We start from the raw sequence: 122500 nt of genomic DNA, 5'->3' as shown, positions 1-122500 counted from the left end.
TTGCATTCACTTACAATTTCACTTTCCGTGACATTTTAAAACGGAACAGAGGTAAATCTTCGAAGATTAATCGTCGTTGGAAATAATAAATACTTTTCGTAAGATCTCTGTTTTTCTCTTTACGAGAAAATCGTCGCATGATCAATTAACTCGTGTGTGTTTGTCACACAAGTACTGCTGTGTCTTCAAAAGCGTATGCTTCAATTGACAGGTGTCACATCGTGACAGTTACTTTTCCAAAAAATGTTTGAAAATTTGTTCGGAAGCCTTTTAACTACCTTTACAAATAAAAATCTTTCGTTGAAAGTTTTCTCTTTAATTTGAAGAACCCGAATGATTTTAGGGCTACAATTACGAGTTTATTTACGGGAAAATCCTCCTTGAACTGAACAATTTTATAGCGAGTGAGTTATAAAGAAAACAAACGTTATTCAAATTAAAGAGAAAGCTTTCGCCGAAATATTTTTATTTGTCAGTGTAAAGATAGTTAAAAGGCTTCCGAACAAATTTTCAAACATTTTTTTGAAAAGTAACTGTCACGATGTGACACCTGTCAATTGAAGCATACGCTTTTGAAGAAACAGCAGTACTTGTGTGACAAACACACACGTGTTAACTGATCATGCGACGATTTTCTCGTAAAGAGAAAAACAGAGATCTTACGAAAAGTATTTTTTATTTCCAACGACGATTAATCTTCGAAGATTTACCTCTGTTCCGTTTTAAAATGTCACGGAAAGTGAAATTGTAAGTGAATGCAAATATGTGTTTCCCGCTCTTTTTGGTTTTTATCTTTTTTCACACGCACGCACAAATGACAACTTTGTCCGCAACGGACGCGGGTCCTTTCGTTTCAAAAAAATTTGGCAAAATCGGTCAGCCCCACCCAGGCACACCGGCGTCTTTGATGATTTTTAGAATTTTGAAACTTTTAGGAAACCGCAAAAATTGGGTCGCATTAGAAAATGCTTGTGTTGACAGAGTTTAATCCCTAGAGTAAACAATTCGGTCGTAATGCGACCCGAGCCTTAAAGAATCCAGGATGCTACACCAATTTTTGAACAGTTCAGAAATATACGAACAGTTCAGAAGTTCCCATTACGGACCGACCTATGCTGGTGAATAACACTTTTATCTTTTTCTAACGCATAAAAACAATGATTGCTAAAAGAACCCGAATGATTTAGGGCTACAATTACGAGTTTAATTACGGGAAAATCCTCCTTGAACTTCACAATTTGATGGCGAGTGAGTTATAAAGAAAACAAGCGTTATTCAAGTTAAAGAGGATGTTTTCGCCGAAACATTTTTTTGATAAGCAACTGTGACGATGTGACACCTGTCAATTAAAGAGGAAAGAAACAAACGCTTTTGAAGAAACAGCAGTACTGGTATGACAAACACACACGAGTTAAATTATCATGCGACGATTTTCTCGTCAAGAGAAAAACAGTTAGAGATCTTACGGGAAAGTATTTTTTATTTCCAATGACGATTAATCTTCGAAGATTTACCTCTGTTCCGTTTTCAAATTTCACGGAAAGTCAAATTGTAAGTGAATGCAAATATGTGTTTTGGCCGGGAGTTGTCAGTCTGCTTGTTTGTTTTCTGTAATGGCGTGTGTAAATCGGTGTTTCTTCCACCGAAAAGCTGAAGTCAATGAGACTCTTTCTACCTAGACACAAGGAGATTTAATGCGACTTTTATTTATCGAATTCCTGCGTTTCTGCCGTGAAATTTACGACGAAAGTGTATTTTAGAATTTTGAACTGGTGCTGAATAAAATTCTTTCTTAGCCTAAACTTATAAATTCGTTTGTATCTGGCGCATGTCAAACCCATTGGCAGCTTTAAAGTCAAACAGGTATTGTCACTTACTAAATTGGCTTGCCATTAAGACTTATGATCGCCTTCGTGTGAAATTGTTTTTTTTTTTGTTGTCGTTTTACTAGTCCGCGTTTTACTAGTCGGCGTTTTACTAGTCCGGGTTTTACTAGTCCGCGTTTTACTAGTCCGCGCTTTACTAGTCCGCGCTTTACTAGTCCGCTTTTTTACTAGTCCGCGTTTTACTAGTCCGCGTTTTACTAGTCGGCGTTTTACTAGTCCGCGTTTTACTAGTCCGCGTTTTACTAGTCCACGTTTTACTAGTCCGCGTTCTACTAGTCCGCGTTTTACTAGTCCGCACTTTACTAGTCCGCGTTTTACTAGTCCAGTCCAGTCCAGTCCAGTGCAGTCCAGTCCAGTCCACGGAATACCATATGCCGCTAAAATGTACCCACGGCCACAAATCCACAGCAGAATTCAAGGGCAAAGGTTGATCTTTCATTTCAATTCTCTAGCCACACAATTTCATCCCGGCGATCGGCGCCAGGCGGCTCTTCGTGTCCTCAGTGAAACGCTAAAACGATGGTAGACGTCCGAGTACATTTCAACCACGACACAACGACCGTTGGAATCGGCTTGGTAACCTCGTCATGTTGGCAAACCAAGACTCGCGGGGGTACTAGACCTCAACTTGTCAACAAAAACTTCTTCAACAACCCGGGGTCCCCTCAGGTCGAACCTAAAATGTACCATTGTCTCAAGCACCCAATCAAAACCGCGCGGCATCTTGTTTGCACGTGCGAAATTTTTGCAAAACTCGGAGGAAACCCAGGAAGAAATGTAGCCGGTCAACTTGTTATTTCTTTTCAATCATGTAAGTATTTGAATTCAGGGTTTACGTTGTTTTTTTTCTCATGTATGTATGTATGTATGTATGTATGTATGTATGTATGTATGTATGTATGTATGTATGTATGTATGTACGTATGTATGTATGTGTGTATGGATGGATGGATGGATGTCTCCCGCTCTTAAAAACTTCAAGTTTTCCAATATATTCGCATGTTGTAGTTTCTTCATTACAAGCGATCACGAGGTGATGTTGTATTTTGATTTAATACTTCAGGGTAAAGTTGAATGTGGACCAGAGTCAAATAGTGGACTTTGCGTTTGAAGGTCACAATTTATTGATTACTGGCCAGGCTGGCGTTGGTAAAAGCGAGGCCGTAAAAGCATTCATTGGAAAGGCGAAACGTGCGGGAAAGAAGATCGGTGTGATATGTTCGAGCGGCATTGCTTGTCAAGTGTATGATCGCGGCGTTGCGTCAAGTGTTCATTCGTTTTATGGCTGATAAAAAATGAATGTATCTCCTCGGTTTCTGTAGAGCTTTCGCCGTTGACGTTACGTTTTTTCGGAGCCATTTCGCAAAACCGTTCTATACGATTTTTATACTTTGAATTTTGTAAACAAGATGCTGCGCGGTTGTAGAAGAAGTTTTGTTGACAGGTTGAGGTCTAGTACCCCCGCGAGTCTTGGTTTGCCAACATGACGAGGTTACCAAGCCAATTCCAACGGTCGTTGTGTCGTGGTTGAAATGTACTCGGACGTCTACCATCGTTTTAGCGTTTCACTGAGGACACGAAGAGCCGCCTGGCGCCGATCGCCGGGATGAAATTGTGTGGCTAGAGAATTGAAATGAAAGATCAACCTTTGCCCTTGAATTCTGCGGTGGATTTGTGGCCGTGGGTACATTTTAGCTTGGGATTTTCTACTTCGTTCGGCAGGCTGTCCGGAAAGAAGTGTTCGGCCTTGTCTTCTCTTTATGTAGTGGAAAACCAGGATTAAAAAAAACCGCTTAAATCAAGTGAAATCGGTAAAATAATGACACCAGGAGCAAACAACACACGTATGGAACAAGGTGAGCCATTTTTATTTAATATTTTCACTTTTAACTATCTCTGTGGAAATCTTGTAGAAAATCCCATACAAATCCTTATAAATATGCAAATTATGTTCCTTGTGTGGTTCTCAAAGAGAGCTTGGGCCGCCTGTGCCTTGCATGGCTGGGGTTGGAAATTTGAATCGGAAATGTCATGTCTTTTCAACGGAATACAAGTGTTAGTCTTCTAAATATTGAGTTGGTTAGGGTAAAGAACTCACTTTTGCGAGGAAATGGCCTAGAATTAAAGGTCTACAACGTCTAGGCTTTAAAGCTTGGTCGATTTGTAGGAACGCACGATCGTAGATTTTTCCTTTTACAAATGACGTTTGATCACTGTTTTTGCCTTTTACAAATGACATTTGATCACTCTTTTTGTCCCCGGGTGGGATTTGAACAAACCAATCTTTAAAAGTATAAATGCCCGGGGGGCTACTCGAGGAGATGTTTAAGCTTCGAATTGATGGGCGGATAACACCTACGAGAGTGAAGAAGTATTCGTTGTGTTTGATTTATCATCTTACGTGTTTATCGTGTCGGACTAATTTGATGACCTGCTCCCAGTTGGCTTGTTAGTTCAAGTGGTAGAGTGCTGCACTAGTATTTGCATCGTAGAGGTCAGTGGTTCGAAACCCGTACAGGCCTGAATTTTTTCAGGTCTGATTTTCACTACTGCTTGAATAGTGCTCTTTACTGCGAGGATCGTGCACAAATACGTATACATTTCTACTTAGTGAGCTCATATATTCATGGTCGGACCAAACACCAAAATAAACACTAAACTAATATCAAGATCCTTCGGAACAAATCTTAACCTAGACTTATCTCGAGATCCTTTGGAACAGCTTTAGAAAAACGCTCTTTCGCTGAATTATATAACACCATACAGTGACTACTAGTTGTGGACAAGAATGTTCGGCAGAAAATGTAACCAGGTCGCAAACGTTACACAACAGCAACAACATAATTGTCTTTACATACATACATACATACATACATACATACATACATACATACATACATACATACATACATACATGGGTTAATTAACCACTCCCCATAGGGGCTTTTCAGGGCCAACACCCACCCATCCCACCCCAGGGGAGGACATCCACCACACAGTAGTCTCGTGCGTGGGAAATTAACGTCTCCTACCCCTAACCCTGCAGGAGACGGGGCCTACGGTTTATTCGTCCTTATCCGAGGAGACTAGAATATCTATCCATTTCTTGTTATAGAAAGGTAGCAAATTCTCCTCAGTTATTTTTAAGACCATGAGTATTGGTCCGGCCGGGGCTCGAACCCTCAACCTCCCGCACAACACAATCCGGCGCACTAACCAATTGAGCTATATTCTGCGCGCCTTTGTTGTAAGTCCTTGAATACATTCCACAAAGCTTTGCAATCAAAGTCTTTTCAATATTTCATTTTTCCTTAGGGTTCAGATGGTTTTGACCTGACAATAAGATTCTGCATTTCTTTTTAAAGCTACAGATCTGACTACCAAGTCCATCTTCTCTCAGCTGGATTTCACCCACAAAGCCAGGGAGGCATCATATAACTGCTATTAAATAACAGAGGTATAGTAAGGTATTTAGGTAGCAAAACTTTCTCCAGGCTAACTTGAAGAGGACCACAGTTGTTTATTAGTTGGATTAGTTGCAAAAAAAAACAAAAGAGGGAATAATAAATCAAATGATGGAGAGGATTTAAACAGATTCCAAGCAAATTTAAACCTGGGCCGCTATGTCATCAGCGTTTGTGCTGTGTTTTCAATCGTTAAGATTACCATGAAAATGTACACTAACCTTTTTGAAGGAGTTTCGTTAATGTTTTCAGGTGTGCAGTGATGGCCAATAACTTGACCCAGCTTCCATACCAAGCATGTCTAGTCCAGAATATTCCGCAGGAAACTCAGCATCAACTGCGAGATTTCACCAACTACTGTGTCCGACCAGTGGGCATGCTCTTGGCTGCAGTGGGGTTTGTTTGCAACGCGCTTGTGGTGTTCACTGTCACGCGAAATAGATCTCTGCAAAATCCTTCTTTTTTGATGCTGTGTAGTTTATCAGTAACTGATTTGATATATACGTCATATTCTATCTTTAGAGATGTATCTGTGATAGCCGACAAATACATGTGCCCACCTTCTGCTGGCTCTGGGGTATCCACTAGCGTAGCGCATGCGGCATCAGTTCTCTGTTTATACGCTACGCTTGCAAACTTAGCATTGATAAGTAGAGATCGATACCTGGCCGTCAGAAAACCCTTTTGGTATCGCCTTAACGTAACTAGATCCGGTGTAATTGTCAAGATTTTTGTAACATGGGTGATATGCATAGTAATAGTGCTTCTGGTTGAGTTAAATTTGATTCCCTCCGGATCTTTTGCTGCCATTTTATTTTATCTTATTTGCTTTCTTGTTATCATTATTTCTTACATCGGTATATTCTCAAAGAAAATTCAGTCTACAGAAACTCACTTGCGGGCTTCATTAGAAAGGGAGAAAAAAATCGCAAACACTGTAGCAATCATCTTCGTGGTGTTGTTATTGACCTTTCTCCCAGCTCTTGTAACTCCACTTATTTTGCACATGTCAGGCGTAATGAATTACAGCGCTTACAGGCCATTTTATACATTCTTCCTCCAGCTTAATGCATTTCTAAATCCTTTGCTGAACTTTGGTAGAAGTAGAGACATGCGCACAGGGCTAAGAAGGCTAATTAAAGTTTCTCGCCAAATTCAGCCCCAGAGTGGCTCTTTCAACCAAGGCCAGAATGAAAATACTTCTGATTCTGCTACGATAGTGATGAAAAGAGCATCTTTAGCTAACTAGGAAAGTGATCTGTTTCATGAACTTGAACTTGTCAATATGATTGCTATGGAGTAAAAGATCAAACTAATTAATTTGAATTAGCGATGAAAGCGAGAGCTATATTTCCTTTGGAAACTGTTTGGGTTAACCTTAAGTTCCCCAAAAAGCAAAGGAGTGAGGTAAATTCTGAATAAACTTTTATTCAACTTCAGGTTCTTTTAGGAGATGTAAAACTGTCGCAAAAGTACAGCTAATAATCTTTTTCGCATGATTGATGAAATACTGAGAGTTTAATTGTACGTGATCGTGAAAAAAATATCTGTTTACCATATGTTACAAATTCGCATAAACTGCGCACGCTGGAAAAAGATGTGCTCACTGAATCCAAATTTAAGAGAGCCAGTCGTTGCTGTGTACAAGAAAATTACACAGGGTCCCTATTTTATCCTAACCATCTAAAGTTTGAACCATTATGAATGGAAATTTAATAATAATGATTGTAATAATAATAATAAGAAGAAAAGAACATGAGGTACAATCTTAGAAATACGTCAGTCTCTGTCCCCAGAATCCACACTGAAAGGTTTAAGAACGTTTTTAGTAATAGGATAATTTTTAAATATGAAATGTAATAGTTTCCCTTGTGAGATTATGTTGTAACTTAGGATATGTGATTTTATCTTAAGAAATAAAGATTATGTTATGTTATGTTAATAATAATAATAATAATAATAATACCTTTATTTAGACACGATAATGTTTAAAGCTAAACAGCTTGTGGGGTCGTGTGTAAATCTATATAAACTCTAAATTAAATAAATTCAAACGATGATGATTTTTGAGGAGAGGGGAAAACCGAAGTACCCGGAGAAAAACCTCTCGGAGCACAGTAGAGAACCAACAAACTCAATCCACTTATGACGCCGGGTCCGGGAATCGAACCCGGGACACATTGGTGGAAGGCGAGCGCTCTCACCACTACGCCAACCCTGCTCTCATAAATATGTTAGATATGGTAGAACAGAAAGAAACCTAAGGAATCAGTTGAAACAGAATTGAGCGAGTGAAGTAAAATTTTGTTCTAACGTTAAATGGAATTTCATAGACCTCTTAGTAAAATCGTATACAAGTAGTGATATCTTATGTTATGATTCTTCAAATGACTTGCACACGAATGAAGAAATGACCGAATATTCCCCAGTTAAAACTGGAGGATGTCTGAGGATATCAACCAAGTGATATTCCCCAACTTCCAAACCTTATGTCCACTGCGATATTTCTTCGTTTAAAGTTTAATTTAAGATGAGAGAGCGTCTCGCGGTTGGTACAAAAGAAGGGAATATATTTGTTTCTTCATGAAGTCTTGACTGAGAACATTTATAAGTGAGCATCTCACGCTGAAAATAGTAAGCTGTTCATAAATTTTATAACACTTGTGTTGAAAAACATTTGAAGGACAATTAACAAAATAGTCCCCATTCACGCGAATATATGTTTCTATATTTGTAGGCCAACATTATCTGTTCCTCGAAACTCGCAGAAAAACTGTTCGCATAGGCAATTAATGTCAAGAGAAGTATCCGTGCATGTTTTCACGCTAAATGGAAGTTATAATTGTTTATATAAATGAATGTAACTAAATATAAAGAGAATGTATGTGCCGGAGATCGAAAACAATCTGAATGCTGGGAACAATTGGAAAGATTGAAATTACGAGATACATGTAGATAGCTTCTCTTGATAAAAAAGCTAAATACAAGCGAAGTCTCCTTCTTTATTTGTCTATTTTATAGACAATTGTGTCAACGTTGTTGCTCTCGTTGTTTTTATTGTTCCGATCCAAAACGCATGACATATCACGTGGCTTTTAAATCATCACGTAGTTGAATGTTGCTTAGCAACCTGGCTTCTTACATGTGACGTAACAGACATAAGTTCACAGCATGGCTTCACTGTCTGCTACACTGAAAAGGCATCAATTCCAACTGAAACTCGAACTCAACTTGTTACAGAGCTATAACTCATACATGCAGTAGCTAATGTTTGAACAGCGCCTTTTGATTTCTGCGGCGTCGCGAAGTCGAACAAATAATGTATGATTCCTAGTTTTGAAGAATTTTTCGTCTGCTTAGGTTCTTAAGTTTCGTTCAGCGGTATCATATCACTTTGAATATTAAATTTTAAAGTTTGTTGAGACTCACAGCCATGGCCCTCTCAATTACAAACTTTTCACTTGGTCATTTCACAGCAACTGAAAGTTCCTTGTGATGAAGTGAGAGACCCCCCCCCCCCCCAAAAAAAAAAAGACTTAGCTCTATTCTCTGCCTTTAAAAGCACACACAACCCACAATTCCTCTATTTGCTCCCACGAAGGGCTAACGCTCGAAACGTCCGCTTTTGTAATCGTTACGGTGGCCAATTTACCATTTCAACTTTGTTGATATATCCAAAAAAAAAGAAACGTTGGAAAGTTTAAGGTACCGAGATTCATCTCATAATTTGTCCTACGGGCATCGGTAAGAGATTTTTCCGCGAATTTTTTTTTCCGTTCTTCTGCCTAATCTTTTAATTGTAATTCTCTACAAATTCGGAAGGATTACGAAGGAGCTGTCAAATTGAAAGATGAAAAATAAATAAATGCTTTAAATTACACGTGCACAAGAATTAGATACAAGGAAAACAAATAGCGGTTCAAATATTGAAGAGTGACATGTTTCTCATATCCATATCAGATGTCTTCCCTATAAAGCAAATGAAAAAAAATTCGAAAGTTCCTTTTATACATTTGCAGATTTCGTAAATATATTTACAGCGTGGAAAGAGGATATGACCTTGTAAAATTTGATACTAAAACAAGTTTACGTACATTCTGTTCAAATAGGGATTATTCAGGGGATGGCTGTAAACGAAAGGAATTGACATAGGATTAAATCGTCTTTTTTGTTTTGCTCTGTGTTTTGCAACGACACAATATTTAAGCAAATTTTACGTTAATGAGCGTCTTTTAATTTTAATCCACTCAGAATAGAAAACCATTTTTATCTTTCCTGTAGCGGCCATTCCAATCAAAGCAAAAATCGATCTGGCCTTTCCTTCTACATATCATGACCGCTGGTTTAGCGAGGTTAAACTAACTGTCTCTCTCGATATCCAAAATAACGCAAATTTACATTTTATCAGTATAATGGTACAAAAATTCAAATAAAATAATTGCTATTTATGTTGAGGGTTTATCGCTGGGTATATGAGCCAATGGAAAAACAGTTTCGTTCAATCAACCAACTGATGACGAACATGAAGCTTGTCATTGCCTATAAAACAAGTGTTTTCTTTTGTTATGTTTATTCTGTGCTCTTTTGCATCTAAATTAACTTTTTATCGGATATTTCAAAAGTTTCATAACAGGAGATTTTTTTTCGTCACAATCGAAGCTCCCAACCTTAACCTGATATCGAAAGTTCAAAACTTGTATGGCTTACGCGGCATTGCGAAATATTCGTTTTCCCCGAGGATCCACCGATGCAAAAGGAGAAATTAGCTTTCCAATTATTTATCTTGGAAGCGTTCAAATATTGTGCCCTGTTGGTAACGGAATATGCGGGTCCGTGGAGGAAATCTTCGATAATTGTCAGTTGAACCTGAAACATAATTTGCTTCCGAAACAAATTCTACGAGTAAAAGACAATTTTTTTGAAGTTTACAAGGCCGATGAAGAAGAACGTTCAACCAGAACTGTTTACAACTTTAACAAAATAATCTACTGCGGGGTTGACGGTAAAAGGAGGAAAGTATTGATGTTTAATTATCATCACAGAGATGGACGCGAGGGAGATTTTTATCTTACGCACGCCTTCTTATGCGAGAGGAAAAGTGTGGCAAAGCAGCTGGCTTGTACGGTAGCGGAATACTTTCAAAACCAGAATTGTCTTTGTGTACAGGAAGCTGATGAAACGGGAAACGAAGAGTCTCCTTTAACATTAAGGTTAAAACCTTCGAGAAAAGAAAAGAATAGAAGAAACCCAAGGAATAGGGAGTTAAAGCTAAATGAAATTTAAGGCCACCTGAACAAGATCTAAAATGAATCTATATACGATGTACCCAATTGTGATTAAAGAAAGATGCCTCCGCTGATTAGTTTTTTACACCGGAACATGCGTACAAAATATGGCAATCAGAGTCAACCGACTCAAGCACTCAAGCAGTTGCCGCTGTAAGCTGGCACCTGATCATGAATGCATTTCAGTTTTAATTATTATTATTTTTTTCCATATGCAATTCAACCCTTTCATTTTGTGATTCTTATGCTCACTTTTCATTGCAACGGGATTGATGTATTAAAACAACTTTTTATCTATTCTGCTTATGTTAATTTTTATCCCAAGGTTTACAGTCCTTAATAGACCGAATATCAAAACCAGCCAACTATTGCTAATGACGACAGGGAAAAAAAAAGAAAAGTTGCAGACACATTGTTAATTTTTTCTGAATGCAAGGCTGGTTCTGAATTATCGAGAAACGTGCGGAAGGGTAAACGTGTTAAAATACACCTCTCCTACTTCCAACCTTTCAGTGGACGACGGTGGTCACTTGAAATTGGAATAAGATGCAGGGTTTGCCATGTTACAATAACATGTAGGCTGGCATGGGCTTATTCAGATACAAATTTTCATTGATAAAGTCGACATAATGTCAACATGTAAAATCATCGCCCGCTTATCGGAAAAAAAAAATAGAATAAAAAAGAATAGAGCGCCGGATTGTGTTGTGCGAAAGGTCGAGGGTTCAAGCCCCGGCCGGACCAATACTCATGGTCTTAAAATAACTGAGGAGAATTTGCTACCTTTCTATAATATCAAGAAATGTATAGAGATTCTAGTCTTCTCAGATAAGGACGAATAAACCGTAGGCCCCCGTCTACTGCAGGGTTAGGGGTAGGAGACGTTAAATTCCCACGCAGGATATTACTGTGTGCTAGATGTCCTCCCCTGGAGTGGGATGGGTGGGGAAGATAGCAGGTCTACATCAGCAAATTGCTGCCATGAACTCAACCTGCTCAAGCAAATAAAGAGAAAGTGAAAGTGAAAGAAAATGAAAAATAGTAGGAGGTCGTAACGGGCTCCTGAAAATAGGTATTCTCAGTAAACAAAACTTCCGATCGACCTTGCCTTAGATAAAATATTATAAAAAAAAAATTCGAATAAATAAATTTTGAATGATCACTTTAATGATTGCGGCAGTAACATAACGATGCTTTATCATTGGCCTTACACGTAAAAATAATACAAGACAACTTCTTAGCCCAATTACTACCGGAGAAAATAGTTCTATTGGAAGGTAAACCAAGTGTAACCGGACAGAGAAGCGCTGAATAACATTTCCATAGCTTTGAATAAATAAAACATATCCTTTTGATGATTAATCTCTCACTCTATGATAATCTATAATCTTTAGTGTCCTAAAGGACTGCTTGTTATTCTTTGCTTGAATTTTGACTCGCCATGCCAGTTCTTTTAAATGTGAATGCGCCGGATCTTCCTAGCGGATGAATAACTTGGTTAAGCCCAACTGGGGCTGGCAAATCTCCAATTCTTTACCGCGCAGATGGTTGACACAAGGAAAATATTATTTTGCTTTTTAAATCGCTTTTCTTTAAAACATGAATTATTATATATAATCACGTATTTTCTAAAACTAGTCTCCTCCACAGGTCTGCTTCTAACTTGCGTACCGACCAGCTCGGGCTGTTAACTTGAGACCTCAGTTGATATCGCAAGATTATTATGGATTTGAAGTCTCTTTTATTCCTCAGAACAGTTTTTCAGTCTTCTTTATAACAGCTACTTCAACTGAGGTCATTTTCCCCCTTTGTATTCTTTTCTTTTCTTTATCCAATGCACTTGCTATGATTCTCAGCCGTTTTTTTCCAGCATTATTACATATTATCGAAATCCGGGTGTACGAAAGGTTTCTAATGATGCAAACTTCGTAATTTAATCAAGTTGATGCTCACTTTGCACTTGGCAGGCCTTGTAGTGTACTCAGGGACTCGCAATTATGTTCTGCACAATGTACCAAATCAAATTATATGGTATCGACAAATTTCAGTCTTCAAAGACAGCAAGAACACTGAGATGAAACATAAAATAGAAATGAGTATGAATGGTTACGATTAAAACAACATCAACAATGAAAGTTTCATGGAATATGGGTCTTGATCCGTTGTATTACAGTGATGACACTTTTTCATCGATGCTGGTTAATGGTTCTCGCTACTAAGAGCTCAGAAAAATAGAGATATAATAACAAAATTGGATAGGCACAAAAATTGAAAAAAAGTTTGATATCTAGTTTATGGCTTATGGTCTTACGTTGTATGAATAACTAAATTCATTTCGTAAAGTTATCTTCTTGCCAGCCGAGTCACAAAACAATTATGATGTATGGAAAATATAATGTAATGATTTGTATTAAAAAGATAAAATCTACGATAAAGTCCGAGCTTATTCTTTTTTGACTGTCTTAATCGCTATCACAGTTTCATTGTCGACCGTGCTTTGGGATCTTTCGAGGTTCAAATTATTTTTCTGTCAAATTACGCCCTCTAGGTCCTGACTCGATATCATGCCGACAGGGCATGTAACCCCTTTACCGTCCTTTGAACTCACAAGAGAAAACCTAATTTTTATCCGTGGCTCTTAAACCGTGACCCGAAAATAATATTTACTTTTGTTGAACTTAATTTTCTTCCTTCCCAAACTGACATATACTCTGATAACTAAGACGTATTTAGTTCTAAAAGAACGAACAAAAAACAAAAAGATCGCTCTTCCGTTTTTTTGATGTCGTTTGACATTGGACATCTCAATATACAAATGTATTGATCACTTCGAAGCATAATTAGGTTAAAATTATGAGAAAATTGTGATTTAAGACAGGAATATTCCGTTGGCCGCATCCCGTCACGATTATCTGTTTTGATATGCTGTGTACTCAAAATTTGAAATGTCAAAAAGCGTGGAAGACAAAATGACATTGTCCTTTTTCATACTTCTTTTCTCTTCCGTCACAGGATGGAAATTACCAGTCATAATTAAATTTTTATGTAGAATTTCATTTATCTCAACAACTCCCACTTCGAATTTCCTGTTTAGGCTTGGGCGGGATCACCCACCGTGAGGTAATAACCCATACGCTAGTCATTAATTTCGAGGACAAAAGCGAGTTTGGACTTATCACGAGTGTCTATAATGAAATTTAGAGTAACTATTGAGTTATGGAAGAAGTGCCTTATTGAGAACCGCCACGTGGACAACGTATGCTGCAAATTTTCATGGAAATGAAAATAGAGCAGAGCGGGTTCCTCTTTCATTGATGAGAGCGGAATTTCCTTTCCGCAACGTTCAGTGATCGTGAAACTGTAGATAACTGACAAACAGAACAAAGGTTAAATTTGAGACAAGCATTTTCTCGGAAGCTTCAGGAAAAAAGTCGATTGTTTGATAGAATATACGGAGCAAGCATATTAAAAACCAATCTAACTTTAAGCTATGAAGTTCAGCATGTATATAAAGTTCCTATCCGCGGAGGCAATCGTCGCGGATAACATTCACGGAGTAGGTTCTTGATATCTTTAGCCATGAAGTACCTAGTGTGGTTTACATGTTTTATTTTCACCTTCGGATTTTCCTACGAACAACCACCTTACATTCCTCCCATCGAGTTTGGCAGAAGGAGAGATGCAAATAATCAGCGTGAAATGGTAGACAGAGTTAGTGAAAATATTACAAGTTGTTTGTAGCAAGATTAACTTGAACGCCTATATAAATACACCAGTATTCAACCAAATAAGCTCGTCGGATATTTAGGTGGATTGATTAACAATGGAAAAAGCGTCCTAATACATTAGAAACAAGTATAAGCTCCCTTTTTGTAATGATCCATGGTTACATTATCATCCACTTTGTGTTGAAGTAACAAAGTCGCAACCAAAGTCCTTTTTCAGAGTTACACAGAATCTCAGTTCCAAACTTAATCTGCCTTCTCTCAAAATGGAGGGCCAGGGTAAAGTTACTAGTCTTGACATTGAGTATGCCTTTACTATATCTCTTTCTCTGTTTTAAATTTAACTATTCAGTTTTAAATTCTTACTGCCTCCCTTTTCAGTGGATATTTTATTTCAACCACGTTCACCCGTGTTTACATACCTATTGTGCTTGCTTCGCGTTAATTCAAGTACTGTATTAATATTTTAATACTATAAAATCAATTTCTAAATTATTCAGTTTTATTATTTGTGTGAGTCTGAAATATGTTCTCATTTTTTTAACATTTTGTTCCCGGTAAAAAATGGTCCTTATAATTCACAATATAGTGCGATCAGAAAAATGGAATTTTTAAAATAAATAACAACAACCAAGACAAAAACAAAACAAAACATCCTTAAATATTGCGTTTATTGCAATTTAATAACTTTTACTGGATTTCAGAACAATTATCTTAAACCTCCTCCCTACACTCCGCCGATCGAATTTGGGAGAGAAGCAGAGGATACCGACCCTATAATGGTAAGTGTCTAAAATCGTTTGGTGTTCATTTACTTATGAGGGGATTATTACATGCGTTTGTGTCGGTTTTTGTCATCCAAACTGCCCTTTACTTGTAAGATTTACGTTTTCGGCGAGGCGGACAATGATAGCTGGGGTTTCCTTCAGAGTTCGCTTTGCCGCAGTATTTTTTTCAGTTAAAACAATTTTGATAACTGAATACATTTTTTGATCATGCTGGGGGCGTAGTATATAATTTTAGTGGTAAAGCCAAATGAACCCAACTGAAAGATGCAACAATCACGACCGTGGAATTCCATCCAATCATAGCTGAGCACAACAGCATATAAGTGACGTGTATTCATTCGACCCCATTCCCTTGAAGAAGACTCGCAGTATGCAATCGGAACGTCGCGATCCATATCCGAAGTGACCGCAGCGTGAGTCAAACAATGACTAGCCACAATGAATAACCACAACCTTCAGTTTTTACAATGTAAATTATGATATTCTCCATTTCAGGAAAAGCTATGGTTATGAGTAAAGTTCTGACCAGAAAAAGAAGAAGTAACTGTGAGCGCGATATAACGGTGGAACTGACGAGAGGGGACCAAGAAACGCTACGGATTTTCATCTTTGCGAAAAATCTTCATTTCAATGTTTGGTTATAAAAGTAAAATTAAACACTATATTTTACTTCGTCGTATTATCCTCTTATTGATTTACACAAACCAAGTAAAGAAATAAAGGTTTCGTTTGTGTCTAGAAAATGAACTTCAGCACGTAAGTCTTCCATTGCAAAAATTGATATATACTGACTGATTTAATATGTTTAAAGCAGTATCAATTCGGTGTTTCACCGGGGATACGTAACGTAGAGGTTAAGCTTACTCATCAGTTTTCTAAGAGAGATGGGAGATTGACCTTACAGCCAAGACTGGTACCAACCAAGTGCGTTGGTGCGAGTAACAAGGTAATTTTGTTTTTATCAATAGAGTTGATAATGTAAATTGACCACCGCAATGAGTTTCAAAATTGACGTTTCGAGCGTTAGTCCTTCATCGCAGCAAATGACGAAGGGGTAACGCTTGAATTGTCAGCTTTGACACTAGCAAATTACAAAAGATCTCTCCATTTGACTCTGTTGACAAAATCCCGTCAGGTTCACCACCTTTGGTCAGTGATTGTCATCTGAACTATCCTCAACCGAAGGAACACACAGCACCAACAGGAAAACTTAAAGTCACCTTCGGTGACATTTCATGACCTCTTTGGCAAATTCTGCTTATGCATTGCCAAAAATTTGGGACAATATCATGGCGGAGACGGTTCTCGTGTTACAAGCAAAATGGTGGCGAAACAGTATAAGGAAATGCATGGGAAAAGATTCTTTTTCCAAAATAGCTGTCTAAGAATGGGATATTCTTTCGCTGCGTAGTTGGAAATGCAGCCTGCATCGGTTAAAGCGTCCATTGTTACGAAAAAGAAATACTCAAATTCAAGCCTACCTTTTCCCAAGGTATACGAGTAAACTCATAATTCTGACTCCATTTTCCTATACAAACTTTTAAAATCTGCTTCGACTAGGTGTTACAATTCTTTTGTCGTGGGAACAACCTTGTGAAGATTCGCAACTGCGTAGTTCGATAAGCATTCTGCCGAAGTTTGCTCAACTAAATCGCTCGTAAGCGGTCGAATATGTTGGCCCACAAATTTCCCCTGAGCCGAGAGACTCTTCGTATTTTCACAGAGCTCGAAAGCTCAATACGCCATTTTTAAATACCCCAATTTTAGGAAGGAAGAACACGAAAGATACTACTCTTTGTAACTGCACAATTTTGCCGCCATTTTTCTTGTTTTGACGTCTCCTTTGGCTTTCTGGGATAGTAAGGTACCAGGCCTTTCTCTGGCGGGGTTTTTTACGAAAATAGAAAGTTGCTTGTTCACTTCACTTCCACCGCCGCCACATTGAATTGTCTGTAATACGATATACCGCTGATATTTCGTAACGGACTCGAAATGTCCCTGATTTCTGGTGACGATAAGAGGCACAGATGGGCAGCCCGTGGTGACTCACGTGAGGATTTTCTTTAGGCATCAGAAAAAATATCTTGATCATTAAAATGATTTGAAGTCTTCGTTTAAGCGGAAATTATTTGTAATGGTTAAGGGCAGTGGTTTGACTGAGAAATTTATTAATAAAAATTTCAGAACTCAGTTTATATATAATGTTCCTTATATTTAACAATTATTCGCCTCAGGTTCGGTGAATATCGTCGAATAATCCCCGAGACGAAGTCTAGGGGATTATTCGACAATATCCACCGAACCTGAGGCGAATAACTGTTTTAGTATAATTTCAGAGCTGAAAAACAGAGAAATTTCAAAAACGCAACATTTTAGCAAGATTTATTAACATTTTATTTTAACATTTTCTATAAACCGCGTGGAGCGGTTTGTATTTAGTTCTTATTGACCGAGTGGGAGGTCTGTATGGGAGAATCTTGACTGAGGTCGCCAGTACAGACCTCACTGCGTTCGGTCTTTACCAGCGACCGAGGTCAAGATTCTCCCCTACAGATCGACCTAGCTCGGTTAATAAGATTTATTATATGGCTGTGTCTTATATGCTGATTTTTTATATTCTTTGTACCTTTTTTTCTCTAGACCGGTCTAGAGGCGGTCTAGATGGGAAATTCCAGACCGCTTTCAATATTGATTTCAGCCAATGAAACTCGTGAATTCGGTAGTTCCCAGTCCTTGTGAGACACAGCCATATTATAAAGCCTCATATAAGGAACCGCTCCACCAATCAGATTGCTGGAAACTCTTTGCTCAGCGCTGAAATTATACTAATGATATATACACATATATGGCCCGTACGTGTCTTAATTATTATCCAACTACAATCCGTAGAGTACAAATAACGCCGTAGAAGAGTACAAATATCACTTGGTATTTGTACTCCAGAGAACCGGTTGGACAGGTTTTCTTGCATCGCGCAAGTGAAGAATTAGATTGAAGCTACCAAAAAAAAAAATTGGCGGACAATTTTAATCATATTTCTGACGACGAAAAGTCGGAATGGCTGGCAAATATAGATTCAAGTTTAAGAAAAACAGTTAGACAACTAGGAAATTTCTTCATTTATTGAAGAAAATAGAAACAGCAACACGACAGCGCGCCAATTCCGTTTCGCTTCGCATACTTCTGTCACGCACTCCCCGGTGCACTCATTATTTGTATTTTGACTCGCCTTACGGGCTCGTCAAAATACGGCACAACTCGTAAAAATACTCAGCTATACTACACAGCAACGTCTAATTAGAGATATATATATTACGAGAGTCTCAATGACCGTTAACCGTGAGCTATAGAAAAGGCCAAAACATTTTAATTAGCAGCCATGCTTAAAAATTTAAGCATAAACATTTTCACCATTAGTCGTATAAAAAATACAAATGTAAAATGTTTTCTTTCTAGAATGTGTCATTTTGCGTCATTTTGGGTTAACGTTAGGCGTAAAATCATCTACCCATTGAGACTCTCAATTACATGTCTACAATACATCTCCAAAGCTCAGTTCAGTCATTCAGCCATAATTCAGGTTTATATAGATTCAAGGTGATGGAAAGAGACAAACTTAGTTTTTTTACATTATATTTATCATTAATAGCAGCTGTGCCTTTGCAACCTCTAACTTGAAATGACTAGTACGTCCTATGAAAAGGAATCACCCATATACTTTCCATCTGTTAATGCGTTTGTCTAGATTTTTTTTGGCCAATTCGTCACTCAAGTCACGCTCGATACATCCATTTGTCTCTTTAGATAGCACATAAACAATCAGAAATCTATACAAACAAAATTGAATGAAAAACAGGCAAAGCTGCACTGTCCCTATTAAAGATTTCACTGGAAACCCTGATATATCTCGTTAGTTGACCCATCTTAACCCGTTTTCTTTGTGCTGATTGCAAAATCTTCAGCTAAACAGCTGCTAGTGAATGTTAGAAGAAACATGACTATTGAATTCCACGCTTGAATGAAAGTTTAAGATATGGGCTTTCTTTCAAATTCTGCTCGAAAGCCGGGTGCATCGGGCTGGAAAGACTATTTCCGACAGCCTTTTACCTCAATTGCTTGCGAATAAAGGTAGTCGTCTAGCATTTGATCCAGAGACATGCTGAGTAAACTAAATGCTGCATAATAGCAGATTTTAAAGGAAAGGATGCATGGGAAATCGATTTATCGCTAATGATAAGGACTGCCGGCCCCTCAGATCAGTTTACGCACGAGTGAACGGACGTGCTTATTGAACTTTCGAGTAAAATTTTCTCTGCTCAATTGCTTTCCATGTATAAGAACAACAGGAAACAAAACTTCGGTTACTGATGTGCTTCGTTATCTGCTCAAATGCTAAACTATTTACGCAATAGACAGAACTTTCTATCAGTTTACCGGCTTAGTAACCCACGCAGGAAGTTGGGCAACACGGAGAAAAGTTGTAAAATTAAGAGCCAGAGGCGAGTGTGATTTGCCTACTTTTTCAAGCGTTTTCGAGTGCTATCGAGAATTACATAAAAAATCTTATTTACTTCGCGAAGAGATCCCAAGGTTGCCATCGAATATGAAGTTCAAGTCTTTGCTGCTAGCAATGCAAAGTTTAGACAACAGGAAGAAACAGAAAACATAAAAAAAAATATCCCTGCACTCTAGTACGTGATTACCTTCAATGCTGATCTATACTACACCAACCCTTGTGCGAAAAGAACTTCTGCTTCCTTGCTTTGTGGTTATGCAGTAGTTAACCTCAGTCCATTATTGTAAATCAGTGACGCGAATTATGGTCGTTTGCTTGTCTCTCCTCGATTATAAATGCTTTATAGCAAAATCTTCCACAATTTGATTGTATTTTCAATGGAAAATGATAGGGGTTGCTGGGATACCTAAAAGAGATTTCTGTCAGTAAGAACTGATAAAAATGGCTGAAAATTAGTGGATCGAGTATCCCTTTATAACCACTGATCTTTTTGGTAAAGACAAGTTTTTTTGGCCTTTTTCAAATTTATGATATCACTTCAGAAATGTGAAAAATTCCCGCACAATTACTTCCGAGTTGTAGGAAGAATGATTTACTTAGTTTGTGTTTGAGTGAAAATTACAGATGTGCTCCAGAAACTTCTGCTGAAAAGCAGAGCATAAAGGTAAATACCCAAAATGTCTATTCTGAGGCAGAACCTTTCTTTGAGACATTTCAACCCTGAAATGGGGGTACTAATTTTACATCACAATGATATCTATCGAGCATATCTATCGAGCATAAGTTAACTTCCATTCAAATTTGCGAAAGAAAATAATAGATTTACTTTCAGTGGTAATATGTTTTTGTTCAGCCATTGTTTGGATATGCATAAAAAGGCGCGAGCAAAAAGAGAGAGTAACTTCTCTTTTGGTTTCCAAAGAGGCCTGAAATCACTGAGCTGATTGAAGATCGGAGCAACACATTTTCAAGTGAGTATAACGAGCCTCATAAAACAAACTTCTCTTAGCTAGATCTAGACACTGTGATCTTATCCAAAAAAGGTTTCTGTTATGAAAGATAAAAGAAAACATTTCTCTTGAAGAATTTTAACTCGAAATCAAATATCATCAGCGGAATTCTGAAAAGTTGATTTAGATTGACAATGAATCAGCGTGGCGGCGGAGTAAGTTGAGGACGATATTAGAGTGATATTTTTTCAGTCAGTGAAGCAGGTATACACCAAAGGTGGTCCCAAAAGAGCTCTACACACCTGATCGATGGCGCTTTCGAAGATTTATCCTTTTTTCGTAGGACACTGATGTTTACTTATTTACTTAAAGAGCTACTGTATACACGTGCCCATCTTGTAACATATTACTCCCATGAGCCAACTGTTCGTCATTTTCGATCCATGCCAATCTCCTGCTTGCATATGCTTAACCATCCTTGTTCTTTTTTGACTAATGTTTCTCTCTTACCGTCTCACAATGCGTGGTAAAGCCTTTTACATAAGATGATTTTGTTGCTCTCCACCCTTTAGGATCAATATCTTTGTTGTAAAGACCGAACCATGACAATAAACGCAGGCATTTTACTGCTTGTCCTTACCTGTTGCGCTACCTACGGTAAGTACTCCTTTTCTATTTATAGAAAAACTTAGTGTTGGACGACGTAAGTGTTTATTCTTTTACGTTCGCTCTGAGATCTGCATTTTCAAATACATTTGCAAAGTTAACCTTGGACCAACAAAGGTGAGGATGCTTGTTTGATCCCATAAAGGGCTTTTTGTCACCAAAAGAGAAGAACAGAATTAGTTAAACCTAAAACTATTTTGAGATTTTTCTAGTTTCATTCATACCCAGAAAAATTGTGTTTCTCGTGGAACTTTTTGCAGAAATTGCTGTTTGAGTAGAAAAGATATTTTCCTCTCTTTTTTAAAGGAATTATATTATTGTTTATTGTGGAACCAGAATTTGTGCTAGTTATTGCCGATACAAGTTATTTCGAAACCCCCCCAAGCCTCTTTGCCTTACTTTTCCGTGTAACTTCGTTACAAAAAGAAAAATCTAAGTCCCTTACAGAAGTGAGAAGAGCGTTCCTTTCTTAATAACAATATGAAGAGGTGTACTTTTATTCTCAGCCGTGGCAGCCGTCGTTCAAGAGGACAAGTGTTCGACGGAAAAGCCTTGCATCAACGGAGGCGCTTGCGTTAAAGAAGGTTTTTACGTATGCCTGTGCTCACAAAATTTTACAGGGGACCTATGCCAAACGAAAAAAGGTACCAGTATGAAAACAGATATATTTATTATGACTATTTAACGAAATGAAACGGGTTGGCTTTATTTCATAGTCATCGTCAAGTTGTAGAATTAAGATACTTTATCTATCAAGGTGCCTCTCTCGCCCATCCCCCCCAGGGTTAAATAAATGTCTCTGAAAAAGCCTTCCTTTTCGATTAACGTTATGCATAGAGAATGAAATAAACTCAGTCAGTGTGGGTAATTTGGATCGGTTGCCTACTGTGACGCCCTCTCCATTGAGTTCAACTTTAAGATTTGTTTTGAATAAAAAGTCTCATCGACTGCAATATTTTTTTCAGAAAATAAAGACGTTGAATCAGACACCCTAAACCGTCGACAGCTACTCAAACGTTTCCCAAATGCAGGTACAATGTCACCGCTTTTTTTGCATTTGTTTTACCTATCATTTTTCTAACTGCAAACTACACTTACAATAGTACGCATATACCTCCAAACTGTAAAGAACGAGGGAAATGCGTTTGTAATCTCCACCTTCCATGTTGTCGTGCGTCAATTCAGTAATTATAATAAATTACAGATGACGTCAAAATGAAGTAAGAGCAAAAGAGTGGCACACGAAGCGTTCGGTAAAATGGCAAAGATTTGTTTTATATAATAATGAAGCGAGAAATCTTTCCCCCAATAAATCACATGCAATAACCAATCAAAATGCATGTGTACTTACACTTATCATGTAATATCTCATAGAATATTGCGGTGCGAATGTACCACCTCTCTTCAGAAGAATTATTAATGGACAACATACCCTTCATCCTGCTAGCTGGCCCTGGCTAGTTTCATTGAGAACCCCCCAAGGTCATTTTTGCGGTGGCTCACTTATCAGTCCCGAATGGGTGGTTACAGCTGCTCACTGCTTTTTTGACCGCATTACTCATCAACCTTCAATAGATCAACGGATGCTGCAGGTAGTTTTGGGTAGGTATACACGTAATGGACTGTAAATCGAAATGCAACGTGTTTGGATGTTGGGCACTGGTTGCCCCCCCTAGCTTCACCCCCACTCTCCCTCTCAAAGTGATTTTTGTGTGTGTGAGTTCTTAAGCATTACAAGCACTCCAGGTAAGATTAAGAAGTTGCAATATAAATTGTGGGAAATATAATCACCAAGGGCGACAAGTCGATCAGAACAGCGGCTGCCAAAAAGTAGCTGAGATTTCTGCAGGAAACGAATTTCAACTAGATTCAATGCAACTGAATTACACAATGTACAACTAATTATACCGCCTCTATATTATTTCGGCCACTCAAAGGAAAGGCTTTACCTTGTCACACCTATGAAGTCAGATATGGATGTCGAAGACCTTATGGCAAAAGATGATAATAAAAAAACGGCAAAGGAATAGCACCATCGACTTTAAAGTTGTTTGCTCCATCCATAAAAGTCTTTCTTTTTTGTTGCGGAAGCTATGATATCTCGATTGTCCTGATAGACGAGCTTGAAATGTACTACGGAGGGAGAGCAACATCATCGGTTCACTCGGGATATGCTTTTCTTTATCAATTTTTCAGGTGCCAAGGGTACCAATATGCCTGGTATGCACTTTGGAGTTGCCCAGATAGTTATACATCCAGGGTACCGTCCATTACCGAGTCCAAATGACATTGCCCTTCTAAGGCTCGCTGGCAGGGTAGCCAATTTCCAATTCCCGGCCGTCTGCTTGCCTCACCAAGGAACACCAATCCCTACTGCTAATTGCATGGCTGCTGGTAAGCATATTTGATTAATATTTGATTAACACCAAAAACTGAAAAGAAAAAAAAAACCAGGGGGGAGAGGTACTCCTTCATGCTATAGAACACGAGATAAGCTTCGGATTGGGCTGGGGGGGGGCGAGTATTTGTATTTGTATTTAAAGATTCGTACAGTGTACAGGCGAGAGAACAATAGGACACGTAGTCCCTTACTAGGTTCACCCGCCTAAACAAATCTCAACCCACCCACCCCAGCTCAGGGGAGGACATCCATCACACGTGATCTCGTGCGTGAGAAATTAACGTCTCCCAACCCCTGACCCTGCAGCAGACGGGACCTCCATTCATTCGTCCCTATCCGAGAAGACTAGAATATCTAACCATTTCTTGATGTTATAAAGAGGTAGCATATTCTTCTCAATCATTTTTAAGACCTTGAGTGTTGGTCAGGCCGGGGTCGAACCCTCGGCCTCCCGCACAACAGTCCAGCGCTCTATCCATTGAGCTAACTGGGAGGCGGTAAGCTAACAGGGAGGACTGGGGGGAAACTGGGCTTGAGTAAAGACTTTACCTCGACTCGCTATGATGATGAATATAGCCTAGGTATACTTGAAAAAAAAAACACTTGTCTGTTGCTAATACGTCTAACAGGAGTGCATTCTCTTAGAATTAAGGAAGACATATATCACATGTAATGCTATCACGGGTTTTAGTGGGTGTTACTCGTACAAAAATATGTCTACATTACCAAGATCGACCTGCTCTATCTTTTTCTCTTTTGTTTTTTGTTTTGTTTTGTTTGTTTTGTTTTTTGATTGTGAACATTCCCTGATGCAAATGTGAAAGCACCGTCAAATATTTAAACTATTATCCATTCATCAGGTTGGGGACGTCATATACCTGGAATTCATCCGTTCCCGTTCACCCCAGCAGTTCTTCAACATGCACCAATGCCAATTCAGCACGTATTTAGATGTGGTGGCGTCGGCTTGATCAATCCTCGCCTTCAGTTGTGTGCAGGAGGAACAGGAACTAGTACATGCGAAGGCGACAGCGGCGGTCCTTTGATTTGTCAAGACAATGGATACTGGGTCCTCCAAGGGATCACCTCCTTTGGAGCCCCGTCGTGCAGTCCTCATGAATCCAGCGTGTACACTCGGGTCAATTCTTTCGTAAACTGGATCCAAGCAACCATTGCAGGTACAAAGTTTTAGCTAATGACCCACGATATGTTTGACCGAGTACGCCTGCTCGAGGCTTACATATGTCTTTTTGGCTTTCCCTTTCTTTTGGTTAGTTTCAACCAGTTTATAGCTGTGTAAAGACAATTTATCGAATTAGCTGATGAGTTTCTTGTTTCACTGTAGAGCGCTTTGTGTTGTAAAACAAGAAAGTAAAGAAATACAACAGCCATTATCTCCAGGGACAACTGAGATCTCGTAAGCTGATTTCAAATCAAAATTCGAATCCGAATTGAAGCACTAGATGTGATTAGTTGAGAAATGTGGAGCAAGTTTTCTGAATCAATTAAAGAGCGAAGCCGAGTTAGTTGAAAGCGACCCCGGGAGATTTGTAAAGGACATTTGATTTTCTTGAATCACAAGATATGCCTCAATCTCAACCTCAAGATGACATTTGCAGATTTCATAAACATCTTATTGAGGGCGCAGTGGAGAGAGGAGGCTCGTACTTGTCATGGCCGTACAAACGGAGCTTTCGTCGTTAAGTCATACATCAGACCAAAGAGTATCCAAACGAAAGAAAATAAAAGTAGATGGAGGTTATAAAAATTACTAGAGACTAGGGCCAGGTTGGTCAAAGCTGGGTTAAGATAACCCAGGGTAGCTTGGAAGTTGATTTCAGATCTGAAAGCCTTAAAAGAAAATTCAGTTTTACTATTTTTGTCTACAATTTGATGATTGGATGCTCTAAAAATAATAAGAATTAAACTATTCCAAAAAGGTTCTTGAATAGAGAAATGATGAAAACTGGATTAAAATTTAACCCTAAGTTAGCGCTAATCGGCCATTAAACCAGCTGGACCCATATCACTGACAGGTTTCTTTTCAACCTTCCTCTGTTAAATATTACCGCCTAGATTTTCTAAATTTCTTTGAAAGAGAAATCTTTCTCTTTCAAAACCAAAAAACACGACCGTTTTTGTTGGACATCACCCGTGCATAAACGCAAACTATGTGTACTGTACAACACAATGTGTATTGCGTACTATAAATGCAGGTCGTAGGTGTGCCTTGGTGAATGAAAACAATTACAACTATTTCTGTTCCGTCATAGGACCAATGCCAGGACCAGGCGTGCCTCCCTTTAATGTATTTCCACTTCATCCAATTCAAGGTAAAGTACTTCAACATAGGTGCTAGCTGGTGTGGGTATTGTACTATACTAAGGTGTGCCTTGATGGTTGAAATTAACTCACTGAGTTACTTGTATTCCGTTATAGGACCAATGCCAGGACCAGGTTTGCTGCCCCCCTACTAGGGGGCGGCAAACCTGTATTTCAACTCAGGCATTAGTTCTTTTTCACCCAGTCTCATTCATTCGGTCCTATAATTCTGTTTACCAGTTACACTGAGTACGTTGTGTTGAGAATATTCGATTTCCTACTGTGTTCATGATTCCGTCTTACATAGCATGTAATCGAATTTTATCTTCAATTCACTAAAGTATCTTTTTTGCAATGGGTAAGTCATTAGGTGCAGATACAAAATTCAAATCCTTTGAACACTAAGAGTGGCTTGTATCTAATTTCGCCTTACATTCTCACCCCTGAATCAAACATTAAGGTCATGAGAATAAAGAAAATGATCACCAACTAAAGAGGCTCTTGATCGTTAAACAAATTTTCCTTGTCAGCACCTTAAGAAATGTATGAGGAACAGTATGGAGAATATAGATACTGATGTTAGGGTGTACTGAAAAGGCGAAGCAAGTGGCTCATGATCACAACTGGTGAACAATGATAAAATGAAAAAGTCTGGTTATCAAGTGAAAGTGGTTGCTTATTCTTTGTATTTAAAGCACAGTGTTCTGAGGCTTGAAAAAAATGCAAACAAACGGAAAAAAAGTCAAATAAGAACACACTAGCAACGTTGAAAACACAAGCATTTTTCAAACTCTGCAGTTTTTTATATTTGCACCTCATCAAACAGATAAATGAGTAATGCAATATTTGTAGTGAATGATTATTACCATGGTTTTCCTCGTCTGCTTTTCTAACTGTCCTGAACGAATTACTTCTATTTATGTTGAACTTTTACCATGAACTAACCGACTTTAACTAATTTTCAGGTCGCTGATCTGCCAAGGGAGCGCAAAAGTTGTCCATGGAGCAGCCTATTTGTAGACGGTGGTGATCATTGTATCGAGTTTACCGCACGTAACAGTTAATAAATGATGGCATTACTCCACGAGCTAATCAAGAACTCTTTGTTTCCCCTAGATTCTCTAAAGCTGACATATAGGCACAACTAGTCTCTCCTCAGGAAGAATTTTTGAAACGCTTTGAACCCTTCCTTCCGCAGTTTCCTATCGAATATTTGCGCAATATGAAAGTAGGTGCTGCAAGTAACCATGAATTCTTGCGTTTCTTTTTCATAAGAAGTTTCCTCAAAATTCCTCAAAATTTTCCCTAGAATGTGAAACCATGATTATGTGCCCTTAATGAGCCAGTATGAGCCTAATATACGAGACTCCAGCTCGGAATATGAAGATGCGCTCACAAAAAAGTCCTGAACGCCTTTTTTCGCTTACGGCATTTTGCGACGCAAAAGTTTTGGAGACCGTTTGTGACAATTTTCCTTAAGCTGTTTCTGGGGTGAGACTATTTACAAATTCTGCTTAAAATAAAATCAACAACTCCGTTTATATATTTAGCACCCTTTAGCCGAATGAAATGGTCCTTGATCGGTTTGCTTGATAAGTATTTCAACTCTTCGTCTCCCATTCTGTTAGAGACTCCAACTGCTATGACTTCAATTCCTCTTCTTTTGATTTCATCAGCTCTCATTTTAACTACCTCGGGTCCGATGAAACTAAATCCATCCGTAATGAAAATAACAACTTATTTTACTCCTAAAAAGAAACAAAACGATTGGAAAGTGAAATAAAATTGCGACTTTTTCACGAAACATTCCCGGGGGTTACTCGATATACTCCTGGGTGGGGAGGTGCGGCGCGGCCCCTCATACCCTGACCCTGTTTAAGACAAATATCGCTGATTTTCCCCCCCGGTTTAAGACAGAATTCCGATTTTTTTATACCCTGTTTAAGACATTAAATGTGCCTGGTATCAATGCCAAAATCAACGGAATTCAATATTAATTAAAATTAGAGCTTGTAAAAAATTTTGCTGTTTGTCTTCCAAGAAAAGATATTCTGTTTAAGACAAAAATTGATAAATCGTTACCCTGATTAAGACAAAAAATGATAAATTCGATACCCTGTTTAAGACAAAAATCTCGAAAAACATACCCTGGCTGACCGCACGTCCCCATTAAGCTCTTATAAGGGAGTACCCCCCCCCCCCCGGGGAAACGTTACAGTGCACATTTAATTCTCCTCAATCAGGTAATGCTTGCCGGAGAGGGAGCTTCCTAACCAGAGAATTAAAAAAATTATAATTTCTTGGTAATGGACAACCCTCCGCTCAACGTAACAAACAGAAATCTTGTAACTCGTGTCTAATATTAAAGTTTCTTGAAAGTTTCCCCCTCCACCCCAAAGCAATGTTACTTGGTGGTTCCCATTTTTTAACACTAGGAAAACTGAAATTGGGGAGAGCACTACAGAAAAAAATTCAAAAAAGTAGTAGAGGGTAAAATTAACAATCAACTTTGCGTCTGAAAATTTAATATCTCAGAGGTCTTTTTTCTTCCATCCTTTTCATTCTTTCAGAATAGCTGCCGTATCTATTATTTTGTGATATTTATAAGTACTGTATACGCACAATTAACACTGACACTTCAACAAGAGACATTTGCAATGATCTAATCTTTAGCTTGGTCTTACTCGTCTTCTTTAGGACTTGTCATTGGAGATTATAAGTGTACCTCAACATTTCTTAGATGGTAAGCACCCAAACAGGTTCCACAACAGACATTACGCGCTGCTTAAATCAAAAGGAGTTAAATATATAACTTCTCAACATGAGAGATGTCTTTTTTTCTCTTTGTTGTCTTGTATAAATCGAGTTTTCAAGTCTTGGTTCGGTGTCTTTGCTCAACGTAAAAGAAAAAAAAAGATAACCCTCTGCAGTTGACAAAGAAGTTAATTTACCATTTCTTTCGGTGAAGTAGAACGATTTTCATCACAAACTACAAATTAAGACGTCATAGATGTCCAATTTTGAAATCTTCATTTTTAAAAGAATTTAAGATGTTTTGGGTCCGCTGAAGGTTAATTATTAAATGTTTGTTTTTTAATTCTCTTCACGAGAAATAATACCCACAACTGGACCGTCATAAGCGAATTGGGAATTCCTAAAATGTTTCTGTTTAATTGAGAGTATTTGACCAGGAGACAAAGAAAAAGGAACATCGTGGAAACAAGAATACCAGCATGATTCTTATGTATAGTAAAGCAAAACGACCTAGGATACCCCTAGTGTAGAACTTTCCAGCTTAAAAAAAAAATTCCTTCTTACTCTGGCTTCTTTGCTTAAGTTTAGGATAAAAGAAGTTGGGAAGGAAGTAGACCGCGTGGCAGGCGGTTTTGTGTGCACTCAGCATTCTTTCCAAGCTTCCCCAAATCATTTACCCAATGCAACTCAAGTCTCGCCCAGCTCAGAAGGCGAACATGTCTCTCATGGCTTCGCCCTTCATCGATTAAGCGAATAGGCCATTTTCAGTGAATCAAAATTCAAACTTGGCTCCGAGGCTTGAGGGAATAAAAACAAAAGAACTCACTTCAAGGTTGAGGGATGAACAATTAATCTCTTTTGTTTCATTCCCGCCTTGCCTTGGAGCTATGTTAGAATTTTTAGACATCGAAAATGACCTATTGGCAAAAATACTCACCAGGCTCTTCGATTCTCGATCCAGACTTTCGTACAACCACTTCAGTGTTGATTGCTTGCAGAGTTTTTGCCGTCCCTGTAGCGGCCTCTTCGTAGAAAATGCTGTTGACAATGTTTTCCAGTGCGTGATAGTTTCTTTGGTCCCTAAATCTTGATAATATCTTAATAGACTGTGAGTACGCCACGAGTGACACACGGACTCTGTTTCTAGATATAGCGATGCGGCTTGTAAGGGCCTTGGGAAAGTCCTTAGAAATGTTGAAACTTTCCTCACATATATACGCAGAGGCATCAAGAATGATAGCCAAGTCAATCTTTTTTGTTGCAAATTCCTGTTTGTCTTGTTATAAATTGAGATTAATCTACTTTAGAAGTTTGCATAGCGTTTTTGACTAAATATAGACCCCTTAACACTGACCCGATCTGAGAAACTTGACAACCACTCATTTATTTTTCCTTAGTTTGGCTTATCGAATAGCTTATCTTGTTCTTCGTAGATTTTCCTCTTTCATCTAGTTTAACGTAATTCTTCTTCCTCTAAATGTGTTGGCCCAGCTCGTATACATCGAGTTTAGATACACGCTTGGCCACCTTGTGGTGAACTGCAGGTGTTCCTAACAGCTGGTTTTTGGTTTTTAGCAGTTAGGAGCTAACCTTACACCTTCCCCCTCACACGTGCACGACATCGCATGCAATTATTTGAAAAATCCACTATCATTTGAAGTCTTCCTTCGTTCTGTTGATTTCCAACATCTTAAGAAAGATGAAACATGAAGTGGCTGATAGTTAAACAACTTTCTACCAAAGGACAGAAAGGACTCAAAAGTTGATAACGTTTTACACATTTCAACGAATTAATCGTTATGATTCCGTAAAACGTTCAATAAAGACGTTTGTACAATTTGTTTAGAAGAGCTCTATTGTACTACATATTACTAAGCCTGATCAACCGAAGCCAAGGGGTCAATTAAGATTTAAAGAACAAAATATTTTGGAACAAATTTCATCTGTCTTTTCACAGTATTTTTTAACAACCGTCGAAAGCTCAACCCTTCTTTGGACTTAATTGAAGTTGCTTTGCCTAACCTATGCTTTCCTTTTTACCTGCATTTTGACAACCTGTAGATATTGAGGTATGTGATGTAGCAATTTTAGTTTTTAATAACAGCTACCTCTTGACATATTCCTTTCTAGTTCCCAAATCATTCGACAGTTCGGCTTTAGAAGAAAATTATCGAAATCACGCCTTCTCTAAGTTCATTACTTTTTCCAGCTCGGCAATGGCAATAAAATCAAAGATGAACCATCTTACCTTGTGCAAATAGAAACCTCATTGCTAGCACCAAAACGATGAAAATGACCATCTTCACGACCATGCAAATGTTGAAATCTATTGCTTCCATTCATTGGCGTTTAATAGCCCTTATTCCGCCCTTATTCCAGTTCTGCGTGTGCGGTGTAGTTGGACAGCGGCTTCCTGTATTAGTACACACAAAAGCGAGGCTATCGGATCAAGCTTTCTCGAAGATTACAGAAGTTGTGAAGTCGACTTTAGCATGAGCGTCGAAAATGTTGCATTATTTTCAAAATAAGCATTTTTATCTGCCGAAGAGAAAGTGAAAATATTAAGCGGTAAGTGTCCTGGTGATGCTACAAAGGAAAGGTTGAATTAATGGCTTTCGTATCGTAAAGGAACTGCCGAAGATGGAAGTGTTGGATCGACACTGAGCTTCGAAACCAGTGCTAGTTCAAAGGTGAGTTTATAATATTTATTTAAATCTTGGCATTTTTACCCTGATGATAAATCGTTACAGAATCGTAATGTCTGTGCACCTTTTCTTTAAAATAAGGTTATATGCTACATCAAGAACGGATGGGATGACGATTTTCTTAAAAAGTGGCAGCACTTGGCATGTAAACAAGTGAGTGAAGCGAGCAAAACTACTAGTACCACCGCAGCTGTTACAAGCAGTGGTCTTCCTGATTCTGTGGATTCGAGTGGATCTTTGAGCACGATTGGATCTGTGTTTTCGATGCTCTTCAGTTGCTCATCGATGACATTAATGTCGACATTCGTATCCTTACTCACATTGAGACATCTCGCAGTCAGTTCTCTTCTTTGTTGTTGTTGTTGCTGCTTGTCGATCATAAGGTATTTTCCTCCGTGGCTTTTCAGCGGAGAAAATAAACTTCGTAGGTATAGCGTCCGGTTTGAGTCGCATTCGCTGTTCTCCAAGGGACTTTACAAAGCACTCAGGCTCAAAATGCTTGCTACATAGGTAGGAATTTATGTTTAACTGAGTGTTCTCCCTTCGGATTTTTACCAGCCATTTCTAGAGAAGATCTTTGTTTAATAGCGGCAAGAAATTCCATGCGAGGCCGCAACAATCTTCTTTTGAACTCCGGCTCGTACAGCCAAAGGCTATAAAGTGTCTAACCATCACGTTTCACCTAAACTTTAACAGCCATGTAATATTTTCTACACTCCTGCTAGTAATCTTCAGGGAAGCTTGACCCGATAGCCTCGATTTCGCATACACAACCAAAGGATCATCAGTGAAATGTTATAAAATATTATTCATCACTGATGGTTCATCAAGTCGTGAAGTACCTGCCCTCTCCATTGTTAACTTGATTGGCTGGTAAAGAGAGTCACAACCCATTAGTAATAATTTAAGTTAAAGTTTGCGGATTTTCGTTGATTCAAAGTAATTAAGACGCAGTTAAAGTTCAGGTAAGAGCTTTACAATGTTTAGGCCAATAACAGGTTCCACCTGCACGTTGAGTGCCATCGTACGTATTTTCGCATATTCTGAGTACCGGTAACTAAAAAATAAATCCACGCTCTCAGATAGCGTAACGTCACATGGTGTCAGTAGGCTACTTTGCGCACAAAAAAAAAAGATGGCTAATCTGCGAAATATGATTCCCGCGTAATTAATATGCAGGAACTTATAATGTCAGATTGAGAATGGCCAGTCAATGTTCTGTGGACAAATGTTATCATAAATTAAAAAGTATTTGACTTCTTAGATTACAAGTCATACATGAACTTGATGGCACGGCACACCTCCATTGAATCAATTGCAAGAGCTTAACCCGTTAACCCTTAAGAGTGACTGACATCTAATTTCTCCTTCCAATATCACCCCTGAATCAAACATTATGGTTATGAGAATGAAGGAAATGATCCCCACCTCGAGAAGTTCTTGACTGTAAGTTACACAAATTCTCTTTGTTGGCACCTTAGAAAGTGTATGGAGAACAGTATGGGTTACATTCCCAACAAAGCCCACGACTGATACTCATAGTCTGTAATAATTGCACGGATACTGAGAATGCTTGAGATTTGAGATCTGAAGGTTTTCTATCTAATCCGTAATTCAATTTGATCACTCCAGTTGCTCTGGCAACGAGATTTGATTTATGATTGATATTACAGTGCTCGCTTGAGAAAAATTACCCACATTTAATTTTCTACAAAAGGCAATGACAGTTTGAGTGACTCGAAACCACCCTATTAACAAAAATTGCTTTTGGCACTTTTCAGTTCCTAACACATTGGCAGATAAGGTAATTAAGTAGTATCAACTAAGTTGAAATTGTTAATTGGCCACCGTAAAGAGTTAAAAAGCTGAGGTTTCGACCGTTAGCCCTTTGTCACTCTGAAGAAGGGCTAACGCTCGAAACGTCAGCTTTTTAAGAGAAAATGCACAAAACTAACGGTTCAAATTGATAAAATCGCGGCCACGGTCAAAAATAAAATCTACCTTCATTTTAAATTTTAGGTAACTATTAACGAGTTTTCAAAGGTTTCGGGTCTTATTTTTCAAAGTACCGCAGAATTTCGGAAATATTTGAGAAAATCGATTTCGAGCTCTCCATGGCCAAAAATAGCTGTATAATTAGCCAAAATAAGCAGTCGCAAGAACGTCCTCGCGACTTTGGTAGAAGACATAACATCGGAAATTAATAATCCATGTCAAAATTAGAAGTATTAAGGACTTTATTGATGCCTGTTTTTTGGTTGTAGGCTATACTTCTACCAACGAAAAACAAAATCTTTAATGGCGATTTGATAATAACCTGAATAAAACATAGGTTTACCGTCTAATTACAAACCGAAATTTCGATATGTGGCCATTCCCCAATCGGGTTCATCTTATGGCTATTGAGTACCCAAGTGCTCTTCTTCCAAGAAATATAATGATTGGTTTGGGTTTTTTCCCGAACGCTTTATAAAACGCCAGCAAAATCTGAATATTTTGATAAGAATTTACACAATTAGCATATTGCCATTGTACGATGGCCCAGTGGGGTTACAGTCCAGTTTTAATTTTTGACGGTGCAGTTAATTTTTAAAGGTCCAGTTAATTTTTGACAGTCCAGTTAATTTTTGACAGTCCAGTTAATTTTTGACAGTCCAGGTTTATTTTTTTCGACAGTCCAGTTTTATTTCTTGACAGTACAGTTTCATTTTTTGGGTCACAGCCCAGTTTTATTTTTTGACAGTCTAGTTTTAATTTTTTGACAGTCTAGTTTTACTTTTTGGGTCACGGTCCAGTTTTATTTTTTGACAGTCCAGTTTTATTTTTTGAGTAGTCACCAGATCTCCCTCGATTAAACCTTCATCTACTTTGCTGTACACTGAAAGGGCGGGAATTTTAATTTTCCGCCATTTTCATTCCAAAGTACAAAAGTACAAAATGCCGTTACCAACATATACGCCATGCATGAGCGACAGTGATAATTCTGACGGAAATAAGCTGGAACTTACATCACAGTACCTCAAACAAGGCTACAGCAATCTGGAAATACTTGAATTTTTGACACTCCACGACATAGCTATCAGTTAATCAACCCTGAAAAGACGTCTTCCATCTTTAGCCCCGTCGAGAAGATCACCATATCTGATGATCAACTGAAGAATGCCATCGAGAAGGAACTTGAATTGGGATACCGTAAGATGTGGTCCAGGTTAAGAAAGAAGGGGGTTACATATTGTTAAAAGAGCAACCGTCATGACGTGTCTCAGAGAACTCGATCCTGATGGCGTGGATAGCAGACGAAAAAAGAGGCTGCGTCGAAGGGCTTACCACTCGAAAGGACCGAGTTTCATATGGCATATCGATGGCAACGATAGATGAAAGTCCTATGGCTTCAGCGTGCATGGATGTATCGATGGCTTTTGACGAGGGCTTATTTGGCTGGAGTGGGCACCACAAACAAAAACCCAAAAGTGATTGCAAAATACTATCTGGACACTGTAAAGCAGTCAGGTGGCGTACCAAGAAAGATCAGACCGGATGATGGAACTGAAAACAGTTTCATCAAGAAAATCCATACTTATCTTAGGTCTTCACACGATGATGATAATGCCGGTGAGAGATGCTCATTGGCAGATCAACAGCAAACCAAAGAATTGAAGCCTATGGGTCTCAACTTATAAAAGATGGCCGTGGTTGGTGGATACATTTTTTCAAAGATTTGTCAGACTTGGGCCTATTTAATGGCTCTGACACTGTTCGCCAGGATTGTATTCAATTTTGCTTCATGAAAATATTCAGACAAGAGCTTTATCAAGTTGCTGAAATGTGGAATGAACATCAAACAGCATCAAGCAAACTTGGTAACAGCAGTGTTCCTAGAGGAAAACCCCGACTGCATGTATTTCCTGCCCCACCTCTACAACACAGAGGACTTCAAAGAAGACATTGATCTCATGAACTAGAAGAGTTTATAATGATAATTCAGCCATGTGTTCTGCTGAATTTAGTGAAGAGTTTGAGGAGTTTGCATTAACAGTATTGAATGTTCTTGGACTGAGCTTACCACAAGATGTTAACGAAGGACTTGATGTCTATCTGCGACTAATTCAAGAGATTGAGAAGTGAACGTAACAAACGAGCTTTTCTGATGCAATGCTAGGTTTCCAGATTTCCTTGGTTCAACTGACCTGTCGTAATTGTATAGAAGTAGAGAGGAGAGGTACTTTCAAGTATCTATTATCTCTCCTCTGCAAATCTATCTAAAAAACATTTTCATGGCCTGCTCTTTTGCCAAGAGTTATATTATTGCAGTAAATGGTTTGAACCCGGGGGTAACATGTGAAGGTGTAGTCTGATCGTCCGGGTGAGTGTAGTCCTGAGAAGGACTGTTGTCGGTGGCAGTGACTGACGTTTCGACAACCTGTGCGGAAGTCATCATCAGAGTCAAGTGAATGATTGTTGTCAGTAGAATGTTCTTATTCCAGTTCGTGTGAAATGATCGGTTGGTTTTGCCGTGATGTTATTGGCTGTAAGACTCAAGTGACGTAAGTCGTTCGTGATTGGTCTGTTTCGGTCTGTCGGTAAAGCTAGGTTGTTCTTTTTCGGTCGTTTGTGATGTTTATGTCGTGAATGAGTCGTTTGTATGGGGCGGGTAGTTGTTGACATCTGTTTAGGGGAGTCTGTTCTAAGTTAGTAAAACCTCACAACAAGTTAGAAACCTCACAACAAGACTGACTGAACACAGACGGGCGACGAGGAAAGGTGATGTCAGCAATCACATTGCTGAACACCATCGACTTACCAACCACAACATTGACTGGGACTCTGCGCAATGCCTAACCTACAGCACTGACTATTTTCAACGACTGACTCTGGAAAGCTGGTTTACTAACTTAGAACAGACTCCCCTAAACAGATGTCAACAACTACCCGCCCCATACAAACGACTCATTCACGACATAAACATCACAAACGACCGAAAAAGAACAACCTAGCTTTACCGACAGACCGAAACAGACCAATCACGAACGACTTACGTCACTTGAGTCTTACAGCCAATAACATCACGGCAAAACCAACCGATCATTTCACACGAACTGGAATAAGAACATTCTACTGACAACAATCATTCACTTGACTCTGATGATGACTTCCGCACAGGTTGTCGAAACGTCAGTCACTGCCACCGACAACAGTCCTTCTCAGGACTACACTCACCCGGACGATCAGACTACACCTTCACAGTTATATTATTGTTGCACTTCTTTCTGTAAAAACAGAATGCTTATGATATGAAAATAAAGCAACACGCAAACACTGGAAAATCTCAATATCCTTTAATAATAGCATATACATCTTGGAATATTCTGTCCAAGCGCATACTGACAACTTAATTACCGAAATCCTAAAATAACTGGCATCAAGCCATCTGCCCTCACGCTCTCCCTCTCTAACTCTCCTGAATATTCAAGCTTTGCTTTGCTTTTCTTTACTTAGTTTATCAGCACTTTCTGGATTTCTAGGAATTACTGGACATGAAACAGTTATGGTCAGTTAAAATAATCATATAAAATTTAGCCAAGTCATACTCCAGCTGGAACTGTGGGGGATGTTATTATAATAAGCTATTGTTGGTGCAGGCAAAGAATCATCTTGTTTTTGGTTTCACCCTCCTTTTACAAGTTGGAATCAAACTGCGATACAGATAAATGTTTTCAAGAATGAAGATAAACATCATACTTTCAAAAAATTTTTACAACAATTGAGAATCATTCAAGACTAATTGTTCTTATTAAAAACTGGATCATTGGATAATGCAATTCAAGAGTTTTTATTGGCTTAGCCGTTATGGTTTATGAGCCAATATACCATAATCTAAAAATATGGCAAGCATACGCGTCAGCTTAAAATTAAAAGGGAGCTAAAAGGACAATGTGGACGATTAAACCAATGGTACAACAAAATATTGTGTATGTTCCATACTTGGCCGAGTGCCCCATACTGTCATGGTGACCATCGCCAGCCAGCACAACTTCTTGGTCTTTCAACATATCTAGTAGTTTCTTCTGGTACTTTCACCAGGAAGCCACTACAGATGGAATAAGGAGGTGCCTTTGGTTGTAATAGTATGTTGGTTCGTGATAAAACAACAAACCCGTGTGTCGAAACACCAAAAGCACCTTCCTTATTGAAGTGCCAGCACACAACACGGCAAAACTCAGCAGTAGATTTCTGGCAGGAAACCGACCCAGGAGATCTGGCTGACTTTTCCAGGTGACTGTTTCTCCACAGTTGCTGCACTCTGATTCTATGGTCAACATGGTCCCTGTTTGTGTAACAGCAATCTTAGGCTTGCGAAAGAAGCACAAGTGGCAGAATTCAAACAGCAGAAATAACCTCGATAGAAAGACTATTCCCTATGGTTCTTCCCTGATGTCTTTTCCTTCCATGTGTGACCTAAAAGGCAATAAAAAGAAACATTTCTTAATTACATGAAATAAACTGTAAGAGTGATTGCATGTATGTGTTATTAAAAAGAGAATAAATTGTTATTGCAAATATAAAGCCCTTTTTTTTATTCAGTTCTCTGGGTTTTTTTTTTTATAGATACTTTTGGTCAGTTAATCAATGTGCTAGTTACCTTGGGTTTTCATGTATTTTGCCACTGTCATCTTCATCTTTAACTTTTTGATAGTCACTATCAATTTCTTCAGGGTCCCAGGTAGGGTCATCATCATGATGCCAGGTAGTGCTACTGACATCAGTTGTGTCTTCATCAAAATCTTAGTCCTGCTCAGTTGGTTGATCCATAGACTTTGTCGGGCTGGTATCCTCTGTTTCAACAACTGGTTCGGTTTGGACAGCTTAAATGTTACAAAAAAGTTTATAATATAAATGGGAAATTAGAAAAACGAGAAAATCAGTGTAGTGTGCTTGAAAAAAGGTAATTACCTGGAAATTAAATTTTGTCAGATTAATCAGTTTCATTTTTGACATGACACCTGTAATCTTACCAGTATTGACCATAAAAAGACGATTCTGCTCTTGACTTCCTTTGAATGTTTGAACCCACTGCTCTTGGTTGGAAGAAAGTTTGTTCTTAAACCGGGTCACCTTAGCTTTCAGCTGAGTCAATTCTGCTTTCATTACCCTGCATGATTCACATGGAGTTATCTGAAAAAAAAGATAATATACATAACTACAGATCCAAACATGAGATGGAGAGAGGGGTGATAAGTTCAGATACAATACAAATTAAATCTTCTCTTTAGGAAATCACTCTAGTCCATCATAAGCCACCAGTATCACCTCTTTGTCCTGAACTCTCTCATCAGCCACCTGTGCCAATAACACCCCATCTGCCTGAACCTCATCAGTTCGCTGTATCACCTCTGCCTGAGCTCCATCATCAGCCACCAGCTCTAACTCCTCGTCCTGAACCCCCTCATCAGTCACCTGTGTCACCTCTGCCCGAGCCTCATCCGCCTCAGTGGTATGAACGCACCCAACAGCTTGCAACCCTAAGTCATCTTGCAGTTCATCCAGTTCACCTGTATCACCTGATTTTCCTTTAATACAACTGCTTCTGGCTCTATATTTGCATCTTGACTCTGTTCTCTCATAATCTCATTCATTATCTGTCAGGCAAAAGAGTATGAAGAAATCAACAGATGAAAACCTATTAAATCAACTTAAATACGAGTGGAAATTTTTTTTTTCTTAAGAGTTCATGCTCAAGAAGGCTCATCCACATATGCACATTGAAAATAATTACAATTTCAAATAAAAACATTCTGTGCAGATTAATTAGAAGTTTTAGCGATACACTGAGAGAAAATTAGGACCATTAGATTAAGAATCTTGAAAAAATATCACTAGTAGTTACATGGCAATGCTATGTGAAACATTTTCGAAAGCAAATTATGAATATTATGAATGATACAGAAGTTTAATTGCTAAGCAAATTAGACACAAGAAGCAGTTCTAAGAAACAATTACCCCATTCACTCAAAGAATGTCCATTGAACTAGAGAAATTATCGCACGTTTAGCAGTAAACCCGTGAAAAAGTTGTTTGCCAGCTGGTAATTTTTCACAACTGGATCTTAGGTATTTGCTGGTCTTTTGCTTTCCCTCCAAGACTGAGACTTAATTTTCCAGTGGGTGAAGGTTGCAGAGGAAACAACACAACAATATCAGGTCCTTTGATCAATAACAGGCAAATAATTCCTTCTATAACCAAAATTAACACAACCATTTACAAAATAAGGAAGAAAATCAAGGTTCTAAACAAAATGTCCCCTCACAATTTGATACTATGATGTTCGTATGAGGCACGATCCTCGCAGTAGAGTATGAAATTCATTGAGGCCTTTCCCTTCCTCAAAGTAAAACTATAAAAAATATTTAATAGTACATGTAGTCACGAGTGTGAATTTGCATGATGACAATGTGGCTTAAAGAGTTAACTAACATAATGTCCATTTCCCAGCTACTATTTTCCAAAATATTATTGAACTGCTGTCTGAATTCAACAAAATTGGAATAAGTGGAAGGCAATTCCAGGAGCGGCCCACATTGTGAGCTATAGGTCTGGAACTAGCACCTTCCGGTCTGGTAAAAGAGACTTCAGTCTTGTTGGTAATTAAGACATCAGAAGCTGTTGTGAACCTTAAGAACTGGATTAGTTTTGCATTGTCCAATCTTCGTATGTATCTTGGCAGAAATTTTAGCGCATCTTATTCTGCTTCAGTGTTTGGCTGTGCTTCAAGTGAATTAAGAACTTTCTTGTTTGTTGGATTAATTCTATCATAAAAGCCTTGAATACCTACAATGGTCCGAAACTGTGGATACTGTTTCAGCTCTTTGACAATAGGCTGCCAGGTGGCAACCATGACATGAGGCTTCTGTATCAGTTCTTGATTGGCAATCTCTACAAGCACTTTCTTGATATTCTCTGGACTGACCTGTGACCTACAATTGAATCTCTCTGGGAAATCAAACAAATCATTATTTTCATCTGCAAACTCAGCTTTTCCAAGAAAATTTGTAACCAGCTCTTCTTCGACAGGAGACAAGTATTTCATGAAAGACTCAAGAATAATGCCTTCAGGAACTTCTGCATCAAACAGGCAGTAGCACATGAAAGCTTTTGTTAAGAACAAAGGGAAGTAGGAAACTGATCTTAACCCATTCACTAAAATTCGACCAATAGCTCCACACTCCTTAATGAAATGATCATGCCACTGATTATATGTGTCGTTATTACAACTTCTACCAAGCAGCTGTTAGATGAAGTAGGTAAAAACTAAGGAATTTTATTTTGATTGGGAAGGGGCTGGGAGTGGGCTTAGCGATCTGACATTTTAGAAGCGAGTTTAATAACAAGAAACGCCTTTAACAGCCTATAAAGAGCACGCGAGTTGCATTTAGCCAACATGGAAAACTGAACTGGAGGGCTAAAAAATGCTGACTGGAAAATATTTTTCTATAAATGACAGATACGTCTGTGGTGTGTCGAGGAGAGGTTTATGACAACAGTCCATAAAAGAATTGAAAATACTCCCCAAGTGTTTCGTTCTGAACGCTGGGGTTAAAGTCCCAGTTTCAGGCGATATCTTATCGCTTCCTCTCAGTATCATCCATATACTATTAGTCTCTAAGAGACAGATTCAGCTGTGGTTCTGTAATATAAACTCCAAAAATGCTTTGTCCTAAGTTCACTACAAAACAAAGAAGCATCTTAAGGGACGTAAAAATACCAATACCAGAGCAGAGTTGAAGAAATGCAGCAGCTAATATCACTGGTGAGTACTTTAAAGATTAGGACTGATGGCACCTACATTTCTTCAAAAACTCCTCGAAAGTACAAGATTTAAAGAACACCAAGCCTTCCCAGTGGTGGGGAGAGGTCAAGCGTATCGCTGGGATGACTCCTGCGTGAGGTTCAGACAGCCTGCGCTTGCTACTCCATGTTGAGGGTCTGGATCACCATCTCCCAGACCGTGATGTCGCAAACGCAATCAATTCTGCTTTTCTGGACCCTGTGAAGTCCTTTTCGCCACTCGCTACTACTCCACCCTTCGAAGCGTGCTCGGCGGTGCTAACCATTTCTGAGATCGATGCTTTGTGTGCGCTTAGAAAATTGAACCCCCGCAAGGCTGCGGGTCCCGACGGAATACCTAGTTGGGCGCTAAAGGAATACGCTGACATTATCGCCCAGCCTATTATGTTTACTTCCATCCTTAATTATAGCTTTGCTAAGCAACATCTCCCCCCATTTTGGAAGCTAGCGGACGTGGTACCCATTCCAAAAAAGAAACCTGTTGAAATCATCAATAAGCATTTACGACCCATCTCCCTTACACCAACCATTTCTAAGTTAGCCGAGGACTTCGTGGTATCTGCGTTTGTCGGTCCGGCTGTATTCAAAATTATCGATCCCGACCAGTTTGGAGCCTTACCAAGATCCTCCATGGCCCAAGCTCTGACATCCATGCTCTACCACTGGACGCGCGCAACAGATGGCAGGGGATCTGCAGTCAGGGTGGTCCTGTTCGACTATCGCAAGGCCTTTGACTACATTGACCATCAACTGCTCACCCGTAAAATCTACAGTCTCAACATTCCCCGGGGCGTGGCACGTTGGGTGGTCGACTTCATAGTGCATCGTTATCAACTCGTACAACTTTCTGCTAATTGTTTCTCTGAGTGGGGCCCCGTCCCAACTGGCGCACCCCAGGGGAAAAAATCGGGGCCGTGTCTCTTCCTGCTAATGATAAACGATCTGAGAATTCCCAAGGTTCAAACTTGGAAGTACGTTGATGGCGGGACGGTGTCAGAGATCGTCCCGCGCAATGCATCAGGTGATGCCCGAACCGCTGTCAAAGTCATGGAGGTTTGGTCCAAAGCACAGCTAATGCAGCTTAACGCCGATGAATGCAAAGTCATGGTCATCGACTTCAAAAGGCAGAAACACCATTTCACTCCTCTCCTGGTAGACGGCAAGGAATTAGAGACTGTAGAGACCGCTAAGATTCTGGGCGTGACTATTTCATTTCGCGTAACCTTAAGTGGAATAACCACGTTAATGATTCCATGAAAAAAGCAAACAAACGATTATACTTTTTAGTCCTCCAAAGGAGAGCCCGCGTTCCAGAGGAAGATATAACTAATTTTTATTGTACAACAATACGTCCTGTTCTGGAATACAGCGCACAAATATTCCATCATGCTTTACTCACGTATCTTAGTGATGACATCAAAAAGGTCCAAAGGCGCGCATTATCTACTATTTCACCAGAACTGTCATATCATGACTCCTTAGATAGGTATTGAATTTGAATTTAATCTTTATTAAGTCATAAGATAAATAATCACATATCCTATGTTACAACATTAAAAGAAGCTATATATATAAATTACAGAGAAAATCAAGATAAAATTTATAAGACTAGATTATGTTTAAAAATTAAGCGATTGACAAACGTGGTTTTGAACCTATCAGTGTTTATTTTAGGATGGTGACTTGTCTCTTTCCTCAGATTGTACTTGGTTGATTTCTTTTTTGGCATTATAGCTCTTAAAGGGTGTATTGTATTATTAAAAACATTCTTGAAGATACGTGTGTCCTGTTGATCTAACAATTCATAAACATTAATGTGGTCGGATGTATACTTGCGCTTATAACATCGATCTAAGAAACATTGGATTGTTGTTAATTCGGAATTTACAGCGCCAAATACGGACAGCCCGTATAATATATTTGGTAGAACCAGATTTAGAAACAGATGGTCTACTTCGGCCTGATTGTACCCTTCTTTCCTTAAAGATCTTAAAATGAACAGGCACTTGTTTGCTTTGATTAGTTTTTCCCGAATATGTGTTATAAACCTACTATCTTCCTGAAATGTTACCCCTAAAATAGTAAGCTCTTTTGTCTGTGGTATTCCAGACACAATCGGAAACTCTATTGTACAACCTTTCTTGCGGAAAATGATTTCCTTGCACTTAGATGGATTGCTACACATACCATTACTTCTAGACCACTGGGAAAACTGATTAATCAGTGCGATATAATTGTCATTATCACCTATCACAGGCGAGATAATGGTTGTATCATCTGCATATTTTACCAGCACGCTCTTATTGTCCAAGTGTATCTCTAAATCACTGAGAAAGACATTGAACAAGTGCGGCCCGCTGACACTTCCTTGGGTGGTACCTTTGTTGACACTTTTCCATTTACCAATAAACCCATTTCTAATGACTCTCTGCTGCCTGTCTTCCAAGAAGCTTAGATACCAGTTAACTATATAAGGATTTAGGGGGAGTTGCTTCAATTTGTGTGAGAGGAGATCGTGTTTCACACTATCAAAAGCCTTGCTGAAATCCATAGCGAATAGGCGTACCGCTTTGCACTCTGGGATATCAAGCTATTGATTGACAGTATGTTGGATAGTCAGTAGAGCATTGGTACAGCTCCCTCCCTCTATGTATGCAAAGTGTGAGATCCCAGAATGTTCATCGAAGGTCTCCCTTGCGTGTGTTCCTAAGACAGCTTTCTCAAAGCACCTTGCGATGACAGGTGTCACATTTATTCCGCGGAAGTCTGATATTCCCTTAGGGAGATCAACCTTCGGCAAGGGGTTCAGGTCTGACTTTTTCCAAGAGACAGGCCAGGCGTGTGTTCTAAGAGACAGATTCCAAATCCTGGTGATAACTGGAACGAATAGCTCGGCGTGGTCTTTCCATATAGTATACGGGATGCCATCTGGTCCGGTTGCTGTTTTCTTTATACGCATAAGAGAATTCAGGACTTGTCGCTCTGAGATTTCTGGGACTTCCTGATCTTCACTAATCTCCAGAGGTGTTGGCTTTATGTAGGCGTGGTCAGTACATAGGTCACCAAAGTAGTCATTTAACGCGTTGAGTTCGTAGTGGCCAAGAGATGGTTTAGCTTCGCTCTACGACAAACGCGAGAAGTTATGTACGCATCTGTTTTTGTCCATCTCAAATCCATTTCATAAATTAGATAGTTTGCTGTCAGGTAGACATCATTCAGCGTACAACACAAGACGCCAGCGCGTTTTTAACATGCCGCGCCTCCGCACTGATCGTTTTAAGCCTTCATTCATTCCAGCTATGTCCGCGAGGACTAATCTAGGGTCTTAGCATCGACTGCGTTTTATTCCATTGCTATATAATTGTAATTAGTTTAGGTTTTATAATTTTTAGTAAATTTTGTAGTTTTATATAGTCTTATATCTGTAGTTATAAATAATTTTGAAAAGTACGCAATTCAGCTTATGGCTGCAAAGTATTTTTATTTTTGTTATTAAACTATCTATCTATCTATCTCCTCAATTCGGCTCTGGTATGGGGCTTTTTTAAGTCCCTTGATATCACTGGTGGGGATTTGAAAGTTGAGTTAAATTCTCTTAATGTTAAGCATTGACTAGGCAAATGACGGCAACTTGGCTCGTTCCATCATCTCACATAGGTTGTAGTTGTTGAAGCTGATGGGATGGGCAGGTAGGATGTTATTAAGAACTTCTGCTCTAAGGCCGCTGAAATGCATTTCGGCTTCTGCACTTTCCTCGTTATCGAACTCGTTTTGGATGGGGTGGAGACCTTAGAGCCGGAACGCTTGGACACCAGGCGGAAAAGTAGCTGGTGATCTGCCGAGTGGTCAATGGTTCAGAGCTATTAAACAAACGGTCACCATTTGTGTCCTTTACGGTTATCATCGAGCGACCAACTGAGGCAGTGTTGACTTTTTGCCCTGTTTACTCAATGATCAGGAACTTACCCAGTCGCTAATTCTTCTGCTTCTCGTTAAATCGCGCTCTTGACGATTTGCTTGCCTTTAGTGCCCATCCTATTGGTTGGACAAAGCTGTACATGGTTATGCCGTTAGACTGGAGGAGCAGTTTGAAAGTGTTCCAAAGTTACAACATTGGAACACTGGAAACAAAACGAAAGCAAATCTGCCTTTACTCCCAATGCTCAACAAAAATTTCCTCAAATTTGAAATCTTGACCTTTGACCGAATATTTTTGAAAGTGAGCTTTTGCGTTATCTACGAAAACGAGATCAGTAGTTGGATAGAAACTGGACTACATGTCTATCAGGTATGTTTTCCGTTACGGGTGTAAAATAGAGTTTAGCGAAATACTTTTAATCAAAAGCAGAGTTTTCGGCTTTTCCGCAAATACGCTTAGTCCATCAACGCAACCACAATATGCTAACTAGTGTAAATTCTCACTAATATATTCAGATTTTGACAGCTCTTGTGAAAAGCGCTTGCGAAAAAACCCAAACCAATCATTATATTTCCTAGAACAAGAGCACTTGGACACTAAACAGCCATAAGATGAACCTGATTGGGGAATGGCCACATATTGAAATTTTGGTTTTTAATTAGACGGTAATCCATGTTTACTCAGGTTATTGTCAAATCACCATTAAAGATTGTGTTTTTTCGTTGGGAGAAGTATAGCCAACAACCAAAAACAGGCATCAATTGCAGTAAAGTGCTTAATTCTTCTGCTTTTGATATGGATTATTAATTTTCGATATTACCGTATTTTTTCGATTAAACACCGGACCCCGATTAAACGCCGGCCTCGAAAAAACGCCGATTTTTAATTAAACGCCGGCGTGTCTAATCGGGGCCCCGGTGTTTATTCGGGGTGGAAGTCACAAGGACCGATTACAAGTAAATAGTAACCTCTTGAATGGCACTGTTACGACATACCAAGTAGAGTATGTTGTTTTGATATTTTAATAAACGTTCAAAGGAAAAATACCGGCGTAATATAACTGGAATAGTTGCTGCACAGCGAAATAAAATATAGCAATGTATCCGTGTTTATGTTGTATTATTGACGTACTTTCTTTCCTGTGTTGTAGAGTTCATTGTCGTTTGAATCGCGAGGATCCCTCCAGCGTTTGTTTATAAGTTGTTTCAGTCTCTTCATGTGTTGTCCTTTCTGGGAGGAAATCACGTATTGCGCTGAAATAGGGACTTCAAGGCCACCTTGTTCCAAATTGCTTGCTCGATAGTTTTTCTGTCTCACTTTAGCTGAGATATTCTCTCCATGTTTGACGAAGAACCAAAGGGTCGATGACAGCTCGATGGGTATATGCCCGACATTTATCCTTTTGTTACCAGGTCCATGCACACGATAAACAGCCATTGCACCTGGGTCGTACTTGTTGTTTTCTTCATAGCATACAGTAAGACCTTCACTGATCGCGATATCTTTCCAGTGTTTTTCGGTAACGTGGTATCCCGTTTATAGACTTAAACCTTTGCATTCATATCTATATTGACTACTTGTTATACATCATTCATATATTGTTTATGTGCTGTTTGTTAGTGATACAGATCTTGATTGCAACATAGTACACGTGCAGCATGTACGGTACCATAATACTGTAACTTCGGGTAATCCAGGGAAAAATCGTCCAGCACTGACAAACTGCCCTTAGGTTTCCTGGGATCGGTAATGATATATCAACCTAGAAAAATAGCATGAAATTGCCTTTCATTAATAAACGCCGGACCCCGAATAAACGCCGGGACCCCGATTAAACGCCAAGGGCGTTTTGTTAAAAATCGGCAGTTTTGACCCGGCGTTTTTTCGAGGCCGGCGTTTAATCGGGGTCCGGCGTTTTTTCGTGGCCGGCGTTTAATCAGGGTCCGGCGTTTAATCGAGAAAATACGGTACTTATAAAGAAAAGAAAAAATAAAAAAAGATCGATCGAATTTATTGTGTAAAGAAAGGCCTACGTTACCTGCATTACCAATTTGTGGGACGTTAAAGAACCCACACACTCCTCGAAAAGAGTAGGGCACGTAGTGCCTGGTGTTGTGGTCTATCTTTGTGCATTGTCTATCCAGGGTGAATTGGGGGGAGGGGTGGTGCCTCGCATAGACCTTGTGTTCCGTTCGCACTAACCCTTCCGGGTCTAGTCACACTCGGTAAAGTCGTTAAAACAAAATAAATAAAAAAAAAAAATAAAACAATATTATCATTATTAATATTATTATCATTATTATTATTATTATTATTATTATTATTGTTGGGTAATTAGAGAAATATGGGGCACTTTAACATAGCTCTAGATCCCCATCTCAACTATGTTGATCTTGAACCATTATGCTCTTATAATTATTATTGCAGCCTACTAAACATAATAAATCCCACCCAGAGTTGAAATGAAAACCACCCACTGTCAAGAGAAAACACGCTTTTATGAGAGCCTACACACAACTGACAAAAGAAATGGAAGCCGTTGAAATAGAAAATGAACTCTTGGCCACTGAAAAGGGATATCAAGAAAGATCTGCCTCTAAATCAATTGGTTTGGATCGCAGCCTTAAATTATATAGCATAAATTTGTCTTGATGATACATTGTGGGTGTATTTTTCTTTTAAAGTATTGACTACTTCTCAAGTTGGGAATAAAAATAACCTAAATTATTTGTTTCCGACATAAACCCTCCCATATTCCGGTGAAGGATTCTGTTTATTCACCACAAAGGAGGATTTTCCTTAAAAGAATTCAATTTTGAATTTTACCAATGAAACACCGCGCAACACCAAAGTGGAAGTGAGGGGTGGTCGGCCCTGGCGAGGGTGGTTAATTTAAGAATTTCTGTTCATTTCTTCTCAGCTTTTTGCAACTAGAAATTTGATACTTTGGTGAGTGACTTCATTAATATGCACATGGCGAAGAAAGTGAATATTGAAGACTACAACTGTTTGGTTATATAAGTTGTCTTTAACCTGTTTGCTTGTACATATGCGTAAGAACAGATGAATATTGATAGCTTTCAGAATCTATGGAAGACTACTAACTCTTGTAAAAGTGAGATTTAACAATTGATAGTACAATTTGCTAGTGATGGCTATTGTCAACTGCTACTGCAGTACCTTGATATGGGTGACCACATTGGATTATTGTAAAAAAAAGCAGTTACCTAAGTTGCTTCGTTAGTTGATTGAAAGCTTCTGCCCTGTACTTTTGGACATTCATAGTGATGAAGAGTGATGAGTTTCTAAAGTTAGATCTTCAGAAACGTTATACTGTTCTTCCTGTTTTTACTTATATGTGAAGTATATAAAGATAAATTCAAGGTGTTTAGTAGTCGTCATACTAGTTGTTGCTAATTTATAACAATAACCACTTATAATTTCAGCTGGCCTGCAGGCTTATCTTTTAAAAAATATGTAAAACTGAGTGTTTGTTGACTCGCTGTTGCATGTGAAGCTATTTTGATAATGCATTTTTTGAGGACTGACCAATTAAAAGATGAATTGTAAACCAAACGAAAGCAAAGTTTAATTCATAAATTGTTAAGTTAAGGCTTCAGTTAGAAGTATACCCACAAGTAGAATGAGATGTGTTTAAATCATTTACTTCACTTGATTTTTGTTCTACTCAGGAGATCACTTACATGAAGACCCTTGTATGTTCAGTCCTAGAATATTTATTCCCCAACACTTCAAAAACGTTTTGTAAACTATTCTCCTCTTGGGTCTTCTGTGATGACTAATCGAGAATAAAGATGGTCACTAACACTGAAAGGAGATGTATCTGGATATGTGTCCACAACATCCATCGACAGCAGCTTTATTTGTTTCATAAACTGCCCATATATAGTGCAATGGACTTCTATTTGTATAGTCCAGATACCATAGCTCAGAACTTTTGAGTGGAGATACAATAATGCACCTACGCACTTAATAGTGTTCTAGCGAACACAGTTGATTTTATGAAAGAATCTCGGACGCATTTATTGCTAGATTTTTAACGACATTCACCACACCTGACCTTCTTTTCATTACATGGAAAATTTCTTAATATTCATGTCGTAATAGACGATATTCACATCTATGAATATTTTATATAATAATAGGTCCGCTGTGGCCGATGGGCCAGAAGTCATTATTGTCAGCGGTCTTTTGCCTTTTGTGTGTGTATCCGCCATGTTTGTCATTTAGGCTAGATTTAATGTTGATCAAAGCCTAACTGTAGGTCGATATGCAGTCAATCGTCACTACAGTTTAATCAACATTAAGTCAAGAGTAAAATGGATAAAGTCCCACGGCTAGATCGGCTAGAACCCGACCCAAACAGTGAAACAGCGACGAAAGAATGGCTTCACTGGAAGTGTACGTTCGTAAACTTCATGGCCGTTCTACCACAAGCACAGGCAGCCCAAGCTCACTATTAGAAAAACGGACGTGACTCTTACCGTGTTGCGTAACGTTTTATATTTATAAAGGTTTGTATGGGATGTTATCGGTTTGCCTTAAAGGAGAGAAAAAAATGTCTTGTTTTGAAATAAAATGGGCTTACCTTATTGCCTTGTTGTTTTCTTTGTTGATTCCGAGCGTCTCAGGCCATTTTGAAGCGTTTTCGGCGAGTTAGCGCTATGTTGGTGTTCAACTGCTAAAAGAAAGACAAGGCCGGAAACCTATTTTAGAAGCGTCCGTCGCCCGAAGCGAATAATTCCGCCAAAAAATTACCACCAGTCTCGATTCCTCCAGAAAATGAAAGCAGAGATGTTGCAGTTCCATTTTCCATTCACTCGATTCACAATTCCTCCCAAAGATCTTTCACTAGCGATACTTTTATCTCCAGATCGATCGGCTTTCCAATTTCGACTTGGCTGCTTGAAACGTTCGCGGCCCGTTCGCCGATCGCACAGTATGTTGGGTAACAAAAATAAGCCCGGCGAGGGTAGCCAGCGGCCTGCAGTCCAAAATCAAACCCGTTAGCTCCCCTGGTCCCCTCGAGAGGTTTTGTCAAGACCGCATTGTTTTGATCGACCAATCAACATCGAATGGAAGTGTGTTTACTAATTTATTGTTTTTGGACTGCAGGCCGCTGGCTACCCTCGCCGGGCTTATTTTTGTTACCCAACATACTGTGCGATCGGCGAACGGGCCGCGAACGTTTCAAGTAGCCAAGTCGAAATTGGAAAGCCGATCGATCTGGAGATAAAAGTATCGTTAGTGAAAGATCTGTGGGAGGAATTGTGAATCGAGTGAATGGAAAATGGAACTGCAACATCTCTGCTTTCATTTTCTGGAGGAATCGAGACTGGTGGTAATTTTTTGACGGAATTATTCGCTTCGGGCGACGGACGCTTCTAAAATAGGTTTCCGGCCTTACCTTTCTTTTAGCAGTTGAACACCAACATAGCGCTAACTCGCCGAAAACGCTTCAAAATGGCCTGAGACGCTCGGAATCAACAAAGAAAACAACAAGGCAATAAGGTAAGCCCATTTTATTTCAAAACAAGACATTTTTTTCTCTCTTTTAAGGCAAACCGATAACATCCCATACAAACCTTTATAAATATAAAACGTTACGCAACACGGTAAGAGTCACGTCCGTTTTTCTAGTAGTGAGCTTGGGCTACCTGTGCCACAAGAAGGTTTGGATAAAATTGCAGTCTTATTCAATTTTGTCTCACCAAGCATCTTTCAACACATAGAAGATTGCGAAGATTAAGAAATAGCTATCGAAACTCTTCAGGCTCCCTTTATCAAACCGAAAAACGAGGTCTTCGCTCGTCATCTCTTAGCTACTAGAAAAGAAGTTTCAACAGAAACACTGGACGAATATTTGCAAGCCCTGACAGCAGTAAGCAAAGATTGTGACTTCAAAAACGTCACAGTGGTACAATATATACTGTAAAGAGAGTACTAGAGATGCATTTATTATTAGATTACAGTCAAATCTAATACGTCAAACGCTTTTGGAAAACAAAACCCTTGACTTAAATACTATGTTTGATCAGGCTAGATCTCTTGAGTCAGCCATGAAGAGTTCCGAGTCATATGCAACTCCGAATACACTCATCAATGCAGCTGTTCCTGCCGACCCTTAAAAACCTACTGATGGCCAAGAGAGTACATTGAGTGCTGCTGTCGAAACAACTCTTTCCAACTGCTACTTCTGTGGTAACACCCGACACCCACGATCTCATTCTGGGCTTGGACTTCCGGTCACAACATGAAAGCATCACATTTCAGTATGGGGGGCAGCCAACCCCCACTATCCTTCTGTAGCTCCAGTACCCTCTATATGGATCCAGCTGAGCCGTTTGCCATTCTGACTGAAAATCGTCTCCCAGTTGTAAGTAAATCTCGTTGCTACAGTAAGGATGATATGGAGTTCATTGATAAAGAGGTTAAAAGGCTACTCGACGAAGGGATCGTAGAACCAAGCAACTCCCCTTGGTGGGCACAAATTGTAGTGACCAAGGATGAAAACCGAAAAAGGAGACTCGCCATCGACTACTCCCAAACTATTAACCGCTTTACACAGCTCTACGCCATCCCGCTACCGAGGATAAATGATTTGGTAAATGCCATCGCATAGTACAGAGTTTTATGGTATACTTGATCTACGAAGTGCGTACCATCAAGTTCCTCTAAAGGAGGAAAATAAGCAATACACAGCCTCCGAAGCACGCAATAATCTCTGCCAGCTTCACACGTCTCCCATTTGGTTTCACAAATGGGGTTGCTTGTTTTCAGCGTGAGATGATGAAGTTCACTGACCAGAACAATCTCATTGCGGCGTACCCTTATCTTGACAACATCACCATCTGCAGGAAAGACCAACAAGAGCATGACCCAAACATTGAAAAATTTCTTGCCGCGGCAAAAGAAAAGAACATCTGTTACAACGACTCAAAAAGCGTCTTATCGACCCGAAAACTTGCTATTCTTGGATATGCGGTTGAAGAAGGCATTATTTGTCCAGACCCAGAAAGGCTAAGCCCTCTACGCAACCTACCTGTGCCGTACGATTCCAAATCACTCAACAGGTGCCTCGGTTTGTTTTATTACTACTTAAAGTGGATACCAGAGTTTTCCAACCGCATGAAGCCACTTAGAAGCTCTAAGTCGTTCCCTCTGTCACCTGAAGCCATTACCACGTTTGACAGCTTGAAGAAAGCTGTAGAAGAAGCCTTTGTTACCGCTATTGACGAAACTATACCATTTGAAGTTGAGACTGACGCATCTGATGTAGCACTAGCAGCCACACTCAGTCAAGACGGCAGGCCTGTCGCTTTCTTTTCACGCTCACCACAAGGAAGCGAGCTTAAGCATGCTGCCATAGAAAAAGAAGCTCAAGCTATCATTGAAGCTATCAGGCACCGGAGACACTTCCTGACAGGACGACATTTCACTCTGAGAACCGACCAAAAATCGGTATCTTACATGTTCGATCAACGAAACCGAGGTAAAATAAAGAACGACAAAATCATGCGTTGGAGACTCGAACTTACATGTTATAGCGTCGATATCATATACCGCCCAGGGAAACAGAATGTACTCCCTGATGCACTCTAAAGGGCAACCTGTGCTTCTGCACCTCAAGACTTCTTGTACAGCCTCCATGAAGCGCTATGTCACCCTGGTATTACAAGACTCAACCACTTTATTCGTACAAAGAACTTACCTTATTCATTGGATGACGTTAAGAGTGTCACAAAGCAGTGTCAAATCTGCGCTGAATCTAAGCCTCGATATCATAAGCCTCAGCGACGAAAGAATGGCTTTACTAGAAGCGTACGTTCGAAAACATCATGGCCAGTGTCAAATCTGCGCTGAATTTAAGTCTCGATATCATAAGCCTCAGGAAGTCCTACTCGTTAAAGTAACTTAACCCTTCGAAAGAATCATGAGGGACTTTAAGCTAACCACGACGGCGGCGGCAACGACAACGTGGAAAAAGAATAGATCTAATTGGCAGAACAATAGCCCAACACGTGTGTTTTAAAACTTTGTACATTTCTTAGCCGTCCTATGCAAAATGACAACATGATGTCACCAAAATTTGAGTCGTCTGCGAAGCGAAACTGCGGCGGCAAATTATTTTAATTTACATTTGGAACTCAACGCTACTTTTATGCGTTATGTTGAGTTTGAGGTCTGGCGCCCTATGAGACGGTAAACACATGCAGCCATTCTCGAAACTCTAACTAAATGTAGAAACTAATTTTTTAATCGACGTCTTCCGTGCCGTTGCCGTCCTGAGTGCTTAAAGTCCCTAATATCGATTTCAAGGGTCATTATCAAGCAACAACGGAAACAAGTATTTCTTGAACATAGTCGATGAATACTCTAGGTTCCTGTTTGTGTTTCCGTGCTCTGATATATCAACGCCTACAGTAATCAAGTGCTTAACTACGCTATTCTCCTTGTTTGGCATGCCAGCATTTGTGCACTAAGATCGTGGTGCATCATTCATGAGCCATGAACTGCAAGCATTCCTATAAGGAAAAGGGATCGCCACAAGTCGAAAAACCAGCTACAATCCTGCTGGAAACGGTCAGGTTGAAAGGTATGACGGTATCGTATGGAAGGCCGTTGAAACGTCCTTCAAGTCTAATTATAAGAATCTACATACCAAGTATTAGCAGGTTGTCCTACCAGATGCCCTACATTCCATCCGGTCCCTACTGTGTACTGCCACGAGCGAGACCCCTCATGAGCGCTTCTTAAAGTTTCCTAGACGATCCTCTTCTGGCGCATCGATTCCGACTTGGATGGCATAACCAGGTGCTGTACTTCTCAAGCGTCATGCCCGCACAAATAAAACTGATCCATTAGTCGATAAGGTGGAGCTATTCCAGGCCAACCCAAGTTATGCATTTCTACGCTATCCGGATGGTAGGGAGACAAGGGTGTCAACGAAGCATCTTGCGCCAGAACCCTGACCTAGGACTGAAGTCCAAAACCTTCCTCAAGATCCTGTGCCAGGAACTACAGTCAGAAATTCCTCTGTGCAACAAGAGGCACCGATAGCAACCACTGTAACCAAGTCGATGTAACTGCTAACTCTGAACAGACCACACTGTCGCGCTCGGAGCGAATCAGGCGCCCAGCGGTTAGACTTATCTTGAAGAACAGGGTGAATGTCGTAATAGACAATATTAACTTCTATGAATATTTTATATGATTATAGGTCCCCTGTGGCCTATGGGCCAGAAGTCATTATTGTCAGCCTTCTTTTGTCTTTTGTGTGAGTATCAACCATGTTTGTCATTTAGGCTAGATTTATTGTCGATTAAAGCCTAACTTTAGGTCGATATGCAGTCAATCGTCACTACAATTCATGTGAAGATGTTTTATCTAGTTATCTTGAGGATGCTCGAAGCCACTCCTTTACAAAAGTGCCAATAGTCTCAGCCACTGATTTCAAGATCGAAGACCAGATGTTCGGTCGCTGGAAGAAAATCGATTAGTTAACCTACTGACGTATTTCTCTTTTCATTTCGTGCACGCAAATGCAAAACGGTGAAAGCAAAGCCAACATGTAGGGTTAAGGGGGACTTACACTTAGACAGAGTGCCGTGCTGAAAGGAAACCTGCTTCCTTCGCAATACAAAGCAAAACAAATAATTTATCAGATATCACTTAATCGATTAAAAAATGTTTTCCTCGAAGTCAACTCATTTAGCTCTTTGAAGCCCTTGTACTACAAAGCAAAAGAACTAATTGATCAGATTTCACTTAATCGATTAAAAAATGTTTTCCTCGAAGTCACCTCATTTAACTCTTTGAAGCCCTTGTAAAGAACAGTGTAAGAAATGATTGACAGTTCATAGTCACGTGATTCAGAGCACATGCTCTCGTAAGCTAGCTAGGCATTCTTTTTCACACATTCTGTATGATTCTCGCTTAGTTATGTTGGAATGTGAATCAAACGATTAAACAATTTAAATTTAGCTGTGGACGAACTCGAAATGTTTGATATAGCGCCCAACTTGGGGCTGTGAACACGCAAACGACGAAATGAGCGAGGAATTAGCGCGGTCTCGCGCTAAATGCGGTGGTAATCGAACTGTATTGACGAAGCTTGCGAAGGAAGCACATGATTTGCTGAAGGATGAGGTCTTGAATCGACCACAATTGAAAACTCTGGCGGAATAGTTATTAGAGAATTTGCAAATTGTGAAATCCCTCGACGAAGCGATTCTCGAAACATGCAAGGTCGAACACATCGAATTCGAGATGGAAGAATTGTACGAAATTAACGAGAGAGCGTTGGAAACACGGCGAAGGATCACGGATGCGTTTGCCGCTGTCGAAATGAGCGCCGACAAGTTGAACATCACGAAAATTGGTGGAATTAAGGTGCCCTTGGCGTCCCTGGAGTCGCCTCCTATATCTGGAAATCTACACGCGAATGCAACGTTAAATTTGGATTCTGGAGTTCCTTCACTTCAGGCGTCGGGGAGCTCGAATGCGAACACACTACACGCTGGAAACACGCAATCATCGGGGAGCACCGATCATGCAGGTATGGTTCAACAAACTAACTCTAGCTCGTTAGCTAATCCAAAGGCAAAGTTACCTAAACTCGTTCTACCGAAGTTTAGAGGTGTAATTACTCAATGGAAGACTTTCTGGGATGGCTTTAACAGCTCCATTCACAAAAATCCTCATCTAAGCCCGATCGATAAATGTAACCATTTGTACTCGTTGCTGGAAGGACAAGCAGCCAGCGCTACACAAGGATTGAATCGAACGGACGCGAATTATCAATCGGCTCTTGAAATTTTGCAGAATCGTTTCGGAAGGCCCCAGAACATAATTTCAACACACATGGATGAGTTGCTAAATATTCCTGGGTGTACTAGCGACAAGACTTCACAGCTCCGATTTGTGTATGACAAGATTAGCGTAAACGTGCAAAGTTTTTAGTCCCTCGGTGTCAGTATAAAGTGTGCAATGCCTGTCATGGCGGTCGGCGGTGCTAGTATACGCTCCTCAATCGTTTTATTTTTATTGCCTCAGTTGCTTCTTCGAATGGATTTATCCCCTAACTTAGAAAAGCTGTCAGGCAAAGTGACATTTGAAAGTAGCTTGGGAACATCAACGAGTAAATTAGCTGATATACTGCTGCCACAGTACACCGGCGCTCAACTGCTTCGACCCCATGTTGGTTTCATTCGTATATCAAGACAAGGCTTTTTCGGGTCGAGAGCAAGTTACTCTTCGATGTCGAGATCTACTCTCCCAATAACAAAGATCTTACTTAGTGGCGATGTTTCCACAAATCCCGGACCTCCTCCTAGTTGTGCTGTCTGCGACAAGACGATCGCTAGAAATCATCGCGCAGTAGAATGTAACGAGTGCCATTTAAGGCTACACATAAAATGTGGCAAGATAAAACACCGCGAGTACGACCGAATCAAGGTACAAGCTACCAAGACATGGCTTTGTGGTACATGCTTATGGTCGCAATTGCTGTTTCCCGATAACTGTCAACTATCTGATGTACCAGATCAGGATAATTTTTCAAACCCTGATACATCAAGGGATGTTCCAGACACGCTAGGTTCTGAGAACTACGATAACATATACACGCTTGACCCCGATAACTGCGATAACACATATCTCGAGACACTAAGAAAGTTCTCCAGGAAAGCCGTTCTCCTCTTCCACCTAAACATCAACAGTCTTCAAAATAAATTCGAGGAGCTATCTGAAATCATCCAAAGACTAAACATACACGCTATGTTTGTGAGTGAAACCAAGATTGACTCATCGTTCACAAACAACCAATTTACCATCCCAGGCTATTCTTTATTTCGCAACGATCGAGAGAAAGGAGGAGGAGGAGGAGTAGTACCTCTAATATCAAAGTCACTGACCAGCAAAATAATTGTTATTAAGAAGAATTACAAGACATTAGAACCAATTGCAGTCGAAGTTACTATCGGATCAATGAGTATTCTGATGCATCTACGCTCAACTCAACATACAATCAGATGAAAACACCGTCTGCTCCAGCTCTTATCGCAAGGCCATGGAAACAGTATGTCATGATCAGGATGCAAGAGATCCATGAGAGCACCACTCCAACGTCTTGGACGTCCTGTCCCAGCGAACAGAACCCAGCCGATATCCCTTCGCGTGGATTGATAGCGAGCGAAATGGTTACCGAGGTCAAATGATGGAAGGGTTCAGAATTTTTCCAGAACGTTGAAAAAGAATGATCTCGTGAGGACAACGCCCACTCCGATAATGAACTTTCCATGAGAGAAATCGCGAAGAATCCTGTAACTATTACACATGCTTTGGTCAGCGGTGAGCAAGTGCGGCAGACTGGCTTACATCAAATCACTGATGCTAACCGCTACAGTAGCTTGACAAAATTGTTGCGGGTCACTGCTTACGTCCTTCGATTTACGAGGAGATCAAAGGAGAAGACGGGTCTCGAATTCAACGCCGAAGAAATACGAGCTGCTGAAGAACTGTGGATTAAGTCCATACAGAACCAATCATTCCCAGAATGTCCACCGGAAAAACTCCCGCTCCAATTCTTGTGCGACAATAGTCCTTCTTACAGTTGCGGGCTTGGTGGCCAGGCCTTTGAACAGGAGTGAGGCTTGAGGTGACCTTGTTAGAGATGTTGCTGCTTTCCAAATGCAAATTACTTTGTTATCATGCTAACTAGATACAGGTCTCTATCACAACAGGGTCACCCTTAGCCTCACTCCTGTTCAAAGGCTTGGCCACCAAGCCCACAACTGTAAAAGGGACTATTTAACCTCTACATAGATGAGAGAAGTATCGTGCAATGCAAGGGTAGAATTCAGAACAGTTCACTCAATCAAGAAACCAAAACTCCAATGTTGTTATCCTCGAAGGATCACTCAGTGGACTTGATTGTCGGTGACAATCACCAGCGGATGCTGCACGGCGGAGTAAACACGACGTTGACGTCTGCGAGAGAGCGGTTTTGGATATTGCAAGGAAGACGAGCGGTTAAAAAGGTGCCTAAGAAGACGTGTGACGTGCCGAAAGGGGCGGGGACAGCCATTCCTACTACCACAGACACCCGATTTACCCGAAGAGCGAGTTTCTGAATGTCCACCTTTCACACACACAGGCGTGGACTTTGCAGGTCCTGTATACACGACAGATAAAGGTGGAACAAATACAGATGAAGCTGGGGCGTACGTTTGCCTGGTTACGTGCGCCTCCACTAGAGCTGTATACTTGGAGCTAACAAGAAGACTGAGTGCCGAAGCCTTTCTATTAGCCTTCCGCCGATTCACTAGTAGAAGAGGTTTGCCAGCCACATTACTATTGGACAATGCTAAGACGTTAAAGTTTGCTTCAGGGGAGGTGGTAAGGATAGCAAGAGCCCAAGAAGTTTTACATCATTTGGCAAACAACGGTGTAAAGTGGAAATTTATTGTTGACAAGGCTCCTTAGTGGGGAGGATTCTGGGAACGCTTAATTCAAACCGTAAAAAGACCGCTCAGGAAAGTAATCGGACAGAGTTGTCTGAGTTTTTAAGAGCTCGGTACCCCACTGACGGAAGTGGAATGTGTTGTTAATGCTAGACCTCCAGCATACGTTTACGATGACTTGAACGGGGTGAATTTTGCGCTAACTCCTTCACACTTGATCAATGGTTGACGCTTGCAGAACACTCCCAGTTCAAGCCACTTTGAGATTGTTAGCACCCACGATACGCTGACGCGACGATCGCAGCACCAGAAACACCTACTGAATCAGTTTACATCTGCTTGGAGAAAAGAGTATTTGGTCAACTTACGCGAAACGCACACTACGAATTCGAGGAGAAGGGGAGAGAATCCAGAAATTGCGGGAGAAGACAAAACGCGGAGCCCTACTCCATGGAGTACCCTATGGAGTACCTGGATAGAGTACCCCTCAAAATCATGTATTAGTCAAATAAAATACTTTATGAACATTGTGAATCGTTTAGATGTACATATCCTGATAAATTTTGAGCTTGTCAGCTCTCCGATTGTCGCAGTTTGATTTAGTACACGAATTCACCGCCATTTTGAAATTAATATTAAACTGCTGACCACTTCCAACGGAAAGCTTTAATGTTGCTAGCATCCATGAACGTTACCGTTAATAGGCCGGAGTCTGTAAGAAGTGTGGCGCTCCATCTAGTAACACATGGCCTCATGGGTTTCTTAATTGTGCGAAACGATGAGGATACAAGCTAACATTTGTAGGTTGAGACTTAAAAATGTAATCCTTATCTTTAAACTGAGCTTCTCCTCACCCATCTATCTGTAGCGCAATAAAATTGAGGTATGTAAACAAACAAAAAAAAAAACAGTGACGGGTCGGCAAACAAATCCGACTGGGGTTGTTGATCTGGGAAATGCAGTAAGCTTAAATATTTTACCTCGTGCAAAAATGGAAACTGTGGGTTTTGTTCATCACGTGGAGTTGTTTGTCTTCTCATCAAAGGACTCATTACCCAGCGGTAAAACCAAAATAAAGGAACCAGTAAGACTGAGAGCACTAGTCAACTGTCCCCCAAAAAACTGGATTGTATCGAACTGTGGCATTCGAAGAGCTGGTAAGCTCAATATATTTTAGGATATTTACATCTAAATTATTCACCATGTTCATATAATATTTTATTTGACCAATACATGACTTTTAGGGGTACTCCATTAAGGTACTCCATCGGGTACTCCATGTAGTAGTGCTCCGCGTTTTTTCATCTCCCAGAAATTGCTGTTGGTGACGTAGTACTGCTTCAGAATGATTCGACCAAGAGAGTATAGTGGAAATTAGCGATCGTGAAAGAATTGCTAGCAGGAAGTGACGGCCAGGTCAGAGCGGTAGTTGTACGGGTAGCAGACACTGGAAACTTACTCAACAGGAGTGTCAAGCATTTTGATTCCCATCGAAGTGAAGGCCAACGTCAACTCATTGCCACAGTTCGAGAGTCCAGTTCAACCTGAGCAAGGAACAGTAACTGTTGACAGCAGACCTCGAAGGAAGGCGGCGAATGATGGAGAATTTATGCGGAGACTGAGACCATAAGAACCTTGAAGGAAGGCGGCGATGGATGGAGAATTTCTACGGAGACTGAGACCATAAGAACCTTAACCGTTTGAAATTGCTGAACCTTTTGTGTTTCTATTTTCTCGAACTAGTGGAATGTTGCAACGGAACTGAGACTACAAGTGGTCTTCAAGAACTTATTAATTTGCGAGCTTCATATGCTGTATTTGTATTGTCATTTCACAAGTACATCTGTATCACTAAGTTTGAACAGGTGCAGGGAGTGTAAGAAATGATTGACAGTTCATAGTCACGTGATTCGGAGCACATGCTCTCGCAAGCTAGCTAGGCGTTGTTTTTCACACATTCTGTATGATTCTCGCTTAGTTATGTTGGAATGTGAATCGAACGATTAAACAGTTTAAATTTGGTTGTGGATCTGAACTCGAAATATTTGATAAACAGATTTATGACACTGAAATCTAGTGACTGGAGAAAGTCTTGGTAACAATTTTAATGTTGGATCGCAGCGTAAACTTCAACTTCAAATCAAATAACAACAAACTTTGGAACATATCCAAAAAGGTAAAAATTCGCAAATTGCCATCACATTTAGTCGATCATCTCACAGAATGCTCTAAAGCTGCTCCCCAAGCGATTAAAATTATCCTCATATCAGTGAAATCTAGTGCTACCCAAAGAAGCCTGCTAAACTAACAAATTCTCTGGGCGAAAAAACAGATTTGACGTCAGACAAATGCAGTCCAAATGTTGTTCAAATGAAATGTTTGTCATATTTGTCAGTATTTGACTTGAAGACAAATCTGACATTTGTCCTAAAGATAAATAGGATAATTGTGCATTTGATTTTGGGTGTAAATATGGACAAATGCGGTGTAAATCTGAGTTAAATATCATTATTTTTCCCTCTCTAAACAAGGACAAATGCGTTAAAGATAACATTTGTAAGAACAAATTCAGGACAAATGTAGAGCAAACATCATCTTTCTCATGGAATAATCCAAAATTATCTTCCCCTCCATTGATCCTGTTGTGAATTTGCACAAAATTGCTTTTTCCACAAGTTATTTCAGTATTAGGGCTGCAAGTACCCAATAATACACTGCATTTAATAAAATATCAGAAATTTCATTGTTTCAGTGGTAGTTTAAAATGGAATCGCATTTACTTTGATTAATGCAATCCTCTCATGTCCAATCATCTCACACCCACAGTCCTGACTAAATTCAACACACTTAAATGTATAGTAAATGGAAATTCATTTAACATTTCTTCTTTTTTGTACAAACAAAACCACAGTAGCTAATTATTTTCCTTATGGTGTTGTTAACACTAGTAAAAAGTTTTGAAACTGATGCAAGTGACAACTCACCTGGTCAAAACAAAATAATTGTTGGTCAAGTGATAAAAAATTTTATTCATTGCTATTTAAATTATGTCAATCTCTGAAATACTCCAGCAAGGGCCCAAGCTGTGGCTCTCTTTGGATAACAATTAAGGGTTTCAGGAATTATGTCACCCTCCTCCCTCGGTACCATCATCCTTTGTGCTCGCTGACTCCTGGCTCTGTCTGCCTTATGGTCCAGGCTCTGGAACTCACAATCTAACTCATCTGATCTCCACTCAAACTTGCGTCGCACTAGCTTTTCAAGTTTTGGGATTGATTCTTCATCTGAGTTGTCTGCTTCATACACACCTTCTTCTGGTGTCTTGTCATCTATGGTGAGGATCTCCTGAATTTTTCTCTTTTTCTCTGCTGTATAAGAGCTATGCATGAGGGCTTCTTTGCGTGCCTTGAGTTTCTATAATTAAGGAACAACAAATAATGTCAGTGGTCTGGAATTAAAACGACAGAACATACATGTACAGTCATGTATCTGGTCAATGAAAAATTAATATAATTATGGAATTATTTATACCATAGCTGAGAGATTTCTCACATGCACTTTGGTTGAGAGCTTTAATTGATGAAAGTGTAGAGCGCGATATGACATTAAGTGTGACACAAAACTTCTGAAAGCTTGAGAAATTATTTACACTTTTTCAAAACACAAAATTCTGGAATGTTGTAAAATGTCAACAAAATGATTGGGGCAAAACGTTCTACACATTTGACAGCTTGAGGAGGAAAAAAGGGTTATGCCACAAATTGGTGCATACATTGCATGTGTACATTAACCCAAGAATTCACTTATTGTTGTGATTTAAAACAAATTGTGTACATTTTTTCATGGTATACACTCCAAGACCATGAAATAATGCCATAAACAGGGCTGCCCTCCTAAGGTGCCTGGGTGTCTAACATTTGCCTTTGGGTAACCAGATTAAATTACTATTTTCATATAAGCTTTAATGCTGGTTACCCTAGCTGGATTTCATAGTTTGGAACCTTTGGACTCCTTGTGATTTTTCTTAGAGCACAGCCTTGATAGAGTGTCTTTTGGTTCCACCTGAGTTTTGATAATTTAATGACATCATTTTATGGTCTTTAAAAGTGTAGACCATAAAAAAATGGGGTCGATTTGTTATACAAGTAATTACATAATATATATGTTGTGGTTCAGTTTTATCCTTTATTTTAATTCTATTTTCCTTTGTTTCAAACTCGTTGTCATACATTACCATGTCCAAGGAGAAAGGAAAATACATTTAAATGATGCAGTTCTGTAAGAAGTTTGAGTCAATGTATGGACAGTTGGAAGTCACACCAAACATGCATTTACATTCACATCTTATCAACTGTGTATTAGACTATGGACCAGCGCACAACTTTTGGCTGTTTTCCTTTGAGAGGTTCAATGGTCCTCTTAGTGACTTCAAGACGAACCAAAGAGCCGTAGAAATTTCGCTAATGCGTAAGTTTCTTCGAGATAAAGACATCAGGGACCTTCCATTTCCAAGTGCATCATGTAAACACTTTCATCCTGTATTCAGCCATATGAAGAACACAAGCATGGAATTCCTCTTCAGCACATTAGTTCCACTGTAGATCTCTTATCTCTATCAGATGGTCCTGTTACCAAATCAAATATCTGGTTGGATGATGAATCATGTACTTGTATCTCTCCTCACAGAGTACATTACCTGGATGATGATGAACTTAACTTTCTAATAGAATCGTATTCAACATTTCTAGAAGGAGTGGAATTCAGAAATGGAACTGTCATTTTTGACCGTTATGCCAGCTTGGAATTCTGCAGTGAGCGGTATAGCTCCCTCGACTCATTGCAGCTTGGGTTGGAGTTGGTGGACAAATAGATACTGACACATCAGATCGATGCAAGGCCTGCAGTTGTCCGGTACTACACGACACAGAATATTTGCATCCATGGTCAGTGGAAAACCCTTGTCATGGCCTATGTCTCATGGTTTCAGAAGCACCCAGACAGACGCAAGCGCCAGAGTGGAACCGCAGAAATTTGGTGTAAGGACATTTTTGAACCACTAGGACCTGCATCGTACCTTCTTGTTCAAAGGATTCAATGTAATTTTGTTGGAACTGTGAGAACATGGAAGAGAGAAAATGTTCTCTTTGTATTACCACTTAAAAGAAAAAAATTATTTGTAATTAGAATTGAGTTTTTAGTGTGTTACTACTGACAACTACTGTATTTTACTGTGAAACTCAGAAAACCTTGAACTCCAGAAATGCAATGTTACTGTACATGTGTTGCAACATCATAAACAAGGAAACAAAACCACAAAGAGAACATTAATTATAGTTTTTGGTTTGAGTTTTGCTTACATGTCACTGAACTTTCTTGTGACTGGTCACAAAACAATCAACAATTTCAGAAATATTTCAGGTATTCACAGTTTTCTGAGTTTAGCTGTAAGAACCATGATTGCTGAAAATGTTTCTTAAAATATGCATGCGTGGTTTCGGAAAATACCCATACCTCCCCAAAGGATGGTTCTTCTGTTCAGACCTTCCCACCCCTCTTGAATTTTCAGTTTTGCTTCATACGTTCCCTTAAGAATTTTGGCATTCGAGACCCCCTCCCTCTCGTAATTTCCAATGACTATCCTTTTGGTGAATGATGGGTATTTTCTGGAACCACACGATTTGTTTGTTAATTGTAACATGATGAAAGACAACACTGCAGGAGTATACAAAAAACGCAAATCAAATTGCTTGATTACATCAATTTTTTGCAGTACAAGTATAGATCGTATATAATCATACTTAAATATTGTCAGCTACTACTGCTGGTGATACAATGCAGGTTTTTTCATTGCCAATTTGTCGTCGCTTTCTGATATTAATCAATTAACTGCCATCAGTTAGTATCGATTATCAGTTTCATTGATTGGTCATCACTAGATGCAGCACAATGTGGGAAGCAACGTACATATTTCTTGAGAAATAGGGCTTTTCTTTGGAAAAAAACATTTGCATTACAGTATTTTCTGGTATTTTAAAATTACTATTCAAATTAATGGCAATATCCTCCAAATATTTCATGAGACAATTCTGAGACAAGTATTTCATTATGTAATCATGGATTATTTTCTTGTTTTGCCAGCTACAAGCTGCTGGAATGTAATGAAATTAGGGTGACATTGGCAGGAATATTCACTTGAACCTTTTTTTTACTTACTTTCAGTATAAAGAGTAATGTACAGAATTATTCCACTGTTTATGACTTAAAAATTTTAAAGAATAAAGTTAATGGTTAACTGAAAGTTGATTCCTTGCTGTTATTTATTTGTTTATTTATTAACTTCTTCCTTCTTTTACTTTATTTCTCTGTTGAAAGTGAATAACAGTTTGGCTCTAAAACCTCAAATTCAGACTTTACCTGAAAAAAAAACACCCAATAATCAATGAGGAGAAAGATATATAGTGATTTGGACGCCACTGATTTCTGCTTCAAAGTTATTCAGTTTTACCCTATATTTGTCTGAGTGCAAATATGGTGTTGTGTGTCGTGTGTTTTGGACTCACTAGCCTCTCACACATGTAATAATCCTTTTCTGTTTTCCACGTGAAGACGAGGCTAGTGAGTCCAGAACAATGGCAATTCAAATTGGACGCCATACTTGCATTCGCTGTATATTTGTCTTCTAGCCAGATACAGTCAAATGCATAATTTCATCCAGTGAAACAAGAAATGATTTGTAGCGTAGTGCGTCACTGTAATAAGGCCGAAGAAATTAAAGTAATAGGCGCAGGATCGGTTTAGGCCGGAAACTAGACATAGTCCCATATATTTTCTTCAAAATGTCGTCGAAAATATTTAGAGGCAGTTATTTGTTTCATTTAAAATTTTTTACCCTGTATTGAAACTGCGGATTGTTGTTGACATCCTGTGATTCCAAGAATTTTAATTCTTTATGGTTATTGAAATAACCACATATGGCTGGAGTCCAAGTGCTGGCTCAAAGACCTTTCTCCGAAAATGTAGAACCATCACATCGAGTTAATATCTTAGAAAAACAGGAAGATCACCCTTTGTCTACTTTGAAAAAGCTAAAAAAAAATTAGCATTAGCTACTCAGTGTTACTTGCGCTTGTTAAATTACTTTACTTGCTACTCACTTCTACTATCTCACAGAGCCCCCAAATCTTTATTTGTAAATTTGAAAGATGTATTGCTTTTGATACCAATGATGATCCCAGCGCAATAACAATTTTGAAATTAGATACTTCGGTAATTTTTAGATAGTCAATACATCCTCAAAAAATTTGAAAGCTATTGCGAAATATTTCCTGGAATTTTGAATAATTAAAATGCTGAGACATCTCAACCAATCATAAAGCTTCATACAGTACACGCGTCAGCAGCACATGCCAATTAGCAAGCCTACAAATATATAAAACCACGGAAAACTAGCTTTTAGTCACACCTTCTACTACATACTAGGACCTACTTCGTAAAGATTATATTTGCAATCATGTCGAACCCAAAAACAAACGCAAAGAGTACTTTCCTCTTTACCTCTGAGTCGGTTGGCGAAGGGCATCCTGGTAAGTTGCACCTTTTCAACTCATCGTTTGAATTTCGATCGCAAAAATGCTAAGCTGAACGGTGACGGAAGTTGAAGTTTTCGACCTAAAACGAAAGTGTACTTTGTCTCCGTAGATAAACTCTGCGATCAGGTCTCAGATGCTATTCTCGATGCTCATCTCAAAGTTGATCCCAATGCTAAAGTCGCGTGTGGTAAGATTAAGAAATAGATTGTTTAATGACCAGCGTTTTTGGGAAAAGAAAATTTGAACATCCAAGCACGTTTTAAAAGTGCACCACCGAGTAGTGGCTAATTCAGTCCTGAGGTTGCGATGGAGCGATCCATCTTAGAACGTCGAATTAATGGTTCTTAAGATGTCATAGTTTGAATCTCTTTCCTTTGGTTCTACTTCCCAGCACCACACATTTACTCTTCGAAAACGCTACCGCAGCAATTTGTACTTTCACTGAATAGGTCTGGATATTTTAAATAGAGTTAATTCCAAGGATCTGGTGATGTGAGATGAAACAAAAAAACATCTCTAGTTTGGAAGTTATCTAAAACTCTTCGCATTTCAATATTTCTCAGCGAAAACCAATGTCAATGGACTTAACATTTATTTTCGATTTTGTAATAGCTGTCTATTTTGATAAATCTTTCTTGGTGTACGTTAGCTAAATGAGCAAGTGTGAACCTAGACAAGCGAGGATCTCGAAGCTTTATCTTTGTTGGATGGCGATATGATATCGAACAAGATGAAGGGCCAAGATGAATTCGGAAGCTGAAGGAAACAACTTTTTGCATAAAGAAATCTTTCGCACCCCTCTAATCACGTGCTGGAAAGATTATTTCCAGTCAAACCTGTTTAGCCGGAGGAAATATATGCCTTTGGGATTTCAATAGACGCAAAGACTCATCACATCACGTCTTCATGGTGTGATCTTTGATACTGAGTAACCTTAGATCTCTGCGTGGTCATTATTGATGATTGAAGTTCGTGTGATGGACAGGCAATGATTTTAAATGTTTTCTTTCGAACAGAAACTGCAACTAAAACAGGCATGGTTCTTGTTTGCGGTGAAATTACATCAACGGCCGTTGTGGATTATCAGAATGTGATCCGTGACACAATAAAAAAGATTGGATACGATTCCTCTGATAAAGGTAGAAATTTTTCTCAAAGCTATTCACTAACCTCTTTTTACTGTTGATCAAAGATCATAGACGAGCATCCCCTTATTAACTGACATCGAGTTTTAACACCAATTGACTTTTTCAGGATTCGACCACAAAACCTGCAGTGTCTTGATTGCCCTCCAACAGCAAAGCTCTGACATTGCGGGCGGTGTCCACAAAGATAGAAAAGAAGAAGATATCGGCGCCGGTGATCAGGGTCTCATGTTTGGCTATGCCACTGATGAGACGGAAGAACTCATGCCCCTAACAGTTGTTTTAGCCCACAATCTAAACAAGAAGCTTGCTGAAAAGAGACGAGATGGATCTATGCGCTGGCTGCGACCTGATTCCAAAACACAAGTTACCATCGAGTATGAAGGAAAATTGGGTGATGGTGAAATCAAACCTCTTCGAGTCCACACCATCGTGATTTCTGTTCAGCACAACCCTGACATCGAGTTACAAGAAATGAGGAGGCAGTTGAAGGAGAAAATTATCAACGTACTATGATTTTCCTACTTCTTAGTATACTTCTCTGAATTTATACAAAGCAATTTGCATTTAATTTCTAAGCTCCTTTCAAGCTAGATTTTAAATCAATTCATAGCTAACAAAGTGCGATGGACACGTACCTTTTCAAACTGAATGAAAGCCAGTTCAAAGAGAAACATTTAAGTTTGAATAAAAATTTCTTTCCATGTGTAGCAGAGCTCAGTGGAAAGAATACATTTCAACAGACTGAGAAAATTGTTATTTTTGAGATATCGAACACAGTTATCTTCAGCGCTAAATTTGAAGCCTGTCGATAAATATAACTTTATCAGGAACCAGTAGCATTTGGTTGTACAGATATAGTGTGGGTGAACCTTTCAAAGTGCATTTTACTCTTTTTACTAATACAATTCTTGCAGGAAGTCGTCCCTGCCAAATATCTTGATGATAAAACAGTCTACCATCTCCAACCGTCTGGTGCATTTGTGATCGGAGGCCCCCAAGGTGACGCAGGTTTGACAGGAAGGAAGATTATTGTCGACACTTATGGTGGATGGGGAGCACATGGAGGAGGTGCCTTCTCTGGGAAGGACTTCTCTAAGGTTGTTTTCTTTGATATCCTTTCCCTTTTGAACTGTTCAGTCACTACCTTCAAGAACTGTATTGTACTTTGAGTACTGTAGTTTGCATTTTATTGTACTTAGAACACTCTTGACGATATTCAATTACCTTTCTCATTCTGTGCAAAAATTCGTTCATAATCATCAAAACATATCAATGTAAAGGTTTGGACTTAGTTCACAGCTTGACTGAAAATCCAAAGCCATTTACCCGAATGAGAGCAGCACACTAATCAGTTTCTTTGTTATCTATTAGGTGGACCGATCTGGTTGTTATGCTGCTAGGTGGATTGCTAAGTCTCTCGTGGCAGCCAAGTTGTGCCGCCGTGTCTTGATCCAAATCTCGTATGCCATCGGTATTGCCAGACCTCTTTCAATTACTGTGTTCTCTTACGGAACAAGCATTAAGTCTGATGAGGAGCTTTTGGAAATTATCAAGAAAAACTTTGATCTTCGCCCGGGCGTGATAGTCAGGTGCGAAAGAAATAAAAAACTTTTATACTGTGATGGATAGATTTTTTTTAGCCATTTGACAAGTTGTTTTCATGTATGCTTGCTGCTATTTCCATGTTTTACCAGCTCTTGAAGGTTTGTATAAACTTTTGCTTTTGGACCATTGGCATTTATCTGTTTGAAATCTTATTCCTTTGGTCTGTCTTTGTTGTTCTACAGGGACCTTGACTTAAAGAAGCCCATATACCAGGAGGCGTGCGTGTACGGTCATTTCAAACCTGGTTTTACCTGGGAAGTACCCAAGAAGCTGATTTTTGACTGAACTTACAGACCAAGAAACGCTAGATGAGAGTGGTCACTATAAAGCAAATAAGAATGACTCAACTGAGTAATACAATAGCAACCCAATTTAATGACAGTGCAGGACAAGAAAGAGCCCCGGAGCATACGAGATTGAAGCCATGTAAACCATATAGTTACTATCGATGCTCCTTTCAAACATCATAAAGTACTTTTTTCACTTAATAATTTGCATAATAGGAAATGAAATAAACACTTTCTTGACGAGTTCAGAAAATAGTTATCTCATGGTTTATTGATGGGTGATTATGTCATCTTTTGAACAGTTTTCTTTTATGGGCGTGCAGTTCACATGTATTCCTTTCTCCATTTATTCATATCAATTTTGGTGAAGGGTGACGAAAACCGAGTAGGTATGGGAGGGCTATTTTTCAAAAAGTCGAAACCCATAGCTCATCACAACCAACTGCAAGTGACTCTTGAATGAATTTTAAAAAATTAAAACATTTAAGAAAAAGTTTGATGTATTTCAAGAACGAGGCTAAGAACTGCTCTCTTTGTTCCGTAGTACTATCGCAGAAGATACTCAAAGTACATAATACCCCACATCTTATACCGAGTTACTGTAATTCGAGTAAAGCAAAGTTTGTATTCCCCTGCATATCTTAAAAAAGTATCAAGGAGGTTGAGATAGAAAACAACTAATACTAGCATGTTTTCCAAAAGAGACGATACTAAGCACATCTTTAATATGAAGGCTATATCTGGGAAGAAACTGGACGGGGTTAGGACGAAATCAGCTCGCACACCCTAAATAATATGGAGAATTGTTGAGATCTATTCCCAGTTAACATTAAAACACAGTCAATGGCGCTCAGTGCCTATTTTCTAAAACTGAGTTCCAAGCATGGAGAAACAATTAAGTTCTGATATGAGGATCATTCAATATCATAAATCTAATTTTATGTGTTCTTTCATCGAACAATATTGGCGCAAACCATGAAGCCATTTTACATCATCCATTTAAGCTTAAAATGAGGAGGAACAGAAAATAGGCATGAAACTATTTTAGAAGTCACCATCAAGGTCTTGAAAGGTCCTTTTTGAGTTTGCCCTTTTCTTTTTTATGTACTCTGCAGTTTTTGAAATGCTGTCTATCATGCTTTGCGGTTCTAAAAGCTCGATCCAGTCTTCACCAACTCTTCAATCCGGTTTATTTAATTCACGAAAAACTGGTTTCACCAGATGTCTCCAGTTTTTGGTCGAGTCAGTTCTGTCGTTTTTCTTCGAACTGTGAAATTCACAGCACGTCTAAACTATCGCAAACTAGCGTCATCTCTAATCAGTGAAGTTATGAAACTCTACAGCAACCGAGGGAATCCATCCCTGCTTCGTATTTTGGCAGCAAAAAAACTGGCAGATGTCTCAATGACGATACAGTACATCACAAATGGAGGTACCAGCTATTTTCTTTCTGCTAGTCTAAAAATGAAACTGGGACCTTTGTGAATGCCTCACGTACAAATAATAACAACGATTTGACGATTCAGGTCTACTGGAATCTAAGACAAAAGCCAGTTAGATTTTGTATTTCGTTGTAGAAGATTTCTAAAGGAAATTATTTAGGTAGACCTGAATTTCTTCCTCAACTTGATCTTGGTTTTCCTGATGCATAACATCTCTCCCTTCCCATCCCCCCTCTTCCCGGGAAGGGATGATGCAAGAGTCTGACGCAGTAAAGTGCAGATGTTCAAGATTTCCGAGAAACCTCGTGATTAGTCGATTTAGTTCTTTGTTTGGGATTGGCTAAATATAGATTATTATGACTTAGCTTTAGAAGTGTGTGCTATACAAATACCAAGAATCAAGAATTTCACGATTTGACCATAATTTCCTAGAAATTTTTTGATTCTAAGCTCTCGACTCTTGGAAACCCAGCGTTCTGTCTGCTTAAGCTGAAACCACAAATTTACTTAAATGTACTGAGTATTGCAGAGCTACCAGGATGAAACAGTGAAACACTTATTGAAAAAGTCCCCAAAGAATGGGAAATAAAGAAACGAGTCGAATATAACGTGATGTTAGAAATTCTAACGACCTACAGTTCATATTTCGCTTTAAACACTTTTCCATTATACGTAGCAGGTACGGAAAACAGCGACAGAGTTTTCAAGATACTCCGTACACCTGAATCATCGTAAATAAAATGCTTGGAGCTCAGTTTTGTTAAATGCTTTTTCGACTTGATACTTTCAAGGTTTTCTTCGCAGAGTCCACGGTCACAATGATAGATATTAATTGCGAAAAAAAGGTTTTTGGCGATGGCGAATGGAGTCTGCAAGTTCCTAAAATCAAGGTTGAAATCATACACTTGATTAATATGAAAAACACACCTGAAAGGGTTTTAGGGAAATATTGAGCTGAAAAACAGGTTATTTGTTCCGAAGCAACATTGACTGGGTTGCGGTTGGGGAATCCAGTTCCAGTCTCTCTCGGCACTAAACTCCTGTTTTATTCCCAGACTAAAACTTGTTTCACCAAATGTCTCTTGGCCTCTGTGGGATAGGTTCTATCGCTTATCTCCGAGTTATTTGAAAGGTCTGCGCTCTGTCGCACACTCTCAAATCAGTAAAATCATGAAGCTCTACATTGACAGAGGGAATCCATTCCTGCTTCGCATTTTGGCTGCAAAAAATTTGAAAAGAGTTCCGCTGACTGTGCAGTATACCAGTTATGGAGGTAGAAGTATTTTTCATCCTTTTTAAATCACGAAAGTGAAATCAAAACGGTGGCGAATTTCCAAGAGCTTCCGTGAATCCTATGTACGGAAATGATGATGTGAATAACTCTGAGACGGCTAAAATGGATATCATTGACTTTCTTGTTCGGGAATGGCTTTTCTTCAGTAGTAAAGTTATTCTTTTTTTAATTTCTGGCCTTATAACTCAGTTCAGAAAAATTCCGATCGGAAATTTTTCCTGGAAACTTGCCTTTCAAAGTGTTCCCTTTCAGCTCAAGTTTCGTGGATGACGCCTTTTTCACTTTTGGAATTTTCATGGCACGCACTCTTAGTGTGAAAGTTATATTCCATTTTCTTTCATTGTGAAGCTCTATAAGCGTCGCTAAATTCCAGGAAAAGCCGATGAAATCCCTTTTATGTTAAAAACGATCTGAAATTTGTATGAGACAAGCTGTCACTGGCTTATCTTTCACAGCTTCTTAGAAATTCACTTGACTTCGGCTTTGAAAAGCATTTTGGCTCGAGCCGTAACAAAAAATTTACACTAGAGAATTTTCATTTTATTACTGAAAGTCAGCAATCGATACTTTATACTCATCGACAAACATTCATATAAACACATTTTTTCTGAGATTACACTCAGAAGAGCATTTTCGCTGAAAAGGTGATTACAGTATATCGGCGGTGAAATGATTTACCATGATGATGGAACACAAACTTTTCTAATACAGTTTTGGAACGCCAGTTCTTGGAAATGCAACATACATGCTGAAATTAAGCAACGACCGATGAGCGCAATGGAATTCCTAATTAATACCGGAAGTTTCTTGAAACGTACATCTGCGTTGTGTTGCAAATTTGGTTTATTTCAATTGAAAGTGAACATTACCATTCCACGTTATCTAGAAGAAACAATTTAAATTAAATACTAGAACATCATGGTATCGAACATAACGTCAACTTTCTATAATGTTTGACGTCTGGAGTCGTCGTTGGAGCTTTTCAACTCAGTCAGGAAACACTCATCATTAATTTTCAATCATTTTGTGAACCACAGCTGAAAATGGAAAATAACTGACACCGTTTAACTCGGCATTTTCAAGCAGAGCAACTTTTATTTCGAAATTATCGAGGCCAACACTGCAAACTTGCGCATTTCAAATCGATACATTGCATAGGAGTTACTCAGCAGGTAAATCCCAATCCGATAGTCAACTATTTCTCAAAATGCCTTAGGGTATTCGGCGGGAAAAAGTAGTGCGTTCCGTAAACAGGTCAAAATAGTGGTGGTGGTGCTTCTCTTGAGGAAATACACTTTCATTTTGATAAGTACGAATACTCACGCTTTATACATTCATCTTGGTGACTTCCTTGACCAATTGCAATCACTGTTGCTTGTACGAAAAAGTTGCATTCAAAGCTTCCTTTTTCAATGGCACTCGCTTTCTTGAGGGATAATCAGAGAGATATTTCGCAAACAGCTGGAGAATACTTTTATGTGAACTTTGGTTGACATCTCTAAGTAGGTAACGCTAGTCGTAACGTGCACATGTTATAAGTAACAAGCTTATTTGCGCATTCTTCCCACTGGTCATGTAGTCTACCTTGTTCCGTTTAAAACTATCAATTTCCTCTATATCTTGGATAGATTAAAGGAACTTGCTAAAATAAGCTTTTAAAGCTTCTGTATTACTGTATTGATCGAGGAAAAAATATCAGAAGATGGTCTTTAAAAGAATGGCGGATTTATAATCATAACTTGCCCAGTACCTAATGCAGGCTCGATGACATTTCTCTCACGAAAATACAGGAATGCTAAGCCTAAACTTCTGTAGTTAGTATAAACGTGATTTTTCTGTAGCTGCAATCAAAGCTTAGAGGTTGACTCAGCTTAAAAAAAAAATTAAATTGGCGGTGAGCCACTGAAATAATATGATCCTAGTATTTAAATAGATTGTCATGAGGCGATAGCTTCTGATGCAACGTTACAATCGGGATGGAGTGTTGTCTCCGCTTCAAGCAGATTAAAAATGATATCATCCGACGCAATTTTGAAAAGGAAAAACACTTCCCTAACCACACGCATAGATGATGCCCTTCGGAGGTATCAAATCATATAGTAAACATAAATTCTAAGAAAGTAGATGACGTAGCAGTCTTACTTGACCTTAGCTCAATTTGCATATAGCAGACACGTACATGGGGCCAAGTCGGCCAATACTTGAATTAATTGATAAACCGCTCGATATTGAATGTCTTTTCATAGTAAAGTTATTCTAAGTAAAGTTTTTTTTTTTTAATTTTGACCTAATAACTCGGTTCAGAAAATTTCCTATCGGAAAGTTTCCCCGAAAACTTGCCTTTCAAAGTGGTTCCTTTCCGCTGAAGTTTCGTGGAACACACCTTTTTCACTATTGGAATTTTCATGGCACGCACTTTTAGTGTAAAAGTTATATTCCATTTTCTTTCAGTGCGAAGCTCTATCGGTGTCGCGACTATAACTACATTGTTTTAGTTCAATTTGTACGCTTTACGTACCTATGATTGACATCATGTGATAATGACGTTACTCGAAACCGTGTCGTGGTTGTTTTTTAGTTTTGGTTTTTAATCGCCATTTTTTTTTAATGTAGTTTCGTTTGGAATCAAATACAGTTCTCACATATCAAAGACTGTTTGGTCAGTGTAGTGATCACTTTAGGTGACAATAAGCGTCGCCAGATTCCAGGAAAAACTGATGAAAATCCCTTACAGTTAAGAAAGATATGAAACTTTCACAAGACAAGCTGTCACTGGCTTATCTTTCACAGCTTCTTAGAAATTCACTTGACTTCGGCTTTGAAAAGCATTTTGGCTCGAGCCCTAACAAAAAATTTAAAAATAGAAAATTTTCATTTTCATTTTATTAATGAAGGTCAGCAATCGATAGCTTTCATTTTTTTCGAGGTACTTTTATACACATCGACAAACGTTCATGTAAACACATTTTTACTGAGATTACACTCAGAAGAGCATTTTAGCTGAATAGGGGATTACAGTGTATCGGCGGGGAAAGGATTTACAATGATGATGGAACACAAACCTTTTCTAAAACAGTTTTGGAACGCCAGTTCTTGGAAATGCAACATACATGCTGAAATTTATGAGGAAATTAAACAACCACCAATAAGCGTAATGCGATTCCGAATTGATACCAGAAGTTTCTTGAAACGTACATCTGCATTGTAAATTATTTTCAAATTTGGTTTATTTCACTTGAAAGTGAGCATTACCATTCCACGTTATCTTGAAGAAACAATTTGAATTAAATACTGAAACATCAGGATATCGAATATAACGTCAACTTTCTATATAAAGTTTTACGTCTGGAGCTGTCTTTGGAGCTTTTCAACTCAGGAAACACTCGTCGTTAATTTTCAATCATTTTGTTAACCACAGCTGAAAATGGAAAATAATTGACACCGTTTAACTCGGCATTTTCAAGCAGAGCAACTTTTATTTCGAAAATATTGAGGCCAACACTCTGCAAAATCGCGCATTTCAAATCGATACATTGCATAGGAGTTACTCAGCAGGTAAATCCCAATCTATAGTCAACTATTTCTCAGAATTCCTTAGGGTATTCGGCGAGAAAAAGTAGTGCGTTTCGTAAACAGGTCAAAATAGTGGTGCTTCTCTTGGGAAATACACTTTCATTTTTGATGAGTACGAATACTTACGTTTCATACATTCATCTTGGCGACTTTCCTTGACCAATTGCAATCACTGTTGCTTGTACGAAAAAGTTGCATTCAAAGCTTCCTTTTTCGATGGCATTCGCTTTCTTGAGGGATCTTTAGAGAGATATTTCGCAAACAGCTGGAGAATACTTTTATGTGAACTTTGGTTGACATGTCTAAGTAGGTAACGCTAGTCGTGAAGTGCGCTTGCGCATGTTATTAGTAACAAGCTTCTTTGCGCATGTTTCCGACCTGTATCCTATTATTTAAATAGCTTGCATTGAGGCGACAACTTCTGATGCCACTTTACAATCGTGATGGAGTGTTGTCTCCGCTTCATAAAAATCAAAAATTATATCATTCGACACAATTTGAAAAGGGAAGAACACTTCCTTAACCAAACGCACAGAGGATGCCAGTGGGATGTATCAAATCAAAGTGTAAAACAAAAGTTCTAAGAAAGTAGATGATGTAGCAGTCTTGCTTGACCTCAGCTTAATTTGCATATTGGAGACACGTACACGGGGCCAAGTCGGCCAGTACTTGATTTAATTGATAAGCCGCTCGATATTGAACGTAAAACCAAAACATCTTCAGCGAATTTGTATTTAAGTTTAAACATTTTTAAAGTTTTTACGCAGTTTTTGTGCAATCTGAACGTTGCGCCGGTGACGAAAATAATCATATCTTGTATCTATATATATATATATATATATATATATATATATATATATATATATATATATAAGTAATGGCCAGACAAGAATGACGTGAGATATGATTGAAAATATTATTTTAACTTTCCCCCTTTAACTTCCTTTATCCCCCATTGTTTTTAGATGAAATTTCCTTTGAACAATTTGAACAAATTATTGACATAATGTTTTTCTATATAAGATAGGGCAAAATTCACTCCCCAAGGAAGTAGCAAGGTTTGTATAATTATTTTATAGTATACATATGTAGATAATCAGGGTAGTTTGTATAATTTCATTACTTAATTAAGTTATTCGAGTTATTAGTTACCAAGCTGTAAAATAAAAGCTGCATTGAATGCAAACCGCTCACAGTAAAAGACTCTTCCCATCCCCAACAATTTTGGTGATTTTCAGCAATGATATACTCGATAACTGCATTCTGCATCGGGTCTACCATACATTAAGCTGACCAAATAAATTGTGGGGCTTGGGTAAATGTTTGGATTACATTAAAATAGTTACCAGTTCTTTGACTTTGAAACCGTTTATCTCAAGAAATAATTGCAATCAGAGGATTGACTTTATGCACAACCAGACAGAAGCTTCGGTAAATCATCTAGTATTTAATTCCCGACTCAGCCGCACTATGTACAACCATTGGATCCAATAAAAAGGAATCAACAGTGCCTTTGAAATTAATATATATTTTTGTCTTTACTAGCTGCCAGTGCTTGAGACTGACGGTGGAAAGTTATTGCACAGCCCAAACATCATTTGCAGGTATATATGTACCATCGTATGTTTAAAGACAACCATTTTGTTCATTTTTATTATCTTCCCTTAGTTATAATATTCGGTTTTAGGAGGGGTAAGAAGAAGTGATCAAAAAGTTCTTAGGATGATCACACGTTTCCGGTTCATCAAGAATGTTAGGCTGATACATTCAAAACGTAAGACCTGGAAGCTAACATACTATGATTTTGGGTCTCAATTGGTATTTCCTTCGAGGGAATTTTCCCTTGGTTTACCCAATTCCAAAGAAGTTATACAACAATTGGCTGGCATTTAAAAATCGGGCAAGTTATGTTTATTCTCACACATTTTAGTCAGCCATCTCTGTTTAATGAAGGAAACTCAACCACATTTCCAGTTTACGTAAATGTTGCAGTAAATCGAAAGAATTTCCGCATAAAGGGTCTGGCTGAATGCTTATTCTGAAGGAGGCCGGTTATTTCGTGGTTTTAATCTAATCTGGAATCTAAAGGCCATCCCTTAAAAGATTAAACTAAGTTTTATGATACCATGTCATGAAGTTGATTTCCACATGTGGATCAAGTTCAATAATAGCAACAGTAAGGGTAGTACCTGTTGTTAATTCAAATGAATGCAAATTAAATAATAATAATAATAATAAATAATAAATAATAATAAATAATAAATAATAATAATAATAAATAATAATAGCAACAGTAAGGGTAGTACCTGTTGTTAATTCAAATGAATGCAAATTAAATGTACATCACTGTTACACTCTAATGCTGATCATTAATGTTGTTCGTATAGGTACCTCCTTGACCTCGGTGGAAGCTCAGATGTAGCTCCTGAACCTTATGAGAAAGCAATTGTTGATCAGTGGGTGGAGTGGGAGAGCACATCTCTGCAGGTAAGTTGTTGCATAGAGTGTACATAAGTGAGAGAAAACGTGGTCAAGTGTATTATGTACCGTTCTGCGAATCCAGTGACTAAGCTCCCGGCCTTGAGCATAAGATCCCACCCAGTAAAAAGGAATTATGTTCACAATCACCTTGACATCTGTGAGGTTTTTGCTGACCTATTTACCAATTTATCTGGCAGCCTGTAATCTTCAATCATCTTGTAAGGTCAATTGGCCAGGGGAGATCTAGAGAGCACAGTGGCCTTGTTGACGATGTGGTAAATCTCCTGAGACATGCAGATGAAGGTCTTACTTCCAAGAAGTACTTTTCTGGGGTATGATTTTAAAAAAAAAATTTCTTTACATTTTTGTTAACTTTTTCTATTAGCTAATTGTATCAAACCCCTTGACACTATTTCCTTCTTTTGGATTTTAACTTTTGAATCACAACTGTGTGGAATTAGACACCTTTGATTTAAATTTGAGCGCCTCTATTAGCCATTCGCCATTTCCTTGACTTTCTAGGATCACCTGGGGCTAGCCGACGTCATCCTTTGGGGTTCCTTGCACCCTTTGTTCATGGAGGACCCGAAATTATCAGGTATTGGCAAACATGTGCTTTCTTTGTCTTCAGAGCTTGCTCCACCTATAAAGTCTGCATTGGCTCAACCATGAAATGTATTTAGTTTACTTAGACTTGTCACGAAGGGCTAAATATCACAGAGTATCTACTATGAATGCAGCAGAAGCCCAGAAATATTTTTCTCAGTCTATGATTTTGTCTGACAGAAGAGTACAAAATTAAAACAGGATGCTTTGAAAATTTTGTCTCTTTATCAAACAGATCCATGCATCTCAAACTTAATAAGGTGGCACGACCTGCTTATGTCTCAGGAACTTTTCATCAAAACTGAATCTGAGGTCGCAGGAGGAAAAGGATTTTCTGCCTTTAAGGTATAACTTGCAACTTACAACTTTATTTACTATTTGACAAAAGAAAAATACAAAAATGGTCGCTTCCCGCAAATAGTATTGGCTAGTCGAGGCGGGAAGCGACAGGAGAGAATAGGTTTACATTACAGCCTGTCAAATTTGGACAAGGTATGAAGAAAAATAATTGAAAAGTAGCCCTTGAAGTATTAACATAACAAGTGGAAAAGTAATAGAGGTATATTACATCGCTTGTAGAATACATGAGATGACATTACAGAGTAAGAATGAAGAAAAAAAAAGGAATAAAATAGTAATAATAAATAAATAAATAAACGCCATCATTGCAACTTTAACCGCAGAATAACCGTCAAACGACTAAATCTAAGCCATAAATCTTAATAAATCATACCGCCAGTGTTATTAATCTTATATATTATAGAGAACTGAGATTTATTTCTTGCTGCGAGGCTGCTCGGAAACGTATTGAGTGTACTAATTTGAAACACTTATACATAGCATAGATTTAGATCAATTTTTCATTACAACTAATTGATGGCGATATGCAGAATACAGATCCTTGTGAGAGGGTAAGGTGCCTTTCAAAAGTATATACTCCCGTCCTGATATACGTTTTAAACTCTTAAATACTGATTTGGGTTTTTTGTTGTTGTTGTTGTAGGATGCTTTGTTGGCAATGCTTGACGCTCATGAGGAGACGACAAAAGGTAAAAAATAGACAAGAAATATTTACTGCCCGAGAGAAGACTAGAAATAATTGAATTGATAGCATTAAAACTAACGGCAATGCCAGATCAGAGGGCACGCTTTTGTTTAGCACAGACAGTAATAAATCCGTATGGATTTCAGGCGCAAATATATGTTGGATCATTCCATGTTATTTGAATAGCCCATTTCCGAATTACCCTTGGCCTCATTTTCAAAACTAGTCGTGGTGCTCATCCTTTCATATGATAATAAGTTTACATTCACATGCAAATTAAACTCATTTTCACAAGAATGATTGAGCACCAGGCCTCGTTTTGAAAAACAGGCCAGGGGTAATTCGGGTGCATGTAGAGAATATATCATCACATTTGCGACGGTAACCTAGAACAATTCTGCAGATCAGTAAAATAAATTATTTTACATTCTGATAGTATTTACCAATGTAAAACTGAACTTGATTTGCATATAAATTGTTGTAAGCAATGATAGAAGTAATAATAACGATGATTATGATTATGATAACAATAAAGATGATGACGATGATGAAATATTCCGCTTTTACAGGTTCTCCATCATCTCAACAAGAGCAAGAACGCGATTCTGCCACAGAGGAGGTGAGAAAGAATACTAGTGTCAAACATTGGTCAATCTATTCAACTTTCATATTTTGCTAAAAATATTATATAGGCAATTTTCTGCTTCTGAAACCAAAAGGAGTATTGAATTTCTGTAATAAAAATACACTCACCAGGTTTCCTTGTCTCTCCTCAAAATTAACGAGCATTTGCCAATTTGAATGACATGTATCCAAGAAATATATAAATGATAGAGAATAAATAACTCCGTGGGTTACAAGGAATAAATGCTGAACATATTTTTCTACTTAATGAATTTAAAAGAAGAAAAATTTTCGTCAAACTTACGGTAGGTCTGATTCAATGAAAACCGTCCATTAGTAAGCATTCCAATGAGTTCAGTTTAAGTTGCGGTGATCATGGTCAGCCAGTCTCACCGAGAGCTAAATGACTCGTCATATGAAAACAGGTATTACATGAAGTTAGCTAACCCACTTGGGAACTAGAGCAAGAGAGTTTTATTAGCTTACGGGCAATTCATCTAGTCAGATGGTACCTCTCAACGTAAGGATTATGCTAAGGGAATTTCACAGAATACTTTCTTTGTTTCAGAGAATTCTTGCGAAAGTTCTTTCAAGGGAAGAAATTGATTTGGCCTTTGAGCATTGGAATAGTGGAAGCAAAAACCGCCCGAAAACTCGCCGGCTTGTGGATCCTATGTAGGTTTAAGTTGGACTAACAACAGAAGTAAAATAAATCTTTGAGGCTTGAAAAACGAGCTGAAATAGTTTCAATGACGATACATGACTAATTTTCGTGTACTGCTTCTGCCTTCCGCAGTCTCCCAATCGAAGGAGAGAGGAACATTCTCATCACCAGTGCCTTGCCCTACGTAAATAATGTGCCTCATTTGGGAAATATCATTGGCTGTGTCCTTAGTGCTGACGTATTTGCCAGGTACCTAAACCTTTACCAAAGGAAAAACTACGCACGAGTTTTGAAAATCGCTTTCATTTGTATTTCCTCTTATATCGGATATTTTTTTCAATACTATTACCGTATAAAAATTGCGTTAGCACGTAAGTCCTTCCTTTCTTGCGTCTTCCACACATGTACATCTTTGCCATGAGGACAGTAACTGTATGGAGAAACTGTAATATAAGACCCAATTGCCAGAAGCGGAAAAGCCCTCCAAGAATCCTATTAAACCTGCTTATTTGGTTTGTATTTGTTTTTGCTTGCTGCCTAGTGCTTCCTTACAACCCTAAGGGAACTCGGCAATAATCATACCGGCCCGAAGACATACCAGTTCAAAGCTCAATCCAAATAATAGTTTATTTTAAAATTAATTTCAAAGCTCGCATTTTATCATGGATTTAAATACTGTAACAAAAAACAAACTTTTGGTATGAGTAATGAAAAGGACATTCGAGAAACCGGTCCTTACCCACTAATCGTAGAGACAAAGCCTTTCCACAGGTTCTCCTCCCTCCATCCCATGAATGTGTCCAGTTGCTATGTTCCAATTTTTCCAAGGGCTGACAAATTATGAGAAGTTACATTTGACCTTTTTCGGGGTACATGTATAATTTCCAGTTTGATAGTTCTTATTTTCAGCATGTGATCTGATTATTTTAATAAGATTTTCCTTGTCATCTAGGAATCGAAATAGCAGTTACTTTACACTAGTTCTTTTGTGCATCGCTCTATAGATTTTGCCGCCTTCGTCAGTACAACACGCTTTACATCTGTGGGACGGATGAATACGGCACAGCCACAGAAACCAAGGTAAAAATACTGAACGTCATTTCTGAAAGTCAGCCGTACAAAGATCAAAACATAGTCACAACAGTTGTGCGTGGATATGCAAATACGGAAAAATCATATAACGAAGTAAAAGGTGTTAATGGTTTTGTGGTCATTTAGGCTGGCCTTTTTAATTTGTAAAACTATGCAAGAACTCCATCCACGAATTAACGGTACTCTTGATTTTGTAAAGATAACATTGATGTTGTTGCTCCTTACGCTAGGCGTTAGAAGAAGGTCTTACACCCCAGCAGATCTGTGACAAGTACTTCAAGATTCACAAAGAAGTCTACGAATGGTTTCAGATCAAGTTTGATTTCTTTGGGAGAACAACCACTCAGCAACAGACTGAGTGAGTTTAATTTATGATGTGACATTGTTTTTATTTGTTCTTGCTCTAGTCTCTTGCATCCTGAGGGCTATCTTTAGAGGTTTTGGATGTGGTTTTTCCTTTTTCGCTCTTGAGACAGTATTAGGGTTTTTTTTTTTTAACAGACAGGTCATCTTCACTTTTCAATTTCAAACTTCAATTTTTTAAGAAACGAAACCGAATACACTCTTGAGCTCCTCGCTAACTAATCCTTGTCGATCTAATGGAAATATTTCTCTTTTTCGAAAAACGATAATTACTGGCTGAGAATTTGAGTGTGGATGTTTACCGAAGCAGCATAGTAGTGCACATTGACTCAAAAGTTTTATTGAAAGTATCGGAGAAAATCAACGACACTCTTGTGCAGCCGCATGGGTCACATCGCCATACCGCAATATTCACTGTCTGAACTCAGGTTTAAAGATGAAACAATTTTTAGTGTAATAGAAAAATCCGAGCCCCAGATGGGGCTAGGTAAAATTGGTGAATTAATCATGGTTGATCGAATCAACTAAGAAACCCCAAATGCATTTAATTGAATATATAGTGGACGATATTGTCACAAAGGCTCCCCGAACTTGAACTACATTGGAAAAGTGATGACAACGTGCTACTTGTCAACCTTTTTATCAAATATTTGAAAAAAGTTGGTCTTCATTACCCCTAGAATCGCCCAAGACATTTTCTGGCGACTTCACAAACAAGATCACTTAGTTGAGGACACCCTGGAACAGCTTCAGTGCGTGGAGTGCAAAAGGTTTGACTTTTACTAATCCCTATGTATATGACTAAATTCAACTATTTGGAAACGTTTTAAGTCCAGTGTCGTATACGTGGCTTTACCTTTACAAACACGGGAAACTAATTTAAACCCAACTGGAATTGAGTATAGTCAGAAGAGACAATGTAGGCCATGATGATAAGTAAGTCACCGTCGCTGTGGTATCAGTTTTAATTCATTCACTCTCTGTCAGTGAAACAAGTCGTCGAGAGCTGCAGAGAAACGAGTCACTTTTTAATGGCATGATGACGCACGCTTATAACTTTATTTCCCCACCATTGTGGTCCGTTCTTCTCACAGGTTTCTTGCTGACCGTTTTGTTGAGGGTACATGTCCCTTCTGCAACTATGAGGTAAGCCATCCCATTTCCATGTTATCTAAGTCCACAAGAACTGCAGAGGTATAAATCTTCTTTTTAGTCCCTTATTCCAACAACTGGATGCCGCTGAGTTTGTTTTGTTTCGTACTCCTAGCTATCCCTGATAAAGTAAATCACTTTTTCTACTTATCGTGTTTGCATTTGCAGGGTGCCAGAGGAGATCAGTGCGATTCCTGTGGAAAGCTTATTAACGCTATTGAGCTTAAGGTAAAGCTGGTTTTCTTTTACTTTGAACGTACCGAAGGAAAGAGGCTAGAAAAAGTTTTATACGTCATTTTTGAGCAATCAGTTGATTTATCTAACGAGTTATTACAAAAACAACATACAAAGCGTGTGAATCTTATATCTGCGAGCAAGCGACCTTTGTGTCATGAAAACATTACTAGGGGTAAAAATACTCCGCTTTTATCCTTGTAACTGTCGTTAAGTTAAATATCAAGTTTTAGTGAGACATTATTGTGACCTCGTGCGTTGTGGCCTCGTGCGCTGTCGCTAAAAGGAGAGTTTATGCGAGTTTGTGCGATAGAGTTATCTGCGATAAAGTTATCTGCGATCATTTGCGACTTCTGGTTAATAAGGCGTACAGAGAGGACAATCGGTAAGCGTATTTTTCTCTCCCGTTGTTGTTTTCGTTTATCATTTGATCGATTATTGTTAGGGTTTATGTGCTCGATCTTTGTATTTTTATGTAATAATTATTGTTTTAGTTTAGCTCCTTGCAATGTCGCTTAGACTAGGTTTTCTTGTTTGTGTTTTAGTTTGACGTGTTTGATATCAGATTAAATCGTATTGGAATCAAAGTTATACGGGTCTGGTGTCAGATTTAGTACCTCGATGTCCTCTATGCGATAAACGCCTACAATTATAATCCTACGTAACAAGGAGTGTCTAACTGATTCACATTAATCATTGTGTTGCCTCCTCAAACACCCCTGAGGTAAATTTGCTTTTCAGAAACCTCGATGCAAGGTTTGTGGAGGAACATCAAAAGTGAGAAGCAGCAAGCACTTGTTTTTGAATTTGCCCAAGGTACTGGTTCAACAAGAGTGTGCGATTTTTGTAAAATGTGCCAAACTCCAACGAAGCAAAAGAGGCAAAAACTTCATTACATTCCATTTTATGCGAGGAAAATTAAAAGTCTTCAGAGATCCTAGCTCACGTGTCTTTGGTTTCATTCAAAAAGCCTACGGAAAATTACGAAGTGCGTCCACATATCCGCTTGTCTGCAGTCTGCCAACTCGATGTTGAGCGAGGTTACGGTAAAGACTGTCCATGATTAACAAATACTTTCCATATATAATGTCACTGGCACTAAATTGCATACTTCTATGCCTTTCAGCTGGAATTGTCCTTGCAGACTTGGATCGACAAATCTTCCTCTGAAGGTAATCTGAAGAGTTCTACCTGATCTGTCTTAGAAGCGATCAATTAAAATGGCATTCTTCTTTGATTTTCCCAAAACCATTCACAACTGCATTCTCCTTCTAATCAATTCAAATTAAACGCGATCTTTTTTAAAATTATTCTTTTTGTAAGGCACATGGACCTTAAATGCTCGCCAAATTACTCAGAGTTGGATCAAGGAGGGCCTCAAGCCACGATGCATTACACGTGATTTGAAATGGGGCACCCCTGTTCCTTTGGAAGGATACACGGATAAGGTCTTCTACGTGTGGTTTGATGCACCAATAGGGTGAGTTAATATTCTTTTCATTTTTAAGCGTTTAATGGTGAAAATTTTTATGTTGATACGATTAATTTCCTATAATTAACTTCTGCTTATGATTCTTTTCTCTTCTCTTAAGAGTGTAGCTATGACCCTTAATGGCAATTGAAAAACTCTGCATTTTTCTTAATTGTTTCAGGTACCTCTCCATCACAGCAAACTACACGAACGAGTGGGAGAAATGGTGGAAAAACCCTCAACAAGTGAGCCATAGGAAAATATCAACTTATTTAACTAAGCTGTATCTTATTACTGTATATCATTATGATTGCTACTTTAGCTACATTGCTGCCAAATAAATGCTTCAAATTAAACAATGATAATCTACAGTTGATGTGCATAAGTCCAACCATACAACTGAATCTTATCCGAAATATTTGGCTATAAAAATCCTCAAACATTTTTTTGTCTCTCTTGGGCTTTTATAAACGCTATCGTGGCAGAGTTAACCAAATTCCATGAATCTAAGCTCTCAATTATCTTGAACTGTTTCCATTCGTTTCTAAGGTTTGATGATAGCCTCAAAACTACATTAAAGGTATTCAGTTGTAACTGAGGTCTTCGAAAATTTTCAGTGACCTTAGGTCAGGTTCCGATCCCACTAATTTTGATGCAAAATTAAATTCTTTCAGGTCTCTCTTCATCAGTTCATGGCAAAGGATAATGTCCCTTTTCATACTGTTGTGTTCCCGTGCACTCTGATTGGTGCAGACGATAACTACAGTCTTTTGAATTCTATCAGCGCGACAGGTAATGAAACTTTCCGCGTCCGCTTTTAATGTCGTTCTACTTGAATTGTAAACCTTTTTGTTCTCACCGTCGACTTAAAGTAATCTGTCCTTCTGCATACTTAAACTAGACCAGTTTTTTTTTTTTCGAAAACGGCTGGCACTAACATATATAACTTGGTTAATTTCAAACTTCGTTTCGATTATTTTTTAGTGAGGCATCCATCCTCTTTTGCTACAATGTACCAATTTTACGTTATAGAACAAATGGAAATCACCACATTGTACGCTATCGAGTTATGGATGCACTTGGGAGGTGTCCTAACCACTCAAGAAGCTAGAGCGCTCTCGGCTATCTCCGCGTACGACTCCTACGCTTCCATAAATTTTATAATTATCTTAAAATATGGCATCATGCCCGAAAATTGACGATATATGGGCTGCTGGGTTGAAATTAAAGAAATTATCTTAGTACTTTATCTCCCTTTTGTTCCAGAATACCTCAACTACGAAGATGACAAGTTCTCCAAGAGTCGTGGGGTGGGAGTGTTTGGTGATCATGCAGCCGACACAGGCATAGCTGCAGATGTGTGGAGATTCTACCTGCTTTTCGTCAGGCCCGAGAGTCAGGTGAGGCACTTCTTTCTTTAGAGCCATAAGTAATTTACCCATCCATTATTTTAAGCTTACTCGTTTCTACCGTACCATAACCTAACATTTTGACCGTGAACGAGCCGTTGGAATGTTCGTGAAGCGATGGAAAATTATCAACATTGCGGTGACAACTGTCTTAAACCTACACATTTGAGAGGTGCATTAAGGTCTGTTTGATTTGCCACTGTTCCTGTTACGTTTCTCTGTTGAAGTTTCTGTTATTATTTTCATTTACACGTTTTGTTTTTTCTAAACAGGATAGTGCTTTCAGTTGGTCGGATTTTGTCTCACGTAACAACACTGAGTTGCTCAACAACTTTGGCAATTTCATTAACCGGTATGTCCTCACTGCTGTAGTTTGCTGTTGGGTAACTTGTTTCATTGTCTTTTGAATTTTAGGGTCGTCCGTAGCGATTTGGAGATTTCTGTAGCACCCAAAGACATGTTAGCGATTATGATAGATTAATTCTTTTTTTTTTTTGCTAGCGCCTTGATGTTTGTGCAGAACAACTTTGATAGTTGTATACCAGCCATGGCATTGACAGACGAGGACAAGAAGTTCATCGCACTTATCAATAAAGAGTTAAAGACGTACATCGATAATCTTGAGAAAATGAGGTAATCTATGTAGCTTTGGAAAAATCTAATGAACTCAAGATAACTTGTTCAACAAATGATTCGTTGTTTGAATGCGTACCTCTTTAGGCAATATAAATTGGATAATAAACTCAGCACATAGTTATTGCCACATTTGAGTTACTCATTTCCTTAGCTTATCAACCCGGCTACAACTTATTTTTCTTTCGAAGTCTGTTACACCAAGCAATTGCTTAGTTGTTTAAACATACCTCAAATGTTGCTTCTAACCTGTGCAACGTCTCTCCGCAAGAAAAAACAATCTTTATGTCCAACAATGTCATGATTACATTTTAGGCTCCGAGAAGGGTTAAAAGACGTACTGAACATATCCAAGCTGGGTAATCAGTACATACAGTCCAACCAGCCGTGGGTTCTCTTCAAGGGCAGCGAATCAGAAAGGTGCCAATGGTCAATAAAATATTTTTTGGTCTTGAACCAGATTTATGGCCTGGTTTTATCTTGGATCAGCCATAGATCTAAGCTTACGTTTTTCATGGTATCCTTTTAAGCTAAAAAATTACTTGATACCTATGTCTTAAGAAGAATATGCGCTTAGGTTTACGTTTCTCATTTAGTTTACTAGAAACAGGAAACCTTATAAATTATGGATAAAGTTTTGGCTAACTCTGTGTAGTTCTCTAAACAACCGGGTTCAGATCGGGTTTAATACGTTTTTTCGTGCCCATGAATAAAAACATAACTTGTCATAATGATTCAACAAGTGGAAGAGGGAGAAGCAAAACCCCACTGGAAGCAATCCCCTAGTGTTTGCGCTTTTATTTCACTGCAAATAACGTAAGCCATTCATATTTTTTTATCATCAAGATCACGTGCAGGCACAGTCATAGGCATCACAGCAAACCTCTCTTGGCTGCTTTCTGTTCTCGTTCATCCATACATGCCAGGAGTCAGTGAAGAAATTCAACGCCAGTTGCAGGTAGGTACGTTTTGCGTGCAAAACTATTACCCCAATTGGGTAATCTTCAGAGAACCAAATGAATTAGAATTTCTTATAAACAGAGTGTAATATGTTGGTTACCCCTCCGCTTAAAGTTAAACTATCCGGCCTAATCTGTTAAATTCTTTAAATGTCTATGAATTATCAAATCCGACCGGGAACATAGAAATCAAAGGCTGAAGTTACAGCTCCCAATCCCCTCTCACAACTCTCACTGCGTCCAAGGGCAAGTGCGGGAGGTTAAAGAGTTTTGTAAGAACTGTTTTCCTTTATCAATCTACTTTAAACACAAGTCGTCCTTTGTTTGGTAGGTCTCCGACGAAGGCAATGTGGTGTTGGACAACTTTATTCCTTATCTGGAAACTGGTCACAAAATTGGAACGGTAAGAGCAAACAAATAAGAGAAGACAGAAGATGTGCGGAAGGAAACACCAGCTTTCAAGTCTGTATCTGTCGTCACCTTTTACGAGAAGGGCCTGATGACAACAAAACAATAGGACATTTTTGATAGTAGATGAAAACAAGTGTTCATTTTCTTAAATAAAAACTTATTAAACAAAAAGAAGTAAAGACGAGACTGAATTTGCAGAAGAACCTAGAAACTGTAAGCTGGCAGCCGTCTCCATATCATCTTTTTTGCTTCTCTTCATTATTATTATTACTGTTACCATCGTCATCATCATCATCATCACACGTATCATCGTCATATTCATTATCATCATAGTGATGTCATTTTCACAAATAACTAAGTAGGCAACCCATCAATACCTTTAACATTTTCGCGTAATTCTAGACCAATAAAAGGTAAATCCTTTTAATCCAGAGAAAGACTGGTAATTTTGTGTTCTATTAATTTTCAATCAGTTCGTGGGTCATGGACCATCATTACGAAACTGAAACCTAGAATATCTTCGCCATTATACGTTTAAAAAGCAAAACTTCTCAATTTTTGTCTATTTCCCTAGCCCAAACCGCTCTTCCATAAGATCGATGCCTCCGTTGCGGATCAGTTCCGCGCAAAATATGGTGGAGACAAACAAAAGCAACCAGCTGCAGACAAAAAGCCAAAAGACGCTATCAAGGGAGAAGAGGAAGGGAAAAAGTAGACACCGGCTGCTGGCCGAGTGGCTTGTTCTTGCCTTGGATGCACACCTCTCCCAAGCTTTCCCAGTTTCTGGTTTGAGTTAACTAAGAAGTCTTCTAACTATTTTACGTTGCACAATAAATAAATTTACGGAAAACACAGAATTTAACTAGACCTGAACTTAGCAGCAACTAGAGTAATGTATTGTTTAGTATAAGCATTTTCGAGCAACAAAGAAAATAGATGGCCCTTCTCTGTCTTTCATTTCTTGGATTTTTTTTCCTACTTCAAATATAATTTCCATTTTACTTTTAGTCTTTTAAATGTTATTGAGAAATTGTTCAGCTTCTCAACTGAAACAGAAGAGTTAAAAAAGTTGCCTAATGACTAAATGCATTCAATTATATGTCAATGGTATCACTTACCTAATATTGTTCAGTATTTCAAATTAAGTGCTCGATAAGCGTACAGGCCTTCAATCAATCTCTTGTCAAAGATAGATTATAAGGCCTCTAAAGTCCAATCGGTAGCATTTGACTAATTTTGTCAACCTGCTCTCTTATTTGTAATACATTGGGATATCAGTTTATTTGCTGAATTAGAAACTAGGTGACTCAAGTGCATGTAAATGGAATAATTAACTTAAGAGCTAATTAAAACAAAAATTAAAAATGTCATTGTTGTTATTTTTTTTACTTACTTTAAACCTAAAAAAGGATGAGTTTTAATAAGCAAAAGTTTGAGACAAACTATTTGATTAACAAATGGTCAACACCACAGCGTACATTATTGAGTTATGGATGCGCGTGGGAGGTTGCTAAGCACGAAAGAAGTGTAAGAGTTGCGCGAGGTGACAGCCGAGAGCGACTCTAGCTTCTTGAGTCGTGCGCGAAAACTAGTCTTAGCATTAGCTTACGTCAGCAACGTACACCCAAGGGCGATTGATGGACACTGAATTGGCCAATAAGAGCGCGCGCTTTTCTTTGACTATGTTATAAAGTTATTTAAAGCAGCATACGCACGCCAATCTAAGATTAGTGAGTGGCCCAAGTTATTCGCCATTAGCAAAACGTGGTATTTTTACAAACCCGCCAGCTGTCTGACAGCCTCTATCTCTGCAAATTTTTTTGTTCCATAATCTCAAGCACCAGCTCTAAGCACGCGGTTAAGTTTTTAAAAATCCTCTGCCGAGTTACCCTGCCATATGTCACGATATGTATCATTGGCGATAATTTTTATTTTCAGTGAGCACAGCGTGGTCAGAAGAAGAGCAGCCAAAAGATGCTGTTACCCTGACTATGCAAGATGGCGTTATTTGCAAAGCATCCGTTTGAATAATACAGAGGTCAAGTATTATCACGTAGCCATCCACCTTTCCCAAGCGCTCACTGCAGCTTCGACAATGTGTTTGAAAAAGAGTATCAGGAAAGTGGAAATTTTCTAAAATCAGCTGTTGGGAACCAACTAGAGAGCGAGGCATCGTGACCTGTATGGTTCTAGGTAACGAGTGGTCGATCTCTTCACCCGATGAAGGCTAACGGCTCGGTACCGAGTAGACCTTGGGATAAGCATCTCAAGTGACCAAATCGTGAAACAAACGATGAAACATTAGCTATTGTCAATTTATATCATGAAATTATACCCAGATTCGAATTTACATGCTTTAGTTTTATTAACTTAAAGAAAAGACTTATAGCGGAACAACCGCACTCCGACTTATCTTGAGAAGAGAACAAAATGTTAACAACACAAGTCCGTGTTTTGGGAATGCTTTAGCAAAGAGCGAAACTCGATTGATACACATCAGAAGAATATGTAGAAGCATCGTTAATACTAAGATTACATACTGACCATAAACGTTCAAATTTTAAATTCTAATTTCGACAAATCCGATGATCGTGATAAGAAACTAACTATAATTAGTTAAATTTTCTTCAAAAGTGAATCACAAGTTCAATTCGACTGAAACTAAGATAAACGAACAATAAAAAAAAATGATTAATCTACAATTTCGATGAAAATCTTAACACATTTACATGGCTTTGATAGCTTTATATCAACAATAAGGAAAATAAACCTGCCAGAGGAAAAAAATTGTTAAAAATATCTTTGGAAAACGTTTTCAAGTTGTCTCAACTTGAAAGTAAATGTTACACCCAAAACTTGTCTACAAATAACAACCTCATTCATGTTAGATTAAAAAAATGTGAACTTCTTTACATAGCCAGTCGTGATAATTTCAAGACATTTTTTTTTAAATTACTATTTCGAAAAAGATGTTAAAGAAAAATACACTATAAAATTTTTTATTTTTTCCGTGTCCAAAATTGTTTAGTTCATAAGCGCATTTAAGACGAGTGAAAAAATCAACCTTTGAAACAAGAGAAATTCATATGTGCTCTTAAAGACTCTTCTGGTTCTCCTTGCTTTGAATAAATAACTCTTAGATAGATTTCTTAGGTAGTGCTGTAGTTTCTGCTCCAAACATCAACGTTTGTAGGAGGCCGTTTACTTCCTTGGGTCCCGTCTTTCTATGGTACAGCTCCAACGCGCACCGCCTTCACTGAAAAACAAAAGAATCATAATTTAGGGAGGGTCGTTGAGTTTACTTAAAATTATAAAGGCTAAAAGTTTCTAAAGAAACTGTGATGTTGCGTCGGTGGGGATAACAAGGTAATTTGGTTATATCAACTCAGTTGAAATTGTGAATTGGCCGCCGTAACGACTAAAAAAGCTGACGTTTCACCTGCGGCTTTTCATCATAAAACCACACACTGCAAAACATTTGTTATAGCAGAATTTTTTTTGACTTCTATCACCTTTTCTAAGAAAACGTTATCATTGTTTAGTCCGTGATCATGAAGCGTCGACTCAATTCCCAAACATCTCAATTTCCTAAGGAGAAAAGAATTTCCTTAACTTTAGAAAGATAGGGACCAAAGGATCCATTCTCAAAGGTATGACTATAAGCTTGATTTAAAATTACTTTGTAGTGCATAAAAGTTATAAAAAGAGTAATTACATGGATCAGCAACTAAATTTGCTTGAAATCAAGTTTAACGTCATCACCAATGAGTACAAATGGTGCCCCGTAATTCACCTTCTTGAACGTTTCAGATTCTCTCATACACTTCATGGCATGACTGAGAGCTTCACTTGCCTTCTTCCCTTTGGCAAGTTCACTGTAGAAGAAACTCATGAACTCCAGGGTTCCTCGTCATCTATCGCCCACAAGGTTTCCACTACCGATCTAGCACCCGCACCCAAGAATGCTCGGGCGATACCGACCACACCCTCGGCCATAACCTCCCCACGAGCACTGTGACAACAGCTCAGCACAACCAGTTGCGCCCGCAGCCCAGCTTTTAGAACAACTTTCATTGTCAGTAAGTAGTCTTTCTCTTGAGGCTGAGGGTTTTCGCTCGTGGTGTTTGGTGCCAGGATAACTTCCCCAGTTTCCATCTTTGCATGCACTGCAGTGTGTACTAAAGTCACTGATGAAAGTCGTTTTAACACTTCATCTTTGGCCGCCATTTTTCCAATGAGAGGGAAAATATTGAGGATTCGTCTAATCATCTCCGCTTCTTCCCTTGCTCCCAGAAGTTGCACCAGCCGTCTTCTCTGATAAATAATCTCTTTGAAACACGGGTCGTTAACAAGCACCAGTATTCAAGTCAAATTCAGCTGGGCAACCACTGATTAGTTGAAAGGTTGTCAGGGATAGAAGCACACGAATTCTAAACAACTTACTTAGATAAATTGAGTTTGAATCTTCCAATGCTGCATAACGTACAAGGCAAAATGGTTCCTTGGGAACAACTGTAAGCTCGTTGCCTTCAATCAGATCAGCAGTGGGGGTAACGATGATGTCATAAAGCTTCTGTAGAGCACTTGATTGCAAATACCTCACATCAACTCGAGTCACATCGCTTCCAACTTCCCGCGATTCCGGTGACTCATGTGAAGGATTTTTTCCTGTAACAGTATCTCTTACACCGATCTTCTTTAGAGCGGTTCTTTCCAGTTGCTCGATGAAAAATTCCAATTCTTCCCCATACTTATAATTGTTCACACGTACCTTTCTCAAGTGGACATTATCGCCGCCGAGGAAAACCCAGAAGAAAACGTGAGGTCCTCTTATAGCTATGAAAACTGTACTTGATGGAACAAAACTCAGGGAAATGAATGAGACACTGTTCCTTAAAGAATCTCCAGCCTGATACTTTGTTTCCAGGAGATCTGTCAGAGCTTGTACACGTCCTTTCTTTGCGGCAAGGAGAGCCTTAACAACTTCATTTAGTGTTACATTTACACACCACAAGCCTTTGTATGCAATTTTATGCTGATGACGATAAGAAATCTTCAACTCATCGTTAAATTGCAGATTGGCCCTGATACCATCGAACGCCTCTACACTAGAGTGAAAGCAATCAAATGCCCACCTAAGATTTCCTTGGCACTCAAAACCTACTCCAAGGTAACAGAGTGATAATGCCTCTCCTGCCTTGTCTCCAACTTCTTTCAAAACTTTTGGAGAACACTGATGGTACTCAGTTGCTGTAATGAACTGTCCTAGACCACAATAGGCGTTGCCGAGGCTGCCATTACTTCATTCCTCTCCGGTCTTGTCTTCTTCTTTAGCAATTTCTAGATGACGTTGATGGTACTCGATTGCTGTTTTAAACTGTCCGAGACTATGATAAGCACAGCCGAGGTTGCCATTACTTCGTCCCTCTCTGGCCTTGTCTCCCACTTCTTTAGCAATTTCTAGATGACGTTGATAGTACTCGATTGCTGTTTTGAACTGTCGGAGACTATCATAAGCAGAGCCAAGGTTGCCATTACTTGGTCCCTCTTTGGCCTTGTCTCCCACTTCTTTAGCAATTTCTAGGTGTCGTTGATGGTACTCGATTGCTGTTTTGAACTGTCTGAGACTATCATAAGCGTTGCCGAGGTTACCATTACTTCGTCCCTCTCCGGCCTTGTCTTCCACTTCTTTAGCAATTTCTAGATGACGTTGATGGTAGTCGATTGCTATTTTGAACTGTCCGAGACTATAATAAGCTTTGCCGAGGTTGCACGTACTTCCTCCTTCTCCGGCCTTGTCTCCCACTTCTTTAGCAATTTCTAGACGCGATTGCTGTTTTAAACTCTCTTAGATTATGACAGGTTATTCCAAGATGGTTACAACGGATTCCCTCCTCGACCTTTTCTCTCTCTAATTTTGCATTTCTTAGAGTATGCTCGTGGTCCTCTTTTGTTGTTTCGAAATTTCGATATTTGCTATTGGCGAGATTGGAATTATGCTTGAACTCTTTTGGAGATGTTGTCAGTCCAGCATCAGATTTGCTTAGCAAATATAGCAGAGGTTCGTTATTTTCGTCAATCTTGAGACGGGTTAAGAATAGATAAACTAGAGAGTGGATACGTGAAAAATTTCAAAAAGTAATAAAAAATATTAGAGGTATTATAATACGAGACCAATAGTGCTGCAGCCAATTTTGAAGTACTTACATGTAAAAATTACATTTTCTACGGTAACCTAAATTATATTGTTTCTAATTTTGAAACAGTAGCTGAGATATTATTCCGATTGTGTCGCGAAAGAACTGCAAGATGTTATGGAAAACGCAGCAAATGTAAACACCGAGATGAGCACAAACTGACTTACATGTAGCTTACAATTTGGGCAACGTGGGCTGAAGAAAAAGGATTCAGTCCGGATATTGTGAGCACGAAGCTATGGGACTTAGAGAAATATTTTTGCCGTGAAGAAGGTCGATTTGTACCATGAGCCAGACAGTTTTGGGATACTGTTAGCGTCCCTGAACGGTCCTTTAATAGAAACTCCGATTGTTTAAGTGAAGTATGAAATATCAGTCCCAGTTTTTTTTCCCCAAGACCCTTTGAAACCATGCTATTCCCCATACAAACCTTGAAAGTGTCGTATACGTCTAACCTGGGTTTCTTTTAATGATTTGCTATATCACAATACTTATATCAGAGTGGGTATTAGCAATATCAGCAATACATTTTATCAGAGTGAGTACAATATAAATGTTCTAACATTTAGCGAGCTGTCTAAGTGCAATTTTATGTTTAGTTTCGGGCGTCCTGCTGATATTCTTCGACAGATACTGACGCTGGGCTTTCAGTTTATTTTAACTCTGCGAATTAGATGTCATTGCCCCTTCTGTTGAGTGCAGTTAAAAAATATTTTAGTTTGTTATAACTGCTTATAACTGCAGTAAACACTGCTTGCATTGCTTTTCGTATCACGTTTTAAACAATCTTTAAAGGATACGGCCAATCCCATATGCAGCCAGCTCCTTGCTTCTTTCTACAAGGATAGCTCCTCACAAGATGATTAATTCATTACTGTCAGCATATAGATGTATCCAAATAATCGACTCATACCCCATTCACACTTACTATAAAACACGTTTAGTAAAACAGGGTTTGATTCAATGAAATCTGAAACATTACTGTAAAACTGAATTCCCCATAGGATCAAAGAAATCGCTAACTTCTAATTTCAATGTGTTACATTTTTAGTCGTCAAATATCGGTTTATGCGGCTTCTGTGAAGAGCAAAAGTTAAACCGTGCTTAACTTGACAGCTAAGAATCATGTTTAAGCTTTGTTGTGTAAAGGTTATTAGTTTTTTATTTAGTTTGGAAAAAAAGTGTGATTAATTAAAAGTAAAGGAAACTGGAACTATTGTAAGAAATGGATATGAGCATAAAGAGTCAGAGCAAATTGGCTACCGATATAGAGTGTTTGCACGTGACGTCACAGCTTTATCATCCGCCATTGTGGGGGAGTAAAGAACCAACATGGCGGATGCTGATGCCCAACAGACGTCTCAACGCGCTTCAGAAGAAAACATTATTCATGATATTCCTTTGTCTAATTATGCGAAATCACCTGCAAGTATTGTAAAGAAGCGTTATATTGATAAGATTTCGTGTGTTCGTGTTGATCCTCTTTTGATTCCGGACGAAAAGTTAAGTAGGGAATGCCTTCGTACTGTTGAAGCTGTTGAAGCTGTTGATCTCGTGTTGCATTTGGTTTCACAAACTAGTTTTTATACGACAGAACAATTTAAGAACTTTAAAGCTTGCAAACCTACAACCAAATGGTTTACGGTTTCATAACCAGCATTTTGGGGCAGATTTTCGCTTAAATTTTTCGCCTAGCGGCAAATTCTTCCATTTCAGTTGTTTATCCTACAAGCGTCGTCCAAACAATTACAAATTGTCCTGGTTATGTAATGAGTGTAAATTGCAAAGTGTTGTTGCTATGAAAAGCTCAAAACTATCCAAGGAGTCTTCCTCTCCCATCTCCAACACTTCTGATGATTCTGACATTATAAATTTGGGTGAAACTTACCATGTTGATGTTGAGAAATATGGGATAATTGCTGAACTATCTGCACATGACTTTGATGTGATTGAATCACCTAATGGGTGGCTTGAAAATAGTATTATACAGTATGCCCAATCACTTTTGAAAACAGTCAATCCAGCTATACAAGGATTTCAGCATACAAGTCTTGGAATATATTTAAATTTGAAAAAGTTGATGGGGATTTTGTTCAGATATTGCACACTGGGGGCAATCATTGGGTATGTGAAAGCTCAATTGGATGTGAAAAAGGATTTGTGAATTTGTATGACAGTCTTTTTCATGATGTTATTTTTAATGATCTGGAACAGCAAGTTCAGAACTTAATTGGTGAAGATTTCAAAGATATATCTGTTGTACCTGTGCAACAACAATCAAATGATTCTGACTGTGGTGTTTTTGCAATGGCTCAGTGCAACAGCACTTTCTTACAATCTGGACAAGGATATCCCAAACTTTGATGTAAATCAAATGAGATCTCATCTATTAACATGCTTAAAGAGTGGACTGATTACTCCCTTTCCTGAGGTTAAACAGTTGGTTATGTGACATTTTATTGCTTCATGAAGCATGAAGCAGTTCTTGCCTGAGAGCAAGGCATTCAAAGTCCACACTGTTTATCACCGAGTATTTATAAGTGTTATCAACAATGTAAAGAATGAATGCATGGCATCAACATGGAAAATGGGTTAAAACCCAAATGTTTGTGAATAAACTTATGAAAAAAATGCAAATGAAAAAAAATCATAATAATATTTCATCAATAGTTAATAAGTACAATCCATTCAATGTTGAATGCCCCATCAGTCAAATGGGATGGTAGGTGGGCAAAGATTGACAAGAGCTGAGCAAACTCTTAACATCCTGTCAATGAGAGGTACAGATTCACCAGATCTACAGGCAAGATAATCTGTTGGCAAAGTTTGTTGAAGGATGGTGTACTTCTGTCTCAATGTCCCAATAATTCTCTCAACGTGGATTCTCAGTGTAGCAATCTGTCTTGTCTTCTCTACATCAACAGGATCGAGTTGATCCTTTCCCTTTGTAAATGCTGGAATATTCAGGTCAGCATGACGGAACCAAATACTTTCATGCACAGTAAAACCTCTGTCAGCAAGGACCATATCACCTGGCAAAAGTTTCTCAAGAATTCCACACTTCTCAGTCAAAAACTTGTCTGATGTTCTTCCTCCCCAAGCCTCACTCACAAAACAAATTGTCCCTTGTGGTGTAACTCCAATTAAAACTTTGACAGTGTTGTGGTGTTTATAATTTGAAAAGGTCTGAGCTCTTGCAAGAAGGTTGGATGGCCGATCGATGAAAATTTCAAAACAATCAATAATAACTGTAGTTTTACGACCGAACGCATCCAAAAAACATCTAGGCATGGTCTTGTACAACTCATCACGACTAGGCCATTTAATAATTGGAGTTAATCGAATATCCATTACAGTTATCCAAGTAACTAAAATACGAGAGACAGAAGACGTCGAGATCTTTAGACGATATGCAAGATCAAGGTGTGGGACAGAAAGTCTTAGCTTCACTAACACCATACAAAACTCTTGAAACTTAGTTAGAACTCCACGTCGTCTATCAACATGTGATGCAACAAAGAAGAAGACTGTTTGCAGAATTTCAAAGGATGGCAAACCAGTGTAAAACTTAACTTTGTCATCATCTCCAGAAAAAAAAGCTTCGTCAAAATCAGAAGATGGCAAGTTCTGATGTATGGGCTCAGGCGAGAGCACAGTGTTACAGCTCAACTCTGTTTGGGTTACAGCATGCCTCAAGTTGTCGGGTAAGTTCTCAGAAATGTCCTCAATATCTGCCATTTCCACGTCGAATGATATGTTTTGAACACTATGGCCAGCTTCGTTGTGCTTTAATCGCTTTTTGGCAAGACTTATCTGAGAATTTTCAGAGTCTTTCTCGACCATGCGCTTTGTACGTTCTGTGGCTCGTCTGACTCTTTCCTGACTTTGCTGAACTGATGCTTCGCTAACCTTTAGTTTCTCGTGTCCAAGCTTAAGCGATGGTACCCAATCGACGTTCCACTTATCCCACAGAGGAGCAGCTATTCCAGAATGAAAATGTTCGCCGCAAACACGATCATTTTCAAGAATTTTGTCCGTAAGGTCGTCACGGCTTATGGCGGTCAGCCACCTTCGCCTACGTTCCGTTGACAAAATCTCCGTTTCTTCGCCTTGCCTCGTTACGATTTTGGGCACTCGACAAAAGGAAAGATCTTTTCGCTTAGACGTGTCGTGGGAACAGTTTAAAACCAAGCAAAATTTCGGCATAATGCAATAAATTGAGAAAAACGTTGGAAGATATAGTAGTAAACTGTGTTACTGCACGCCTCTTTACTCCCCCATAATGGCGGACAGTACAATTTTGTGACGTAGCTGTGACGTAGGTGCAAACACTCTATAGGTTTAATTTAAGCTTATCGACCTTACCTTAAGCTTTTTACCTACTAGGCAAACATTTACACACCATAGGCGGCGAAACTTTTTGTATGGCCAGCGCGGTATAAAAATTGGCAAGATTTTCAATCTCGTGATCTTTTCACAAGTAATTTATCAGCACCGCACTTGATGAAATAATATGTTATAAATCTTCTTTTGAACTGCTCTGGCCTGTGTGGGTGAAGCGCACTGCATTTAAGTTAATATGTTATAATTAAAATAACACCAGAAATTTTTAGTCGGTTTATCCTGTTGAAATTTGCTATGGGGTTTTACTTCTTTAAAAGTTGTCTGTAATTGCTTGAAATCGTCTTTCTTCATTCCTTTCTTCACGGAGTAGGCGTAATTTGTCCTGAAAATAATAAAAGAACAATACACCTTTGCCATAATGGCGGCGGCCGAGTAAAGACTAAAGTTGGGGCATGGGGACGAGGCCACCCTGGCATGGATTTGTGCACTTGTGAGCGCTGATCAAAAAGTTTCTGGCACAATTTATCAATCCAAAAAGCTTTATTTCTCAAAGAATCGACTACTAATAGAGCTAAGGCTCAATTTATGTACAATTCCATGCCACTGCTGTGTTCCTTTATGTACTACTAGGGGATATCGCGACGAAAACGGTTAAAAAATATCTTGCTTCAAGTTTCTCAAAGAAAAACTTGCGAGAAAGCAAAGGCTTTATGCAATTCATAACAGGCAATAAAAATCCCATGATGTAGATGCATTTCATAAAATACGGCCCCGAGTGTTGTTTCAGAAAGTTTTAATAATAACTCCACTAATTAATAGTTCATAATATTCATAGCACTCACCCTGGTGCAATTTAGAAGGCCTTTAAGCATGAAAGAAAACCTTATAATTAATGACCAAACGCATGTGCAGTTCCTAAGATGTTTTAGCAGGTAACTACACGTGGGTCTTATAGTACGTACGTTACTCAAAAAACTTTTCATGGGCTTTGAAAGAAGCTCGCATGTTAAAGGAAGTCCAAGGAAAGTGTAAATACGAGTAATAAAAAAATTATGATATTTATCATCATTTTTCTTGTTATCATTATCATTATTACTATTATAATTGCAGTGATAACGTCAATGGTGTTCAAGACTTTGATTACAGTAAAAATTATGATAATTTCTTATTAAGTTTAAAGCAATTTATTTAATTACCAAGAGGGGTGCTTCTCTTTTTCTTCCAAATTCCACTGACGGAATGTGAGGAGGTTGATCTCCTTTTTCTAAAACTTGGATGCACGCATAACTCAAAATTTAGGCTAACTACGTAATTTTGAACATTTTTCAATGAATTCTACTTTCTTTTTAAATTCATTAACCAATTGACGTCCAGTGCGCCCGTAAGCGCCCATGTGGACCCACACCCTTTCTAGGCCCTGTGACGTCATCACTTTGAACAGGTTGAAAATATCTTACAAACGATACCAGAATCAGCGCAATCGAGTGAAGGAGATTGGAGAAATAGCCAAAAAATCCATGTAAACTTTGACCTGAAAATCTGCTCGAAAATCTTGTTCCATCACCCACCTACCTTTCTGAGCATGTGGTTTGAAAATAATGAGTAGTTTCCTAAAAAATCTCTACATCAAAATGAAGCCTACTAATTTTCCAGCAAGCGAGGAGAAACTTCAGGCATGGAAAGGGGAAAAAAAGGGCAGGAGAAAGAGAGAAAAGTAAAAGTCGTAAGTGGGGCATTACTTTTCAACCCAAAATCTCGAAATTTTACTTTCTGCGTGTGCCCGAGATTTTCAGGCCGCCATTTTGCAATTGGATCGAAAGGCTGTCGAGTGTACAAGCTGTCAATGGGTTTGTGGTAAGTTAGAGCTTTTAAAACCACAATAGTGACCCCAAATCTGCTCGACTAGCTTCAAAACACAGTTTTTCACAAAAGCTGCGGCTTTTAATGGGTTAAAACCTTTCCCGATTTCAGTATCGTTTACATTTCCTGTGTCATCCGCCTTATGCTCCACATCTGAAGATAACATAATTTTCCTACTATTACGATAAATTTTATTTCCTCAGAGACGTGACGGGCATATGATAAGGCAGGAAAAGATCCTGCTCCGTTCCCATTTTGTCCCTGGTTTTTTTTAAAGTTGTTACTCAAAAGGCTGAAAAGATGGATGTGAAGTCGAACCTTAAGTTTGGTTCAAACGGCTGTTATGCACGATGGTGATTTTGTGGATTTGTCTTCTTTTCAAATCTAGATGAAAACGGCTCGGCTAATTTTTCCTACGCTGATAGACGTAGTGGGCGTTCGCGTAGCCTTATACTTAATTCAACAAGCAAATATATTTTCAATGAAACCTTCAAAACCAACGAAATTTGTGAACCACTTTTCTAAAAGTGTTCCCTTTTCTTTTGACTGAAGCGGAAAAATAAAGACTTGATGCAATCAGTTCTAATAACGAAATCTTGTGAGACCTTTCCCGCGCTGGGAATAACTGAACAGGAATAATTTCTTTGCTCTAGGGCTCTATTTATTTGATGAACGTCATGTTTACAAGATGATTTTATTGTTCAACTTTTGTCCTTATCATTGTGTGAACCTGAAAACGAAAATTTTCATTAAATATAGTAAGTTTGATAAGCGATTTCATTTCCTTTGGATTACTGAAAACGGAAATCAACTTTAGTACAGGAAGTTAGTGTAAGAGTTAAGAGTGCCCTAGTACAGCCCTGTTGTTAAGAATTATTTTAAGTAAAGCAAATTATTGCTTATCTTTTGAAACTAATAAACGATGAAGTGTTTATACCTCTGGCGGAAGAGATATCGAACTTGATGGGCCAAATGTGACTGAATTATGTCAATAATATAACTACGACAAAGGATCCAAAGGGAAAGCTCTGTAAATCTATGCGAAAGAACAACAATAATGAGTAAGTAGTGAAAAAAAGTTGATGAAAAAAACTCCCATTTCCGATAGTTCTCGATTGCATTATCAGTCATAGGAGAGTTGAAAGTAACCAGATCAGGCCATCAAAAGATACTTGTCTACTGGTAAATCTATGTAACGTGAGGGAAAGAATTCACAAAATAAGGTCCATGACTTTCAGAGGCGATGGAGGCCGTATGGACTAGTATGGGGGAGGGGGGAGGGGGGAGGGTTTGTACATAAAGCCAAGTACATACATTTCCCGCTCATTTTTAATTCGTAAACTTTTCTTTCAGTGTAAGTAAGTTGGAATAAACCCGCACAACTAATTCTTTTTTTTGAGCGTGATCCTCAGTGATGGAAAGATTATGGAGTATTTAGCCGAGTCAACTTGTTCATACTGCGTTGTCCTTCGTGATGGGTGAGGGGGTGGAGTGGAAGGAGAGATTGAATCGGCCCATTCCCAGCCCCCATTTTCCACTGATCAAGGCTTCAATAACCAATTAATCACTTAATTGATAATCTAAATGTTGTCGAAGAGAAGCTAAACATTTGGAAGGACGAAGTAAACTTTAATCGCGGGAAAGATCACATTGGAAATTCCGCTCAACAGAAGTCAACATCAACAAACATATGAAACATATGTATGATGTTTGATTTATCATCTACGGGTTTATATCGAATTAATTTGATGGCCTACTCCCAGTTGGCTTGTTAGCTCAATTGGTAGAGCGCTGCACTAGTATCGCAGAGGTCAGTGGTTCGAATCCCGTACAGGCCTGAAATTTTTTTCAGGTCTGATTTTCACTATTGCTCAAATAGTGCTTTACTGCGAAGGATCGTGCACATATATGTAAGAAGTCAACATTTCCGGCGAAAAGTAATAATTTAATCAGCTCTATATCTACACCGTGAAACCGGTAGGGCTCATGATTAGCTTGAGAAGAAAGCAGGGAAACGACCCGCACAGTTTGGTTTAACAAAGTCCGTGGTAAAATCTCATCTGAATGCATGGAATATTTCACCCTCCCTACTCCTAATTTCACCCGTACGTGTTTCTTTCGAATACCGAAGACATTTTTCGCATTTGATTTGACAAGAAAGCATGTGGGCGGTTTTTTCCTCGACAATAAGTCTCTTTGAACGTGTTATTCTGAGGCGTGCATGATCTGTAGTCGGGTGCCACTGTTTTTTAATAGTCTTTGTTTCAGTTTAAGTTGAAAGTAAAATATGACAACATGATTCTCGTTCCTTTTAAAAACTTGTAATGCGTTTTAATGTCGGCGTTTTCCCTTTCGAAACATCAAACAGTGAAACAATATCCAAGTGAAGACTTTAAGTTTAGAATAAATCCTAAAATCAGAAGATTATCAGCGCAAACATTTGTAATTTTTTATCATGATGGTTTCAAATCAGCGAGGCCTTTAGCTACTGCATTCGTATCAAGAAAAGCGGATCAACTTTGATTATGATAGGCTTTATACGAAAAATAATCTTCAAAGCTTTCGCTGATAATACTCCTGGCTGATGTGTGAATCAGCCTCACTGATACAAACTGTACATGCAATTGTTTTCTCAAACTCCACGGTCTAAATTTCAGAAAGCGGAAAAAATGTCATTTCTAATTTTTGTTCTAGTTTCCTCGTTCCGAAGGAATGCTTTAATTCATTACGAATTAAAGGAATGCTTTCACTACCACTCATTACACCGTTTGTAACGCGAAGACTGCTCAGAGGAGGCTAGCGTAGACGGCAGGCGGAAAAAAAGGAACAATTAAAAATGAAATAATTTGGATGTATCAACAAAGTTGAAGTGGTTAATTGGCCACCGTAACGATTACAAAAGCTGACGTTTCGAGCGTTAAGGGCTAACGCTCGAAACGTCAGCTTTTGTAATTGTGGTCAATTTACCACTTCAACTTTGTTGATACATCCAAATTATTTTGTTACTCCCACCGACGCAGCCCCAAACAGTTTCTTTCGAAACTATCAGCCTTTAATTAAAAATGAAGTTTTTAACTCTTATTGAATAAAAAATCCAACCAGACTTTGACTATAGCGGATACCATTGTTAATACGCAGATCCCACTTTGCAGAAAGACCTTTCCAGGTACATGCAGTTGTTGATCTACCCTTCCTCTGCCAAGATCTCATTAGTGATTCTTCTTACTGTCTGCCATACAATTCTTATGATGTTAGCTTGGAGAGTCAACTAATAATCCTCTAATTGGTATTCTTCTTTATTATCATAACTTGTCTGCTTGATGTTGTATTGATACTGCAAGGAGCAATTCTGTCTGTAAATGTTAAAGGGTTAACCCAAGCACTGTAGGAAGTTTTCAGCAGGATAACCTTCTCGCTAATATGCTTTTCTATTCTCCTTACTTACGATTGGGCATTATTTACGAAACAAAGAAGTATAGTCAATAAGCAAATACGCTCAGCTAAGCAAGTTTACTACCAAAATAGTTTTAATAAGCATACCAGGGACTCCTGAAAGACCTGGCAGACTATAAATGAGCTAACTTCTCGAAAATCTGGGAAAACGCCAGTGGCGTCACTAAAAGTGAACGGATTAAAGATAACTAATCCGTTGGAGCTATCATAGCCGCTTTGCTAATATTGGTCAAAAACTTGCCAGTGAGATAAATTGTGGTAGTGGTAGCTATCAAAGATATCTTACCGCTACACATAAACGGTTTAAGCACCAACTCACCAATCCAAATAAAGTATTTTCACTTTTAAATAAACTAGACAAATAAAAGGCAATGGGCCTGACAAAATATCTGCTAGGTTTTTCAGGGAATGTGCTGATCTTTTGTGTGCCGATATGTGATAATTTCAATCTATCTATCAGGCAAGGGACGTTCCCAGATGACTGGAAATATGCAAAGGTTATCCCTCTTTATAAACAGGGTGACCGCGGTGATGTTAACAATTACCGCCCAATATCGGTGATTCCAAGAGTGGCGAAGGTGTTTGAAAGGATAGTTTATGAACAGTTATATGCCTATTTGGAAGAGCACGATATTCCATGTAAAAATCAATCAGGATTTCGTGCTAATCATTCAACTGTAACAGCTTTGTTGGAACTGACAGATTCTTAGGCATATGATATTGATAACGGGAAAATCAATGGAGTTATTTTTCTAGATTTGAAAAAAGCTTTTGACACTGTTGATCATCAGATCCTTCTATCGAAACTAAACTATTATGGTGTACATGGCAAATCTTTCAAATGGTTTCAGTCATGATTATATTTAGAAAACCGCACACAAAAATGCTCTGTGAACGGGTCGCTTATCCAATAGCTGCTCATTGACATGCAGCGTCCCTCAAGGTACCATTAGAACATAGCTAGCACAGCCGCGCAATCACATTCAGTATACGAAAGCGTGCTCAAAATCCCAAAAGTGCACCCTGATATAGCGTGAGCAAATCGCTTCGCCAGAAAGATTTTTTTTCGCGCGAGCGGCCATTGTTAGCTCGGGGAAAAATAATATATTTCGCGACAATAATGGATACAAACAGAGACTCGGCCCACTAGTACCAAAACGAAGTCAATTTTTCGACCTTTTCCCTTGGGCTAGAGTTCTTAAATGAGGCAGAAAGAGAGAAAAACAACGAAAAAGGAGACGGCATCAGCGCCGTCACGATTCGCTTCAGTTGATATTGTTGTCCGTTTTTCGCGTCGGATTTGATGCACAATTCCACCGGCTATGTTCTAAAACAATTGGCTCATGCTTTCAGCTGTGCACTATCGAGTTATGGAGCAAGTGGGAAGTTTGAAGAGCACTCAAGAAGCTAGAGTTGCCCTCGGCTATTGCCGCGGGCAACTTTTACGCGTCTTTCGTGCTCTCCAAACTTCCCGCGTGCTCCATAACTCGATAGTGCACGCTAAAGCATGAACCAATTGTTAATTCTCGGTCCATTGTTGTTCTTATTATAAATCAACGATCTTCCAAATTGCCTATCAAATTGTAAACCGAGAGTGTACGCTAGCAACACGCATCTCACTTATGCGGGCAGCAGTCTTGAGAATGTTCCGGTTTTTTCTAAATGAAGACCTAGCAAACGTTTTCAACTGGCTACAAGCGAACAAACTCACATTGAACATGACCAAAACCGAATTCATGCCAATAGGGTCGAGGCAGAGAGTGAACAATTTCACCAACAATTTCACCAACAATTTCACCAACAATTAGAATGAACAATACTCAAGTGAGCCAGGTTACAGCTACAAAATCGCTAGGTGTAATAATAGACGATAAACTCGATTGGAATAGTCACATCGAAAAATTAACGAAAAAGATCGCCTCTGGTATCGGGGCTCTAAAGCGAATGAGGCACCTGATCCCAGCATCAACCTTACTGTTGGGGATAGCACAAAACTTCGACGCGTTATCCGTAATATTCCTTTAATTTTCGACCATTACGATTGATAGTATGAACATGTCAAGAAAAATCGGTTACAAGACAGTGAAAACTGAGAAAGAAAACAAACAAGAAGACGAATAAACAAAATGAATACCTAAAACAAGCGTCAATCGAAATCCTACTAACATTTTGTGCGAACCAAACGATTACAGGAAGAGTTTACAGCCCGCAAGAGCTCGTCGATAAGAACACGTATGAGAGGCTACAGTCCAAAAAACATGTGACCAAACTCTACCTCGTCTATATGTACCGAAACGTAACGCAACAAAAAAACAAGAACAAAGGAAAAACGTCGCGGACTAAGTTTAACAAAACACTTACATCTCATTTACCAAGCTTTAGTAAAGCCTCACTTTGACTGTAGTGTTACCCTTGCGTTACTTGGTTTTTAGTCACGTCACAAGTCATGCGCAGTAAGCATACAGCAGACCTCGTGCTTTCATATTTCGAAGGTGCTCCATTACAAACGATAGCACCCAAAGTTTTTGTAGATTTATCGTTTCTGTTTTGTTTGTGCACGTTTTCGCCCCAAGATCGGGATAGAGGTACGCCCTTTATATTACTCATCGTAATCGCTCTAACGTTGTTTGTCATTTAATTCCTTTTATCTCTTAATTCATCTGTTCAGTCGCCGACATTCACTGATTTCGCGATATACTTATTTCTTCTTGTATAATGTTTATCATTCGGATCGGCTAGCTATTTTACTTATCGTGCCTGGAATCGATTAAGCTCTAGTTAAGTTTCAGCTTGGTTATTGCATCCTTGTTTCAGTTTTTACGTGTTGGACCCCATTAAAGAATAACATCATTTAAATCTACGTCGTGGTGTTTGTATTCAATGTGAGATTCGACTCAGTTCAACCTATCCGAAAGTTGAAGTGGTAAATTGACCACAATTACAAAAGCTGACGTTTCGAGCGTTAGCTCTTAACGCTCGAAACGTCAGCTTTTGTAATCAGAAATCGGAGACATCGATCATATTTCACCTCACCAAGCCTTTAAAGATGGCGGAGAAACGATTACAAAGAAATGTATAGGATAAAAAATATATATTCGAATTACTGACCTGTAAAAGAGGATGACCATCTTCCATCGCTCCTAAAACAAAGAGGACATCCTTGTGATACTAAAAATATTGTCCGGTGGTTTATTTTTAAAAGAAAAGTTCGGACAAATGATGATTCAAGATTTGACCTAAAAGAGATCCAAAATGGCTCATAAGTTCTCAAATGTCGTCAAATATTACCTGAGGAATGTTCAAATTTGGACATCAAACCTTGAATGAATTCATTTTCCATCGCTCTCCACATCATCGTCTAAGAACAAACTTTCAATAACCACCAGAAATTTCCTGTAGATCGACTAAAAAGTTCGGACAAATCAACGCATAAGTAGAGTGATAATTCAGTTATTTATGCAACATGTCCCTAAGAAGAGACGCGTCATAACAATGCAAAAAATATAGAAAACGTCCGCCGTATCGGCACTTTAATTTCCTTCGTTGTTTTGGAAGCCATTTTAGGAATATAGCGATAGCGAGGCATTTTCATGTGGAAGTACGCTGGTCTTAAAAACAGCAGTCCACTATTTACAATACCCAAGCTCCCATCTCAGTCCGTTCGCACGTGGGTCGCGTGCGTGATTGTATTTCTGCTTGGAAATTAATATTTAAATATTACGACATTGCTATAGCATCTGCAGCGCATTTCTTTACTTGTTTTAAGTTCAAACCATGTCTGATTTATTAAGCGATCGTGAGCAACAAAAAGCTGCTGCCAATCTTCGAATTAGCAGCCCAGCAAAAATTATCGCAGCCGAGAGGATGTTGACGAATCTCAGATTGCCTTGTCAGTCGAAATACCGTATTTTCTCCTAAAAGAATGGCATGACAACGTTGACAAGAGCGATCCTGAAGTGAACACTCGTAACTACATCACTCTTGTTAATGATTTGATCCCCGGGCATTGCGCTCGAATAAGCCAAGAGTCAGGGCAACGAATCAATAACAACTTGTCAAAACAAGCCGGGTCAGTGAGAAGCAAGTACAGAAATGCTAAGAATAGTCGAGAAAGGAATCAACACGATCAAAAAAGTCTTAAAGTTAGCATTTTTGAACATGAACTTGTATCACTCAAAGGTGTTGAAGAAGAACTTATGGGCTCAAGACAAGAAATTCAGGAGTGGAAGGAAAAAATTGAAGACCTGGAAGATCAAAAGAAAGAACTTGTGAGAGAAATGAATGAAGCCCTGAAAGAAACGGACGAACACCTGAAGGAAAAAGACGAGGAAATAGCTCAATTAAGAGGACAAAACAATGAGTTGTTTCAGCACATAAATAAGCTCGAGGAGAGGCTGGGGGAGGTAGGGTGCACTGAGAAGAAGCTGGGTGATCTTTGCCAAAGGCAGAGGTCCAGGCAACTAAAAGCACTAAAAAGTAGAGCAGAAGTGGCACTCTGGTTCATGAAGTCATATGGATTGGAATTGAGTTGCCTCAAAGGTGCGGATGCCAAACATGGCACACCATATACGCTTCATTTTGATAGTGAAAAGTCTGCCGTACCCACACCCACACCAACCAGCATTACAGATGAGGAAGATGAAAAACTGGAACAAGTCCTCTTTCTCTTAGATAAATTCTGTGCAAGTGATGAACTTTATCACGAACTTACAATGATGTGTGATGAGTTCCCAAAGTCTTATTTAGTCAAACAAAAGCGAAATGAACTTAACAAGATTTGCACAATTCAACTTGTTCCAGGCCAGTACCCAGGTGCCCAGATATCTTTCTCTGAGACACTGATTGAACATGTGAGAGAACTTTTAAAAAATAATGAATAAAGGCTGATAGTTTCGAAAGAAACCGTTTGGGGCTGCGTCGGTGGGAGTAACGAAATAATTTGGATATATCAACAAAGTTGAAATGGTAAATTGGCCACCGTAATGATTACAAAAGCTGACGTTTCGAGCGTTAGCCCTTCGTCGGAGCGAATAGAGGAATTGTGGGTTGTGTGTGCTTTTAAAGGCAGAAAATGGAGCGACGTTATTGGTGGGAGCATGGCAACGAGAAAAACATGAATAAACTAGTGGAATGAAAAGCGTTCGTTGATCCCTGTGGGATTTAGACTGCCGGTTTGAAAGATGAGCTTTTGTTCAAGATTTTTACGGCTTTCTGTGTCACCTAAGTGCAAGGAAAGACCGCAGATTGCCATATGTTGCTTAGAATGATTAGGTAAATTAAAATGTCTAGCGACTGGTTTCGATGTGTCCTTGTCATTCCTTTCCACGTCTCGAAGGTGTTCTCGGAATCGGTCACCTAGTCTTCTTCCACCTTCGCCGATGTATATCTTTTTGCAATAAGTGCAAGTTATGCAATAGATTACATTGGCGGAGGTGCACGTGAAGTGATCGGTGATCTTGATGCATCGTTTAGGTCCCGATATTTTACCAGTGTTGTGAATGAAAGGACACGTTTTGCATCGTGCACGAACGCATTTAAAAGTGCCTGGTTGGTCATTAGTCTGAAAAGAACTTCTGACCAAAAAATTGCCTATGTTTTTGTAGCGTTTGAATGAAATTAGCGGAGGCTGCGAAAAGATAGTGCTTGTCTCTGGATCGTTTTGAAGTAATTTAAAGTTTTTAAGAATGATGGATTTAACTGAGTGGTTGTGAGGGTGAAACGTGAGAGTGAATGGAATGCGGTCGGAATCTTCCTTATGCGACGTTTGTAGTTTGTGGCTATGCAGTTTCACTATTCAATCGCCAAGCTTGGGCTGGACGTCAATAAATTTACAGCCTTTCATTTTCGTAAGGGCGGAGTGTGACGCAAATATAAATATAACGCTGAGTCTAGATGACCGGTAGACTTTCTCACAGTCGTTCGCCTGGTTTTCTGTTCTGATGTGACAGGACACGCACGAACGACACCGCGGAAATACGTTTTCGTGACGTCACAGTAACTGGTCAGTGGTCATCAACTTCCAAGAGCTTCCGTATGTTTGTAAACTGAGTTCGATGAAGACATCGGCCTTTTGCGTGGTTTTAAGTTGAAAAATATGCATGATACTTCTCCTTGTTTGTTATATTTGATCCTTTGAATGGGTTCTTAATACTAAAACCACGTCTTAACAAATAGCGGTATGGGGGAGTCATTTTGTTTGGAGTTGTGGGCTGTTTGCTGACCTAGGCTGGCCGTCCAGTTACGAAGCGCGATCTTGGTTCTTCAGTCGCCCTCGCCTTCAGAATTGTCAAAAACAGCGATAGCTATCCAGAAAAAGCAGGAGATTAGTTCTGTAAGGTACTTTTCCAGCGAGTCTGAAGACTTGTTGGATTTTTAAGTGTTATTAGCATGAAGCGATACAGCTAATTATTGTGTTGTGAAAATATTCATACACTCACTCTGCGCCGACGTGCAGTGCCTTTTCATTTTGGTAATTATTCGCTTGGATGAGAATTTTACCTATATAGACTGATTTTTTCGCCATGCCACCCTTGTGATTTTCTGTGCCTTTAAGAACGGGTGTCCGTAATCAAAATATGAACACATTTGTTCATTTCATATACTTCCAGTTTTATCAACAAGTTATCTCGTGAACAGGCACAACCAAACGTACTAAAGACATGATCTACTATGAACTGCTGTCAATAAAGGCTTAATTCAAGATAAATTATAAATGAACCGATCATGTTGGACGTTCTCAAATATTACATATTTTCAGCGCCCTCAATCAATCGCCTATATAATAATCTTTGTCGAGCCTTAGCGCAGCAAACAATTCACAAGCTCTTCGATTTCCACTTCCTTTGTAAACATCACTAAACAAGCGTTATTCTGTTGCAACAACAGCTACTTTAATTTCCCAAACAGCTCTAATTGTTTTACACGAAAGCATTTTCAACGAAACCCACTTTATTATTATGCAGTATACACTTTTGGATGCCAGTGAGTTAAGCAAGATAGGGCGAGAATTCGTAGCCTATCTGCATGACAGGACTGTTAACTATAATATTTTTTATTTCCAACGACGATTAATCTTCGAAAATTTACCTCTGTTCCGTTTTAAAATGTCACGGAAAGTCAAATTGTAAGTGAATGCAATATGTGTTTTGGAGTTGTCAGTATGCTTGTTTGTTTTCTGTAATGGGGTGTGTAAATCGGTTTTTCTTCCACCGAAAAGCTGAAGTCAGTGAGACCCTTTCTACCTAGATACAAGGAGATTTAATGCGACTTTTAGTCATCGAATTCCTGCGTTTCTGCCGTAAAATTTACGACGAAAGTGTATTTTAAGATTTTGAACTGCTGCTGAATAAAATTCTTTCTTTGTTAGCCTAAACTTATAAAATCGTTTGTATCTGGCGCATGTCAAACCCATTTGTAGCTTAAAGGTCAAGTAGGGATTTTCACTCACTGAATAGGCTCGCCATTAAGTCTTGTGATCGCCTTCGTATGAAATTTGTTGTTGTTGTTGTTGTTGTTGTTGTTGTTAAGTCCGCGTTTTACTAGTCAGCGTTTTCTAGTTTGCGTTTTACTAGTCCGCGTTTTACTAGCCTGCGTTTTACTAGTCCGCGTTTTACTAGTCCGCATTTTACTAGTCGGCGTTTTACTAGTCCGCGCTTTACTAGTCCGCGTTTTACTTGTCCAGTCCAGTCCAGTCCTCGAAATACCATATGCCCAGGATCAGGAACTTGAAGCTTGACTTTTGAAGTTGCTCCCTATGTTTTAGACTATTTAGAACAAAGCGAAAGACTGGAAGTGTGTTCTGTTTGCGTAGTTAGCCCTAACTTGAAAATTTTTCTTTGTCAGCGTTTCGTTGCTTTCCGAGCAGTTTCGGCAAATAGTTCCCAATTCGTTGTCTCGCGGAAAAACATCTACTAGAAGCAGCTCTAGACTTTGACAAGTTTTGGTCTTCTGTTTCACTGAAAACAACTTTCTCCGTAACGCCGGATTTTCTACCAATTTGTCACATTGTAGGCAAATGTTTTCCGGCACAGCAAACTGAATGAAAGTTTTAGTTGGTGTAGTTTCCTCCTCCATTACCAAACCATTGATCGATTTCGCGAGACGCGAAAAGTATTTTGAGAGTTTGTCAGGCAGCGCTTGCAAACGCTGTGTACTTATTTTGGGCCAACGCATAGTGGAAAGTACATTTTTAACCATTCGAAGTTGACCGGCTGAGATCAAAATTGGCGGCCACTTTTGGCCGCGCCAACTTGGCGCGGCCAAAACAGCCCTGTGACGTCACTGGTTGTGTACTTCTGTGAAAAAAGGGTAAAAGCATGGAGTGTGGCTTGCATGTTGGGAAGCCGAAAAGGAGGATTTCGGGCAAAATGCCATCCTCGTCTTCTTCATCGGCGGCCATATCGGCATCTTGGCTATCTGCGAGAGGTTCGCCTTGATAAGGAGCAAAATTCCCGACTGATACCATAATTAATATGCTGATACCGAGAACGAATCTCTACCAGTCTATTTAGTTAATCGGCAACTGACGAGATCCACAAGATTAGGATCGAAACCGTGGTCTTGCCTGACCATCTATAGAAAATGTCGAAAGACATTATAACGGCAGATGGGCTACTAAACGCCCCGGGCCAAAGCAATACCATTGAGAGAATGAAGAAAACATGGAAGCCTCATACGACACCGCCACTGAAGATGATCTACTCGGTAAGTCTGAGGATAACGAACAAATCCCTCTGCCAATTGCCTAGCAGAACATGCCCAGAATCCCTACAATATAGGGCGAAGGCCAAAATAAGAGCAGACGAGGATTTCAAAAATGAGATAAAGCAAATCCTTAACAACGCGGAGCAAGAAACAGTAATGTGCTTCTATGAACGTGAAATCGGTCGTTTTAAGACCGAAATAAAGAAGAGAAAACGAGCAAAAACGGCTGGAACACTGAACACTAAGAACTGTAGTACGATCGAATCAGCGCGCGTGGCGCAAGCTGAAAGCAATCAAGACAACTTAACGATCGAGACAGTCAAATCTACAAAGGCGAACGATTCGAAAAAGACGCAATCCCTGATGTGTGTACTCAGTGCCACAAATAAAGCAATTTCTCATGAAAAACTGGCATTTAATAGAAACACAACCACTACTGAGCGAACTATACAAAAATCCGCCCCTCGTATCTTACAAAAGAGGGCGGTCGCTCAAAGACATACTCGTGAGGGCCTAACTGTGAATAGGCTACTCTAAACACACGCTGGGGAGTCGTGTAGGCCTGTCAACCCCATTTTACGCCACCATCTTCCTCTTCGCTACTGGAGACAACTTCGCTTCGGTCGGAAGAGGATTTACTTGACAAAACTCTGCCATCTCCTTCGCCCACGAATACAAACAAACAGTGAGTGAAATAAACCACGCTATCGGAGTGAACACAACCAGTGACGTCATCAATCCATTTCGCTCGGTACCAGAGCCCGGACATGGTTTTGTGTAAAATTTTTTATTTGAACGGTTAAAAAAGATATCTTTCGCTTCTTTTTGCCAAAGCAAATTATCTCATGATGATCAGCATATTCAAAACTAAAGGTTAGAGCAAAAATTTCAGATAATTTCAGAAAATTTCAGAAAATTTTGTTTCAGTAGCACTTTAATTACTCCTAATCGGTTCAGGTCACAGAATAAGCGCAGGCTGGTGAGTCATTTTGCCCGGGTGCAGAGTTTATCCGGCCTTGCTTCACTTTTGCCCTCGACATAATTACGTCATGGAAATGGCCCTGGGAGTGGCGCAGTAGAAGATTGAAATTGAGAACTGTATCTTCCAAATATAGCCCCTGTAATTGCACAGCCACAGTTCATTCTCAATCTTTAAACCCTCTCAACGGGGATGCGATGCTAGTCTATCTCAAAAAAAATTCCAATAGAGCGTCTAAAATTGCCCCGTCATGATGACATTCGCGGAAAAGTCTAGCGCAGACTAATAGAAAGATATTTGACATAGCCTTAGGTTGTGTCCTTGATCGAGAAATGAGACAAAGTTCTACGATGCCGTATACAAAATCAAGAAGACCAGTTTTTACATAAAAGTTACCCAGCAAAGGGGATACAGCTGTGACGCCACCTTGGAAAAACCCTCAGTTTGACTGTGCTTGCATATCTTAGCTTCCTGGCATCTGCGCTCGACCTGCAAACGTCGTTTGCATCTGCAAGAGCACTTGGATTGCACTTGCGAACCATCCCTTACAACTGCATATGTCTGAATCATAGTCACCAACCTCCAAGCATTTCTGCCAGTTCCGGCCGAGTGATGTGTCGCTCACTATCCAGGTACACAATTGTAGAATTTAGTATTCTCTGCATTTTATTTCAGTTCATTAGCATTCCTTCGGGAATACGTTTTGTTTTTCTTTCCCGCGTTTGTTATAATTTACATGTTGTTAATATTCTAGCTTTCTATGATTTCATCGAGAGAACATCTTGTCCTAAGAGAACATCTGGTTTAGAGTTGCCTTTTCGCGGCCTACAGCGCCGATACAATGTAAGTTCCTAGTTATTATGTTCATTGCGTTCGCTTTAGCCGCCTTTCAGTTTTATAGTTCAAACCTCTCCCTCCGATCGAGCGTTTGTAATCATTGCTGTAAGCGGCCTCGAAAAGACTCGCCCAGTTGGCTTGTTAGCTCAATTGGTAGAGCGCTGCACTAGTATCGCAGAGGTCAGTGGTTCGAATACCGTACAGGCCTGATTTTTTTTTTTTTTTTTTTTTTTCAGGTCTGATTTTCGCTATTGCTTAAATAGCGCTATCTACTGCGAGGATCGTACATCATATGTATCTAATACCGCAGTTCAAAAGATATGAACTTCATATATTTCATTGTATCTCATTTATTACTTTCACGGGTTTATTACGAATCAACTTAACGGCCTGCTCCCAGTTGGCTTGTTAGCTCAATTGGTAGAGCGCTGCACTAGTATCGCAGAGGTCAGTGATTCGAATCCCGTACAGGCCTGATTTTTTTTTTTTTCTTTTTTTTTTTTTTTTTTTCAGGTCAGATTTTCGCTATTGCTTAAATAGCGCTATCTACTGCGAGGATCGTACATCATATGTATCTAATACCGCAGTTCAAAATATATGAACTTCATATATTTCATTGTATCTCATTTATCACTTTCACGGGTTTATTACAAATCAACTTAACGGCCTGCTCCCAGTTGGCTTGTTAGCTCAATTGGTAGAGCGCTGCACTAGTATCGCAGAGGTCAGTGATTCGAATCCCGTACAGACCTTATGTTTTTTTTGTTTTTTTTCAGGTCTGATTTTCGCTATTGCTTAAATAGCGCTATCTACTGCGAGGATCGTACATCATATGTACAGTCCGTTATGTCAGAAGTGTTTGTTTAGCGAACTCAATTGGCTCTTGATATTTCAATAACACGGACCGATGCTTTATTTTACCTTTTGTCAACTCAACTACAAAACCACTTGTTTACATAACAATGCCTGCCTAAGTGGTTGAGTGTACATTTCACCATGGTAACATCTCCCTATGTGGTTTACAGTAAACGCGCTACTTTCATAATAACGAAGTAATTGATAGAAGTACTGCAAGGTTAAATACGAAATGTCAGACGACAGACTGTTTGCAACGAGTCACAGGTTTGAAGTAAACAATCCGAATGCAAAGACGCTTCAAAAAGCCCTGACACTGCAGAAATCGCGAATTGAGGTAAAACTTAATTGACAAACTAGTTACTAATTAAATAGAATTAGAAAAATGGTAAGTCGTGGGTTCGATAAAGAATAGAGAAAGATGTTTTCTCGTCTTATCACGAGCGAGGGACAATTAAGAAATTCTGAGTTCCCATGAGGAATTCGGATTGCGCACTCTGGCGATTCTCTACTCATTACTGGGCCACTAAGACTCTGTGTTTAGCAAAACCCATTATGAAGTTCATATTTGACACGTGACCTGCATACTGCTAGGATCGGCAATGTTGATAGCGTCATGTTTTGTAGATCGAATAAGAAAGATAGTAAGTTTTGAGCTCGGTAAAGAAATAAAGAAAGATACATTTGACATAACTTTACCTCGTGCTTCTGTAGAGCCTGGAAAGAAAGACTTAGATTTTTGTCAACACTTTTTAGTGATAGTGCTAATATAGAAAAAATATAGCATTAATTTTTGTTATCAGGCTTTGCCATTGGGTATGATAACAATGTATTGTAAGTGAAATACTAACATTTATCTTAATAATCTAAATCCGGAATCTAGGTCAGTTTCATTATTAATTATTACTGTTTACTTGCTTTAATAGACCGATGAAAAGATCGCGCAAAGAACAGAGGTTGAAAACTTGTGAGTAATTTTCAATAAGTTTCAAGGATAAAATTTTCAACACCTTGTTCGCTCTGAGTTACGACCTAGTGGTTAATTTGTTGTCGTTAAAGTGAATTAGACAAGCATGAACACTATATTTGTGTAAAACAGAGGACTTTGACGGATGGAGACGTCAAATTTAAAGACGATGAGGTCTTTGAGCTAATTTCGTCAATAAATGGGACGACTGAGAAAAATTGAACATGCATGTAAAACGTCTTTGAAGTGAAAGGTCCACATAAGAAGACTGAATTACTACATCTCACCACATAAGCTCCACGCGGTTTCGATGCTCGAGTTCCTGTTCGATTCTATTCATCCTCGTAACTTTATTGATTTCTCTGTAGAGTTTCGAGGGAATTGGAAAGAGCAAGGTGGTTCAGTAGTCTTGAAGGGGTAAGGCAAGCCTTTGTCAGATACATCGAAGTCATTGAATTTTAGTAGTCATCATAAAACTTCCAACGTTCCGACCCGTTCTTTAAAAAGGGAAACCTGCAAACGCTTAAAAACATGGGTGCACTTCGCGAAGCGGGGGTCTGGTTACTTGTTTTGTTCCCAGTCCTTCACTTTTGAGTGTAAACCACTTTAATTAGCTTGTTGTGCGTCTAGAAAATGTATCTGAAGGGGGGGGGTGGGGGGTGGGGTTAAGGGAGAGAAAGTAACATGTTGCCTTGTAATGCACAACCGCGGACTTACTGAACCCAACCAGAGACTGAAAATCAAGTAGCCAAGCTCCAGAAATTCAAGAGGGGTGTAAGGAAAAGCGAAAGAAAAACCAAAGCGTCTGGGATAACAGTCAACGACTTTCTTCAATCTTTCCGCCTCTTTATTCAAATCGCTCCTGCTCCCGCAGTGACACCGTAGTTTGTGGCTGATTATAGATCCAACAACAGGGATATGTTTCTTAATTTGTGAGTTACTTTATATTCAATATTCCATGGGAAACCTCCGTTGATTTACCGCCACACCGATGGAGTTCCCATCTCAGTTTGAATTAGTCATATCTTTTTTTCTAATCTCGATAATTTTTCTCGGTTCTGTCACACTCTGTCCACGGGTCATTCACTCTACTAGCTTAACTTTTCGCTCTTGAAAAAGGAACATTGGATAACAGGTGCTGCGAAGAGAAAAAAAAGTTCCTTGACTGGTGTGATTTGTTGTAGGACAGTGAAAAGAGGCGCGAGAGAAGAGAAAAATGTCTTGCTGACGATGAACTTAAAATGGCTAACGAAGAATTCATAAAGGCATGTTTCTACATTGTTTTGTGAGATGCAAGAAAAAAAGAAATCTTTTCTTTCTCGCTCATATTCTGTCGCCAAAATAATAAGTTCTTGCTTTCTCTTTTCAACGTGTGCCACTCAAATGCATAGAATGTGTTTCACGGTACGTGTGGTCTTTTTTAAAACCACCTAGCCCCTTAGAATCGTTAGCATCTAATTTCTCCATACAGTTTCGCTGCTGGTTCAAACATTAGGGTCATGAGAATACAGAAAATAATCACCAACTTCAAAACCCCTTGATTCTATGACAAATTCTCCTTGTCAGTATCAGAAGAAATTGGTAGAGAACGGAAGGGAGAATATGCATACCGATGTTTGAATAGTAAAGCTGCTTTTGATGAATGAGTTCCAGCTTCCTGCAGTTGTTATTTTGGACTTCTCATCTCGTATATTTATTTTTCGTTGATTTACTATCTCTTCTTTTCCCCAGATTCGCCGTGCTCAACTTAGAAAGTTGTTAACAGAGGAAAATTTCCAATTCGAGAAAGAACTCAATGGACGTGGAAAAGCATTTTACAAGAAGAGAATTTAAACCCTCATTAGCGTGACTAAAAATATTCTGCTCACCTTTGGCTGTCACAAATTACATCTGTCATTAATCTATTTATTTGTAATTTGTCATGAAAAATTAAAATAATTTTTGAGTTAAATAGCCGAGGCTTTCCTCTCAAGCCCGAAAAAAAAATTAACTAGAGTTTGTGGTGCTGCGTCGGTGGGAGTAACAAGGTAATATGAGTTTTATCAAATGAGTTGATACTGTAACATTGGCCACCGTAAAGAAACTATGGTGCTGCGTCGGTGGGAGTAACAAGGTAATATGAGTTTTATCATATGAGTTGATAATGTAATATTCGACACCGTGAAGAAACTATGGTGCTGCATCGGTGGGAGTAACAAGGTAATATGAGTTTTATCAAATGAGTTGATAATGTAATATTGGCCACCGTGAAGAAACTATAGTGCTGCGTCGGTGGGAGTAACAAGGTAATAAATTTTATGAGTTTTATCAAATGAGTTGATAATGTAATATTGGCCACCGTGAAGAGTATTAAAGCTGACGTTTCGAGCTTTAGCCCTTCGCTCTGACGAAGGTCTGTATTGAATGGTCACTTAAAGCAGAACCACAGAAATAAAACTAAGAATAATAAAAAGAATATTATTTAAGTAATTTCAACCCATGTTTCTCTCCCAAAATCAAAGCAAGTTGTATTGTTGAGCGAGATTCTGTATATTAAGCGGTCAATTATAGCATAAAGTGTCGTTGTTTATCGTTTTTGATAATACCCCTATCTGTGGAACCTGTATTAAATGGTCAGCCCACCATTCCCCTTCGCTCTGACAAAGGTCTGCATTGCAAGTTCAACAGTTTACAGTAAACAAAGGAATAAAATATGCAATTTCAGCACTGAACCACAGTTTTATTGACAGTTTCTACCCAACTCATCACAAAATAAGACTTTTGTTTTTTGTTTGTCTGCCCAATTAAATGATTTCAATAAATTAAATTTTGTCGTATTTACAATTTAAAAGTATTTTTCTCTGTTTTCCCTAGGACAGTTGGTTTAACCATGTTATTATCATTCTGTTTTCAAAACTACTTATACTTGATGAAGATCAAAAATTGAAAATAATCCTTGATAATATATTAACCAAATCTCTGGGTACTTTGTACCTTCCATCATGAGTCAAAGTGACAGAGAAGAAAACAATGAAAATTTTTGCCCAAAGCTTAATTTTACCAGGTCATTTTACATTGAAACTCAATTTTCAACTGTTCCACCCTGAGGCCTTTGGTAAATATTGAAAAACATATTAATATTTTCAACCATTCAAAACTAATTGAGTGGATGACAGTAGACTACAAGAAGTCCTTCTTTTGCAGCAAAATCTGTTGCATGAGTAAAACATAAGTCAACATAGAGAAAAAAATTCAGATACCCTCCTTACTTCAAGAGTTTTGTGCACCACAAAAACATCAAATTGTTTTGCTTATTTTTTTTTCACCCAAAAAGGAGTGACTGCTCATAGTCTAGGACGACAGTGGTTTATTCAACTAGTGTCCAAGTCAAGCCTTCGATATTGACTCTTATACGCAAGAAGCAGAGGAACACAAATTGCAATACCACCAACACTAACCCAGTTCATCCACTCTACATTAGACATAGGAAACATGAAGGCTGCGTCAAACACAAATATCACTGCATTACCCAGAATGAGGCCTACACCAGCAGCGGTCCCCTCCCCAACAGGGTACACACACTCCATAATAAGCTCAAACAGTAAAGGAATTGTTGCATTAAACAACAACCCACTGCAGATAATTGAAGCAAATAGAAGCTCCTGGGAGAAGGGCAAGATTTTCGAACAGGTCAGCGTGAAGATCAGCTGCATTATAATAGTTCCAATGTACAGCCCCACAAGGATTTCCTTTGTCCAACGCTTTACAATATCTGCTGACCTGACAACAAAGGAAAGACACTTGTTACATGAAATAGCCAATAATAACTTCTCAGCTACCATGCTCAAGAGCTTTACAGGGGAATATTGGCCCAAGGTTTTGGTAGTATGGTCCCTGTACAGTGAGGTCCATACAAAAATGACCAAGGGCAAAATAATATCCACAGGTCTGTATGGTTTGAACAAAAAATAAAAATACATGGCTTAGAACTGTTTCCTTGTATTCAGTCCATATTACAAGATCCTGACCTAACAAGAACCAATCAGAATGCTCGGGTTTACCTTGGACTACCCAACCATAGGTACAGTATTATGGAACCTTGGGAATGTTTTGGAGTGCAAGGTTTTTTTTCCTTTATCTACCTACAGTAAGGCAAACTTTTTTTGTTGCATTTTACTTGGATTTCTTTTTTCAACCTTCTAATTCACCAGCCCCATCCCTCCCCCATCATTGCTTATCTAATGTTTCTATCCCTTACCATACAGTATTTGGACCTACTCTAACAGAAGTCTCTTACTGAACACATGCATGGCAGCATGGAATGTAAAAGTTGTCATACCCTCAACTCATGATATAGTGTTTTTAATTAACAGGTTAAGGGGGCTTTTTCCAAAATGTGTCTTTTTGTTAACATGTTACGTATAAAAAGACATAGTTGGGTACTATGTTTGTTATTTGTGGAAAATGCAGGACAGAGAAACCGGGAACAGTATTGTGGTTAGGGTTTAAGGGTAACAGAGCCAGGATAACCCATACGTAGTGAAATATAACCTGAAAAAACTAAGGTTTTACCTTGCAATAATTATTCCAGAAACAATTCCAGCTGAATTTCCACTGGTTCCCAGCAATCCAGAAGTCTTCTCATCGATTTTAAATGGCTGAACAGCAAGATCTAAAACTGATGACCAACCAAAGTAGATGCCAAATGATGTTGCAAAAACAAAGATCAATAACCAATAGGACCAATTGGTTACCAGCATTCTAATTCCTTCTACATAACCAACTTCAGTTTGCTTTCTTGTTGATTGTGTTATGCTCGGAGGAAGGGGTGGTTTAGATGGAAAATAGATGGTAACACACCAAAAAAGAAATGCTGCAATTCCAATCTGTACATAGAAGTAATCCATGAGTCTGGCTTCAATGAACTCAACATTACTGTCTGTCAAATTGTGTTTATTACCCTCAGAGGTATCAGTTGTCTTGGGTATCATTGTAGGTCCAATAAAGAAAGCCAAAGCTGTCCCAATATTAGCAGCGAGGGCACCAATGGCTGTGGCAGTTGTGCGTTCATTTGGAGGGAACCAAGTTGCTGATACCAAGGGTGGAGCTCCATTTGGTATAAAGCTTGGTAGCATTGTTATTAAGTGGCCGATGTATATAACAATAGTTCTTATTGTAAGGTTATAGATAGGAATCACTTGGATTGCTTTACCAACCAGCAGCATTACAGATGTAACCTGAACAGATAACCTTAATCCTGTAAAGCAGGAAGAAAAAAAATGTCAGGAAAACTTGAGACAATAAAGAAAACAAAGAGTTGTATGAAGTGGATTCATTGGCTAAAAAAAAACAATTAAGGAGCAAGTAACATCAAAGTGCAGGATTAACAGAAATACATTTGGAGGAACAGAATTATCCCAGGGCTTTAGAATGTTTTTTTCAAGACATTGAACAATTTAAGTGGAGCAAAATATTTACAACAAAATAATTTGTGAAGAATAGAGAGACAGAGAGAGAGAACCTGAAATTTTCTTGG

General features: G+C 38.9%; 9 protein-coding genes, 1 long non-coding RNA gene and 4 pseudogenes across 17 annotated transcripts in view; 8 read left to right on the top strand and 6 right to left on the bottom strand.

Annotated features, from left to right (window-relative positions):
- The window catches only part of LOC111331501 (adrenocorticotropic hormone receptor-like), a 15774-nt gene extending 7424 nt beyond the window's left edge, over positions 1–8350 (top strand). Inside the window, exons 3-4 of one of the 2 annotated variants that reach the window (XM_088741928.1) lie at positions 5252–5343; positions 5603–8350. In XM_088741928.1, coding sequence (XP_088598054.1) covers positions 5613–6599 — 987 coding nt within the window. In that variant the 5' untranslated portion in view covers positions 5252–5343; positions 5603–5612 and the 3' untranslated portion in view covers positions 6600–8350. Of the gene's footprint in view, positions 1–5251; positions 5346–5602 lie in introns of those variants that run through there. The other variant, XM_088741929.1, reaches the window with a different exon arrangement.
- A 1577-nt stretch (positions 8351–9927) lies between these two features.
- Positions 9928–10933, top strand: LOC148719058 (uncharacterized). The gene has a single exon (XM_088742125.1). It carries the CDS (start codon positions 10049–10051, stop codon positions 10631–10633), a length of 585 nt encoding a protein of 194 aa, XP_088598251.1. The 5' UTR covers positions 9928–10048; the 3' UTR covers positions 10634–10933.
- A 3176-nt stretch (positions 10934–14109) lies between these two features.
- LOC148719057 (uncharacterized) lies at positions 14110–15821 on the top strand. Of its 2 annotated transcripts, none has more exons than XR_015994102.1 (3): positions 14110–14346; positions 15065–15142; positions 15644–15821. It is a non-coding gene; the product is annotated as an uncharacterized LOC148719057 (long non-coding RNA). The 2 variants fall into 2 exon arrangements; XR_015994103.1 differs by having other exon boundaries at positions 14122–14337.
- A 3622-nt stretch (positions 15822–19443) lies between these two features.
- Positions 19444–27090, top strand: LOC111331504 (chymotrypsinogen B). The gene is made up of 9 exons (XM_022936627.2): positions 19444–20635; positions 21187–21271; positions 21787–21924; positions 22246–22311; positions 22655–22882; positions 23477–23674; positions 24542–24859; positions 25955–26014; positions 26969–27090. The coding sequence occupies exons 2-9, from the start codon at positions 21217–21219 to the stop codon at positions 26974–26976; spliced, it is 1071 nt and encodes a 356-aa protein (XP_022792362.1). The 5' UTR covers positions 19444–20635; positions 21187–21216; the 3' UTR covers positions 26977–27090.
- Positions 27091–27500: 410 nt separating this feature from the next.
- Positions 27501–31057, bottom strand: LOC148719056 (matrilin-1-like; annotated as a pseudogene).
- A 3342-nt stretch (positions 31058–34399) lies between these two features.
- On the top strand, positions 34400–35587 carry LOC111327070 (uncharacterized; annotated as a pseudogene).
- A 1282-nt stretch (positions 35588–36869) lies between these two features.
- LOC111331500 (uncharacterized) lies at positions 36870–39096 on the bottom strand (annotated as a pseudogene).
- A 771-nt stretch (positions 39097–39867) lies between these two features.
- Positions 39868–41673, bottom strand: LOC148719055 (uncharacterized; annotated as a pseudogene).
- Positions 41674–61562: 19889 nt separating this feature from the next.
- LOC111331471 (uncharacterized) lies at positions 61563–75913 on the bottom strand. Of its 5 annotated transcripts, none has more exons than XM_022936593.2 (2): positions 62943–63110; positions 61563–62122 (listed from the first exon to the last, which is right to left on the bottom strand). In XM_022936593.2, exons 1-2 carry the CDS (start codon positions 62967–62969, stop codon positions 61754–61756), a joined length of 396 nt encoding a protein of 131 aa, XP_022792328.1. In that variant the 5' UTR covers positions 62970–63110; the 3' UTR covers positions 61563–61753. The 5 variants fall into 5 exon arrangements, 1 of the variants encoding a protein (XP_022792328.1); XR_015993983.1 differs by lacking the exon at positions 62943–63110 and adding an exon at positions 75773–75913 and having other exon boundaries at positions 61980–62122; XR_015993986.1 differs by lacking the exon at positions 62943–63110 and adding an exon at positions 73397–73532 and having other exon boundaries at positions 62024–62122.
- LOC111331470 (S-adenosylmethionine synthase) lies at positions 66135–69475 on the top strand. The gene is made up of 7 exons (XM_022936591.2): positions 66135–66291; positions 66407–66484; positions 67314–67436; positions 67552–67949; positions 68360–68542; positions 68817–69034; positions 69233–69475. Exons 1-7 carry the CDS (start codon positions 66219–66221, stop codon positions 69333–69335), a joined length of 1176 nt encoding a protein of 391 aa, XP_022792326.2. The 5' UTR covers positions 66135–66218; the 3' UTR covers positions 69336–69475.
- LOC111331498 (methionine--tRNA ligase, cytoplasmic) lies at positions 70544–90160 on the top strand. 2 transcript variants are annotated; one of them, XM_022936621.2, is made up of 28 exons: positions 70544–70769; positions 76670–76704; positions 77192–77250; positions 78034–78133; positions 78325–78459; positions 78650–78725; positions 78969–79078; positions 79737–79782; positions 80348–80397; positions 80971–81077; positions 81199–81315; positions 82071–82146; positions 82389–82516; positions 83202–83291; positions 83616–83667; positions 83842–83901; positions 84649–84723; positions 85034–85079; positions 85231–85387; positions 85560–85623; positions 86053–86170; positions 86645–86778; positions 87060–87139; positions 87289–87420; positions 87736–87840; positions 88267–88378; positions 88711–88782; positions 89365–90160. In XM_022936621.2, exons 1-28 carry the CDS (start codon positions 70559–70561, stop codon positions 89503–89505), a joined length of 2688 nt encoding a protein of 895 aa, XP_022792356.2. In that variant the 5' UTR covers positions 70544–70558; the 3' UTR covers positions 89506–90160. The 2 variants fall into 2 exon arrangements, with proteins under 2 accessions (XP_022792356.2, XP_088597117.1); XM_088740991.1 differs by lacking the exon at positions 70544–70769 and adding an exon at positions 71862–72052 and having other exon boundaries at positions 89365–89655.
- A 7533-nt stretch (positions 90161–97693) lies between these two features.
- Positions 97694–99193, bottom strand: LOC148719054 (uncharacterized). Its single transcript, XM_088740062.1, has one exon. The coding sequence runs from the start codon at positions 99191–99193 to the stop codon at positions 97694–97696; it is 1500 nt and encodes a 499-aa protein (XP_088596188.1).
- Positions 99194–115936: 16743 nt separating this feature from the next.
- On the top strand, positions 115937–119696 carry LOC111331467 (uncharacterized). The gene is made up of 5 exons (XM_022936587.2): positions 115937–116355; positions 116945–116985; positions 117354–117402; positions 118170–118250; positions 118717–119696. Exons 1-5 carry the CDS (start codon positions 116251–116253, stop codon positions 118816–118818), a joined length of 378 nt encoding a protein of 125 aa, XP_022792322.1. The 5' UTR covers positions 115937–116250; the 3' UTR covers positions 118819–119696.
- The window catches only part of LOC111331478 (solute carrier family 49 member 4), a 7097-nt gene continuing 4280 nt past the window's right edge, over positions 119684–122500 (bottom strand). Inside the window, exons 2-3 of the mRNA XM_022936602.2 lie at positions 121537–122221; positions 119684–120744 (exon numbers count right to left, since the gene is read on the bottom strand). Of these exons, the coding sequence (XP_022792337.1) occupies positions 120336–120744; positions 121537–122221 (1094 nt within the window). The 3' untranslated portion in view covers positions 119684–120335. The remainder of the gene's footprint in view (positions 120745–121536; positions 122222–122500) is intronic.

Source organism: Stylophora pistillata, chromosome 12, assembly GCF_964205215.1.
Source record: "Stylophora pistillata chromosome 12, jaStyPist1.2, whole genome shotgun sequence".
Lineage (NCBI taxonomy): Eukaryota > Metazoa > Cnidaria > Anthozoa > Scleractinia > Pocilloporidae > Stylophora > Stylophora pistillata.
This window is presented reverse-complemented; position numbering and strand designations above follow the sequence as displayed.

Excerpts from the sequence above, each read along its gene's own strand:
- LOC148719058 (XM_088742125.1), top strand. The coding sequence starts at position 10,049 with ATGGCTTACGCGGCATTGCGAAATATTCGTTTTCCCCGAGGATCCACC.
- LOC111331504 (XM_022936627.2), top strand. The coding sequence starts at position 21,217 with ATGACAATAAACGCAGGCATTTTACTGCTTGTCCTTACCTGTTGCGCT. Across the intron at positions 22,883-23,476 it reads GATGCTGCAGGTAGTTTTGG|GTGCCAAGGGTACCAATATG; the intron begins GTAGGTATACAC and ends TCAATTTTTCAG. Across the intron at positions 24,860-25,954 it reads GATCCAAGCAACCATTGCAG|GACCAATGCCAGGACCAGGC; the intron begins GTACAAAGTTTT and ends GTTCCGTCATAG.
- LOC111331471 (XM_022936593.2), bottom strand. The coding sequence starts at position 62,969 with ATGTATTTTCCTTTCTCCTTGGACATG. Across the intron at positions 62,123-62,942 it reads TTCCTTTCTCCTTGGACATG|AAACTCAAGGCACGCAAAGA; the intron begins GTAATGTATGAC and ends CCTTAATTATAG.
- LOC111331470 (XM_022936591.2), top strand. The coding sequence starts at position 66,219 with ATGTCGAACCCAAAAACAAACGCAAAGAGTACTTTCCTCTTTACCTCT. Across the intron at positions 66,485-67,313 it reads CAATGCTAAAGTCGCGTGTG|AAACTGCAACTAAAACAGGC; the intron begins GTAAGATTAAGA and ends TCTTTCGAACAG. Across the intron at positions 67,950-68,359 it reads TGAAGGAGAAAATTATCAAC|GAAGTCGTCCCTGCCAAATA; the intron begins GTACTATGATTT and ends CAATTCTTGCAG.
- LOC111331498 (XM_022936621.2), top strand. The coding sequence starts at position 70,559 with ATGTCTCCAGTTTTTGGTCGAGTCAGTTCTGTCGTTTTTCTTCGAACT. Across the intron at positions 77,251-78,033 it reads AGCCCAAACATCATTTGCAG|GTACCTCCTTGACCTCGGTG; the intron begins GTATATATGTAC and ends TTGTTCGTATAG. Across the intron at positions 86,171-86,644 it reads GAATTCTATCAGCGCGACAG|AATACCTCAACTACGAAGAT; the intron begins GTAATGAAACTT and ends CTTTTGTTCCAG.
- LOC148719054 (XM_088740062.1), bottom strand. The coding sequence starts at position 99,193 with ATGCCGAAATTTTGCTTGGTTTTAAACTGTTCCCACGACACGTCTAAG.
- LOC111331467 (XM_022936587.2), top strand. The coding sequence starts at position 116,251 with ATGTCAGACGACAGACTGTTTGCAACGAGTCACAGGTTTGAAGTAAAC. Across the intron at positions 116,356-116,944 it reads TGCAGAAATCGCGAATTGAG|ACCGATGAAAAGATCGCGCA; the intron begins GTAAAACTTAAT and ends TTGCTTTAATAG. Across the intron at positions 117,403-118,169 it reads GGTTCAGTAGTCTTGAAGGG|GACAGTGAAAAGAGGCGCGA; the intron begins GTAAGGCAAGCC and ends GATTTGTTGTAG.